Source organism: Phragmites australis, chromosome 1 (assembly GCF_958298935.1).
Source record: "Phragmites australis chromosome 1, lpPhrAust1.1, whole genome shotgun sequence".
NCBI classification, from domain to species: domain Eukaryota; kingdom Viridiplantae; phylum Streptophyta; class Magnoliopsida; order Poales; family Poaceae; genus Phragmites; species Phragmites australis.
Genome location: NC_084921.1, coordinates 47,057,579 through 47,181,867, shown reverse-complemented (window position 1 = coordinate 47,181,867; position 124,289 = coordinate 47,057,579). Strand labels below are relative to the sequence as shown.

Genomic DNA, 124,289 nt, shown 5'->3' with positions numbered 1-124,289 from the left:
TCGAACCTTATGAATTTCGTTGCCATATATTTGCTATTCCACGACTATCTATTTTCTTCCTCAAAATAGTCCAAAATTAATCATCCGATGAACATCTAGTGGCTGCATTAATTTGACCTCACATACTCAAACCTACCCTCAACCATCCCACGCCCACCTCATCCCCAAACCTCCTACATATCATCACACCCAGTCCCACCATACGTTTCATGCCTCCTCGTCTTTCGTCTTTCCCCGCATATCCCCTTATTGCATGAATCCTTCCCCCATTATTCTGGCAGCTTGCAGATGGGGAATCCATCACCTATCACTCACGCTAGTTGAATTTGTTTCCTCTGGTCGACCCCACTCACTTTGCTAACCACCATGCCTATGGTTGGTGACGCCCCTGTCGCTTCGCCACACTACTTCTCATGACCATGCCTCTGTTATCTTACCTCTAATTGGGCCTTACCTCCCTAGTGAACAAATATCCTAAACAATAATTTCAGACTGTCCAAGCCTAACCTGTTGCCACTAGCGAGGATGTCGTCGCCGGATCCTAGAGATGTTGACAATGCCTAGAGCATGAAGCAAATATGAAGTAATAAAATTGAGTAAATCTTCATAAACTACAACTACTTTGATATAATACCCATAGATTTACAACTTTTGAATTCTATGCACAAAACCACAAACTACTTTGGGCAAACTTTTCACAAACTACAACTTTGTCGCATAAAACTGTACTGACACCATGGGCCCACCAATCATTCTCATTGCACCCATGTCCTTTCAAATTGTCACACTAGGTATCTTTTGCTTCGGGTTGACCAATTTGGGGATTAGGGTTAGAAATGACAAAACATGCTTTGGTGATTAATTAGGAATACAAATTAGCTCTCTATGTTAAGTTTTGGCTATGCGCACCGGATATAAGGTTAGGGTCGACTGATTTAGGGTTTGCTGGGAAGTGCATTGGTGATTCAAGTATCCAAATAGAGTATGCGGGTATGGTTAGTGGGCCCATGGAGATAACGTTTGGTGTTGGTGTGACAAAGCTGTATTTTTGTGAGAAAGATGATCAAAAGTAGTTATAGTTATGTGAAATAGGACCCAAAATTTATAGTTCATGGCATTTGTTTGACAAAAATCAAATGTTTTTGTCTTCCAAAATCAGTCGACGGTTCTTTGGTAATACCAAATTTTGTCCACCAAATCAAAGCGCAGCCAAAATAGACCCGTGGTGTTGGAAATATGGAATTCAACTAGATAAGGCTACAGTGATTGCGACTATTGCCACAGTGACCCTGACGGTTTGTCTGTAATGGTTCAGAAGGAATGTTGCTTTGCTAGCAGGTGCGCGTACTAGTAGTGATTTGCAGATAGGACATCTCCAGCAGTGTTCTTTCCGGTGCTATAGGCATTTGCCGATCCATCTCGGTCAGCAATCGGTGTCCAGCAGATACGGCATTAGGTTGTACAGTGATACGGTAGGGAGTAGGATGAGTGCGAGGGACAATAAATTTGCGAATGGAATTGTAATCTTGTAACACTGTTTAAAAGAAGATGGAAAGTAATTAAAGATATAAATAGAATAGTTATTAAAGATAAAGAATAGAGAATCATATAATAATATTATAATATATTATAATAATATTATAAGGAAACGAATTTTTAAATATTAGAGATAGGAGAAGTCGGTGTGTGCTGTGTGAACGCACTCGGCGCGCGCTGGATCGTACATCCACTGCACTTAGCCGCTTACCGATCTGCCATTCTCTGCTGACAGCGGTGAGCCAGCTCCGTCGCGGGCACGTAGTTGACGCGGGCATCAAGGTCCCGCGACACGCCGCACGTGCGCGCGGGCGCCAGCAGCCTGGCCGACGGTGACATCAGGACGCGCGCGTCACACTGTGCCGCCGCGTCGGCGTCACGCGTGTTTGCGATCGACCTCCCTCCGCCACTCGCCTCGCCGGAGGCGAAGTGGGCTTTTAACTATTTCCTCGCGTGCAAAACATTGAGCCGCTAAAGTAGCACCTTTTTTTCAGTCCTGGCTTTCACGGTCCGTCCTGGCTAGTTCTTTTTTTCAGCTCGACTCCCGTAGAAATAAGAGAATTTGTTCCTACTTTCCGAGCTAGCTGAACTGAGATAGTGTAATGCTGGAGCCACTGATATAAAGTAGCTTCGTCTAGTATCGTTGCGCCGTGACACAGAGAGAGTGATAGAGATGGTTGATTCCACGTTGACCCGCACGTCGGTTCTAATAAGTGCATCCATTATTGCCCCATTTTTTGGATCCATGAACCGGATATATACCTCCGGTGCGTGCCAGGCAAGCTAGAAGAGTCAACGGTTATCCGGCTGCTTGCCGCACTCTAAGCGAGTTAGGATTCCAAATATAGATTTATTAGAACATCAACACATCTCTAATACAATACTTTGACTAATATCTATAAAAATAAATTATTTTAAATAGAAATAGTTATATATTATGAAAAAAAAATATGATGAATCTAGTAATATCAAATTTATATTGTCCATCTATATGATTCTTTAGCTATTAATGGTTAAAACTTAAAAGATTTGACTTACGACAAACATATGTCCACTCTCAATGCATGATGTCTATAGCTATTTTTAGAGGAGAGAGAATGTAAGGAACACATGCTAAGAAACAACATTCCCAACACATAATACCTATAACTTATATCTAGAAAAGTTCTTACCATAGATAAATGCGAGGACATTACCTTTCTCCAATACATATTTGGTTGTCTCTTATCTCTTAGATTTCAACCTAAGTTGTTTCTTTCATAAGACATTAGCACATTCTTTTTCCTCATTTAATTGCTTATCACATCAATTTTTATCATAAGTTCAAATGTCTAAAACATAAGGTGGACACTGTAAGTAGATTAAAGGTGGAGCATTGCAAGTAGATTAAATAGAATTGTACTATTTGAGGTCGGAGGTAATGCATGCATCTATGCGCCAGTCACCCCCGGTGTTGTGCTTCTTTTGGGTGCGCCAATCAAAGCTTGGTTTTTGTCTCAACGCTTAAAGAAGTCAAACATCTCTAACAGTGGTCTCTGATGCAAAAGGTAAAGAACCTCGCGCGGTCTTCGTCAACCTCGAGCAAGTCCCGTCGGGTCGATTTTGAGGAGTTCTTTAATACTATAATTTTATGCCGAAATTTCAAAAATAATACTGAAATATTAAAATTTATAAAAATAATACCTATTCACGGCTTGGTTCCGTGAAAAATGAGTTTTTCATTCTCAGCACATGAAATATGTGCTTCGCAGCCTCATCATGTGAAATCCGGGTTTTCACAGTTTGGATATTCGGAAACCCCTGTGAAACTCCCACGTGAATACAGTAAGCTAGTTTTCATGGTCTGAAGGTGTGAAAAATTGTTTTTCGCAGCCTAAGAATGTGAAAATAAGTTGTTGCGGCTTGAGGACGTGAAAATATATCTTCACGTACTGATGGCCTGGAAAAAGGTTGTCACGGCTTGAGGGAGAAAAAATGGCACATATTTTTGCAGACAAGATATTTAGCGTAAAAATATTATATTGCTTTTTTATTTTGCGATTCAACTTATTTCTTATATAGAATGGAAAGATGGAAATAAATCGTAGAATCGCTTGTTCGATAATAGGATGTAGCTGATAAATATTATATGGGAGGCTTCAATTTTTAATTTTAACAATAGTAGTTGTAAAGCATAAGTATCATATAACTCGGTACAAAAGTTACATATTCTGATGAATATTACATGTGACATACATTCATGAACCATAAAGAGCTGACAATAACAAATGTTGACATGTACGATACGCCTAAAGATTAACCTAATAGCGTACCACTACTAAACCTAACATGTCTTAGGGAAAGAAAATATCTTGAGTTACAATAGATACTCTCTACTGAGTACACCTAAGATATTTACCCTTTCTTAGGACATCGGGGCCCTCCGCCTTAGTGCTATGGGTTATCTCTTGCTTCCTTTATCTCTTTGCTTCGCATGCGTCAGCCGCAGTGCGCTCCTTCATGGCATTCCTGATGTGTTCCTACTATTAATGCTCCATCCGTAGTTCCTCCTGATGTCGCTCGTACTCGCGGCGTTCGTAAGCTTTCCTCCTCCATCGTATCTCTATGTCCACCCACTACTTCTGGAGCTCATTTTGCTCCGTATCCAACTATTGCTTGAAGTCACAAATAGGTGGAGGAGACTGGATAAATAAAACAATAGGGGAGATTAGTAAGACAGTGTATGAAATAATATGAAAAGTTCCACATGAGTGATCTATGTTACTATACCAGTGGGTACTTATATGATCCATATCAAGACTTGTCGTACTAGTAGTTGGCACATATGAAGAAGCGTAGGCCATAGGTGTAGGAGATGACTTAGGACTAATGAAGCCTATAAGGGTCACCACTGAAGCACATCAGCGGTTCGATCTCCTGGGAGATGAAAATCCCTTGTTTCTCGGGTGGACTTGGTGGAGCTGAGGAAAATATTGCAGTTTAGGGAGCTGAGGAAGGAGTGGTGTATCCATGGATGAGGGTGGGGGTATTTATGGTGGTTGGGGGCTGGTGCATGGACTGAGTGCATGAGCTTGGTTGCGGGCTGGAGCATAGAATGCCATGTGAAAGCTAAAAAGTTTATGATATTGATGCTTGGTGTGGTTATTTCATTATGAAAAAGTTTAGTAATGAGTTATTGTTGCCTTTGCAATGAGGCATGGAATCCTATAAAAGCATTAGACATAGAAAAATTGTATTGGTAGAATGATAAATCCCAACTATTTTATTAATAAAAGAAAAATACATCACATATAAGGGTTATTGTAAGCATTCATTGCCTATCTCTGAGCGTGTTTTCATGCATGCATATGGGGGTAGGGCTTGCTGCACACGTACACTTGTGCCAGTCCATGCACCACAGGCCCTGACATAGCCGGTAGATCGCACATGTATTGTGGAGGAACCTGTATGTTATCGTATATAGTAAGGTACTTATCCCACCACTCTTTATTGAGTTCCTATAGTCTTAGCTTTGGCCGTTCAACATCCGCGCACCTCATTGCCAGAGTCTCTTCGTAGCCATAGTTGATGTTCACGTACTCTTCTTCGTTTGCATACCATTTGTACTTGCACCTAGGCTTGTCGTACTGTTGGAGGAAAGCATGTTAATTAGATAAAATTCCTAGCACGGTAGGATGTCATGCACACTTACCCCGCATCTGTACCAAGAAACCGTGGCAAGAGGGAACGGTTTCTGGCGTGCTATTTTACCGCAATCGCACCGTGGCATGCATGCCTCGTGCACTTCTATCTGCAGTTCGATCTCCTTCTTCTTCTGCTATGGGTCTTTATTTCTCTTTCGCTCTTCGTCCTCACACTTGTCTAGCAAGGACCATCCATTACTAGTGGTACCGTGTTGTAACGTTGTATTATGTTTGCACATGTACTAGTGGTAGGGTTCGTATTGCGAATGGTTTTGATGTGGAAAGTTGCAGGCCAACGATTTATTGCCTGACAGGAGGGCACACAGATAAGTTTGAAAGCGGCTAAGATTGCACGATTCTACGCTTTGTGAGGCTACGAGTACACAAGTAATGAAAACATGGATGATAATATAGTACCGAAATAAGCATCCTACATAACATGACAACCGCAAAATAGAAATAACATAAACATGTTAAAATACAGTCCGAACTAATGAAATTGAAAGTTAAACAAATTACTTTTATTAAACATAAAAGCAGCATAGACTACTCTTGACACCTCCCCGCACCCCTACCCTGGGCCCTGCCTCTGGACGCTTTCTTCTACGTGCTGACGTTGGAACGTCCACGTCCTTGACCTCCTGAGGATGCTCGTACATGGAAGGTGTGTACCAATCGGGCGTGTGGCGCTCATGTTTGGGGAACTGGTGGAGACTGAAGGTGCCTTCCACCTCCTGTTGCATAGACTAAGTAGGCGGAGGTGCACCGTACAACTGAGAGGCATCCATCACTATGGATGACCCTCCGTAGTCAAAGAACACGCTCCTGCTGGAGTGTGATGAACCCCCGAAACCTGAGCGATCGTCTCCATGTAGATCATACCTGCATTGTATCGTGCAGAAATATGTGAGTATTACTACATAATGCGTAATTAATCAAACATTATGGAATAAGGAGTAGGCACATACCAAACATACCAAGCGTAGGAATAAACACAGGGGCGGCAAAACCAGAGCCTCCTACCTGGTCAGGTCACACAGGCTGAGGACTATCGTAGCTATGGCCGATCCGCCCAAAGACTCCTGCCTGGTCAAGGCGCAGAGGCTGAGTACTAGCATACTACTGGTGGCCAGGCCATCTAGAGCCTCGTGCCTGGTTTGGACGCAGAGGCGGTAGACTAGTATACAATTGGTGGCCGAAGGTGGACGAAGGTCATGGTGACCTTTGCATGGAACCTGCTGCAGACGAGTCATGTGCAATTACATCGGGCAGCCAGCACAATGTGCACTCCATGATACGTCGGCCCTTGGTGGCCAAACAGGAGAACGCTTCAATGATATCATCGATCGCCATACCACATGTGTCATGCTTGCACAGTCTCGTCACTAAACTCGTCGCCTCCTCATGAATCTCTCTCCTAGCATAGGGCTGCGGTAGACGAGAAATCATTAACACTAGTAGTTATATGGATATAAAAATGATGAGAATTTGCACAATTCATGTACCGCAAATTGCAGCGTCACTCCTGCATGGCCGGGGTACAATGCTGAAGTGGTAGCAGATGGTCAAGGTGCTGGGTCATTGACACAAAGGAGACATGTGCGAGTCTGCAAAGTGTACCACTTGTAGCATTTTGGTCCCTAGGTACGTGGTAAGTATTCCGGTGATTAATGACAGTCGTATCATTGTGACTAGCGTGTATGTTTTGAAGGAAATCAAAAACTTAGTTCACAATAATTGTATGGGTTTTCTTGGTCCCTCATGAGTTTCTATTGGACGATCAAAGGACATTTGCATCAAAATTAAGGATCTTCTAGTTCTATGTGTCACAAGTTGATGAAAGACACTTAGAATAGATATATGTTCTTTTCTAGTCTTTTGACCGTACTATAAAGGGGGCTTAAGTATTATAGCTTGACCTAGTTGAGTCTAGACGTAGTTGGATGCACACCTAGAAAAATATAGTACTAGGTATCTCAAAGAAGCACATGGGTGAGAAGTTAAGAAGTTAGTACTCAAAGTCGATTGAATTGGATGAGCCTAAGAGTTTTTGTTCTCACCGGATTATTCGATGCTAAAGGACTTGTGCTCACCGGACCCTATTTCTCTTCTGAACAGAAGCTGAATGACCTCACCGGATTGTCCAGTGGTGGTAAATATGTGCACTGGGGTATTTAACAGAAGTGATATTTTCTGAGAAAAATTGAAGTTAAGTACACTGGATTGTCCGGTGTTCAGAGAAGATGACCACCTGAGCATTTAACAGAAAGTTGGAATTTTCGAAGGAAGTAAAATTCAAGGCACCATATGGTACGGTGTTGAGATGTGCAACACACTGGAGCATTTTTGGACTTGGTGTCTTAGAGCATAAGAAATGAACTCACCGGATTGTCCGGTGATCTAGTATGAAGAACACCGGAGCTTTTGAGGCAACAACTACTGACAACTAGCAAGCCAGCTTTTAGAAAAAGGTTACTTACCGGATTATCCATTGTGTACAATGGTGTGTGCACCAGGCATCTGGTGTTCACAGGAAGTGTGGGTGGTTGGTCAATGGCTAGATTTGGACCTCTAGCCTATATATACCCCCTCACTCGGTTTCTTTCGTCTCTTTTGCAACTCAGAGGAGTTCATACACTCTGTGTGTCATCAAGAAGAAAAAGAGAGCACTTGAGTTGATTTCCAAGTCCCTAGTTGAAGGTTAAGGACTTTATTAGTGCTTCAAGAGTAGTGAGTGTGCATCTAGCTGTTGTTTAGGCTTGACAAGGATCAAGTGAACCAGTTAGCTTGTTACTCTTGGTGGTTGGCAATACCTAGTCGGTCGTGGTGATTGGAGGTGTTTTCGGCGAGCTCTTTGAGTTCTTGTGAGAGTCTCTAGAAGAGCTTGTACTTGGTTTGATGCCTGTCAATCCAGATATGGAGAAGTGACAATCACTAGTGAGCACTTGAGTCTTGGTAACTCAAGTGGGAGCGATACACTTGTGTGGATGCTCCAATAAGGATTAGAGGAGAGTGTCAACTGTTTGATTCCCCAGGAAAAAATCAGTGTCCTCTTTCCCTACTATCTTTCTATTCCATAATTTACTTCTAGCATCTACTTTCATGCAAGTTTCAATTTCGCAATTTACTCTTATGTTATATGCTTGCATGTTTGTTCTCTATGTTCTAGATTGCTTTCTTGAGTAGTTGCATTTCCTTTTCTAGGCTAAGGTTGCTCCTTATTATAGAAACTGGTAGATGTTTTAAGGTTTGATTAGAGCCCTATTCACTCCCCCTCTAAGGCCATTAGATCCTTTCACCACTGGAGGTACAACTGGTAACTATAGTCATCGTAAGGCACACCGTACTCGATCATGTCCTCAGATGCATGGATCCACTACTGTAACCAGTGTTGCATCCTGTTGGTCAGGTCAGCTAAGCTCTTCTATGGCCCCGTCGTCGAAAACCAATAATGTAGTTTCAATTAGACAATTGTAACAAATAAAATATGACGAGGTACCACATTATAACTTACATGTGCACTATACTAGGAACACGGTCTCCCAATGGAACGGGAAACTCTTGGTGCCATCCGAACTGGCGCATTACTCAGTGCACGGTGTAGTCCTTGATGAATATGTTGAACACCAGCTTCTTCCTCGTCATCCAAAACGATGAGTCCTTGTAGCACAGGGCGGAGATCCCATGCCTGGCGGATCATCGGAACATCAAGTTAGTGGTGTATAGCTCCCAAACGACCATCTCAGTGAAAGCCTCGTATGCAGAACGAACCTGCACTCCCGCCCACTGCAGCTGCAAAATTACGATGCATCTAAATTAGAGAATGACTGATACAGATACGAAATTTGCAGTTAGTTTGAAGGACGTACCCGTCAACATGCCCAAAGTGATCCCATTGTTGGCTTGTCAATGTCATTGCCGCCGCCATACATGTCTTTGGTGTAGTGCATAGGCAGCACAAGGGGTCGTACAACCTGAAATCGCTCGAATGCCCACAACTGAAGTAGTAGAGGCATTCCTGTAAGAAGAGACACTGGGTGTGTCTTCATGCATGCCTCACACAAGCCTCGGTACATGACACAAAGAACTGCTGAACCCTAGGACACCTGAGGAACATCGTCGCAGTATGCATCAGCAATAGCCCGAGCATAGGCTATCCAACGTGCATCCACAATATTGTCATAGGTGGATGTGAACATCACCCAACCGAACAACCATAGCAGGTAAGCCTCCAGGTGTTAAGCAACCTGAAAGGTCGTGGGGTCCTCGGCCATTTCCTCCATCTACATAATACCATTGGTCATTAGTAACAATAATAAATAAACAAACCAATTGCAATTTTAAATTAATGAAGCAAATAAATTTCAGTACTAACCTTGAACTACTCTAGCCACTGTTTCTTCGGCCCGTGCTTTTGATTCACTGCAATTGGTAGCACGTCCCCACGCGTGGCCTGTAAGAAACCACTGTGATGTTGGTCTAAAGAATGGTACAGAAGCTCGTACGGTGGCTCTATCGTTGCAAATAAAACACAGGCATTATAGATGCTACAAAAATAATACACGATGCAGAAAACACATTAAAGACTACAAATATCGAACATAACAATTATGCACAAATTATCGCATAGTTCTCACATCAAAAACATCAACAGTACACTTAATTCCTATATAGCATATCCCTCGTGGTCTACCCCACGCCCGCGCATTGCTTGTCCTCCACGTCGAGCACGGGTAGATGGCCCTACTCTGGCATCGCTACGGTTAGCCTGTGGGCAATCCTTTGCCTTGTGACCCAACTCATCACACTCAGTACACCTTCTCAAAGGCCCGTCAACCTCAACTTCATCCATGGCGTTCCGAATATGCGTAGTCTGCGATCGACCACCTTTCCCATACTGATGTCTAAGCAGCATCATAGGGGACAAACATATCGGCATACCTCTGTCATAAACTATAAATTTACCATATGCACTAAATCCATAAAACACCCCAGTCCATGTCTACACCACATTTTCCTTCAAGTAGAATTGTGACACATATAGTATGGTTCCTGAACCCACTTGTGACAATGTAGCCAGCACGTGAGAACAGGGGATATGGAAAAGCTTTCGTTTATTGTAGGTGCATTCGCACCATCCATTAAAAACTTATCCTAGATTCATCTCATGAGTAACAATTCTAGTATCGCTCCCCACCCCTCCTTTTGATCTCAGGTTTATCTCGAAACGTTGCTCATTGACGCCCATTCTATGAACCATGTGTTGCACTGTCTTCTTGTTCTTCTTTTGCAACTATTCCATCATTCGGTTGGCATACAGTATATGCATTGTTGTACAATGAATAGCAGCAGCAGCAGCATGCCTCTTTTGGTAGTACCCGATAATGATGTACAATATTTCCTCAACGATTGCAACAAGAGAGAGTCTACACATCTCTCTAATGACCTAATTGTAAACCTCTGCTATGTTGGTCGTCATGACGCCATACCTATCGAAATGCCAAAACAAAACCATCAATTTTCGAACATACTAGTTCATACTCCACATCAAAATAACTTACGAACAACATGTACCTAGCACCTCCGGTGTTGTATAGCAAGGACCATTTCTCCTCTAGCTTTGCCTCAATCCAGTGTGAGAAACCTTTGATGTTCTTGACGACCTTCTTCTCACATTAGGAGGGTTAATGCTTGCTCAAAGAGGCGGCAACACCTCTGGTACAATATCATCATCAGTAGGCAGCTTCTTATTTCTCTCCTGAACGTGCGTCCATGTGCACTTATCCAATTCCTTCCACAAAGCATCAAACTTGCGATTTTAGTTTTGACTGCACAACTTCTTAAACATGTCCATCAGTATCTTGTTATTGAATTACTTATAGAAATTTGCTCCAATGTGACGCATACACCACCGGTTATACAAGTCAGGCTATGGGAACGGCTCACTTGAATCCTCTTGTACTGTCTTTATAGCAGATAAGATCCCAGCATGTTGGTTGCATATAATACAAATATCTGGTCGATCTTGGACAATCCTAGCCTTAAGGTGCCTAAAAAACCAGAGCTAGCTCAGCTTGCTCTCACCCTCCACAAACACAAATGCTAAAGGAATTATCTAGTTATTCACATCAACACCAATTTCAGTGAGAATCTAGCCTTTGTACTTTTCAGTCAAGAATATGTCATCCACACAAAGCAAAGGACGACAATCCTGGAAGGACCAAATAAACTTACCCAAATAAAAGAAAGCATGTTTGAAAATCTTGGCCTAGTTTCCATCAAATTTAGTTGCAATAAGAAGCCTCATAAGTACCCAACACTTCTTCATGACCTCATATGCCTCATGAAAGCGGTGTATGTGCCAGGATTCCTTTCCTTCATAATTTCAAGGACATGAGGAAAGGTTGCAATAACAAGCCTCATAAGTACCCTAGCATTTCTCTAAGGCTTTCTGTTTCGCACGCTAAGCCTTTTGATAAGTAATCTCATATTTGAATTGTCGTAATATGGATCATTGGATGAAGGAGCATTCCTTGTCCCGCTTCTGAATAACTAGCGCAACAGTGAGATTATGGTGCTTCTGACCTATGTTTTTCAGGTTACAATTATATTCAACCACTCTAGAGGCTACCCAATAGGTCGCATGCTTCGGCATAAAAGCTGCATCTAGGAGTAACCCATACCTCTCTGTGTGATGTCACTGCCCACTGTGCCACTGCATCTTTCATTTCAGACCGATTGGGAAAGACCTGATTTAGGTACACCATAGTTGATCCATACTCCTAAGAGAAATTATGGTTTTCCATAACTTGAATCTTCGTTTTCTCATGCAAGTTCCATTGATTTGGGATGACAGTTTTAGAGGATGCGCCATCATCATCGTCATCATCGTCGTCGTTATCATCATCCTCCACATTTGTAGATTACAGTAAAGATTGTTCCTCGTGTACCGTGTTATGGTCAATGTTCTCAAGATCAACAATAATTCCTTCAATTTTCTACCCCGTATCAGCTTGACCCTCTGTAGGATCAAGGAGGCTACCTAGAGGGGGGTGAATAGGCAGTTCTAAAAACTATCTATCAATTTGACCGATAAAGATTCTGAATTAAAATGATCGGTTATACCACATATAAAACCTCCAAACTCTATATCTCAACAAAGTGACCAATTCTGTGTTCTATGTCAAGGTTTGCAACCTAGGGTGACATGTAAGCAATTATAATTCTAGGAATATAAATCACAAAAGGTAAATTACATGAAAGTAAATATCATAACATAGAAGTAAATAGCACGAGAGATGATAACCAAAGTTTATCCCGTAGTATCGGTGATTTGCCAATCACCCATAATCCACATTGAGGTGGGTTCAAGTCTTTAACCGCTCCTCTAACAAATATGAAATTCTCACCACGAGAAGAGACTCTCCATGAGCAACTTGATCTTGAGCCGATTAATCCAATGAACCACTCACTACCTCTCACAATAACCACCGTGGCTCCTTCACAAGCTTCTTTTAAGGGCTCAATGGTATAACCACCTCCAAGCCGTCTAGAAGGCGGCAACCTCCAAGAGTAGCAAGCCAAGATGAACTCGACTCTCACCAAGTGTCTAAAGCTTAATCTCTAATGCAAATGCACTTGGCTCTTGCCTCACAACCCTCTCTTTGTGCAACACATGACAAATATGTGGGGGAGACTTTACTTAGCTCAAGGATGCTCAGGGGCAGCAGCTCTTTCCCAAGCCGCTGGACACGGGGTATTTATAGGCCACAACCCGAAATGTAGCCGTTGCCTAAAGCTTGACTTCTCTGCGCATCTGGCGGTCGGACCACCATTGGACCAACGACTCTAAAACTAGCCGTTACAGCATTTTCACCTTTCCAACAGTCAGACCGACCCACTTGGCAGTCAGACCTCCACCTTGGCCGTCGGACTGTCATCCTCTCTAGGAAAATAGAGGTTCTCTGCAAGTTCTGGCGGTCAGAACGTCCTCCTTGGCGGTCGGACCACCACCCAATCCAGAGAGATGAGAGTTCTCCGTTAGTTCCAGGAGTCAGACCGCCCATCTCGGCGGTCATACCGCCACCCTGGCAGTTAGACCGCCACTCCCAGAACAACACTACCGAAACTCAGAGAAACGACGATAACTTTTGAACCTGATATCCGATTTAGGTGATCTTGGACTCTACGTAAAGCTTATTTAGAGGGCTACACATCCCAACTAATTGTTTGACCTCAAACCCATTGGATAAAACCTAAAACATAGTCAAAGATCCACCACAATAAAAACTACATGAAACTTAAACTTTTGCAAAACAAATTTGCAACATAAATGTTCCATGAGACCAAGGGTTAATGTATTCACTATGTCAACTTGCAAACCACCTTTGAAAACTTATTGACATACCATACAGAGTAGGAACATGAACTTGAGCTATTTGCAAAATCCATTTGCAAACTATAGCAACCTACCAAAGAGAGTATGCACATGCAAGATTGAGCTTATCAACACAGAGTAAAACTCAAGTAATCGTCAAGACCCCTTTTAATAGTACGGCATTTATCATGTCAATTCGGTCATTTCTCTTCTCTAATCACCATTGACCGGCAAAAAAAAAACCCTACATTTTATACCTTTGCCTTAATCTAGCCATCCCGTTGGACTTGACGAATACATCATCTAAGTCCCGATGTTTCTTGTAGGCTTGTCATCAACTCTTCACTTGAGCTTGATGACGATGTTCATCCTCACTTCTCATCTCGATCCTCTCTTGATCTTCTGAAAGCTTGATGAAGTTTACTTGATTGATTCCCATGCACCAAGCATGGAAGACTTTTCTTTTCACATCATCTTCATCCAGTTCACCACCAAGGTACGAACTGTAATTATCAAGCACACAAATTGTCCACTAAGCTTGTCTTGATGTTGCTATTCCAACTCAGCACATTGAATATCTCAATTCAATATTTGCCTTTATATGGAACCTAACCCCAACTTACTCTCAAGCAAATAGCACATGGGTTAGTCCATAAAACTCAATTGACGTTGATCTCCACAAGTAACTTTTGTCTTCACGATTATTGTCAATATTTTTGAGACCATCCTCAACCTCCGAGGTCTCTTCTCACTTAAGATTCTTCTACATTACATCAGTATCACCTAGATCTCAATAACTTCAATGCATCTCTTTGATCTCATGACATTCCTTAATGAATCTATACTTCATCACTTATGCATCTCCTATGGAATAACCTATAAATAATTCTCAACATAATTGTTAGTCCATATGTGTTATCATTACTTACCTGAGCATCACCTCTAACTCATTTTTCTTGATGCATCTCTTTTGATCATATGACATTACTCAATGAATCCATGATCAATCCTCCATGCATCACATATGGAACAACCTACTAATAATTCTTAACATAATTGTTAGTCTATAGGTATTATCATAAATTACCAAAACCACACTTAGGGGATAGATGCACCTTCACCCTCAACCTCTGTTGTCTGCCTATGCACAACAACATCTGCCTCAGCCTTATGTCGTTGCTCAACTTATTCCCTCACCACTGCATTCCCCTGCCTATCCACTTTTTCTGCAGGTGTCGCTGCACTGCTACCGTCATATGCTTCTCTTGGACAAGCCGGCACCAGTATATTAAACTCAGCCCCACGACGCCGGCACTACTCCAACCATTGCAACCACTTCTTCGTCTGATTCACCTATTTTAACTCCCAATAAATTGGATCAAACATACGAGTCCATATGCAATGCATCGTAACGAAATAAATATCAGGGTTGGATGAACCATATTCTCATCCCCTTCGTCCTGGACCCTCAGGGTTTGGGTGTTTAATGGTAGTAAATGGAAAATTGATGGAATCAAAATCCGATAGACCGTTATGGATTTGACCATTTTCATATAAAACTCTAAGAGTTATAGTGTTTGACATAACTACGACCTAGAATAAATTACCAAGTTAATTTCATGTGACTAACTTCTAAAACTATATTACAAATTACTTTACTCTAAGATCTATAGTGCTCAAGACATATATGTGACATGACATAATTTTAAACAAAATAAAATTATTCTCAGCCTAAATACGTAAATTACTATATATTAAAAAACTATACAAAACCTAATTAAACTTACAACAAATGTCTCAAATAAAATTATAGGTTACATCCATCTAACACGTATAACGTCCAACAAATACCACAAATTAAATTGCACATCTATAATACCATTGCTAATTCTATAATTAACTTTTCGACTCGTATATCATAAAGTAAATATTGCATATGTATAATAATTAGAACCTAAATTTTACTATTTCTATGGACATCTACAACTACCAAATACTTCAAATTAAATTGTACACCTATAGTAACATTACAAATCTATATTTTATTTCCTGACTCATTTATCCTATAGTAAATATTGCATCCATCTAATAATTATAACCTAATATTAATTATTTCACACTGATGCCACAATTTCTAAATAAAACTACATTTTCTAAACTATTTCCTAACTCTATTTGTACATAGCATACAATTTCTACAACTAGACTCAATTTTTTAAACTATACTAAAATTACATATAAAATTTCTAAACTACTTTACATTATTTATACGAACAAGAAAAACATAAAAAAATTACCTTTCAATAAAGATATTTCTCCTTCCTCCTCCTCTCCTGCTTCCTCCGGCCCCTCTCCCTCCTTCTCTTTCCTCTCCTTCCTCCTTCCTCCGTCATTCCCTCCTTCTTCCTCACTCTTTCTCTCTCGCTCCGCTCGGCCAAACGCAAATTATGCAGAACGCAAATCGCACTGAGAGGAGGAGGGGCCGCGCGCATAGGGGCGGACATTTTTTGCGCCCCAAGGACGCGAAAACCTCGGGTTTTCGAGCGTCTAGGCCACGATAACTCTGACATGTCAGTATTTTTCACGCCCTCAGGCTGTGACAACTTGTTTTCGCACCCTCAAACCGTGACAACTGATTTTCACACCTTCAGACCACGAAAACCATTTTATTGCGTCCATATGGGGATTCCACGATGGTTTTCGAATATCAGGATCATGAAAACCCATTTTTCGCGTTATGAGGCGGTGAAAACACAGATTTCGCATCCTTAAGATGCGAAGACTCATTTTTCGCAGACCGCGAATATGTATTATTTTTGTAAATTTTGGTATTTTCATATTATTTTTCAAATTTCCGTACAAAATTCTAATATTAAAAATTCCGATTTTGATAATATTAAAAATTCCGATTTTGAGGACATGACAGCGTACGAGACAAGTCAAAGCCGGTTGGGCTGCCGACATACTCTGCCAAGTGTCGCGTTCGTGTCCCCACGAAAGCCCATGTGCATTTAGATTCGGCCCGGCCCACTAGGGACAACGTGATGAACGATGAGAGGATGCAGTAGCAGTACTCTCTGTTTCCGAATCACTATTGCCATGGCCCACGGCTACTGCCGGGACCATGCACGGTGTTCACAAAACACACCAGTTCGCTCAAAAAAGGGAAAAACTCATTAGACACTGTCAACATCTGGACTTAGGTCATCACCAGCAGAGGAACATTTTTCAATCCGGCTGCTACAGTGTTTTTGCAGGGGGCACTATTCACGTACTGTAGCAACTCAACAGAATCGGTCCCAATGCTACAGTACTATGGAGGGAGAAAATGGATCTGCATAGCAGCACTGTTTATAGAGGCTGACAGCGGGTTAGGGAGAGAAAAAAAGTAAAAGTAGAAAATAGGATAGCTACTGGAGGTAAAAAAATAAAAGATATTATAATAATAATAGGGGATGCTGTAATAATATTTTAAAAATAAAATTTAAGATTATTAAAAGAGATAATTTTACACAAATAAGGACTTACTAGCGTCTAAGCTAGCAGCCTAGTAATAATAGATGATAAAGTCGTAGAATCGCATTAACGACGGTGACCAGCTCGATCTGGTCTGGCCGAGCAACTTGTGGCAACTCACGTCACGTGTTCAAACGGCCGGCTGATTCGAAGTACTGTAGTCACTATCACTAGCTACCTCTGAATCTATGATCGATATGGCCCTGCACACGCAGCAGCTTCCATGCACCGTCCACGCTTTGCGCTAGATGGTACGGTCCCCTCTAGCGTGGGAGTCAAGCTCAACGCCATCCGCCTCACGTGTGCCGTGGCCACACTGTGTCCATGATTCGTGCGGCGTCCATGTGCACGTCGCAGAGGTCGAACAGCCCGGCTGCCTCGAGGGGATGGCAAAACGACGACAGATCGTCGCACGAGAAGCCCACCACGTCGAGCGTCGTCACACCGTCCGCCATGCTACTGAATTCCGAACCCGGCGGGGGCACGTACGCTGGCGCATCACCTGAGCCCGCTTGCGACGGCGGCGGCGGCGGCGGCGCGGTTCCTCCGCTGATGACCATCGCGAGGCACGAGACGATGGCCTCGTTCTCGCCGACCATGCCGCCGCCGATGTGGGGGAATGTCATGTCGAACGCGCCGTTTCTTGCGGAGTCCGCGGCTTTGAGGGTGTCGCTCGTGGTGGTCGGTAATGTTGTACTAGTACTGTCATTGGCAGCCATGGCAGGTAGTACATGTGCATGGCACGTGTGGTCGTTCACGTAGGTGACCTCGAACATGGGAGGGTCGCTGCTCTTGTCCTGCTGCTGCACTTTCTTCTTCGCCGTGCAACGCGGATCACGGTTGCATTTGTAGTAGCACCTGCAGAGGTACGTAGCTAGATTAATTAGAATTCTTTGCATAGAGTAAGGGACCCACAATTACTTGTTTCTACAAAAGATTAAGGGACTAGTCCCTCCGGTAAAAAATACTTAACATATAAGACATTTGATCAATATTTTCTACTATAATATATTTATACGATCCAACGGACTTATAAGATTACGAAATTATTTTCTAAAACAAATCTATACATATGATTTTCTTGTTTCTAAACTAAATATATTCAAAGTTATTGATGGTTAAAAATTTAAAAATTTAACAAGATATTATTTAAACTGTCAAATATTTATGATGAAAGGGAGTAGTATTGTACATGCATGTGCGTAGAAAACAGAAGATTAAGCTTGACCGCGTTGAGAAGATTAAGCTTGGCCACGTTGACGACGCAAGTCAAGTCGTCGGTGCATTCGTGCTTGATTGTCATGTGTTGCCGAAAGCATCGATATGACGGTAGTTAATTGACTTAGTTTAGGGGTCTACTGGACTCGCGTAGTTGAGCTAATTACTCTGAAATGGCTTGGACATTATACGTTGCTGGTGAGCAAGCGTAACTTGGTTTGCTAGTGACGCACGAATTCCTAGGACTTCCACAAGACCTTTTGCAGGATCGGATGCACTATAATTCCTACAGAATTCTTATGAAATTCCGTCTCTAGATAAAAATAAGACACATTCTCATTAGAAGATCTAGTAATTCCTGATTAGTCTAGGTCGCTATAATCTGGGTATATAAACAAATATTATAGTCGATGAATGTTTTTCTTAAAATCACGATGCGAGGAGTGATAGATCTTGGAGCCAACTTTATTAGATGACGATCTTTCAGAGAACACATCATGCCCCTTTTTCATTCATCTAACATTTTTTTTCGGAATAATCAACTATTCCGCTACTCTCATATTTTAAAACAAAATTATATCCTATTTACTCTATCTCTGGGTGTATTCTTAGATTATGTTTTTTTTCTTATGAACTTAACATATAACCATTCCCTAGCTTGTATACACCAAAAAGTACAATTACTTCTTACTAATGATATTTCCAGGAACCGATTTACTATTTTACTTTGTGATTAGTTTAAGTCGTGGAATGTAGTATACATATTCCAGGGAAATGACATAACACGGTATCAATAAAATTGCTGTTAAAAAATCTCAATTTTTTTTTTCTTGGGTTAAGACAGAACACGGTATCAATAAACTATAGAACTTCACCTGGCGAAATTGCTCTTCTGAATGTTCTTTTGACCATATTTTCTCCACTGGTAACCATCGTTGTGTGGCGAGGGTGTAATCTCCTTCCTCGTAAACTCCTCTTCTCTACTCCTCTTGAGGGGAGTAACCTCTTGTACACTATCATTTCCATAGCAACAACATCCTGATTAATCAAAACACACCACATACCTAACTAAAAAAATTGAAACCAAAGAGTTGACGAGTGTATGAAGATGGAAGGCTGTCAGTAATTCAGTGTACCTGATGCGTTTATCCTTCGTATCAGTTCTGAAGCCAATGCTATTGCCAGTCATTATCTCCGGAGCCATCCTCAGTACGTCCACTCCGTTACTGTTCGCATGCCTTAGCACGGACATGGCCTCCATGAACACTCGCGATAGCTCCTGGCTGACCGCCATGGCCTCCTCCTGGCCGCGGCTGTCCATGGGACGGCCAAGCAATGCTTGGAGTTGGGCGCTGAGATGGTAGCCGCCGGTGAGCTTCTGGGACAGTACCATCATCGGCTCTAGATCAAGTGCCATCTTTGATTGATTTGAGCACACCCTAACTTTAACTGACTATGGCGATCTAGTCAGGTATGGTAGGAGTCGAGGAGTCTTTTGGTAGCTAGATTTTGCGTCTTGCTGAAGCGGGTATTTATGCAGACAGACCGCTGACTGCGATCAACCTTGAAAATATTTGTTCGGAGATTGCACACCTTTGAGCTTGACTAGCTCAAACTCTCTTCATTAGTTTAAGTTGATCGTAAATGTCAGCGGTGCGGAACCTGATTCTGGTCTTCCGACGGAAGGATCCATCGATAAATAATTGAGATTAGATATCTAGGTTTGACTCGTATCATGCTACATACAGGAGAAATTTCGGTCTCTGCCTCTGGTGGTTAACACTCAACCCTTCATGATGCGTTTGACATTTGAGCTACTACCTGGTTGTACTATGATAGTATACCTACTACTACGCTACAATTTAAGTTGTTGCGAACTTGCAATATGGTACGAAGTCAGCTCTGCATTTTCAAACTCCCGTGCAATGGTTTTCTAAGTTCACTTCCAGAAGAGAAGTCGGAGAGGGACACCGATGTGATAATCCTGGATAGCAAGAACCCGCGGCATGTCGTGGAACACATGGCACAGGTCAAGGTGACCAGCGCGTATGTACTTTTGATCCTACTGTAACATGGTAAAGGTCAAATCTGCTGATGAATGTGTGGCAGTCAAGGAGAGGGATTGCTGCCCTTGAACTGCATTTTCTGTTCTGACGAAGCAGAGAGGTCTTGCTGGAGAAATCTTCGCGAATCTATGCCTATCAGGATTCACCGATTAGGATGAGGCAAGTAAGAATTAGGAGTTCTATCTGATCACCAATTAGAAAAGTCGGCGACTAACATTATGCTCTTTGTAATCTGACCAACCAGAGCCCAACCCAACTCTAGATAGATCTGGTTACTGCTAGGCCTAGGAGTCCTTGATTTAGGCATATGCTAATTGCTACGTGCGGGGCTAATAAACTAAGGCCGTCTCTTGCGCTGGTCGTACCCAGCAGGGCTTCAGCCGGGATAGGATAGGAGCTCCATCCGCTACCGGTGCAACCCCGGTATCCTCTTGGGTCTGTTAGTTCATGGATATACTTAAATGGGATATGTACATCTAGTTTTAAGGGTATTTGATTAGATAATAATTTGGATAGAATGATCAGTTTAAGGGAATATTTCTCTGAGAGGTTAGATGAGCCTATATATAAAAAATACTAAATGGAGTTATTGTAGGAACGAGATTGATGATTAAAAGGGGTGAATATGCACTTCAATAAATTTTTTGTGAAATCGATAACATTCTCCTATTTAGATCACCCAACGCACCTCAAAACTCAAACGGAAGAAAAAAATAGAGAGAATTTTTAACAAGAAAAAATTGAGACAACAAGACTCGACGGATGGTATATGAACAATAGTTTTTATTTAAGATCAATTCATGTATCTCAGCACTTGAAAGATCACAACTTGCAAAGAAACAAGAAAAGATGAACACCAAGCAACGAAACTCTCCAAGTTGATTATCTAGAGGCAGGTAAATTCAAGACCCCATCATATAAACGTGTGTATGTGAATTTTATATATTTAGCAACAAAAAGAATAACCTCACAAGGTGCTGAAATTTCAACCAAAAAACAAAGCAAAAATCGAAATCGAAAACAAAAAACTTGCAAACTTGCAATGTAAACTAGAAGAAAGGGATTCAAGCATATGCAAAAATATAAACTTCATTACTCAAATAGAGCAGCCATATTTTAGGCAAATTATAAAGATTTATCTTCCAAAACTCTCACCTATTACATAGACTAAGCACTCATCTTTCTCTGCTCTAAAATTATAGCTCTAAGCTCTCAAATAGGTAGTTGGTTCAAACTCTCTCGTAGTCCTACCGCTCTATTTATAGGCGTAGAAAATTTGATCCATAAATTTCTTAACTTTTTCCCAAAATACCCCTCTCTTGTAGTGCACTCCTACCTATCACCGAGAGTATTTTTGTATATTTTCTTCTCCATTTATTGGACGACTACGGCGCCTTCACGACTTAGCTTCGTGATGTTACCACGTACTCCTCCAACCCTTCCACGGTTTTGAGACCAAACCGCGAAACCGTTTGCATGCTTCTCAAAGCTTGACTCGCCGCCTTGCTTATACCTTAAGGAGGCGCTTTGATGTCAATATGTTTATTCCATCATGCGTTCCTAACCGTCGACAAGTCTCTCCTGCTCCTAATCCCTCAAGCCGTCTTATCACTTGATCGGCATCCCTTTCGCTTAACTTTGTCAACACGTCATCTACATCTGTCTTCCATGCTATGTTTGACCTCCACGTGTTCAGTTAGAATCACCGTTGACTTCACTCGACCTCCTTTATCGTCCGGCACCAAGCAATCTGTTTGGCTCTGATCATCCCGGCGTCGACCACCAAGTTACGTCCATCACCTGTACACTATAAGACAAGCAAACACATCTCTCCAACTTCAATTCCAGTTAGTCCATAATCAATATGCTCAAATGAAATCTCAAATCAATTTAAATCACATCAATGCTCATGCAAAATCGAAGACCATCAAACTAAATAAATACCAATGTCAATCACTCATCACAAGTAAACCAACGTACATTTCAACTTGATTTCTCAGCCATTATGTGCTGGATGAACTTTATCCTGCTAATATGGCATGTTCTGATTGGGTAGAGTAAATATATATTTTTGTTAGCATATTTGAAATGATATTATCTCTTAAATCATTTATTTGATTTTTGATTCGATTGTACCATTATATTCATTGTAATTAAATCAATCAAACAACTTCTCACATGATTATAATTTGATAAAAAAAAACAAAATATATAATAAGTAGGTCCCATAAAATTGACTCACCCTATCTAAATTTTATCCTTCTAACCAAATAAGAAATTAGATCACCTCATTCAACAATATATAGATAGTCATAACCCAACAACCTTATGCTCCAACAAACACCCTTATAACACCGACAATTAAAGATGCATGTCTTGTATTCATTGCTGGTGGCACCTACATTTTTAACCTCTTTTGACCACACCAATGTGGTCAACATGGCAAGATAATACTACCATACCACACATTGCACAAAGCTCCTTGTCATGTCACCTATGATAGGCACATGTTTTTCCTTAAGCCTGTGACAATATTACATTGTCACGGCACCCACGGTCAAGGTTTGCAATATTGTTTGGGACATGAAAATAGGACCTGGGCGGTTATCAAAAAATTGCGGTTATTGCAATAACCGCTTAAAATTTGGCAAGAATTCGCTCAAAATTCACTCGATCAAATTTAAAATTTGGACAAAAAATCGGCAGATTCGCCATTCGGTGGACCGGTTACCGAGTGATTTTGCGATAAACCGAACGGTTTTTTAAGATAACCGTACGCTCAATAACCGAGCGATTTTGATCGAAAACCGAACGATTTGAAGCGGTAACCAACCGGTTTAACTCCCAATTTATGAATTTCTCTGAAAATAAAAAAATGACAAAAAATCAAAAAATCAGAAACAAATATAGCATGAGATTTGCTATGTTTTGTTTAATCAGAAACATTTTTGCATGACCTTTGCTATATTTTGGACATTTCCAAGGAAACAAATAGATACTAATAGCAATACGTGCATGACTATATAATTGTTTTATTGAATATATGCATACATTATATATGTAGGGCCATTAGTGACACAAATGGAATTATTATAAGGAAGTTGATGACTCTTTTGCACGCAGGCAAGCATTACAAACAAAAGATTCATAACTAGGCAAGCACAGAAGTTTATTAGACCAAACTATAGTCTCAACCACATTATTTGATGGATGCCCTAGATGATGGTGCCACTAACTCGAAGAAATCCGAAGACCGGACGATGCCATATGACTGACCAGTCATTGCAGAGTTGTCGTGGCGGTAATCATCAGGTTGCTAGGCATGATTAATCCGAAGACCGGACGATGCCATATGACTGACCAGTCATTAACATATATAGTGTTCATCTATCTTAAGGAATAGCAATGCTCCTGCCTGTTAAAAAAAAAAAACATATGAATTGGCAGGAGAGTTGCTGAATTATATTAATAAGGTGTACCCGACAGGTAGAAAAGAAATAAAATAGGAAGGAAAAGAAAAAAAAGGCACAAAAATACTATTCTCCCCACATAAGGCGGCCTAAATGCCACGCTCCTACAAATTCCCAGCTGGTCGCCTCATCTTTGATGCGCCTGGCGATGAGTTGTGTTGTTTGTTCCACTTTGTTGAAAGTTCTGGCATTTCACTCAATCCAAATCTCCCAGCAGACTAGAGTAACTAGTCTGATTGGCGCATCTACGTCGTGCTCATTTTTATTTTGTTGTGTAGAGCACGACAAAAGAAGACTAAAAAATTAGGTTCACAAATTTTGTACATTCAATATATATTTATGAAATTATTAATGTTAAAAACATTTAATTAGTTATAGAGAAAAGAATAGTACTTTTATGCATGCACATAGTTTTAACATGTAGGTAGAAGTAATACTAACCTAAAAAAATCATATTTTTTTGAGTTTTAGATATTAGAATTTTTTAGAAAACAAAAATTACATATATATGTATATGTATATATACATATGTGTATACATATACATGTATACCTATATGTATATATACATATGTATATACATGTACATGTATAACTTTCATATATACGTGTGTGTATATATATATCCACTGCTACAGTAGCTGCAGTAGCAGGGCCCTGAGAATTCACGGATCCAGGCACTTTAGTATATAGTAGTTGATGAGTGACCTCAGTCCCCGGGATGTTAGGGTTTCTTGCAAGATTGTCCATCGTGTTTGGACATTGTATATACGGTCTCTAAGGTGGTACTTTTCCCGCTGATTTCTATTAGAGTATGACGTTATAAATCAGGTTCACGAAGATGCCTACTTATTATGAAAGTATGTAGCATAACCAGCCTACTAATTTCCAAATTAAAGCGGTCAATTTCAACGCATTTATAATGTGGATGGTGAAAGCAAAAAGAGCTTGACTGCATGACAACTTATATATAGTGACGTGAATGTGCTGCTATAGGTAGTCCCCAGCACCCCCCCCCCCCGCCCCTCCTACTGTTTATCTCAAAATTCTTAGTATGGTGTGTGTGTGCTTATAACGGCTTGTCCTCGTTATGGAAAAAGCAATAGTAAGAGATGAATGTTACAAATAATATTCAAATTAGACACAATAAAAAAATATCCGTTTCTCTAATCCCATTGAAAGATAGTTTGTGACCTAAACCAGATGATTCTATAATGTGCTCTGAGTCTTCTGCAGGATGAGATCCGCTTGGTCTTGTGATAGGGGCTTGAGGTAGATTGTACCCCAAAATAAGTTGGTTTTGCAAAGTTATGAAAAACTGTTAGATGCAACGACGCTTCATTATCTTTTGCAGCTCCTAAAATTCAACCTGGATTTGTTCTTAAGGTTAAGAATTTCTTCTTATCTTTTCAGTTTTAACAGGTTTCATATCATCTTCCTCGTAAAAAAGGTTTCATATCATCAAATTGATGTGTTTTAGTTGAGTTGTCATAATATCATCATCCTCGCAAAAAAAAAAGATATCATATAATCAAATTGATGTGTTTTAGTTTAATTGTCATAATATCATCATCCTCACAAAAAAAAAGGTTTCATATCATCAAATTGATGTGCTTTAGTTTAATTGTCATAAGGGTCAACTTGATTGACCACTAGATTGATTAATTGCAAAAATAAGTTGATGTTGTGCTATTGTTTCTTCTCTTAGAGTGTCCAAAACCAGTCGTCATGGGTTTTAATAATAGATATTGATTATAGGAATAAAAATATATAAACAAAAATCATGAATGGAGCAATTCGACTACAATAAGAATATTTAGAAGGAAATTTCTCCAATGCACAGAATAACCTGTAGCTTGGGGCCTCAAATTGTAAACATGATGTATGAGCTGCTAATAGCACTTGAAAAGTAAATTACCTAGGGTACTCAGCGTCCTTGATTTTCTTTTGGCCATACTTTCGCCACAAGTGACCATCGAAATAGGGTTTGTACGTCTGTTTGACCCATGACGGCCTATCCTTTATGCAACAGTATTCCCGTTTCCAGAAGAGTATATAGGTAAAGTTGGACGAGTATGGCAAATTTATATAAGTTAAATAATCGTAGGATGTGTTTAGGAGGTATATATAGGAACATGAATAAGAATACAAAATTGGAAATGTAAAACATATTGGACTAAGAAGGCGGAAAAATAAAAGATTCATGCATATATTTAGATGGGCCATATATATAGGCAATATAGGAATATTGATAGAGAGTTGCCACATTTAAAACTCGGTGAGTATTTCTATTATGTTAGAGATCTCGTCTCCATTTTTTTGCAAAAACTAAATTGCAAGTGGATCGCTTTGCAACGTCATAACTAATAATAACTTACATTTTTATTTCATTTACCATATATAAAAAAGTGTCAGTTGAGTTACATATCTGTCGGAGGATGAACTCCTGTCGCAGGGATCCCGAGAGACCCTTTTTTAAAGATTCGGCCGGGGGATGATCCTGAACGAGCTTGTCTGGGAAATAGATGGGAGCGGAAATAAATGCAGTGGCTGGTGGTGGGAGATGATCGTCCTAGTGCAAGAAAGATAGGTGCATCGGGGTTTAGACAGGTTCGGACCGCACGGAGGCGTAACACCCTACTCCTGTGTGAGTGCTATACCTTTCCTTGAAGGGAATTCTTCAAGGATGTATCTGGTTACAGGGGTGAGCTGTCTACAGAGAGCTTGAGACTCTCGTGTTCTAGCTTGGCTCGAGCTTGTTTGTGATGTTCTTCGTCTTTTGATCTGAGCTTCGGGGTCTTTTTTGAGGGCTTCCGGATCTGAGGCGGAATTCTTCAAGGATGAGTCGTGAGTCGTGTGTTGTGTGTCGTGAGCTGTGAGCTGTGAGCGTCAGCTGTGAGCGTTGGCTGTGAGCGTTGGAACCGAGATCACGGTGAAGGGACCTTCCCACACAGGGGACAGCTTATTCATTCCTTCGCGCGACTGGACGCGTCGGAGAACTAGGTCCCCCACCTCGAGAGACCGGGCCCGGACATGGCGCAGATGATAACGCCGCAGACTCTGCTGGTACCGAGCCGCCCGGACAGCGGCACGCCGCCGGCGCTCTTCCAGGTAGTCCACGTCGTCGCGCCTTTGCTGCTCCTGCTCACCCTCAGAGTATGCATGCACTCGAGAGGAGCCCAGAGTGAGCTCCGAGGGGAGGACTGCCTCGACGCCATAGACGAGGAAGAACGGAGTCTCCCCAGTGGCGCAGCTTGGCGTAGTCCAGTTAGCCCACAGCACGGCTGGCAGCTCGTCCACCCATCCCTTCCCGTGCTTAGCGAGCACGTTATAGGTCCGGGTTTTGAGGCCCTTCAGTATCTCCGCGTTGGCGCGCTCGACCTGCCCGTTACTCCGAGGATGAGCGACGGAGGCGAAGCAGAGCTTGATGCCGAGGTCTTCGCAATAGTCCCCGAACAGGGCACTTGTGAATTGGGTGCCGTTGTCGGTGATGATCCGGTTCGGGACGCCAAAGCGGCTGGTGATACCGTCGATAAACTGGAGCGCCGTGTTTTTGGTCACCTTGATGACTGGGACCGCCTCCGGCCACTTGGTGAACTTGTCGATGGCGACATATAGGTATGCATAGCCCCCGATTGCTCGGGGGAATGGACCCAGAATGTCCAAACCCCAGACCGCGAAAGGCCATGACAGGGGAATGGTATGAAGAGCCTGAGCTGGCTGGTGAATCTGCTTTGCGTGGAACTGGCACGCCCTGCAGCGCTGAACCAGCTCGGAAGCGTCCTGGAGAGCTGTAGGCCAGTAGAAACCTTGCCGGAAGGCCTTCCCGACCAGCGTGCGGAACGATGAATGGCCACCGCACTCGCCCTCGTGGACCTCAGCGAGAAGATCACCGTCTTTTGCCCGGGAGATGCATTTCAGGAGGACACCTCCTGCGCTACGCCGGTAGAGATCCCCATCTACTATGGCATAGCGTCTGGACTGGCGAGCAACTCTTTCGGCAGACGCCTCATCCCCGGGTAGGAACTTTTCTTTCAAGTACCCTCGGATGTCAGACATCCACGAGGCATCTTGAGAACATTCGGCGAGCGCAGCGCACTCACCGGGCGGCGGCGCCCTGACGGGGCTTCCCACTGAGGACACCGCCGGGGTCCCCTGAATTGAGTTCGAGGTTTCCCCTTCATCCTGTTCGGCAGGCAGGACGGATGGCCGTACGAGTCTTTCTTCAAAGACTCCGACAGGGACGCGCGCACGTGAGGAGGCCAGGCGAGAGAGCTCGTCGGCCAAAGCGTTGTCGCGGCGAGGGATGTGCCGCAACTCGAGGCCATCGAAGCGTCTCTCAAGCTTCTTGACCGCAGCCACGTACGCCGCCATTTGAGGATCCGTGCACTGGTACTCCTTGGATACCTGGTTGACGACCAGTTGGGAGTCCCCTTTGACCAGGAGGCGGCGAATCCCGAGCCCCACCGCAGCCCGGAGGCCGGCGATGAGACCTTCATATTCCGCCATGTTGTTGGATGCGCGGAACTGCAACTGCACGACGTACCGGAGCTCTTCACCTGTTGGAGAGGTGAGAACCACTCCGGCCCTTGCGCCTTTCAGCGAGAGGGAGCCGTCGAAGTGCATGACCCAGTACCCGGGCGCGTCGTGCCTGGGATAGGCAGAGATCTCTTCCGGGACGATGTAGGGGACGGGCGTCCATTATGCCAAGAAGTCGGAGAGCGCCTGGCTTTTGATTGCCTGGCGACTGACGAAGTGTAGGTCGAACTCCGCCAGCTCTACCGCCCATTTGACAACGCGCCCGGTGCCTTCCCGGTTCCGGAGAATGGGCCCCAGTGGATAAGTGGTAACCATCGAGACCTTGTGCGCCTGGAAGTAGTGGCGCAGCTTCCGGGAAGCGACGAGCACGGCATAGAGCAGCTTCTGCGCCTGGGGGTATCTTGTCTTGGCTTCCCGGAGGACTTCACTGACAAAGTACACCGGTCGCTGAACCCGACGGGCCCGGACGGCGGCTTCGCCCGGGGGGCTGCTGCAGCCCCCAGGCTCGACGGCGCGGTCGGGGCTGGCCGAGCATGCGGGCTCGACTCCCGGGTTGGGAGGAGCAGTGTGCTCGGGCTCGACCCCCTGCCTAGGGGGAGCCGTGAGGACAGGTGAGTGGTCAGGGACCTCTGGGAGCTGGGACCCAGCACCCGGTCCTGAACACTCGTCGCGCTCCACCACCAGCACTACGCTCACGACCTGAGGTATGGCCTAAACGTAGAGCAGTAGGGGCTCACCTTGAGAGGGAGCCACTAGCACGGGCGGCGAAGTGAGATACTTCTTTAGATCGTGGAAGGCATGCTCGGCCTCCGGCGTCCAGTCGAAATGACCGGATTTTTTTAGAAGCTTGAAGAGGGGGAGCCCTCGCTCCCCGAGCTTGGAGATAAAGCGCCCGAGGGCTGCCATGCAGCCGGCGAGACGCTGGACTTCCTTGAGTCGAGTCGGGGGTCGCATCTGCTCGATGGCCCGGATCTTCTCCGGATTGACCTCGATTCCTCGATCAGAAACCAAGAAACCAAGGAGCTTGCCCGCCGGCACCCCGAAGACACACTTCTCCGGGTTGAGCTTGAGGCGGGTAGAGCGGAGACTGTTGAAAGTCTCGGCGAGGTCCTCGAGCAGGGTGGCGCGGTCTCGGGTTTTAACCACGAGATCGTCGATGTAAGCTTCGACGTTGCGACCAACCTACGAGTCAAGGGTAATACGAATAGCGCGCTGGAAGGAGGATCCAGCGTTACGCAGGCCAAAAGGCATTGACATGTAGCAAAAAGTCCCCACCGGAGTGGTAAAAACAGTTTTTTCCTCGTCCCCTACGGCCATGCGAATCTGGTGATACCCAGAGTTTGCATCTAAAAAGCATAAAAGATCGCATCCCGCAGTTGAATCTACAATTTGATCAATGCGAGGTAAGGGGAAGGGATCTTTAGGGCAAGCCTTATTTAGGTCGGTGTAGTCTACGCACATGCGGAGCTTGCCGTTGGCCTTCAGGACGATGATTGGGTTTGCTAGCCAGTCGAGGTGGAGGACTTCTCGGATAAATCCAGCGTCGAGGAGCTTGCTGACCTGCTCGCGGATAAACTCCTGGTGCTTAGGCGCCTGCCGCCGGACCTTCTGCTTCACTGGGCGGGCGTCCGAACGCACCGCCAAGTGATGCTCGATCACCTCCCTAGGGATCCCGGGCATGTCGGACGGTTGCCAGGCAAACACGTCTGCGTTATCCCGGAGGAAGGCGACGAGCGCGCTTTCCTATTTGCTGCCCAGGTCACCGCCGATCCGGACGACCTGGGTAGCATCTTCGCCCACCACGACCTCCTTCGTTGGAACAGAGGCGTCGGCGGCGAGTCGGGGTTTGGATGAAGAGGGTCCTGTGCCCCCTGTAGAGCCATCGACATCGGCCTGCGCTGAGACCAGAGCCATGTATGACTGTTCAGCGCAGGAGACGGCGCCGCCGGAGTCGGCGATCACGGAGATGGAGCCTGCGGGGCCGGGCATCTTAACCGTAAGGTATGCATAATGCACGGCCATCATAAACTTGGCGAGCGCCGGACGCCCGAGGATGGCGTTGTAGGGGAGAGGGAGCTCCGCGACGTCGAAGAGGACGCACTCCGTGCGGAAGTTGTCCCGGCTCCCGAACGTCACAGGCAACTCAACCTGCCCGAGAGGCAGGGAGTGCCCGGGGGTCACTCCACAGAAGGGGAGCGACGGCTTTAGGCGTCGGGAGGACACCTGCAGCTTCTCAAAAGCCTCCTTGGAAAGGAGGTTGAGGCCGGCACCACCGTCGATCAGCACTCTGCCGACCTTAACATTGCAGATAGTGGGAGACACTACCAGAGGTAGCCGCCCCACGGCTGCAGTACTGGTGGGGTGATCAGCCATGCTGAACGTGATCGGAGCATCCGACCACCTCAGGGGCCTTGCGGCCTCCTCGCTCGGGGTTGCCGAGCACACCTCGTGTCGCATGACCTTGATGCCACGGCGCGAGCAAGGTGTGTAGGCGCCTCCATTGATGAAGGTGACGGCGTGCTCGGGCTCCTGGAAGCCGAGCTCGGCGTTGTCGGGGGCGACCTCAGCATTGCCTCCTCCGCGGGACTCGTCGCGCTCCCTCTGGCGCTGCTCCACGAGTCTTTTGACCGTACGACACTCCGTGAGGTCGTGCCATCTGGTCTGGTGTATGGGACACCATTTACCTGGCTCGGGCCCCGCGGGAGCGGGGGCCCTTGCTGGAGCAGGAGCTCGGCCGGGGGCCGGGGCTCTTGCGGGAGCCGGTGCCCCAGCTGGTGCCGGGGCCCTCGTGGGCGCGGAGGCTCGAGGAGGAGCCCTAGCAGGGGCCCTGGCGGGACGTCGTTCGACGCCCGGCCGGCGCTCTTGCCGGCGGTCGGGCTCTTGCGGTACCCTATGAGCGGGGACCTGGGTCGGCTCAACGGGAGCGACCTCGCGCTTCCTTCTCTTCTTCTTTTCCCGCTTGTCGGAGCGGGAAGAACTTGGCTGGTCGGAGGCGGGGCGAGGGGCATACCACGTCCTGGCCTCCGCAGCCTTGGCGCACTTATCGGCCAGTGCGAAGAGTTCTGCAGTAGTCTCGATCTCGTGCGTGCCTAGCTTTTCGAGCATCCGCTCATCGCGGACGCCCTGCCGGAAAGCAACAATAACAGCAAGGGGGGCCACTCGCAGAATAGTGTTGCGAACCTGGCTGAAGCGCTGTATAAAGCGCCGTAGCGTCTCCCCTTCCTGCTATTGGATGGCGTGGAGGTCGCACTCCAAACCGGGGCGCGTAAACGTGCCCTGAAAGTTGGCCTCAAACTGGTGGCACAGGTCATCCCAGGAGCTAATAGACCCTGGGGGTAAGTTCATAAGCCAAGAGCGGGCGGAGCCCCTCAAGGCAACATAAAAATAGTTTGCCATCACCTTTTCGCTGCCTCCGGCCGCTTGGATGGCCGTTGTGTAGATCTGGAGGAACTCGACGGGGTCGATGGACCCGTCGTACTTCTCCGGTAGCTCGGGCGGAACTTGGAAGGCCACCTGACCCGGCGGAGCTCGGTGGTGAAGGCACGGCAGCTGGTGCCGTACCCCGCAGCACGAGTAGGGGTCTTTGGTGGTGAGTGGCGGCGAGCTGGGGATTCCCGGTGGCCTTGGGCCGGGAGAGAGGAAGCCTGGTCCTCTGCCCCGACCTCCTGCCGGGTCTCCCGCTGGCGCTCGAGAGTAACTCGGGCGTCCTCGTGGCCCCTCCGCTCGTCAAGGCGCAAGCGGAGGTCCCGGGCTTCGGACATGGCCAGGGGGACGGCACTCCGCCTGGAGGCCCCTCGGCCCGTGCGGGCGTTGCCCGTTGAGGAGCCGGCTCTGGCGGCACCACGCTGAGAAGTGGTGCGAGGACTCCCGGCCTGCACCTGGCGGCGAGCAGTGCCAACCAGAGCGACGACATCTTGTATCCACCGGCCTTCCGGAGTATTCGGCATGGCCTGAATGGGCGGGTGCCTGAGGAGAGCATGCGCTGCAAGCAGCGCGCTCCCCGGGCCGGCCTCGCTGAATGCGAGCCTACGCCGGGATGGCACCCGACGTGGTCCAGAGGCGGACCTGGCGGCTGGGGTCCTGACCTCTTGCTAGGGGTCAGAAAGTGCATCTGCAGCTGCGACGGCGGCCCTGCTGGGCCCAGCGCCTTGATCCCCTTGAGCGGGAAAAACCGCGCAAGTGGATAGGGGCTGCTGATGGAACGCAGCAGCGACTGGGCTCTCCCGAGCGTCGGGCAGCACTCCGTCACTGGAAGTGGAGCCGGAACGCTGGAGACGGTGCCCACCAGCCATCTTTTCCTGTGGAAAAAAGCGAAACAAACAAATCCAGGGATATTCCCCCCTACCTGGCGCGCCAGCTATCGGAGGATGAACTCCTGTCGCAGGGATCCCGAGAGACCCCTTTTTAAAGATTCAGCCGGGGGGATGATCCTGAACGAGCTTGTCTGGGAAATAGATGGGAGCGGAAATAAATGCAGTGGCTGGTGGTGGGAGATGATCGTCCTAGTGCAAGAAAGATGGGTGCACCGGGGTTTAGACAGGTTCGGGCCGCACGGAGGCGTAACACCCTACTCCTGTGTGAGTGCTATACCTTTCCTTGAAGGGAATTCTTCAAGGATGTATTTGGTTACAGGGGTGAGCTGTCTACAGAGAGCTTGAGACTCTTGTGTTCTAGCTTGGCTCGAGCTTCTTTGTGATGTTCTTCGTCTTTTGATCTGAGCTTCGGGGTCTTTTTTGAGGGCTTTCGGATCTGAGGCGGAATTCTTCAAGGATGAGTCGTGAGTCGTGTGTTGTGTGTCGTGAGCTGTGAGCTATGAGCGTTGGCTGTGAGCGTTAGCTGTGTGCGTCGTTTATGTATTCTCCATCATTTCCTTTTATAGGCGCGCCGACCTCGACTTATCCTGAATGGGAAAGAGGGGGCGCACGTGCCAAGGTGCCACGGAGAAAGGCGTCATCATTCCGTCTTGGTGAAGTGACAGGGGCGGTGGAAAATTGCGGCGTGCATCCGACCACCCGCCACTGTGGAGGTCCTTCGGCGCCATTAAGAGGGCCCACCGGGCAGCCGCAGAGGTGCCCGGTGCGCCCACCCTGTCTTGTCCTTCTGCCGGGGCAGAGTGGCAGGCGGAGCGCTTCGATTCTGGTAACGTTATCCCGAGGCACCTGGGTGAAACGGGACGGGACCCGTGCATTTAATGGACCCACGCCCCCCTGCCAGAGCATGGCAGGGTCTGACACTAGGGCGTGGGCAGCTGAGAATGTCAGGATGTCAGGATGTCAGGCCGCGCGTGCCTATTAAATGCGGCATTCGTGTCTTTGACTGGCTGACACCCCGGCGAGGGGACCCTTTGGGTCGTCGAACGATCTTGCGCGAACCTTCGGGGAACCGAGTCCTCGGGGGCTGCCACGTGCAGCCCCGAGCACCCTCTCCCGAGCACTCCGGTGAGACCTTCGGGGAACCGAGTCCTCGGGGGCTGCCACGTGCAGCCCCGAGCACTCTCTCTCGAGCACTGGGGGAAACCTTCGGGGAACCGAGTCCTCGGGGGCTGCCACGTGCAGCCCCGAGCACTCTCTCCCGAGCACTGGGGGAAACCTTCGGGGAACCGAGTCCTCGGGGGCTGCCACATGCAGCCCCGAGCACTCTCTCTCGAGCACTGGGGGGAAATCTTCGGGGAACCGAGTCCTCGGGGGCTACCACATGCAGCCCCGAGCACTCTCTCCCGAGCACTTCCTTCCCGGTACTTAGATTCCGCGGATCATCGGGGAACTGGGGTGCTCGGGAACCAGAGGCGGCGGCCCCGAGCACCTTCTCCCGGGACTTAGCCTCTTCTTATCTCGCAGGGCGGACCTCGCGGGATGGTGACTCGTGGCGGATGGCCGGCCCGGTCTCGGGACTCAGGGACCCCTGGTTCCTGATACACCGACAATATCTTCAAAATATCTACCTTCTAGGTCTATAACAACATATACTATATTTGGTAACATTAAACGCTATAGCGGGGTACAAACCACACCACCACTGCTACAGAAAAATCATCATTATCGATTCAAAATTGACATAACTATCGGTTTTTAACCAAAACCGGTAGTGAATAAACGGATTATTACTGTGTTACAAATTGACAGTGATATTCAATCCTAGATCCGATGTTTTTGAAACCAAAATTTTTTTACACTCGACGAACGAAACCCCACGGCTCCCCATAGCTTTTCTGACTTGTGACCACCCCTGTAGCTTTTGTGGAAGTCAAACCCATGAATATATAAATATAGTAATTTACGTGCTCTCGTGTAGTTTGTGAGAGTCGAATCCGCGACCTCACCCCTCGCGTGAAGCTTCCTTACCATCTCATATCACAATCTTACTTAATTGCTATGAGAAAATTTATTCTTTTGATATTTCCTGTTCAAATTTTTGGAAAATTATTTGGGTATCTAGATGTCTTCAAATAAAAATATTATCGACTATAAAGTTATACATCTCATCGAGATATACAATTTTAATATAAAATTGGTCTCCATCCAGCTCTGTATGAAAAAGTTTTTCTCCAATCCATGCACCATTACGTAAAATAGCCATAACTTTTGTATACTAAGTCTGATTTCGACGTTCGACCTTTACTTTTGAAACTAACGAGAAGACACATATGAAAAACACATGTACCTTTCTTGACCCAAAAAAGACTCGGAAGACTTTTGATAGGACATCTGAAGTTTTTGATCGAAAAATGAACTTCTTCAATTTACCTGAAATTTTGTAAAGACATAGTGATATATTTGAAAGTCAGTGCTACATAAACGTTTCATCAATTTGAATTACCAAACTCGCGGTAAAAATCTTTGAAATTGTAGTTTACAACTTTGTGGCTCTGTGTGTGGTTTTTTCAATCATTCTTATTAGTGTTACACCAGACCCAATAATTTACTTTATGGTCCCGTTTGTGGTTTTCCTTTGACAACCTTTAGACGATTATTTAGATATATATAAGGATTCAAATAAAAAAGTTATCAACTACAAATTTGTATATCTCGTCGAGTTCTACAATTTTAATATAATGATCCGACAGTGAGTATTACTGTCGGTTTTTTAATTGAATCGACAGTGACATTTGATTATCACTGTCGATTATAGTTATGAACCGGCAGTGATAATTTCGTTTTTTCGAACCAGCAGTAAAAAGTGGGCAAAGATAATTTTTTCTGTAGTCGTGCGTAACCGTTCTTGCACATTGTCCACACATGTTGCAGACGTCACTACAAGAGAACGATGCTGAAGACCACATGCAAATATGCGACAAGGGCTTCTTTCTTTCATAAATGGGCCGGATTCATTATCGTGCAGTGAAAAAATAAAAACAGGAGAGGACATAAATGTATGTAACTTGAGAGGTATCCCGTTTGGTACCTCCAAAAGCTACTGCTGTCTTGGTTCTGACCATGTCCCCTTCCTTTGTATCGACTCCTATGCAAGGCAAGGGCTAGCTAGCTGGTGCATGTTCGCTATATTGAGTTCTCACAAACACGAACTTCATGAGACACAGGAGTCTAGTGTAGCTAAAGATTCTTTTGTCAGATCTGAAGTACACAGTTTTACCAGCCCTCTACGCATGCATTTTGACAGATTCAGTAGTACATACGAACATGAAGCAGATAAAACTGTGCAAGACACAGAACGCAAACATACCAGCAGGCAGGTTCAAGATCTGAATAAGAACTAGCTCATGCATACAAGGGCAATTAAAAAGTGGAGAAACGAATGAACGGTGAAAGTCAGGCAAGAAAGCAAGCAGGCAACAGTCATGGTAACACACACAGCTAAATCGGCATGTGCTGTTTGTAACAAAGAGCAGAGAAGATAATTAAGTGTCAATTGGTTCATCGGTTTATGCATGTACCTTCTCCGGCCGTCGCGCGGCGAGGAGTCCGGCGGGGAGAGCCCAAAGACGCCTCCGGAAGGGCTGTAAGATCCCATGGCATCTTGGGCGCTGGGCCCCCTGAAGTCGAAGGACTGCTCCCTCTTCAATCGCGGCAACGCCATTGTTCTTCCTATCTAGCTACCTAGCTGCTTCTCAACTGCTGTGCTCTTTGCAGCGAGAATGAGACGGCGGCAGGTGTGTAGGGAAACGGAGAAGGAGATTGGCAGCCACCTATGTCGCTTTCATGGTCGCCGGACCGGAGGGGCTTTAATTTGAGCTCGACTCGGTGCAGTACAACGCGGTTAATACTTTATGGTTTCGTTTTGTTCCATGTCAAGAAGTGTTGCGGGGTCTTTAGATAAGTTTAAAATTTACAGATATTAGATTCGAGCAGTTTAATCTGCCACCAATTAATCATGTGCCTATTATATGGGCCTCGAGATGGGAATTATGATTTTCTTTTGGTCTTTAATTTTGCCAGTATGGATACAGATATTTACACTGACCTTGTATGTGCAAATAATCAAATTTCGTTTACTTAGTTCTTTAATTTATTTTTGTACAAGGGGTTCCTTTAGTACTATGATGCTTTGTTCCGAGGGCGAGGGCGAGGGAGCCTCTTAAGCAGGTGTGATGCATGCGTGCATGTTTGCTTACACTCAAATTGCTCCTTGTAGAAAATTTTATGGGCAAATTGCAGCAAAGGACAGTACCCAAACAGTGGGTGCCGGCGGATTAGATGTATTGCCAAGTGGCAAGTGGGATTACAATACTTCGGCCATTGTTAATGAGGACAGTGGAGGCTACCAATCCCGAGCCACTCCCACGTTTCGGTGCTGTTTACCAGAGAGATTTGCCGAAAATGCTGTGATCTGATCTGAAGGACTTCCATGCGCATGCATGTATTGTCTGACGACCCAGAGTGCTACTGCTATATATAGAGTTGATATTTATTTTCATTGTCTTCGTTTTTTGAGGCTGAATAGCAGATTGATAGAGATTAGTGAGCCTCTAAGATATCCAGCTCATTGCTGATGAGTTCACTTGTGACAAAATGTATTTTTTACACAACAGGTATTGTATTACCCAGCTCATTCCTGAATCCTGATGAATGGGCATATGTAGGTCCTTTTCTGCTTTCCTGAGTAAAAGAAAAAAGAGAAGCAGCATGTCCTGGTTGTTTTCTAATCCATGCATATTATTTTCATATACGTTTTTAGCTAGGAGTTGGGCAAGATTGTGCATTCATACTTGAATGGTGATATAATCGGCAAGTGGTGTGGTGAAGCAGGTTATACCTTATCTTTTCCCTGAAGCATTTCCTCGAGACCCATAGAGCCAGTCCCAGTATTTGCCGCTTGCTCCTACCAGCTGGCAACAGATTCAATGGATCCCCAGATTCAACAGTCAACTTGACGGAAACAAACAATACTGGCAACAAATCCGATCTTTGACTGGAGCAGGAGATCGAAACGCCGACCTGAAGGAAAAAGGGAAACAGCGGTTCTTTTTGCTTACATCTCTCCATCACGACGTCGTTCGTCGTTTCAATGGAAAACGTGAAAGGGTTTTCGGTGATGTGATGCCGCTCGGCGGTTTGTCGGGACCGGGGAGTGGTGGAACGACGCGGTGCTGTGGCCTGTGGATACTGGATGTATAGCGCGCGCGTGGCGGACGCGGGGGCGCCGGGGTGTGAAGAGCGCTCCGCGCTGTGGCGTGGAGATCCTTCGGGCGCTCGCGGCGGAAACAACCAGGGCTAGCTAGGCCCATGCGGCTGCGGGGTTCGGGGCGGAACAGCCAGACAGTGCCCGTGGGCCGTGGTTCCAGCCGCCGCCTCCGGATCTGCCCGGTCGGGAGAGCCCAAGTCACGCCTCCGATCAAATGGCTAGTAAAATACTGTAGCACCCTGCGTACCGCCCAAGGCTCACGTGAGCGGATCCACATATACAGAGCACTTGTTTTATATTTTTGTTTTTCTTCGTGTAAAAAAATGTTAACACGAAGATATTATATTTGAAACATAAATACTTATAAGTTAGTTCGAACCTATTTAAAATCAAAATCAAAAATACTAATGTACCATGTATTACACTTTCCCCTTTAAGATTGACGCCCTCAGCTAATTACCATATGCACAACAGACAAATATACAGGATCTTCCCTTAGTGCCATAATCATGACATATCCCCTCCATAAACTGACGCACATACACTCGTACAGCGAGAGCTGATTCTGATACCATCTATGACACCCCGCCTCTAAAATTCTCCAACAGCTCAGTCCACCTATAAGACAGGCCCGCATATATATAACACATCTTTTCCTCTTTCGTCATCGCTTAATGTAAAAGTCTTAAACCCGGATATACTATATTTAGAATACAAAGGATTATAAGTTGACTCGAACTTATTTAAACTGTCAAGATGATACTAAAATTACTATATCAAAACACTTAAATTATACAAACCAAAAACAAAAATAATAATAAGCCAGGGTGTTACAAATACTCCACATCAAACTTAGCATGCTAACGTTGACTATCAGGATACAAGTGGATCGGTCGACCGACCCACAAGAGACGATGGCATCTTTCTCTTCTTTGATCAACTGCAGTGGGTCAGGCTTGGTATTTTCATCTCTGCCTTTCTCAAAGAGGCATCGGCGATCTGCTGGATGTGTACAGATGAAGCCATGTAGCCGGAGACATCACTACTGCTGCATGTGTGCCCGTTTGTGTAGATTACTCGGAACAATGGCGGGTCCTGGGAGTTTTGTTGCTCCACATGCTTGGTTGCTGGGCAGCCATGATCCTGATGGTATGTGCACCTATAGTAGCACCTGCTTAAAACAACACCTAGAGTTGTTTAGAGCTCACTTTTCCATGCCTTGGGGGAATGCTCACAAAAGAGGTCACCAAGACGCATGTGGAAGCCAAGAACTTGACACATAACATTTGGCGTTGTCCACTTGGTTCAGAATTGTTAATCATGCCTACATGCATTATTAGCTCCAAAGGAGGATTCCCATGCACGCATGCTCGGGGTGGGGAGTATCCCTAAGTATGGAATATCACATTCGCATGCATCCAACACCGGAGGATCTAACATCATCAATACTCATTGATAATAGTAGAACTACCTCTCAGATATATAAACTTATTTTCTTATCAAAACTTTAAAAATGACGATGTGTTAGCTCCTGAATAAATCTTGATTTGCTTGAATTCCTAATTGAATAAACCTGACGGATGAAAATTCCGTTTATAACATTTTTGTAAGACAATTAACAGCGAATGCTAACGGTGGTGACAGGCTGACAGCAATGGCAAATAAGGGCAAATTTTGCATACATGATGGCATACAACGAATTAGGCATTTTGTAATAGCAAATCCCATATTAGAGCACTTTGCAATGGCAAATAAAAAATTATCCCTAGCCCTTTGTTACCCGCAAGATACGAAATGCTACCCCTTGCTATCAGTATTTGGACCAATCTTGAGTATTCAAGTATTTCAGCACCCCATGTACCTTTTCTACCTTATTACATTGTGTGGCCTTTTCTTGTGGGTTTTACTTAGGTGTTCTGTATCACCGTATATTTACCTATGGACTCCAAAAGTTTCCTTACACTTGGCATACAAGCAAACTTTGGAAGTGCCTATCATTTATAATGTTTTAAAAGCAAACAAAATAATACAGCCTCTAATAAGACAATGACCTTCGCTAACATTAGCCTATATCTGTAACCTTCAGTGTGATATCTATTGCCATTATTTGTTTTCTTATTTCACCCTTAGGGGCCTCAATTTATATTGAGTAGTCCCTGAAAACATGACTGGCCCCATGCACAAACACTTAAGTCATAACATAATAAAAATGAGAGTTGAAGATAGGGATAAATGAAATGCTTGCAGTGCGTGTTAAACAACGAGTTATTTCTCAAGGGGAAAAATAAACCACTCCTAACACGACATGATCTACAAGTGCAAAAGCAGCTATTGACAACTTGTAGCTTGCTCCGAGTGAAATATTCCTTACAAAACCATGGTTGGTGCAAATTTACTTTCTCCCATCAATTACTTATGCCACGGATTTGCACCCTCCTGTCTAGAAGTTTTACAGGTAAGTAGTAGGAGTATTTTCAATAAACATTGAACCATAATGTGGCAGGTCCATCATGTAACACTGTTACTTGTATGCTCACGTTCTTTCTCAAAATAAATTGTATTTGCATTATGCCATAGGTATACAAACCTAGACAGTGGGTCATTCATGATGTATCATTTCATTATTTGAATCCACTAGTATGGTACAATAGATCAACAATCATCCTATTTAGAAAATAATATATCACCAATCATTGCAAAAAAAAAATAATAAGTCTGGTTTACTCAAAAGTAAGTTGGTCAGGAGAGCAATTAAATACCTCATCCATGGCTATGCATGTTCATTAGGAAACTGATTATCGTGTTTTTGACTAATAAACAACCTCCAGTGAGTGCACTAAAGCAGAGTGTGGGATGATTCCCTAAGCATATGGTGCCTAGTTCGTTCCCTTTTTGCTCCTTGGGCTTATTCCACTTCTCAAATATTCCCATTTGGCATGTGACTTTTAGCTACACGACAACATAAAGGTAAAACGCTAGAACCTGATGGGAACAGGCAGCAACCTAAAAAACCATACATGAGCCAGATTTCTTATTACTTCCAAACACATTTGCGATTAAACTACATTTATGTGACAAGAAAGCCAGCTTTAGGCTTGAGATGATAAGCTAACAACTCAGCCTCGAAACCAGATAAATCACATGTTCATATAACTAATATGGGAAAGCTTTGAAGAACGATCACATGTACAGTACTTACCTACTACAGGAAATATCCACTATTTACACCTAATGTGTTTCAGTATTTGGATTGGTAGATCTAATTTAGACTCACAGATCCATCTTTCACTTATATCTCTACCATTTATAAGCTCTTGTATCGCCGAGATGACAAGGAAATACTGATTAGAGAGGAAGGAGGAGGTGGGAGAACGATCCGACGAGTGAGCCCATGGGCATAACAGACATTTCACAACATTTCTCTCTCTTATTCAGCCAGAACTTAATATTTTATTGCAGTCAGTGTCTTTCAGCAAATATCCACAGATTTGCAGTGTTCGGCCACAAAGATTAAAAAAAACGATGTCTTATGGCAAAGACCACACTTTAAATGTGTCTTGTATCAAAATTTGCCAAAGTTTAAATGATCATTCTAAACACAACAAATAGCAGCATATAATACTTCCATTAATGTTCTTACATAACATAGTATAGTTCATGTACTTTGTACTTTCACAGGTGCTATTACCTTAGTACCTTAGCAATCTTGGACCATTTAAGGCACCTGATAAGTTTGTATTGCTGTTAATTGCATGTTCACTAATTTCTATGATCCATGACTAAAGTAACAATAGACACTAGGCAAGTCTTTTTCTTACCTTAATCATGTTACACGGTTCCAACTATTTTAGATATCTTTGAATTCTAGGTCAAAAGTAGTTCAAAACTGTCTAGCACAAGTTTTAGTTAATTAAAAGGACATTGAAGTACGCACTTTGTGAGCTTCATTAATCTGAATATTGCAAGACGCTTTGCCAGTTCATTATTTGGAATGCAAAAGGGGAAACGAGGGTGACAGGATTCTTACATGTCTCAGGTGCTGTGAGCACGGTGATGACACTACTATGGGAAAGTCATTAGCTCCACAGTCAAAAAGTCCCTCTCATGATCATGCCTTCAGATAGCTTTTCTGAAAATTGAGCTGCGCCAAGTGGGACCTGGATTAATTGCAATTCCAATTTCGTTGATGTGTATCACTGTATCTTCAGACTGCTACTCCTCAACCACAATATCGTAGACTTCATTGTGCTCATTAATTATCTAGCACAAGTGGCAGACCGACAGTTAGAATTATTTTGGAAAACATGGTCTCTCTGTTATGAATTATCACTTTACAAAATCAGCACGATTGAGATGTTTATCCTATGAGGTCATTCAGTCATAGCACAGGTCGTGATACTAAAAGTGAGTATATGTTTTCTTGAAAGGAAGCCACAGAAATCTTTCCAAAGTAAGCTGATCTGGACTACAGTCTACAGATCATGAGTAACACAGTGCAATCGAGTGTTGAAGACTAGTTTACAAGCACACCTTGTTAATCACTTCCCTGTTAGTTGTATAAAGTAGCATGTAATCATTACTTAACATCTTTTGAGAATCATATCAAACTCAAAGCCATACCACTGGTTGCCAAACATTCATTTCACGGTTAATGTATGAAATGCGTATGTGCTTATGGTTTACCTTATATATACCATCCTAGCTCCTTGAAATTGATATGCTCAGCCGTCCTCCTTTTCGTCTGCGGCCTGCAGCCTGCGCCTAGGTCCCAGGAGATGAATCCAGGATTTCAGCATCAAGCCGGACTAAGTAAGAATATAAGATGACCTAATTCGGGCTGAGATTCTGGGACCCTGAAGCTGATAAACGAACAGTTTGAGCCAAACAGTACCGTGGAACTCGCAGACCATCGGGCTAACAGAAACGGAGTCGACAGGCAAGGAGTAAACCTTACACCCCCGCGACCGACGGCTGCCTCGGAAGGGCGGACGCCGCGCTGACCGATCGCGTAGGCAGCGCCAGGCATCCATCTCTACCAGCCCCGGCCGCGCAGTCGCCGCCTTGCGCGATCAGTCGTTGGACGCGTCGGAGAGACCGCCTCGCGGAGGCCGCCGCCGCCGCCTCCTCCCGCGTTGCCGTGCGGCGGAGACGATTTCGTGGGCCGTCGCTGCCGCTACCCTCTCTCGTTGCGCGATCGACGGATTTGGTGGGCTGCTCCTACCGCGACAGTTAAGTGGGCTACTGGCCCTGCAGCGCTGCGGCAGTTACGTGGGCTTCCTCCTCCAAGGCTTCATCCTGTTGGGCTGTAAGAGGTTTCGTGATTGAAGAAAAAGTCTGACTCTCTGAACTCTGGATCGAGTTCGATTTTTCTCCATGAACTAGAAAACCAGATATTAAAGCGCCTGTAAAAATTAAAACCGGTTGTTTTTCCTCTATAAGAACGTTGAGCAGTGGTTTCGTTCGATGTGGCATGCGTCAGCTATCCTTGTTGTCACATGTCGTTCTCTGAGGTGGCCAGCCGCGTCGATTAAAACATGCCGAACCAAATCGAACCGCCATTCACACTCCATTCCTCATCTCACCCCAAAATCTTAGCTGCCTACGGCGAGTGGTAGGCGGCTGCAGCAATGATGTGGAGGGTGATTGAGGCGGTGGGTGCACGAAATTAACTCAAGTAGCTGATGCTTTATGTGATTTGAAGCTACATTGAGAGATTAGTGTTGTACCCTCCCGTCCCCTCGAAACGGTGACAAGTAATTTAATTGGTGAATGGCTACTTTAGTTGGGGATTCGATAGGTGTAGTCCGTTAGGGATTGGTTTATGCATTTTTTTAGTAAGGCGCAATTTTGATTGTTCGTTTTTAATTGTAGTTTAAACATGGATGTGTCTAGCACGCTCCCAGGTTTATTTCAATGGGGAGTTCATAAAACTATAGGAAAAAGCTCCATTCTTGTGGCGGAAGGGAGGCAATGTCATACATAGAGAGTTTGATTGAGATTGTAGGGCACTTGTGAGACCACTACCATCTTCAAGACGGTGTATTGTTGCATTGGTTGTTCCCAGGTTCAAAACTTGAGAATGGGCTTCGTATGTTGGTGGAGGATAAAGTCTGTCAGTTTATGTCAGTCAGCATTGTGGAAGGAGGTGTTGCAGAGATATATGTTGAGGAGGTAGCAGTGCATGAGGTTTCCAATGATGAGGGTGGCCCAGGTGGTGAAGATAGTGACTTCGAAGATGAGCTAGATGGCATGTCTGAGCCAGATTTAGAGGAAGGAGATGATGTTGAAGGTGAAGTACAACCAAAAAGGTAAGTGATGCTAGTGAGAAGTGCAGAGGTACAGAAGAAAATTATGAAGCTTCAACAGTTTTACAGAAACCCAAGTAAGAAGGGAAAGGAAGTTGTGGAAACTATTGGCCAAGCAGAAAGCAATGATGCAGATGGCAAGAACTCAAGCTCAGATAGTGAATTCATGCAAGGAGTTGTATGGTCTTTAGAGGATGATGAAGAGGCAGCAGAGATATTGAAGAAATTCAAAGAATTCAAGAAGTAGTTGAATAGTGGTCAGTATGCCAGACTAGATTATGTGATTCTGGATTGCCCAAGGGGTAAGTCAACCCAGAATGTTGACACTGAAGAAGATGGGTATGAAACCCCATATGATGATAGTGACGATGAAGAGTCAGTAGAAGAGATGGATAGTGATGAGGAGATAAGCACAAGAACTAGCAAGTATCCAAGGTACAAAAAGCAGGATGGTGTTCCAAGATTTGAATTAGGGATGAAGTTCAGTGGCAAGAAGCAATTCAAGAAAGTTATAATCAAATATGCTTTAACAGAGAGGAATGTAATAAATTTTATCAAGGATGATCCAAAGAGGGTAAGGGCAAAGTGTGACTGACAAACTTGTCCTTGGGTGTGCCTGTTGTCAACCAACTCAAGGACTAAAAGTTGGCAAATCTCAATCTTTGTCAATTTCCATACTTGCCCCCCCCCCCCACCCCAAGAAGAGATAACAAGTTGGTTACTTCCTCGAGGATTACAGCAAAATACGAGAAGTTCATAATGGCAAATCCTCAATGGAGTATACCACATATGAAGACAACTGAGAAACCAAGTTGAAATGTGTCTTGTGCTTGTTGTCATGTCCCAAAATATTAATTACATAATTAGGCATTATGTTTTGTGCTATCGATTATCAAATTGAGTTTAAATACGTTCCAAAAGTTATGTGTTTTGAACCTTCACATATTTCCCCCACATACATGTGAGTATTGAAAGTGAAAATAAGTTAGAAGCTAATTAGGAGAAACCCCATATATACTAGAAAAGAAAATGAATAAGAAAAGAAAAAAAGAAAAAAGAATGAGACTTTCAGCACCAAATCGCCCCCGCGGTCTGACTGAGGCTCCCCGTGGTCTGACTGCCAGTACACAGAGCACCCATTAAGGGGATCGATCACACTCTCTCTCGCTCTATCTTTTTCTTTTACTCTCTCACTCAAGCCCTGGAGAGAAGAAGAGATCACCTTGATGGCTTCGATGACCAGAATCGACGGAGCAGACTCTCTCGAGCTTCCCAGAGGTTTCCCCGAGCTCCTCCCCTTTTCTCCCTCGCTGGAGTAAAGTTCATCCAACCGCAAGCTCATACGCCACCCCAAAGCTCGATCTTCAAATCAGAGCTTCTCCAAAGTGGATTGATCCACTAGAAAGTTTCCCTTCACTAAGGTGAGACATCCTCTACCGTTTCCCCATCATTCTCGAGCTCCAATCGATCCCCATTCTATTTATACCCAAGCTTAACCCTAGTCTATGGCTTATACATGGGCATTTTGAGTTTAGCTCGGTGAATATTGTCCAAATCACATTAGAAGCACTTCACTAGTACCCTTGATGGTCGAAGGTTTCACCAGAGCCTTCTTCGGCAGCCTCGCAAAGTGGTGCCGGTAGGGTCTCGCGGTCTGACCTCATTCAGGCCGGTCTAACTGACAAACGATGGCTTGACCGCCGACATATCGTCGGTCTAACCGTCGAAGGCAAAAATCTTCTGCATGCCGATGGTCTGACTGCCACTTCAACACTGGTTTAATCGATAGCCACTTAAAGCTATATGCACTTAGGTTGTCTTATCTGGGATTTTAAACTTCGATACCCTAATCGTTTGGTAGTCTTTTGCAAATATTTTTGAAACACGACACTCTATCAATGTTCAAGCATGCATCATATGCACACTTTTTCATCGTTTTGATTATTTATGCAATGCATGCTTGATTTGTTTAGAGGGTGTTACGCCGGCGATCCAAGCGAGTGAAGATGACGTCAATCTACCGGAGTTCTGTGAGTGTTGCGCTAGGAGTATTAGGCAACCGCCGGAGAAGCAAGATAAGCATCTAAGCATATTGCACCTTTTAGTTTGAATTGAATAGAGTCTAAATTGATAAGTTGTCGCTTATGTATGTTTGCATATTTAGTGATGTCGTTATCGGGTTTACATGGGTAGAACCTATATTGATTGCATTATCTCTACTTTGAGTTGTTGATTATTCATATCCTTATAGCCTTGATAACATGGTTGATATTTGTTTACAAGTTATTCGAAATGCTTAGCAATACATAGTTACTCGGTAGAAAACGAGCAATGGCTTAACTATTGTTCGCGAGTTTAGGGATTACTTATTGTCTACAAACATAATGATAATAATATAGGTTGTATGAGATGTGAGTATGAGGCGAGATGTGGGTGGTGCTACGGGTATTTTCTTCATCGAGGAGTTAATCAGTGTAGTTTGGTAAAAGAGTCCGAATGTCATAGACCGTTTGCATCGTTTAAACACTGTCTGTTGGTGTTATTGACTTTAACATGTTTCGTACAACCACATATTCAGATAATAGATGAATGAGCTGAGTACCATTCGCCGTGCTAATGCTTGTCTTGCGGCCCTATAACGCATAAGAAAAATAAAAGAGAAGCAAGGTCAGGTGACGTCAGGCTCTCGAGCGGCATGCTGTGAGGGCAGAGAGGGGAGAGAGAGCAAGAGCACGGAGGGATGGGCAAGAAAGTCACCGGTGCATTGAATGCGCCGGCCGCCGCAGGGGTAGGGCAGACAGCGTGGCAGCGGCGCGCTGGTAGGGAAGAAGGCGCAGTGACGAGCCATCGGATGGGTGACACGTTACAGTGTGGCTTGCGCGTGTGGAAAAAATGTAGGAAAATCATAGGAATAGGAAAATTTGCTTTGCACTCACTGTTCATGTGTTTGGTTCATAGGAATGGACACAAAGGAATAACACATAAAATTTTCCTTTGCGCTCGATTTCATAGGAAAAAACAAAGAATCCACTCCGAGCTTATTTTTTCTCTTCTAGTCGTGTATGATCGAGGTAGATTCCTATTGTCGGAGGGTTAGCTCCTGTTGCAGGGATCCTGAGGGACCCCTTTTTTGAGATTCGACCGGGGGATGATTCTGAATATGTTTGCCGGAGAAGTAAATGGATATGAATGCGATAGCTGGCGGGGTAGAATGATCTAGTGCGGAACGAAGTAAATGCACTGGGGGTTTGGACAGGTTCGGGCCGCACGGAGGCGTAACACCCTACTCCTGTATGGATGCTATAAATGCCCTGAGAATGTCCCTCAAGGATGTTGCTGGTTACAAGAATGTTTGTCTATCCTAGAGCCTGGGGCTCCTTGTTCTTCGGTCTGTGTGTATCTGTTGGCTTTGGGTGCTCTTGGACTTCCCGATCTTCTCTACTTCCTTAACTTCTTCAACCGTGCAGAGCTTGCCGGGCTTTTTTAGCTTGTGCGCTTGTAAGAGAGATTCAACCTTTTAGACTTGTTAACTTCTGTCTCGCCTATCTTTGTCCGTGCTGCCGGCTGCTTTAAATACCCGCCGGCAGTAGCGTGCCCCGAATGGGAGGGCACGAGTTCCAAGGCACCATAAATGGAAATGGCGTCATCATAGCCTCTGTGCGAAGTGACCGGGGTTGAAAATGCGCCCCGCGCCCGGTCATCAGTCGCCATAATGGCACTGGCAACGGGCGCTGTGGAGAGGGCCCACTGAGCAGCTGCAGAGCGGCTCGGCGTGCCCGTCCTGTCTTGTTCTCCTGCCACAGCAGCGCGGCAGACGGAACACATCGGCCCTTGCGGCGTTATCCCGAGGCGCGCTGGATGGCACGGGATGAGACCCGTGCATTTAATGTGCCCACGCCCTTTTGCCAGAATATGGCAGGAACTGACACCGAGCGTGGCGGGAGCAGTTGGAGGTGACAGGCCACGCGCGCTCTTAAATGCGGCCTCGGGTCTTTCACCTGCTGACACCTCATCGCTGGACTCCTGTGGGGGCCACTGACGGAGGGGCTTCCTAGGTCGTCGGGGAACCGAGTGCTCGGAGGTCACTGTTCACCTCCCCGAGCACTCTCTCCCGAGAACGCCCTTCCTTGGTCCTCAGGGAACCGAGTGCTCGGGGGCTACTGTTCACCTCCCCGAGCACTCTCTCCCGGGCATGTTTGTACGGATCCTTGGGGAACCGAGTGCTCGGGGGCCGCTGCTCGCAGCCCCGAGCACTCTCTCCCGGAACTTCTTTCAGTGGGCCCTCGGGGTACTCGGGTGCCCGGGGGGCTACTGCTCGCAGCCCCGGGCATACCCCTCCCGGTACTTGGTTCTCCTGGTTGTCGGGGAACTCGGGTGCTCGGGGGTCGCTGTTTACCTCCCCGAGCACTTTCTTCCCGTCACTTAGTCTTCGCAGATCGTCGGGGAACCCGGGTACTCGGGGACCGCTAACTGTGGCCCCGAGCGCCCTCTCCCGAGACTTAGTCTTTTTTACCTCACGGAGGTGACCCCACGGGATGGCGCCACGTGACGGATTGCTGGCCTAGCCTCGGGATTCGGGGATCCCTGGTTCCTGATTCACCGACACCTATGTTTTTCCCGCGCTCATCCAAACACTAACTTTGAAATATTTCCTCTATTTTTCAATCCTATATTTTCCACCTATCACCCTATCATATTCCTATATTTTTTCTATTCCCGCATTTTTTAATCTTAGGTTTGAAAAGAGCCCTTAAAGTCATAAAGGATTAGGTATAAATGTAGAACCATGGGGTTATGATGAGTTGCCCTTTGTTTAACGAACAGTATGGAAGAAGCAAGTCTTCCAAGAATATATAATTATTTATTATATATTTACTATAAATAAAACAGGTCACCCTTTTATATGAAATAAATGGAAGGTAGAAGCAGGTCACCCTTTTATATGCTTTGACATAATCAACTCGACACAGTTTGACAAAATCAAACAATTTGCCATGACGTGGGTGTAGCACACCAAATCCTTTTCCATCACCATGGCCTGGGTTTAGCACCATGTTTTTGTTCTGTCTTTGCCCCAACATACTCCTGGTCCAAATACAAGACGAGGTAGAGCTAATCTTGCCTAAAGGCATGCCGCTGGGGAGCAGCTTGGAGTAGCGGGATTAGCCATGGCTACGAGCCTACGCTTGTTGTGTGCTGGGGAAGAGCAGTTCGGAGCTGATTAGCCGTAGCTATGAGCCCACTTGTTCTGTACGAGGGAAAAGCCAGACATACCAATGAAAGCTCCCCTAATTAATGTGTCTTCATTATGCATTTAGGAATGAGGCCTATCTTAAAATCGATGATATTTTAAAGTTAAATATAAGTATTAAAGTAAAAAATAAAATGATCATTTTATTATCTTTTAATATTATTTATTGCATGAGAAATGAGACTGTTATTTAAGAAGAAAGTTACTTAATGGAGGAGTAAGACTGAAAACTTAGACTATAGTTATTTCAAAATTATAAAACATCGTATATTTTAAATATTATAGAAGAGATTAAAATATTATTTATTTTAAGACCAAGGAGGTAGATAGGGACCGGTTCTACATAGTGATATGTATACATGTTGACATTTTTGACAAATTCGAGAGCCTTTTATCACTCCATCTAATATTGCCTGAGTTGGCATCAATTGTGGCCATATTGACGGCATTTACCTTCTCCAACTCCTTTCCATATCCTGTGTCCCAAGTTCCAGCCCCCCTCCCCCCCTAGCCAAAAAGCTTAGCGCTCGGTTGGTCAGTGGCTCGGATGGAAGCGCTGTCACCCTAGTTCTATCTTTGGGATTGAACTCAGATCTTATAGGGGTTTATTTCTTAGTTGTTTCCGATATGGATTCTAAGTGTAATATAGGGTATGCATATGCGAACGTGTTAAGTAGTATGTGTATACAATGAGAATCTAAGACTTTTTAATATATCTTTAACTTGTGGTTAGTACTTGGTAGCTTGTGGGTGTAGTGTGTATGAATCGTGCACTGAGATGTGACTGTAGTGTGTACCTAAATAAACAAAAACTTAGCTCAAATCCAAATACATGTGCAAGCCGTTGCCGCATTGCCATGGGCATCACTGCACCCCCTCCTTCAGAGTCTCTACCCCCGCCCTCCTCATGCTCCCCTGCATTGCTATCACCGCCAATTCCGCCCTCACCTCCAATCACGGCCCCCGCATCGCAAGCTTGAGGTCATCCTCATCCTGATAACGACCACAACTACCCCTTCAATGCGCTGCAGCCTATGGTAGGTACTATGGTGTTAACACTTGTCAACTGTCTTCTTCAGCTTAATATGATTGGATTTCTTATTCACTGGAAGTACACTCTGACCAAGCTGAAGAGGCTTCACCAACACAGCAACACCATAGTACCACAGGCTTTGCGAGTCAAAAAATGGTTGTTGCCTAGAATATCAGAAAACTAAGGCCCTCTCCAACAGCATCTGCAAATTTGAGGATTCTAGTGCTACAGTACTTTGCGGGGGTACTGTAGCACTAGAAATTCGTCTCCAACAGAGTCTTCATCCAGTGATACAGTACTGCTACAGTGTTAGAAATAGGGGATGCTGTAATAGTAATAGCGGATGCTGTAATAGTATTTTGAGGATGAAAATTTGAGGTAGCTGTTGGAGATGGTCTAACCCATGATACTCGCTGTTTAATACTTTTCTCAGTTAGCAATATTACTATCGTGGTTTCTATAATTATACTAGTTGATCAGACAGTGTTAGTGTTGTACGGAGTGTTGATAGTACCGACCTTTGTTGTTGAAGCTTGACAAATGATGGCTCTAATATGCTAAGAATCTGATGTGGACTCTGTTTTATACATGTACAGACCGGATAGGTTTCGGATTCTGTGATGGGTTAGAATTGGAAACCAATAAGCAAGGCTTGTGTGTATATATACGGATCGGGTCCCAAAGCAAGGTAACAACCAATCCATCTATTTCCCGTGAGTAGTTGGAGGAAAAACTCGGTCTACCTATTGCTTTGGAAGATCAAAACTCTGATTGAACTTCATCAAAACTCTCGTACGCTTCCGCGTCTGTTCTTTTGCAAACTTTACGACGTTCTAGTTTTGGCATATATGATATCCTGTTTAGTTCTTAATTTAGAACTATTTTTGTTCCAACACAGTTTTACCTCGTATACTTGGAAGTATATGTCGGTTACAACTCGCAAGGCGCCACCCATGCTCCTTGAAATGCATTGCGATCCTCCTTTTTTTTCTCCTGCGGTCTGCGCCCACGAGATGAATCGTCCATGATTTCATTTAGCCTCAAGATGATCTAGCTTGGGCTGAGATTATGCGCGAAGCTGTTAAATACGGATAGTTAGTTTGGGTCAGAACTGTACCGTGGAACGGGCAGACCAGCGGTAACACTGGCGGATCCAGGATTTCTAGATAAGATTGTTAGGGAGTAAACTACCTAAGTGTAATTAGACTCATGAGTTACTAGATACGTGCATACGTAGGTTATATGTTAATTGGAGTATACGAAAGTGAGGATGAGCCGACAATAAATGTCCGATCGAAAGTCTAAGGTGATGAGTTTAATCCAATTAATTGTGTGTTACACGTAAGTCTAATATATGTTGTGTAAGATTATTTAAAAAAAAAAGAATGCAACTGCATACCCATGCGCCAGGTGAGTCTGCTAATGAGCGGTACCCGTCGCTACCAGGGCTGATCGCGTAGGCGGTATCGGTCTCCATCGCTACCAGCCTTGGTCGGCGTTGTCTCCGCCTTGCATTATCAATTCGTTGGCGGACACATCCAAGACCTCCTTGCAAGACCGCTCGGTCACCGACGCCTCCTTGCGTTTCCTCCCAGAAGAGAGGAGGATTGGGTGGAGAACTTCGTGGGCCACTGCTGCCTTCTTTTGTTGCGCATTCGTTGGTTTTGGTGGGCCGCTTAGTGAAATTATTGGGCAGGACCCACGAAGCATTTCTTGATGGTCAGGTGGGGTGGGCTTCCTTCTTTACCCGGTTTACATATGATAAAAATGATTAACTTCGAATATATTATTAAAGTTTGATAAATTTTAAAACATATAGTCAATTTTCTCGGTTTATTGAGCCATAAGTTCATCTTTGACAGGTTATGTGGTTGTCGAACGTTGTTTTCTCCTTTGTCCTATGCACATCAGGCTCGGGAATCAGGATTATAGCTAGTTGTTCGTGTATTATGTATTACAATAAAAATATAAATATTAGATATGGTAACATTAAACACAAACTCAAAGTATGAAGATATGGATACGTCATGGGAGCACTGTCAAAAAAATATATCAGAAGTGATGTTATAGTTTGATTTTAAATAGGATTCGAAAATTGAGGAAAAGATTATATGCTAACTTCCCTCTTAACATCAGTAGCGGTAACGAGTTGGCAAGACTAGAGGATAAGAATATATGATAAAAATAGATAAATTATTTTAAATTTTAAATTTTTTATTAAACAGAAGAAGAATATGAAAAGATATAACACATAAACCAATATAAAACCGCTCGTGTTTTATATAATACAGAATACCATTAAAAAAAGAGTTAGCAACTACAAATAACGGAGGAGCTGACCAATAACATCACCGTGGTGACAAAAATCACCGTGTAAAGTACTTGGAGCCAGCATTAGCCGCGAAGTCGACAATTCAACATGTCGTTCCCACAGGAAGAAAAACGATGCCGCCTCGAATCTTCCTTGGATTGGTTGGTTAACCACCTTTGCTCGGAAGTGTCCTTGTCCTGGCGACAGGTGTCACCCGATCGTCTAATGTCTGCGCGAGGTCGATGGAAACCTACCAGCTTCAGACGTCGTTGGCGCCACCAACCAAAAAATACGGACGGACGATTAGTGATTCGTATGCTCTGACGTCATCGGAATATACAGTAATCCTAGTTGAGTGAACAGTATCCTGTCATTATGTACTACAGTTCAGCAAAATCAGAGAATCCGATGACCAATCAGGACCCGTATATATGATGATTACTCGGACGGACTTGTGAAAATCCTGGAAGGCTTGCCCGAAGAAATTAGTTATGTGGTGACGTGAAGAAATTAGTCAGCTCAATTAATCACAGGATGATCCCTAACTAATCATGATTTAATGGAAAAGGGTAACATGTTGGCATTCCACTAGATTGAAGCAACTATAAGTATATTTACTATATAAAAATTATACAACTAAATTGATATTTTAAAATGATTTCACATGATATAGGTTTTAAAGCTATATATGATGTATTTTATAATAAAATAATAATCAAAGTCTAGATTTGAATATTGACCAACAATAGAGAGAGTAATAATACTTGACGGAAGAATTTACTCCGTTTTGTCATTTGTGGGCACCCACACGCGCTCTTAACTAATTCAAAACTAATAGTATTGAAACATATACTCCTAGAATAAATAAGCAATAATTTTTTTTGGAAGATTACACAGTCAAACACCGGCAACAACGTGATATGCAATAGAACAATATACACTGAAGGTGTATCTTGGTTTTAAGTGCTTTAAATTTACTAATTTTTAGTCAACTTTCTTGTGAGCTCTTGCTTCCCATACAACTTCCTCTCATATATAAACTTGCTGCATGAAATCTAATTAATCATGACCAACCAAGCTTCATCCCATTACATCCCTCCCACCCATCTTAACCCCATTGTGTTCCCACCTTTCAACTTACTCGACATCTGTGGCGCCTCATATGGCACCGCGGCCACCTCCCCTCCTAATTTAGGATGGGCTATTTAATTTTTTGAATACTAGCAAATTCGAAAAGAAAAATATCAGTATTATGCTACGTACGGTTGCATACTAATGACAACTATCAAAAGTTATCACGGGTGCTGTTCAACGGTTCACAAAGTAATAGATGTCTCACGCAGTACTGCACCACATGTGCTAACTTCATATGCGCGATAAAATAAGAAACATTAGTTTCTATGAGGTTGTTTAGTAGAGCAATAGTTTTGAGATCTATGCGCAATAGTTCTTAAAATTTGAAGTTTTTAAGATAAAATATATAGTTTAAATATTTATTTGTATATAAAATAAGAACAATGTGACTTAAGTAAATGACAACAATCTATCCACAACTCTAATTCCAAAAAAATTTAGATGTCTGCCAAAAATCCATCTAAGACACGCACAAAAGATCGACATGGCAAAGTGCCAGTCTGATCTAGATAGCCCAACCTCAATCTAAGACACACGCACAAACCAATCGTTTCACGTAAATTAAGACCGAGAGAGATCCGTCACAATCTACACAAAATACAGCCCAATTTGGATTGCTACAGCGCATGGCTCATGCAACCAGACATTAAACCGAGATGTGCACAGCGGCTCGGAAAATGGGCCAAGGCAGCGGACACATCTGGAGCGAGTGGCATGTAGCGTACGTATACATGCACGTGCAAAATCGCAGGGCTGCAAATAACAGTCGGCAAATTGAGCTGCAAAAAAAAGGACCTTTGTGGCTGGCCGTGGTGCCACATGGAAGCGCTCGTGGCCGTGCGCTGCGCCGCGCCGCAGGGGACCTCCTTCCCCTGCGTGCGCACCTACCCGTCCGCCTTCCGCGTCCGCTCGAGCCAGTGCTTCGCGCGCGCGCGCGGCGTGGCGCCGAAGGCGACGCATGTCGCGAACAGGGGCTGTTTTCCGCTCCACGCACGACTCCAGGCTGGGGTCGATCGACCTGGAGGAGTCTGTTCGATTCGTGCACGAGTGCACGACGCGTGTTCGGTCCGTTTCGCTGGAGGCGGATCGAGTCGGCCGGCCGCGCGCCAAAAAGATGGGAGGAAAAGGCAGGGGACGAGTGATGGCCGCAAGCGTTGACAGGATGGTGCGAATGGGAGCGTGCACGAGAAGGTGTGGGGGGGGGGGGGAAGTGAGTCAAATGCGTGTTTCTGTTCTCATCAGTTCATCACCTACCCACCCAAAAACTTTTACTACCTCCGTTTTCAAATAACTATCACCATTGACTTTAAGCATCAATGTTTGACCGTCATTTTTTCACAAATACACACGTAAATCATTCTAAGTATACAACATATTTAAACTATTTTTTATGACAAATCTAACAATACTATTTTCATTTTACTTGTTTAAATATTTTAAAAATTATTATTGATTAAAGTTACTTAGTTGCTACAGTATCGGTGTCAATTATTTGAAAACGGAGGTAGTATGTGTTTCTGTTCTCAGTTTTGACCCCCAAAATCATGGAGGCCACAGAGCTCCACGCCACGCGCCTACCGCATGCCGACCCTTCAAACCACCCCTGTAGACCCTACCAAGAGCACCACCAACCCACTGCCGGTGGGCCCCAGACGTCTGCTCCCTGACGCCGTTAGTACGCGGCACTTTTCCACACGTGCCATTCAAATAGCCCGCATGCATGCCACCTTATGATATACATAATTTACGCTTTGCTCTCACTAATCCATTCAGTGCTTATGCGTGTCATATGTATTGACCTTTTGAACTTCTCAAAATTAAATCAATGAGTACTCCTTTACAATATTTGAACTTTAAGTTATTCCAAGATGGTGAAAATCGGTCACATGATTTTTTTTACAAAATACAAATATAAGAGTGGCTCCTCGTTCCAAAAAGCAAACTTCTATTTAATAGAGCTCTAGCTTGCGATGTGTAAGCGAGCCATCATGTTTATATTTTATAGATTAAAAATAGAGGTTTAAACTACTCTAATTTAACCTATATATAAACTTCAAATACAAGATTAAGCTAGGAGCTAAGCTCTGACACAAAACCTTTCTTGCTTCTTAGTCATTACTAATCCAACCGCAGCTTACAACAAATACAGAAACTTCTAAGGGCATCTGCGTAAAAACTCGCTTTAACGAACCATCCCGCCATCCCCCACCAAACCCCGTCCCCCACCTACCGTCAACTCTAACGCCAACTCCCCTATATATTGTCACGGCCATCTCCCTTCGCCACTCCAGGAACAGCCACCGCTCCAGGGCGCCAACACAGTGACACAAAACAGTGAGGAGGCAGAGTGGCTTCCATCCCCACCCCGTCGCCATGGACCTTCTTTTCTTGGAGAAGCTCCTCGTTGGCCTCTTCGCGTCCGTCGTGGTCGCCATCGCCGTGTCCAAGATCCGCGGCCGCAAGCTCCGTCTCCCGCCTGGCCCCTTCCCCGTGCCCATCTTCGGCAACTGGCTGCAGGTAGGCGACGACCTCAACCACCGAAACCTTGCCGCACTGGCCCGCAAGTTCGGCGAGATCTTCCTCCTCCGCATGGGCCAGCGCAACCTGGTGGTGGTCTCCTCCCCGCCGCTGGCGCGCGAGGTGCTCCACACGCAGGGCGTCGAGTTCGGCTCCCGCACCCGCAACGTGGTGTTCGACATCTTCACGGGCAAGGGCCAGGACATGGTGTTCACCGTGTACGGCGACCACTGGCGCAAGATGCGGCGCATCATGACGGTGCCCTTCTTCACCAACAAGGTCGTGCAGCAGTACCGCCCCGGGTGGGAGGCCGAGGCCGCCGCCGTCGTGGACGACGTCCGCGCCGACCCCAAGGCCGCCACCGAGGGCGTCGTGCTCCGCCGCCGCCTGCAGCTCATGATGTACAACAACATGTACCGCATCATGTTCGACCGCCGGTTCGAGAGCATGGAGGACCCGTTGTTCCTCCAACTCAAGGCGCTCAACGGCGAGCGCAGCCGTCTCGCGCAGAGCTTCGAGTACAACTACGGCGACTTCATCCCCATCCTCCGCCCCTTCCTCCGCGGCTACCTCAGGATCTGCAAGGAGGTCAAGGAGACCCGCCTCAAGCTCTTCAAGGACTTCTTCCTGGATGAGAGGAAGTGAGTTCCTTCTTCTTTCTAATCGTTCTTGCTAGCAGCTTGACCACGACCGTCTTTCTTCTTCCACTCCATTAGTTTGTTGGACTAGTGAGAGAAAGTGGGAGCGTTTGCTTTTCTTTATCGAGAAGCACTGTACGAGTCCGATAATAAATCATGAGCATGGGCATGGCATGATGGGCTCACATGGTGGGTGTGTCCGTGCAGGAAGTTGGCTAGCACCAAGGCTATGGACAGCAATGAGCTCAAGTGCGCCATTGATCACATCCTGGAGGCGCAGCAGAAGGGGGAGATCAACGAGGACAACGTACTCTACATCGTCGAGAACATTAACGTCGCAGGTACGTACAAAGATTTTATAACCTGGAAGTTTGCCTGCCATATACTGCCAAGTGCCAATACGCGGCGATGGCGCCATGGAAGGCCAGAAAGCTTGCTCAATTTTCCATCCACGCCAACTGACAGTCCACCAGTCAAACACGTGCTACTACTTTCCTATATAAATGGGTTATAATTAAATTCCAAAAAATAGCGGCCAACCTAAAGTTCAATTAACCCACGTAACCTTAAGTGCATTGTGGTTAGCATCATGTCACGTCTCTACCTTTTTCTTTTTGGTGTGAGGTAGCGTTCATCATGCATCAACAAAAAGTGTAGCCGTGTAGGCACCAAACTATAGAAGGCGTGTACAATTTTTCAGCATCTAGGTCATGTTTGTCTTATCTTATAGACCAGCTCTTAAAAGTAAAATCATTATGAGTTATGTCGTTGGTAGTTTTCTATTTTTATAGTGATTTTGAACTAGATACTACAAGCTGAAAAAATTAGTTTATTTTGATTTACTTCATCTACAGTTTATCTAGAGAATCAATTTCAGCCACAAAATTATTTTAACATAGAATCACTCTTCCAAAAAATTTGAATTAGAAAAAGCCAACCAAAGCCTTGAATAGCCACTTAGCGTTGGCAACCTGTAAAACTGCGTGACGTGATTGTCCAACATACGAACCGAAGCCAACGATGTCCGTGCATTTCATATTTTCACTGTCATCACTCGGTAGCAAAATTGTCGGCGGAAAATCAATCAGTTTTATTACGGAGCTGCAAGTGACAGTAGTTCGTTCTACTCTGCTTGACTGCTGCAGCGATCGAGACGACGCTGTGGTCGATCGAGTGGGCGATCGCGGAGATGGTGAACCACCCAGAGATGCAGCAGAAGCTGCGGCACGAGCTGGACACGGTCCTCGGCCCCGGCCACCAGATCACGGAGCCGGACATGCAAAAGCTCCCCTACCTGCAAGCCGTGATCAAGGAGACGCTGCGTCTGCGCATGGCCATCCCGCTGCTGGTGCCCCACATGAACCTCCACGACGCCAAGCTCGGCGGCTACGACATCCCCGCCGAGAGCAAGATCCTCGTCAACGCCTGGTACCTCGCCAACAACCCCGACAGCTGGAAGCGGCCCGAGGAGTTCCGGCCCGAGCGGTTCCTGGAGGAGGAGAAGCACGTCGAGGCCAACGGCAACGACTTCAGGTACCTGCCCTTCGGCGTGGGCCGCAGGAGCTGCCCCGGCATCATCCTCGCGCTGCCCATCCTCGGCATCACCATCGGCCGCCTTGTCCAGAACTTCGAGCTGCTGCCGCCGCCAGGGCAGGACAAGCTCGACACCACCGAGAAAGGAGGCCAGTTCAGCCTCCACATCTTGAAGCATTCCACCATCGTGTGCAAGCCAAGAGCGTTCTAACTTCCAAGAGCTGCCCAAGATCGACGCTCAGGAGTGGAATGTTCTGCTCCATCTTTTGGTTTCGTCTACGTTCGTCTTCTAAATTATTTATACCTATCTATCTCTTCGGAATATATACATATTCAGGCAAATGTTACTTGAGGGGACGAGTGATAAAAAACAAGGGGTGAAATGTAGAATTCTGGAAATTATTCAATGCAGCGTTCAATTCTTACAAATGGTCATTGCGAATTTGTATCCCTCGCTTTGTGAGAAGCTTCGCGAGAATTAGGTTACAGAAAAAAATCCTTCTGCAACAGAGCTCAAGCAGAAACGATGCATTCTATTCTCGCAAATCCTCAATGAGAATTACGTTACAGAAAATTTTCCTTCTGCAACAGAGCTCTAGCAGAAGCGATGAAGTCTATTCTCGCAAATCCTCGATGACTTTTGGGGAAACAACATGTTTGTATTTGTACAGACTATTGCGATTTCTCGTGTCAAAAAATAGAGTGAGATTATTGCAGTTCTCTTTCGATTCAAGCAAACCAATGGTTGGCACAGGTTACATTGGTTGTGATGTTCAGCCTCTCCTAACTCGAACCATTTCTTGTGGTAGCTGAATGCGTTGTCCCACGGGGTTGTTTGGTGCTACCTTTACCTAGTTCGTTGGCTTGTAGAAAAAAAAAGAGAGTATTTCATTGGCCAATTCTGGCTCCTATGAACAAGATTAAAGTCGGTCAAGGCCTCAAGGGCCTGTTTGGAAGGGAAGGGGAGAATTGGTATTCAAAACTTTTAACCAAATCTTAAAACCCCCTTCCAAAATTGTAATAAAATCCAAATAATTTTAAGGGCAATTCCACTATTCTAAACCGGCACCATGTAGGCTATTTGTTGGAAATACCTAGTTGTGAAGCTAGCTCTTTGGCTACTAAGCAAAGGGGGTGTGGTATTTATTTTCACATTATCAGTGGAGACAGAGGGCGACCAGTTGTGTCCTCTATACTATCCCTCATATCACTACTATATATGGATGAGAGGACTAGAAGAATACACATACCCACTCACTCGCTAGGGGCGAAGGTTGTACGACATATGTGTGAAATACATCATTGAAATTGGGTCCAATTGCTTACGCATGTGTAACCTTGTTTTGAAGTTGTATTCTTTTTATTGCGTGAAAAAACAGTTAACAAAGTTATATATGAAAAATCGTGTCGGTTAAAAATCCAATCATGACACGTATCAACCACGCAATCTTCACACACGCACACATACACACACATATCAGTGTATTGAGGAAAAGGGTACACTGGCAAATGGGTCTCGCGAGGGATATAACGGCTAGAGGTATATTTTCTAAAATGGTCGGTCGCGCGACCAGGGTATGGTTCCCATGACCAGTGCAAGGCATGTGCGACCAGTCTCCCTGCACAATCACGTAAACCCGCGACTGGCCTCACTAGTCACAGGGCCAGATCTGACACAACCTGTCCAATCGTATTTATTGGCATCCACTCAATTGTTTTCCTCCCCCAGGCACCAACTCCAGTGGACGAAGTCATGGACGGTGCAGAGAGGTATTGTTTCATCTTGTAGCATTAAATGCTACGAAGTGAGACTTTTGCAGGTCGACATGGCGCCGCACAATGGACGAGACGTTGGCAGCAAGCTGATCAAGCAAGTGGTCAGGACGGTCCTCCATAATGATGGCTTGGGTTAGATATTAGGATGAGCAGGATCCCGTCTCGGTGAATGAGAGGACTAGAAGAACACACTGAGCACTCCGTCTCGGAAGCCAGCTAGAACTAGGCCTCTTCCGGAGGCTTGGATCTATATAGCTCTTTGTGTCCCTAAGTCTATCATATGCGCATAAATCGATTCTTGAAACACTGTTCATGCACCTGTTGTTCAGCAAGCCCTGAAATCATTGTCAGAGACTAACCCTCGACAGTTGGTGCGCTAGGTAGGTGTCGGAGGGTGAACTCCTGTGGCAGGGATCCTGGGGACCCCTTTTTAGAGATTCGGCTGGGGGATGATCCTGAATATGTTCGCCGGAGAAATAAATGGGTATGAATGCGATGACCGATGGTGTGGAGTGATCTAATACGGAAAGGAGTAAATGCTCTGGTGTTTAGACAGGTTCGAACCGCACGGGGGGCGTAACACCCTACTCCTGTATGGATACTATAAATACCCTGAGAAAGTCTCTCAAGGATGTTGCTGGTTAAAAGAATGTTTATCTATCTTAGAGTCTGAGGCTCTTTGTTCTTCGGCCTGTGATCTTCTCTTCTCTGCTTATGAGCAATTGTTTCCTCTTCTCAGGCCTGTCTTTTTTCCTTACTCTTTCTCCTTGTCTCTCGCTCTCTTTTTTTCTTCTTCGTCCCTTTTTTCTCCTCTCTCTTTTTCTCTGTGCCGCTGGCTGCTTTAAATACCCGCCGGCAGCAGCATGCCCCGAACGGGAGGGGGGCACGAGCTCCGAGACATCATAAATGGAAAGGGCGACATCATTACGTCTGGTCGAAGTGACCGGGGGTGGGAAAAAATATCCCACGCCTGGTCGTCCGTCACCATGAATGCATTAGCAACGGGCGCCGTGGAGAGGGCCCACCGGGCAGCCGTAGAGCGGCTCGGCGTGCCCGCCCTGTCTTGTTCCTCTGTCATAGCAGCGTGGCAGACGGAACGCCTCGGCCCTTACGACGTTATCCCGAGACTGGCCGGATGGCACGAGATGGGACCCGTGCATTCAATGACCCCACGCCCTTCTGCCAGAGTGTGGCAGGAACTGACACTGAGCGCGGCGGGAGCAGTTGGAGGTGACAGGCCACGCACGCTCTTTAAATGCGGCCTTAGGCCTTTGACTGGCCGACACCTCATCAGCGGACCCCTGTCGGGGCCACTGTCAGGGGGCTTTTTGAGTCATCAGGGAACCGAGTGCTCGGGGGGTACTGTTCACCTCCCCGAGCACTCTCTCCCAGGAATGCCCTTCTTGGTCTTCGGGGAACCGAATGCTCGGGGGTCACTGTTCTCCTCCCCGAGCACTCTCTCCCGGCACACTTGTACGGCTCCTTGGGGGACCGAGTGCTCCGGGGCTGCTGCACGCAACCCCGAGCACTCTCTACCGGAATTTCCTTCGGTGGGTCCTCGGGATACTTGAGTGCCCAGGGGGCCACCGCTAGCGGCCCCGGGCACGTTTCTCCCGGTACTTAGCTTTCCTGGTCGTCGGGGGACTTGGGTGCTCGGAGGTCACCGCACACCTTCCCGAGCACTTTCTTCCCGGCGCTTAGACTTCGTGGATCATGGGGGAACTGGGATACTCGGGGACCACCGACCGTGGCCCCGAGCGCCCTCTCCCGGGACTTGATCTTTTTCACCTTGCGGAGGAAACTCCGCGGGATGGCGCCACGCGACGGATTGCTGGCCTAGCCTCAGGATTCGGGGACCCCCGGTTCCTGATACATCGACAGTAGGGGGACGCATTTTCGGCGTTTCATCAAGTTTGAAAAGCTTGATCAAGTTACCCATGCCCGGATCCATGGCAGCCGCTGAGTCCTGTTCCGAGGACCCCAGTCGCCATGAGATATTCGTCATGGGGTACCACTCGGATGAACTTAGTGTACTCGAGGCATAGGACACCGAGATGAAGTCTGGGAGCTCCGAGACTCAACGTGAGATCTGCATGGTGGACCATCCAGCAGGGCGCGGGAGGCCCTCACGTCCCAAGCGCCGGTGGTGAACCCCCGGCTATACACGTAGAGGGAAACTAGTCCGATGCTAGATAGGCAAGTGCTTCAAGACAACCCCCGCATCTCCAAGGACGTCCCGAGGAGCCCCTGCACACGGTGCAGTCTACGGTGGCATCATCGCATAGGCCATCGCATCGCCCAAGTGCTAGGAGCTCCCCTTTCACGACTTATCACTGCTCCGCGCCCAACGTCTCGACTACGAGACCATGATGGTGACGTAGAACCTACAGACCCTGCGAGTGCTCCTTAGCCACCCACCGGTACTTGTACCGGAGGGCTCGCCTGTGGCACCGTGGTTGCTTGATCTCGCCCTCCAGGCTGTGACCGCCCGACGTCAGATCGCATCAACATGCATAGCACATATCGCAAAGGCTGGTGAGGGTCATGGTTGCCAAGGGTCACAACAAGGCCCGCAGTGGAATAAGTCTAGTGCTCCCTCAACCACAGGGGGTACTCGTAGACCACCGCCACATCAGGATAGCCAACCTTCCGACATGTGCGACTCTGCGCCAAAGTGACCTCCGTGGCGTGATCCAGAGCAAGGTGGCCACTAAAGAGTAGGAGGATCGGGCTAGGCGGGAGCAGGAAGGGGGCAAGCATACCTACTGCACACCTTCCCTCTGCAGGGATGCATTAGACGGCTCCACCCCATCGTCGGGACCCCGAGACCGCAGTCTCTCCCAAGGATGCGTGCCGTCACCCAACAACGAGTGGCTCCCCATTACGGGACTGGGTGAAATACCCTATCAGCCCGGTTACAGGAGGTGCACTGGCCGGATAGGTTCTGACCGGTCCTAACCGAGAAGTATGACGACTCAACCAACCCGGAGGAGTTCCTACAAATCTACACAACCATGCTGCAGGCTGCGAGAGGCCATGGGAAGGTCATGGCCAACTACTTCCCTACCGTCTTAACCAGTTACGACCGATCCTAGCTGATGAACCTCACCCACGGGTCGGTTCACTCCTGTGCGTACAATTCATAGCCAACTTCCAGGGAACCTATGCCCGATCAGGGGTCGAGGATGACCTATATCAAATCCGACAGCGATAAGGACAGTCGCTGCGAGACTTCATACGACATTTTAGCAAATGTCGGAACACCATTCCAAGTATCACGGGAGAGTATGTGATCATGGTGTTCAAGCGAGGGGGGTCAAAGACCAAAAAATGGTCAAGCTGGCCACCCGGGTAATTCAAAGCACAACCGAGCTCTTCAAGCTCACGGACAAGTACTCGCAGGCCGTCGAGGCCCGAGAGCGGCAGATAGATGCCAGGGGAGCGACCTGCTTCCAACCTTCCCGCCTCTTCCAAAGGGGTCAGCCAGAAGGACAAGAAGAGCAAGCACAAGGCCGGACCTCCTGAGGTTTTGGCGGTCAAGCAAACTGTCCTAACACGTCGGCGCTTCGAGAAGAAAGATGGGGGAAAGGGTTGGGGCTACTGCCTAATCCACCGTACAATGCCCACGACCTGACTGAGTGCAAGGTCGTTCGAGGCATCATCGATCATGAGCTCGGGGAGCGCAAGCACAAGCATGGCAAGGACGATGAGGACAGGATCGTCCCCGACCAGTCGGCACTGGGATACTAGCAGACCAATCACGTGGTCCACCACATCTTCGGAGGCACCGTGACATATTCTTCTAACAGGAAATACAAGTTAGTGGTCCGAGAGGTGTGAGCGACTGTATCGGACCCGAGCCCACACCTGAAGTGGTCAGAGGTCCTGCTCACTTTCAGCCAGGTCGACCACCCCGCGTGCGTCAAACGCCCTGGTCGCTACTATATCGTGGTCGCACTCATGGTGCAGAACATCCAGCTGGGCCAAGTTCTTATCGACGGGGGGTGCTCGATCAACCTCCTCTTCGCCGATGCACTAGATGCCCTACAGATTCTGAGGAGCTTATTGAGGCCCTCTCCACCCTTCTTCGGGATCACCCTGGGCTCCTCGGCTAAGCCTCTAGGGAAAATCGAGCTGCTCGTTACCTTCGCCTCGCTGGACAACTTCAGAATTGGAAGGGTCCTGTTCGATGTGGCCAACTTCGGGACCGCGTATAATGCGATCCTCGGACGACCAGCGATGGCCCAGTTCATGGCCATTGCCCACTACGCATACCAAGCTATCAAAATCTCTGGGCCAACAGGGGCCATCTCCATTGTTCGCAATGCTACAACAGCCTTGTACTGCGATAAGAGGAGCCTCAGTATGGTCAAGCTGACTCCCAAATCACAACCTATGACCGCTGAACCCAGCAGGCGACAGATAAAGGTCCATGTTGTCATCCGCCCAGATGATCAACTTAAGGCAGTGAGCCTGGATGACACTAACTCGACCAGGTCGGTCTAGATAGGGGCCGCATTGGACCCCAAATAGGAACTCACGCTCATCACCTTCCACCGAGCGAACACGAACGTCTTTTCATGAAGTCCGTCTAATATGTCTGGAGTCCCTAGAGATGTGATCGAGTACAAGTTGTCTGTGTGACCAGACGTGTGACTAGTAAAGCAAAAAGCGTGTCGATTCATAGCCAATTGGAAGGAAGCGCTTCATCAGGAGATCGACAAGCTCCTTGCAGCAGGCTTCATCCGAGAGGTGCAGTACGCAGAATGGCTGGCTAACCCAATCTTGGTCCGAAAGCACAATGACAAGTGGAGAATGTGCGTCGACTTCACTGACCTTAACAAGACGTGCCCAAAGACCTTTTCCCTCTTTCCCGAATCGACCACCTAGTTGACTCAATGGTCGGCAACGATCTATTATGTTTCTCAGATGCTCGATCGGGATACCATCAGATTAGTATGTTTAGGGAAGATGAGGAAAAGACGACTTTTACTATGTAAAAATGTTTTTTAGCTTAAAAAGCGTCGATGCCACTTACCAATGGTGTATCCAACTCATTCTTCGATCACAGCTCAGAAGAAACATCGAGGCATACATGGACAATGTGGTCATCAAAAGCAGGATCAAGACAGACCTAGTCGCAAACCTTCAAGAAACATTTGACAATCTCCGAAAGTACCGCATGAAGCTAAACCCGGAGAAGTGTATGTTCGGGGTTCGGTCAGGGAAGTTGCTTGGATTCCTCATGTCTTGTCGAGGTATAGAGGCAAATTTTGACAAGATCAAGGTCATCGACCAGATGAGATCCCCAACCAGGTTAAAGGAGGTCCATAAACTAACACGATGCATTGCTGGTCTGAGAAGGTTTATCTCAAGGCTAGGGAAGAAGGGACTGCCGCTCTTAAAACTTCTGAAGAAAAATGATCACTTCCAGTGGATGCCAGAGGCAGAGGTACCATTCTAAGAGCTCAAAAGGTATCTCCCCTCCCCTCCCGTGCTGACCGCGCCTTGACCCGACGAGGAGCTTTTGCTCTATATTGCTTCAACACCAACACCACATGTCGTGAGCATGGTCCTGGTCGTCAAGCAGGAAGGTCTCCAGAGACCAGTGTATTACGTCAGTGAGGTCCTGCACGACGTGAAGGCTCGGTACCCACATGCTCAGAAAGTTCTATACGCCATTCTAATAACCTCTCGCAGCTCAGACACTACTTTTAGGCTTATAGAATTAAAGTGATTTCCTTGTTTCCAATTAGGAAAATTCTCCATAATAGAGATGTGAGAGGAAGAACAGTAAAGTGGGTAGTAGAGCTCTGGGGATTCGATCTCCAGTTCATCCCCGAAACATCTATCAAGTCCCAGGCACTGGCTGATTTTACAGCCAAGTGGTCGCTCTTTGACTCCGAGCAAGTGCAGCGACCAGAGGCAAACGAACATTGGACCATGCACTTTGATGGATCATTCACACTAAAGGGAGCCGGGGCTAAAGTGGTTCTAACCTCACCTACTGGTGACATCCTCAAGTACGTAGTTTAATTATATTTTTCATCCACTAATAATATTGTTGAATATGAGGGCCTCTTGTTCAGAATGTGAGCAGCATCCACACTTAGGATTAAACGACTATTGACGATAGGGGACTCACAACTAGTCATGAACTAGGTGCAAAAGGAGTTTCAGTGCTCTGACTCAACAATGGTAGCATACCTCGCCGAAGTGAGAAGACTAGAGCGACGCTTCGTCGACTTTGAGGTCAAGCACGTCCCTCGCAAGGACAACTTCCTAGCCGATGAACTGGCTCATATAGCTTCTTCTCGTGAACCTGTCTCGGTTGGAGTCTTTGAAGAAAGACTCTCACTACCATCTACCACGGTCTCGAGCCAAGGTTAAGGGGATGCTCTGCTTGGAAACGGAGCACACGAGACAACACATTTGGAGGCAATGCCTTCTTCGGTGCCGTTGACCTCAGGAGGCCATCATATGGTCGCCCTGCTCGATTTGAGTACGACCTGTATGGATCAAATTTTTGACTATCTTTAGAATCAAGCAGTCCTTGATGATGATACGTCAGTAGAAAAGGCCTCGTGGTAAGCCCACAGATACTCCCTAGTAGAGGGACGCCTTTACCGCCGAGGGAGCAACGACCTTTTACTTAAATGTATCACTCATGAAGAGGAGAGCACAATGCTCTTTGATATCCATGAAGGCATATGTGGTAGCCATGCTTCATACCGCACCCTGTTCGAAAAAGTGTTCCGGTAAGGATTATATTGGCACACTGTCCTCCAGGATGTCTGTGAACTGGTGAAACAGTATGAGTCGTGTCAGTACCAGAGCCTTTTTCTTTACTCTTTCTAAGATAAGGAAGGAAATTCCAACCTACCAGCCCAAGCACTGTAAACTATACTACTCTCTTGCCCTTTTGCTGTCTAGGGGCTCGATATCATGGGACTATTTCCTAAAGGTCCAAGCGGTTTTGAGTTCTTGTTCGTGGCAATCGACAATTTCACTAACTGGATCGAGGTCGAACCTGTCAAGAATATCATCACCACAGCCGCGATTAAGTTCATATGAGGGCTGGTAGTGCGGTTTGGCAGTTCAAACCGCATAATCACGGACAACGAAACTTAGGTCGATAGTAGTGCTTTCCAAGACTACTGCGAAGAGATCGGGATTAAGGCTTGCTATGCGTCTATGGCTCACCCCTAAAGCAATGAACAAGTTAAAAGGGCGAATTGTATGATACTGCAAGGGATCAAAACTCGGGTCTTCAACCAGCTTAAAAACTATTTGAGACACTGGGTGGACAAACACCTCACAGTACTCTGGTCGTTGCGAATGACCCTGTTGGAGGGTTAACTCCTGTCGTAGGGATCCTGGGGGACCCCTTTTTAGAGATTCGGCCGGGGGATGATCCTGAATAAGTTTGCCAGAGAAATAAATAGATATAAATGCGATGGCTGGCGGGGTGGAACGATCTAGTGTGGAATGAAGTAAATGCACTGGGGGTTTAGACAGGTTCGGACCGCACGGAGGTGTAACACCCTACTCCTGTATGGATGCTATAAATGCCCTGAGAATGTCTCTCAAGGATGTTGCTGGTTACAAGAATGTTTGTCTATCCTATAGCCTGGGGCTCCTTGTTCTTCGATCTGTGTGTATTTGTTGGCTTTGGGTGCTCTTGGCCTTCTTGATCTTCTCTACTTCCTTAACTGCTTCAACCGTGCAGAGCTTGCCGAGAGATATTTACTTCTTCAGAGATTTTTCCCACTTGTCTTTGTCCAAGCTGCTGGCTGCTTTAAATACCCGCTGGCAGTAGTGTGCCCCGAACGGGAGGGCATGAGTTCCAAGGCATCATAAATGGAAAGGGCGTCATCATAGCTTCTGTGCGAAGTGACCGGGGGTTGAAAATGCGCCCCGCGCCTGGTCATCTGTTGCCATAATGGTACTGGCAACGGGCGCCGTGGAGAGGGCCCACCGGGCAGCCGCAGAGCGGTCCGGCGTGCCCGTCCTGTCTTGTTCTCCTGCCACAGCAGCCCGGCAGATGGAACGCCTCGGCCCTTGCGACGTTATCCTGAGTCGCGCCGAATGGCACGGGATGTGACCCGTACATTTAATGTCCCCACGCCCTTCTGCCAGAATATGGCAGGAACTGACACCGAGCGTGGCGGGAGCAGTTGGAGGTGATAGGCCATGCACGCTCTTAAATACGGCCTCGGGCCTTTCGCTGGCTGACACCTCATCGCTGGACCCCTGTGGGGTCCACTGTCAGGGGGCTTCCTGGGTCGTCGTAGAACCGAGTGCTCGGGGGTCACTGTTCACCTCCCCGAGCACTCTCTCCCGAGAATGCCCTTCCTCGGTCCTCGTGGAACCGAGTGCTCGAGGTCCACTGTTCACGGCCCGAGCACTCTCTCTCGGTCTTGGCTATACGGATCCTCGGGGAACCGAGTGCTCGGGGGCCGCTGCACGCAGCCCCGGGCACTCTCTCTCGGAACTTCCTTCAGTGGGCCCTCGGGGTACTCGGGTGCCCGAGGGGCTACTGCTCGTAGCCCCGGACACACCCCTCCCGGTACTTGGTTCTCCTGGTCGTCGGGGGACTTGGGTGCTCGGGGGTCACTGTTTACCTCACCGAGCACTTTCTTCCCGTCACTTAGTCTTCACAGATCATCGGGGAACCTGGGTACTCGGAGACCACTGACTGTGGCCCTGAGTGCCCTCTCCCGGAACTTAGTCTTTTTTACCTCGCGGAGGTGACCACGCGGGATGGCGCCACGTGGCGGATTGCTGGCCTGGCCTCAGGATTTAGGGACCCCTGGTTCCTGATTCACCGACAGACCCCTATCTGGGTCACAGGTGAAACCCCTTTTCTTCGTAGTTTTTGGCGTCGAAGCAATGCTCCCCTCTGAAATCGCCCTTCAGTCACCTCGAGTCAATAATTACTCAGATAATGACCAGGTGGCACGACGAGAAGATGACATAAACCTGATCGAAGAGTTCCGTCATCGCGCTCTAATTCGAGCTGCCCGTTATCAATAAAGCTTCGGACGCTACCACGACCGAAAGGTGTGTAAGTGAACACTGGTCGTAGGCGACCTCGTCCTTAGGCAAATGCAAAATAAGCACGGTTGGAATAAACTCTCCTCCAAATGGGGGGGACCATACAAAGTGGTCGCCATCACTCGACCTAGCGCAGTTAAGATAGCCATAGAGGGCGGTCATGAATTACACAACTTTTGGAACGTCGTCTTATTGCATAAGTTTTATGTGTAGGGTCGCTCGAAGACGGGCTTGTCTTTTTATTTTGTAGGACCTTTTAGACAAACGTGGAATATAGCTTGTAAGTTCTTAAATTAAGAAAAAATAGACTCTCTGTTTTGCAAACAAGCCATGGGCTCCCGACATATTGATTCTTCGACCACAGCACGCGACCACGCTCGACGGCCACTACGAAACTTAGTGACCAAGATGCCAAACGACCAAGAGGCCAGAGACAACGACCACCAGGCCATAAGTCCTCGCTAGGGTCGACCGCTACTCGCTCTCGACGGACTTGCCAAGCTGTGTCTTGTTCCGCACACCAAGAACCTAACTAGCGTACGAATAGAATAAGAACAGACATTCAACTCCCACATTTTTTCATTCATTGGAAAGGTTAGGTTACATGCCGACTGGTTGCATCCGATTGGACTAACTATCCTATTACATGTCTGCCCTATTCTCCCTGGCTCAAGCGGTTAGCGCAAAGTTGATAGAAAGGGCCCGATGAACTCTCGCCTCTATTTGCCCTTGAATGAGTCAAGGAACCTATTGTACTCCTCCTTGGAGCGGCAGCTCACCACTCCAGGGATCGGACGATGACTGGCATAAGGTCAAGGGAGGGTGGCTGACACAAAGACCCTGCTAGGGCTATTGATCGGCACCGGTGCACCCTGTAGATCGCCGCTTTGCTTCATCTTCGACTCTTCCTCTTCATCGATCTCCTTCTCCAGAAGATCCTAATTGACCCCCTCCTCATCATCAGAGATATCGATGACCTCGGTCGGAGGATCCACCCAAGCGGGAGATTGAGACGGACCGGAAGGGGACGGCCTTCTTTGGAAGGGCGTGAGCTCGATGGTCGCCGACTTCAACCTCGCAACCATACTCACGGCAACCGCCGCCTCCGGAAGCACCACGGCGAGTGGATCCGGAGCCGGAGCCGACTCTACCCTCGTCGAGCCGTCTAAGGTCATCGACCTCTCCGACGATGAGGGAAGGGAATACACTATGGCGTCGGGGCCTGCAGACACTACGTAGTAGAATGTAGGAGGGATGGAGGCGAACGAACTCTAGGCACTAAAAGCTTGAGGGTGAGAAGGAAGACGAGGTGGTGGTTTGAAAGGCCATCAAACACTCATCTTTTTTAAACCACAACGACACCCCAACCAACGCGGTCTTCAAACCACTCGAAATCCGAGAGGTGCACAGAAGGAACCAAGAGTCCTTTATGTCAAGTGGCAATCAATCTCTCTCTCGTACCCTCTTTTTTCCCTCTCGGGATATTTAAACCTCCCTACATGACGCGAAGTTCAGAGTTGTACTCTGAGGACTGACGGCGTCAATGACCACTCTCTAGGCAGACTACGTCCGTCCAGGGCCCAAGTGGTGTGACTAGGCCGGACCACGATCATGAGGAAGCTCGGGGGTTACTGTCGATGTATTGAGTAAATGGGTACCCTAACAAATAGGCCCCACAAGGGATCTAACGGTTAGAGACATATATTTTCTAAAATTGGTCGATCGCGCGACCAAGGTATGATTCCTATGACCAGTACAAGGCATACTCGACCAGTCTCCCTGCACCATCACATAAACCTGCGACCGGCCTCACTGGTCACAAGGCCGGATCTGACACGATCTATCTAATCATACTTATTGACATCCACTCAAGTGTTTTCCTTCTCCATGTAACAACTCTAGTGGACGAAGTCATGGACGCCGTAGATGTGTCTTGTCCCGTCTCGTAGCATTAAATGATATAAAGTGAGACTTTTGCATATCGACGTGGCGTCGCACGATGAACGGGACGTTGTCAGTAGGCCGATCAAGCAAGTGGTTGGGGGACGGTCCTCCATAATGATGGCTTAGTTTAGATATTAGGATGAGCAGAGTTTTTTGTTTGGACCCACACTTAAGTTTTCCTCCTCCCTAATATATAAAGGATGAGTACCCTGTTTGTAAAGAAAGAAAGATCAAGTCTGGTAACCAGCTAGAACTACCTCTATAATTAAATGAGATCCTCCATATCACAACATACATGACGTATGACTATTATCCTCCGGGAGGTCTGAACTTTATAACTCTCTATGTCCCTGAGTCTATCGTATACGCACACATCGATTCTTAAAACATCGTTTACGCAACCGCTATCCAGCATACCCCGAAATCATCGTTAGTGACTAATCTTCGATAATATATATACCGATCGCCGCCACAAAGGACAAGTAGTTATGATTTTGCATATTTCTCTTTGCTACGTCTTTATATGTAGTCTGTTTCATTTCGCTCTATCGGCGTACACCGACAATCGAGACTATGTCTCTATAACTCGTTATCCTTGCAATCCTACATCAGAAATGAGCGAATAAGATTTTTTTCCTTTATCTAAAAGCGTGTTTATTTCCGACACTTTTTTGGGCCTTTATCAGCTAATGCTACAAAATTATGGTGTCCAAGTGCCGGATTTCGTAGTGTCTAAGCACTGAATGCGTTGAACCATGTTTTTCTATTGTCTTCCAGCGAATACAACAAAATTATACGGAGTATATTGCATCAGCGCCAATTTTGCCGAATTCTAACCTGTAGCACAATTCTCGAGGTGCAGCTTGTCTGATTCCTCTCGATCTTTCCTCTCGAGAGGAGGCTTCCTTGTCAATTTTTTACTCACCATGCCTCTGTACATACATAATAGGATACAACTCACACGTGCATGGTCATTGCAAATCATGCAATTTGTTGTGCCAAAATATTTGTATTTCTTGCTAAAATGAGCTGTGCCTGTGAGGCGTATCAGGATCTTCTGACTTTACTCCTTCTGACTTTACTCTTTTAATTCATCATGACTTCATTTTAAATCAAAAATATTACATAACTAACTTAAAAATGTTAAACAAGTTATGAAATAAAATTATTCAATAACTACATAAGAAAATATAAATTTCAATAAAATTAAAATCTAATTTTAGATGTCGATCAAAGATTAGACAGCTATTAAATACTTCATGGGTGAAGTATGAGACTCCCTGTAAGGCTGTGACATGTCTGTCCAGCTCGAGATTGTCAGAGGAAAGGGGCCAAAAGCGCAAATATTTTCTGCCCCTCTTGCAGGTGGGTCCCCTCTGCCGGTTTCCCGTTCCCCTTCAGTCCTTCACTCTACCGTGAATTCAGGTGATCCCGTTCCCCTCACCCCACACCCCTCCACTCCTACTCCTCCACCGCCCCGGATCTACCTCGCCGCGTCGGCGCGCGGACCACCGCCGCGAGGAGGCGATCGAGGTCGATCAAGCGCCGCGCGAGAGACGGGGGATCACCAGAGACGTAGAGCGAAATGTTCAAGTTCCTCAAGGAGGTGGTCGCGGGATCCGGATCGGGCCTCAAGGACTTCCCCTACACCGTCGGCGAGCCCTACGCCTCCGCCTCTTCCTGGGGCTCGTGGACGCACCACCGTGGCACATCCAAGGTACGCCGTCGGCATCCTTACCCCCTCGCACCTGATCGTTTAGATCCCCGTAGGCTTGGGAACTGGGAAGGTATTCGGCGTGCCGCTGATTCGGCTCATAGGCTGGTTCGCTTCGCTGTATCGGTGGTTGAGTTGGCCAATTTCCAGTTGGTGCGAACTTTGCGCGCTGTGCTAGTGTGGATTTCGGCGTGCTTCCGGTTTTTTGTGGCTGCGTACGCGTTGGATTTTGTGAGTCTGCGTTCTGTAGCTGTATTGGGTTCTCGGATGCGGTTTTGGAGTCTGTGTTACTGTGTTGGACTGGTACTAGCTTTAGTAACTCCTCGCGAGCAGAATTGGTGGATTGAGTGTTTAGTTGCCACGCGGCTAATCTGGAGCTTAGATTTTGTGCGGTAGTTGTCTTAACCTCTGGTTAAATTTTGAGTTCATGTGCTTGCGTAGAGCGGCTTGCCATCCAGTTTAATGAGGGTCAAGGATGCTGTGGATATTACTGCTGCTAGCACTTTAGTAATGTTGTATCGGATGAAGTTGGGAATTTCCTGGTGTAATATCTAGAATTATCATGAGATTTTCGTTGTGCGGAGCTATGTCGTTAAATTCATCTGATGGTAAGTAGTGCATGGATATGAAATTGTTTTTTGGGATGTGATGCCTTGTGGCCTAGGACATTCATGATTGAGATGTTGAATATGTGGGTCGTGTATTTGCAGATATTGCAATCGCTGATTTAAATCCTGGCACATTGCTGAATGCTGATGCTAATGTAGATGCGGGGCTGGAGGTCTCATTGAGCTTGGAAACAACTGATTTGTTGCTTTTGTGAAGTTACCTGAAAACCTTTTAGGTTCTTATGGACAAACCTGGGATGAATAACTTACAGCGATTCTTACTGTAGTTGTCAAATATGCAGAGGTTTAGAGCATTGCGTGTCATATTATCACCCAGGTGATTGTTACTATTATATTGATCGCATTTGTAGGAGTAGTATTATTCGTCCTTGTTTTGCCATCATTGCCCAATTTTCTCTTGGGCACTTTTGTTTGCTTAAGCTGTTCCCTTTTTTTTTCCCTCCAAAAGGATTACTTTATTTCAATTTTGTAAGATATGTTGCCACTTCCAACATTGTTGTTGCCTTGTCTTCTCCAGGATGATGGATCGCCTGTGTCAATTTTTTCTCTGTCAGGGAGCAATCCTCAGGACAGGCACTTGGTTGCTGGTCGCAATGGTGTTAAGAGATTACGAACAGTAAGCTACTGACTTTCATCATTTGGGTTTTGATGATCAATACTGCTGTAGCTTTCAAAATTGAAGAGGTAGTCTGTGTTGGCAAAATGTCAAGTCTTTAAAAAAATTATAGACAAAAACGAGAAGGGGTAAGTTTGTACCAAAAAGGAAGAAAAAAGATTGTCTTGATATTTCAGCATTCAGCATCATAGACTTCTATGTACTGCTCCATCCGCACCAGTATTGCATCGTTTTGTTGTCTCTTCCTTTTCATGGGAAGGCACACTTTATATTGTAATGGTTTTTTTTTTGGTTGATTGAACTTTATATTTTCTCAACATCTGCTAAGTTAGTTCAGTGCTGTTGTGGTTACTGCAGGTGCGGCATCCAAATATCTTGTCCTTTCTTCACAGTACCGAAGCAGAAGTTCCCGATGGACCTGCCATGAAGCACATTATTTATATTGTTACAGAGCCAGTTATGCCACTTTCTGAAAAACTCAAGGAACTGAATCTGGGTGGTACGCAGAGGTACCATGTTCTTGTCTTTTTGTGCTTATCAAAATGGTATTTTCGGAAAGCAAAGTCATGCAATTTGTAGCATTTTTTTCAATAGATTTTGATTTAGTTCTATAATACATCTCTTGGATCATTGAACTTTATTCTCATTATGGCTAATTAATAATGTTGCAGAGATGAGTATTTCGCATGGGGTCTTCATCAGATATCGAAAGCTGTGAGCTTTCTCAATAACGACTGCAAGCTCGTAAGCTTCTGCATAATTTCCGCATTAAGAGTTAAAGAGTGGAATTTAATATGCATTCTGGTTCATCTTTAGTCTATCTTTAGATGCAAGCTAACACCTTCCATCATTTGTTGCTTTGTGATATTTACTTGTAGATTTGCATTGATGATTTCTGATGATCCTGCTTGTTTGTAACTGTGTTATATTTAGATGAAGCAAATTTCATATGAAGCATGCGGTTATTGATTTGTGTATACTGCTTGCAACTTAGGTCATTCCTACAATTTAACTTAAGTTTTTTTGCTCTATTGTTCTTGAGTATTGACCTGGGACATTTCCTTGTTTTTGATTATTGGTGTGGATGCAACTTACTTCTACCAATGTAATTGGATTAAATAGTGCATTCACGTCAACACAGTGGGGTCTTCATACGTAAATGAAAATTGCAAACACTGGAATGCTTTGATCGTAAATGACCTGATTGCCATCACTTGTTCAATTCCAGGTTCATGGGAATGTATGCTTGGCCAGTGTAGTTGTTACTCAAACTTTGGATTGGAAGCTTCATGCTTTTGATGTTCTGTCAGAATTTGATGCTAACAATGAAGCCTCTGGTAGCCCCATGTTGGTAATGATTTAATCCACACCTTTATTATATTAGTTAAGGTTCACTTAGGTATCATTTGGTGAATGTTCAAGGAGTGCTCTTAGAAATTATAATCAAGCTTGGAAACTTGTTTTATTTCTACACCTGCTGTGTTAAGGTTCACTTAGGGTTGTTTCTAGAAAGCAGGGTCCAATACCCTTTTAGTACCATGGGAATTTAGGGAAAGGGATGGAGATATATAAATATATTCCTTAATAAAATAATAAAATGTTTCAATTTATCTGAAAACTTTTCTCATCTTTGTGTTTCTTCACAGCAATTTGAATGGTTAGTTGGAACGCAGTACAAGCCAATGGAGCTGACAAAGTCAGACTGGGCTGCAATTAGGAAATCACCTCCGTGGGCCATTGATTCTTGGGGATTGGGTGAGCAGAACTAACACTTAATGGTTCCTTATCCTGCATTGCATGCTTACAATGGCCGCTTCTGTAAATTTGTCGGTTATGGTACGGGGGAAATTGTGTTCCAGGGTGTTCCTATATTGTGCGCACTTAGAGATTAGAGTTTTCGTTATTTCTTAAATGGTTTCCACGTGCTTATATCTGTAGTTCCAAATCTTTTATGTTAAATACTGCTGAGCTTTTGCATTCTAGAGAAAGCCAAGAGAGACTAATGAAAAAAAGCGTTAAAAGTGTAAATCGATAAATTGATGCAATTTGAACTTTTCTGTTATTTGCCCTGGGTGATAGTATTGATTGATAGTCCCTGAATCATGAAATAATGAGAATATAACACTTGTCACAGGGTGTTTAATTTACGAACTCTTTTCTGGTGCAAAGCTGGCTAGGACAGAGGACCTTCGAAATATTGCTTCAATCCCAAAGGTTAGCTTGCATGATTGCACTTAAACTTATTTCTGCACCATGCTACTACTTTTTTTGTTGTTTTTGGAGCTTCCCACTGTTCTGGCTGCAGAACGTTATTCTGAGAAGTTTGTATATTTACATATTTTTGAGTTATTGATTATTTTCTTCCTTGTAGTCTCTACTTCCAGATTACCAGAGGCTCTTGAGTTCCACACCTTCTCGTAGATTAAATCCTTCAAAACTTATTGACAACAGCGGTAAGTTCAACATTTCTTCCTTGTCTTTTGGCCAGCTGTTTTTGAGACATTTATTGAATTAATGCATTTCTTCAGTGTTCAATCTTACTACCATTATTGTGAGTCTCACATCCGATTATTTGCATTAGTTTCAAAAGGCTGCAATGATGTCTTTGACTCTTTGTTTTCAGAGTTTTTCCAGAACAAGTTAGTAGAGACCATCCAGTTCATCGAAGTTCTTAATTTAAAAGATAGCGTTGAGAAAGACAGCTTTTTCCGGAAACTCCCAAATATAGCCGAACAGCTTCCCCGTGAGATAGTCCTGAAAAAGGTACTGCCAAAGTCTCCAGTAGAACCCTTGACTCCTCCATGTGATTATGCTTTGTACCTTTGTTTTTCCCCCCCAACGAACTGGGGACCTTGTCTTTGTCTATATGCTTATCATCTTGGCTACCTTGTGCACAGCTGCTCCCTGTATTGGCTTCTGCGCTCGAGTTTGGTTCAGCTGCTGCTCCAGCCTTGAATGTTTTGTTGATGATGGGATCCTGGCTTCCGGCTGACCAATTTAGTACCAAGGTGATCTTTTCTTTTGTTTTCACTCATTATATATTAGTTATGGTCACTGCTGTTTTATGGATCATCTAATAATCTGATTAGTTGAGAATGCTGGCCTTTTTCAGGTTTTGCCAACTATTGTCAAGCTTTTTGCCTCTAATGACCGAGCTATCCGAGCTAGTCTTTTGCAGCACATAGATCAGTTTGGCGAGTCATTGGCAGCTCAAACTGTTGATGAACAAGTGAGTGATCTCTTTTATATATTTGTGTTTCTGGAACATTGTCTGCATAAATATGCCTAATCATCTAACGTATTTGCAGGTTTTTCCTCATGTTGCCACTGGCTTCTCCGATACTTCCTCTTCTCTTCGTGAACTGACATTGAAGTCAATGCTTGTATTGGCACCAAAAGTGAGTTGCTTCGACTTTCGTGTTGGGCATCTAGGTCTATCATCCAAGATGTAGTCAGAAACTGATCGCAATCTATTGAATGCAAGTTATGAAGCAGAAGTATCACTGTTTTGTCAAAATTTCTGATTTAGCTACTTGCATGATCATGATTTTGTATCCCAAGTCCACGTATTACTTTGGTTACCAATTTTGGCATGTGTTCAGTTTTATTTTGGAAATATGTTCTTCTAAGGTCAGTGTGATGCCTAATTAGGGTTGAAATCCTGTTATTGATCCGGTTGCATGAACTCCTGTCCTTGCAGGAGCCTGCACATTGCACTTGCAATGACATTCTTTCTAATGAATAATTGTCTGGTCTGTTACTGTAGTTATCTCAGCGTACAATCTCAGGATCTCTCTTGAAGTACCTCTCTAAGCTACAGGTGATGCTCTGTTCAGATTGAGATGCCCTTTGACTCTGTTATACCTGCTTGGATATTTAGAAGGTTTATACTCAAGTTATGTTAAGCACTATTGTCTGTTGCAGGTGGATGAAGAACCTGCAATCAGGACGAACACTACAATTCTTCTTGGAAATATTGCAAACTACATGAATGACGGGGTTTGTCTCAAAGATACTACTATCCTTTTGCTTGTATTCCTGATTGATTTTCCTTTGCCATGTTATGTGTTAACTAGACATGCTGAAAATGTGATGCTATGGAAATTCGCTGAAGTTAGCTGTTTTTAACATGTGTCAGTTGTATATAGAGCAAAATTTTGTTCAGCAGTTTTCTTGACACTGGAAATCCATGATCTGAAAAAAAAAGAACAAAAATAAGTCCATAGTTTCATAGTTTGTGTATAAGCTTCTGCTTCCATGTTTACAGTGCAAGTTTTTGTTGAAGATAGTTTGTCCCAGCTGACCTGACCGATATATCTGGTATTAAGGGTATTCAGTACTATTTACTACTGCAGAAACATGATAAAACACAGAAAAATATGACAAAACAGTCACTGCCAGAAAACGTATGTACTGCCTGGATCTAGGATTAATCCCTAACTGGAAAATAGAACCGTAGCCAACTATTCTGGAAATGGATTTCATGTGGCTAATTCCACCGTATAATGTTCTTTGCCTCTTTGCTAACAAGGTTTTTGTTATTTCGACAGACCAGGAAGAGAGTATTGATCAATGCATTCACAGTCCGTGCATTACGTGATACCTTCCCTCCAGCCCGAGCAGCTGGTACATTAACCTGTGCTGATGTGCTGTTTTAGTACTTATAGAGCTATCTTCCGGTAATTATCAGTGAGAAATATGAATGCTATGTATTATAACTAATTTATTTGCTGCTGCTCCATGGCAGGAATTATGGCACTGAGTGCCACTAGTTCATACTATGAAATGACCGAGATTGCAACTCGCATCCTGCCTAATATTGTTGTCCTCACATTTGATCCAGATAGGTACAGCCTTTAGCTCCGTCTCTACTTTCTCATTGTTGCAACTGGCAATAACAGGCTTAATCTGGAATAGATTATCTTGTGTAAGGTTTTTATGGCGCTAGACCAGGTGTAGCATCTCTGGGGCACCAGGATGCATAGGTGTCTAGGTGAACATCTGCACAATTGGTAAAAGAAAGTTGCTTGATGGGTACATTCCCCTTTGGACAAAAATTGACAAAACAATGTGAAGTTTAACAATCTAGGTGGTTAATTCCTAAATGGCTAAATGGACATCATATTTGCAACACATAATCTTGAGTTTTAACTGTACTTTTCTTAATCGCATTTTGGTGATTTGGTCTTGCAAATCATTTGACATTTTTACAGTGATGTGAGAACCAAGGCTTTCCAGGCTACCGATCAGTTCTTGCAAATAGCAAAACAGCACCATGAGAAGGTATCTATATCTGGTTTGTTGCTTATGATTTACCCACTTTGCTGGATCACTTTAGCCCACAAATAGTTTGCTTCTAATGGTGTACCACATGTCTAAGGGTTTGTTTGTTTCGGCTTCAGATTGTGGCTTTCAGCTTTTACAATCTGAAGCTGAAACAAACAGTCAAGTTCTTGCCATAGCTTTTTACAATCCGCTTGTTGGATTGTGGGAAGCTTTTCACAGATTGTGAAGTCTATTTTTCTGAACTGCACATCAAAGTTTTTTAGAATCCACAATCTAAAAGCTTTCTACAATCCAGTTTTTTACAATTCATAATCTACAAGTTGCTTTTCAGAATCTCTAGCTGAAACAAACATGCCCTAATACTCGTGTGGGTACCAGCGATGGGCTGTATAGATTTTTACTTTGTTATGTTCCGAAGTATCACCTGTCTTAAGATGTTAAGGTAGCAGGCAAAAATCACTTGGTTATATTCCTCTGGACAACACAAAAATGATAACACAAACTCTTAAAGCGTCACTGCAGTTTTTTGTGGATCCTACCAGAAAATGGAATTGGCACGCATTCAGAAACCTCATTTGCATTATGCTAATTATTCTCTCTGTGTTCATTTCGGTTCAAGGCTTTGTTTCTTTACATTGTCTGCATCTTAGGCTAAATGTTTTTGGTACTGCTCCATTTATCTTTACATTATTGCTGGGATAAGGTTGTCTGCTGTATTTTTACCAGTAGAAATATTCTTCTTTGCCCTTCTGTTCTGTTGATTTTGCTATTCTTATGTTGTGCGATGTCTACTTTTGTGTACTACAGCTTAATACAGAAGACAATAGGGCAGCTGAAAGTACTGGTGTTCAGTTAAAGCCTGGAAATGCAGGTTTACTTGGGTAAGTTACCTTGCCTCTATGTTGGCTGCCAAAAGGAAGTAAATATTGTTTAAAATTTGGGTGGCTAGGTGGCTTTGTTGTTAATAAAATCAGCTATTATGCTAGATTTGTCTCCTTGAAAGCTTGGTCCAATGCATTCTTGACTTTTGAGTTTATCAGTAATAAATTTACTTGCATGTATCATTTCTGTGCTTTGCCGAGATCTATGCAAAATTAGAAAAACATATGCTGACCCAATGCCGAAGGAAGCCTTAATGTTGTATTGAGGTTATATTTTACGATATTTTAGTCTTGTTTTGTATCGGATTGTTTATGACAAACTCGTCTGACTACAGGTGGGCCATGAATTCTCTCACTCAAAAGGGTAAAGCTTCTGACTATGGTCCAGTATCTACTGCAAATGCCAATAATTCACAAGTTTCAGCACCCTTGGCTGCCACACCAGGTATTAGTAATTTAATTACCGCAATTCCTTTTACAGTTAAGTGTCACTCAAGTTCTCATCACTTTCATAGAAGGGTAAAAATGTGAGATGTAAATGTCTGAAAATAGTGTTACTACTCCGATACCAAATATAAGTCCATTCAGGTTTGTCCAAAGTAAAATCTTTTTAGCTTCCAAAAAATCATATAGATTGACAATATAAGGTTGATGTGACTAGATTAATCATGAAAAGTACTTTCATAAAATATAACTCTTTTCTATTTGAAATAATATATTTTTATTGATGTTATTAGTCAAAGTGTCATATTGGAGACCGTGTTGATGTCCTAATGGACTTATATTTGGGATCAGAGGAAGTAAGAAAGTAATAGATATGCCATGTTGGAATGTATGTGAATTCTATGTTCTGGCGTCCTGATGTTTGTAGTACCTACTTGCCTAATTTCTGGTGTATATCCTAGTATTTTTTTGCGCTGTTTGAGCATGAACACCTCTACTACTTCTGTTCGCTTTAAGAAGATCGAGTATTGAATATCAATTCTATTGTCACAGATAACCAGTCTGCCATGGTAGCATATGCGCCATCCACATCCAGCTCCCTTGATCAAGCTGCACCAGCATCAGCAAGGTCCTCAGTAGATGGATGGGGTGAGCTTGAGGATGGTAATATCCATGAAGAAAATGGTAGTGATAAAGAAGGATGGGATGATGTAGATCCGTTTGATGATAAGCCATCACCATCTCGTCTTTCCAACATACAGGCTGCTCAGAAACGTCCAGTGGTGCAACCAAAACAAGCTGGTAAGTTCGCTTTTGTCTAGTGTATTGTTTTACCTAAAACAGTCTCTTGGTCAGCTTTCATTAAAAATAATAGTATTGCTCAGTAACCACTGCAAAGATCATCAAATTGGAGATTACTGTCCACCGTGTCAATGATGTTTAGCCCTTGACCACATCTCAGCCTCACATCGGATGACATTTTCTACTCTATGCTTCTTTGTGATGGTCCTGGGCTAATTGATTAAAAAGATAGCCATTTATTTTCATTGTTTTCTCTTTCTGATTTTGTCAAATGTAGTTGCGAACTCATCAAAATCAAATCAACTAAAAGCGCCAAAATCAGATGATGATCCTCTATGGGGTCCTATAGCTGCTACACCACCGAAAAGTGCATCAAAGTCTACAGACATCAAACCGGCAGCATCGCACAATGATGACGATGACATATGGGGTTCAATAGCTGCACCTCCACCAAAATCATCTGGGAAGCCATCGAAGCCAGCAGCAGCGAACAGTGACGACTTATGGGGTGCGATTGCGGCGCCTCCACCAGCAACCAAAGCTAGACCTTTAGCTTCATCGGGTAGGGGTCGAGGAACAAAGCCGGCACAACCAAAACTTGGTGCTCAAAGAATAGGAAGGACATCCTCAACCGGGATGTGAGGTGTCATGATGTCAGGTGCTGTACAAGAATGCAAAGTTACCCTTTTGCCTTTTCCCTTGCTTCTGAGTTTCTGTCCAGGAGATCATTCTTTGTAAACTAGTCAAAGCATTTATATGGACATGATTTTGAGGAATGGAATAGTATTATTTTACAATTGTGTATTACGATAGCTTCAGAAGATTTTTGTAAATCACAGCTACAGACATCTTGAAACTATATTGTTAATATATTGGTCTTGCCTTATTTTTTGGCTTGATTGTTATTTAGACATTTCGCTTTGTATTGGGATTAAACACATGCTTATATGAGATGAACAAATACTTGAGTACAACATTTGGAACACAAATTCTTTAGGAAGAATGTCCGGACATGAATAGTTGCGGACTTTTTGAAGGGGGCCTTTCCGTGCAGCTATGATTTAAGCGTTGTTACCACTTTAGTACAACTTTTTGAAGGCGGCATTTCCGTGCAGTTTGAAGGTGGCCATTGCCGTGCTGCAGGCTGCATGATCCTGTGGTACTGTTACACTACAATATACGATTTCAAGTCTCACCTGCCCCATAAAATCCACACCAAGTATGCATGCTTTGCAAACTGCACGAATCTCAACTTAAGGAATGGTCCTGAAGTTTGTAGGATGATGTAGAGGCTTGTCTGAACACTTTGGATCATTGGATGGACGGGCCTTCGTGCGAAAATAACAGTCACCTTGGTACAAAACTTTGCCTTTCTGGGACGTACTTTGGTAGATCGGTTCGCTCGTCACGGTGCCACGATTATCAATCACTTCCTGATCTAGTGTTGCGCACGTCTTCATCAGCTTTAAACTTCGTGACATCGGACGTTAGCAAGCAGCAGCGACGACCTCACGGTTTGAAGTCTATGCCCATCTTCTGTATCCGCGGATTCTTTTTGCAGTCAGTCGCGCCCATCTTCTGTATCCGCGGATTTGTTTTTGCAGTCAGTCGTGTTCCCGTTCCCTGAAGAAGCGCCTCTGCTCCTCGTCACCCATCAAAACCTCAGCAAGTACACGCACTTGTTTATGGTGCGATGCAACAGCGACAGTGTTTTCTCACGGCGAGCACCAGATCCTTCACCAGTAATCTTTGCAGGAGCACACTCCACGCTCGAAGCGATGGAAGCGGCTGGCGTCCCTGACCAGGAACGCGCGGTTGGCAATTGCCGAAACCGACTTCAAGAACGAGTGGCAGTCCCCGCACACCCTGAGGTTCTTGATCACCACGATCTCGCTGCCGGCCTCGGTGTTCAGTAACCCAAACGCCGCGGCCAACTTCTCGCTGTGAAACCCAAACAGCCGCTGCGCGGCAGCCTTCTCCGCGCGTTCCACGACCGCCCTGCTCTCCCTCACTCCCGACTTCTTCATCATCTGCTCCAGCCTGATCACGAGCTCGTAGATCCTCTTTGCCTGCGGGTGCGAGTGGTCGTCGGCCATGAACAGGTGAACCCTTCCCTTGTGCTCGACGTAGCTGCATCCGGGCTCCTTCTTGAGCCCGCGGTCCCTCATCATCGCCCGCACCCTCGCCACGCCGTCCAGCTGCCCCGTGTCGGTGTATATGTTCGACATGAGCACGTAGTACCCCACGTTGCTCGGCTCCAGCTCGACGACGTGCTTAAAGGCCTCCTCCCCTACCTCCGCATTCTTGTGTATCTTGCACGCTCCAAGAAGCGCACCCCAGACCGCACCGTCAGCTGGCATGGACATCGACGAGATGAGCTCACGCGCCTCCTCGAAGCGGCCGGCGCGTCCGAGGAGATCCACCATGCAGGTGTAGTGTTCCAGCGTAGGTCGCAGTCTGTAGGCGCTCTCCATTGATAAGAAGTACTTGCGCCCCTCGTCATACATCCCGGCGTGGCTGCACGCCGAAAGGAGGCCGACCATTGCGACGTTATCTGGCCGGATACCTTCGGACACCATCCTTTCAAAGAGGCTGATGGCGACATCGCCGTGCCCGTGCATGCCGTACCCGGTGATCAGCACCGTCCACGACACGATGCTCTTCCTGGGCATTTCGTCGAACAGTTGCTGCGCCTGGGGCAGGCTGCCGCAGCGCGCTTGGAAGTTGATGAGTGCGTTGCACAGTTGCACGTTGGTGCGGAAGCCCGGGAGTCTGTTGCGCACGTAGTGCTCGACGTCGAAGCCCACACCGCGCGCGCCCAGGTGCGCGCAGGAGGAGAGCACGCCGACGAGCGTCACGGCGTCCGGTTCCACCCCGCCGCCGCTCGGGCCACGCATGCAGCGGTAGAGCTCGAGGGCGTCAACAGCCAGGCCGTTCTGCGCGTGGGCTGAGAGCACAGCATTCCACGACACGAGGTCGCGGGATGCCAGCGGCATCTCGTCGAAAACCCGCCGGGCGAGGGCGGCGCCAGCCGCCCCGCCGCGCGCGTACGTGGATATGAGGCAGTTGGCCACGGATGTTTCGGCGGCGAGCCCAGCCCGGGCCGCGAGTGCGTGGATCTGTGGCACCACGTTCAGGGGCGCGGCGGGGACAAGCGCGAGGAGAGTGACGGCGTCGAAGCGGACCGAGGCGGCGCGCATGCGGCGGAAGACGGCGAAGCAGGCGGCCGGGAGGGCATGGAGCGCGCAGCCGGAGATGGCGGAGTTGAACGCAGTGCGGAGCGTGGTGTGGGGCGTGGACGCAAGAGGCATTTCGTCGAGAAGCTTGTGGGCGAGCGGGAGGAGGCCGAGGCGAGAGTAGGAGGCGAGCAGCGCGGAGACTAGGTAGGCGTCGGCGGCGGGGAGCAGGCCGCGCTTGGCACCGAGCGCGTGTATCTGGGCGACGCCGGAGGGGAGGGACAGCGTGGCGCAGGAGATGGCAGCGGCTGGGAGCGCCAGGGCGTGCGGTGGAGGCGAGGGGTCGCCATGGCGTAAGAGGGCCAGTGCCTCGCGGTGCCGCCCGAGGCGCGTCAGGGTGCGCACCCGCGCGCTCCATGGCTCGGTGGAATTCGCGTTGACGGCGAATGCGGCGGCGGAGATGGAAGGCTCGGTGGCCATGGCCTTGTCATGTGGGAGAAGGTAATGAGGTGTGTGACCAAATGCGCCACTCGCTGGCATGCGGGCCCGTTCTGCCAGGCAATGACACTTAACGGTTCTTCTGTTGGGCCTGTTTGTTTTAGTTAGGATTTTAAAAAGTTGATGTTAATTGTGGAATCTAAAAAATTAGACGGTAAAAAGATAAATTGTGAAAAATTTAATTATAGATTTAAAAAAATTTGATGTATAATTCAGTAAAATAGATTTTTATAATTAAAATAATTTAGAGAAATCAGCTTCTTATATTCCCACGATGTAATAAACGAATCGGAAAAAACTATAGTAAAAAACTATTTATTTATTTTAATTTCAGATTGTAACAATTCGAAGACGAAACAAATTAACTATGTAAGTATTTTGGATAAAAAAACATGTGCGACTTGACCCATAGTATCGTAGCTAACGCGCTAAGTATATCCTCTGGAGAGTGCATTCATAGGGATGAAACTCAAAGAAATTGATCAGAGCCCACACAAGCGGTGCAGCGTGGAGTTTAATTCGATGTTTAAGAGAATGAAAAATACATTATTAAAAAGCTGTACGTTTTGAATTCCAAAAAAATGGATCGGAAACATTACAAATTACACCCAATTTTCTGAATCACGCAATAGAATCAAGAATCGTTCAAGAATTTTCACGAACCAAAGCTAATTGAATCTTCCAGCGGCGTAAGAAAGACAAAAGAAACTGAGAAAAACGCTCAGGTCAGCTGTACTCGCCGTACCGCCGGCTTCGTAGGACTGAACTGACGGAGCTGTACCCCAGCACGCGGTGAAGCGGCCCCGGCTGCTCGCCGCTCAGGCGGCCCCTCGCAAGCGCATAGTTCTCGGTGTCCTCTGCGCCGCAGACGGCAGGCTGCGGCGCGGAAAAAATCTTCTTCGGTCGGCCAGACGAGCCGCTCGCCGGCAGCGTCAGCGCGAGCGCTTCGCTGCAGCCGCCACACTGCAGCCTTGCGACTCTGCCCAAGAGCAGGGCGGTCGGCAGCTGCAGTATCTCCGAGCACTTGTCGCAGATCACGAACGGCGTGCCCCCCAGCACCGGGCGGCAGTGGTGCGTCCGTGCCCTGAGCCCGCCGCGTCGGCTGTTCGATGCCGACGACGAAGAAGAGGACGAGGTGCTCGCGTCCCGGCGCGGGCGCTCTCCGGGCAATGCCTGCGCGAGCTGCGACTCCAGACGGCGCATAAGGCGGGAGCTGCGCCGTGTTACTGTACTCGTGTCGCAGCTGTCGTCGCTGCACGCTGCGCTCATCCCAGACATGCCGGCATGCCGGTGCCCGTCCATACTGCGCGGCTGGTCGACGGCGGCGATGACCCTCCGGAGGTTGTCCAGTGCCTGCAGGAGGCGCTGCTGAAACGCCGGGTCAGTCAGTGGCGACCTCGCAATGTTGGGCAGCTCGAATCCTGACAACACCGTCGCCGCTTCGAGCTCTTGTGAGCTCAGAGGCGACGCCCGGCGCCGGTAAGAAGCTGCCGACGCTGGCACGTCGCACTCTGAATCGGTGCCTGATCCTCCATCGTTTGGAACGTCCACGTCACCGCTCATCGATCGCCTGGTTCTCCGCGACGAAGGCCGTAGTTCGGCCACGCGACTGTGAAGCGGCGAGCTGGTTCTTTCCGCTTCCGTTTGTTCATCCCGGTTGCTTCTTGGACCGGTTCTGACCGAACCAAACTCTCTGTACGGCGAGGACGAAGTGGCTCCGGTACCCTGGAAGCTGCTCGGCTTGAAATTACCGTATGGAGTTGACCTGCTCGGTACCGGAGGCTGCCCGTCGTCGTCCTCGACGACCCAAGCTGGCTTTGGATTCGACTGTTCAACCTCGTCGGAGAACACCGACGCTGTGTCGGCGGAGAGGATCTCGAGCTGCGCGAGGGCGTACTCGGTCTCGTCGGTTGGCCGCGGGTTCTTGCCTGCCTCAATGCAGAAGAAGAACCGATCAGTCGATCACATCATTTGCTACTTCGCAACAAGGAAGGAACAGCGCCGTCTGCCGGCCGGAACGCATGCCGCACCAGGCGCTGTGCTCTGCCGTTTACCTCGGATGGGCGTTCGGCACCTGCTGCAGTAGTAGATGACGGCGTTGGGGTCCTGGTAGATCATGGCGCGGCAGTATGGGCACCGCCCGAACCGCGCCTTCACCTCCTCGCTCTGCATGACGATGGCGCCAGCAAATTTGCTGCTCACCTGCAACAACAGGGCAAGAATTCGTGAGCGGCCACGGCAAGAACTGCGTTACAGCAGGCAATAGGAAAAACCGATATGCTTACCTAGAAGCCAGATTCTTCAGAATTCTCCCAAATTCTTCACCCGTTCAAGTGTAATTGTCGCAAGAAGGACAAGAATTCCTCCTGAGACCGTATGGCGTAAGCTGCTCTGTTCCAAGAAACCCAGGCGCAGAGCCTCCTTCTGAGACGTGAGCCCAAAGGAAAGCTGAACGATGAAGAACTAGCCAGAAGCAACAGCAGAAGGAAACGCGTAGGCACACATAACGTGTGCAGAATAAATGCCACTAAGAGGAGTTTTTATGATAGTGAAAATGCTATTGTGAGGAGTTAGTGCGAAGATTGCTACTTCCAAACCGCCGTTGACGAAAGTGAAATGAAATGGCAGGTGCACGGGCGCTGAAAGCAAAGAGGAGAGACCCAGTCCGCACTTGTGCAGAAATGTTTTTTTTCCTCACGGCCTCGCCTCCTTTTATTCCTTAGCTTTGAATTGGTAGGAACCAGGCTGTTCTGACCTTTCGCCGCTGTAGTTACGAGTGACAACTAAGGTTGTACCCACGTACGTGCTTTCATCGAAGTCAACGTTAGGACCCCGAGTTGCAGACAGTGTTTCTTGGTGATTTTATTTATATATTTAAAAATAAGATATTTATATTTATATATAAATGTTTATTTGGTAAATAATATAGAACAAGTCTACTTTAATAGACTCAGTCTACTATCAATATAATGTTTAAAATAGATATCTATGTTCCATCATTTTTTTAAACAATTTCGTCTCGAATTTTTAAAAAATATTTCTTAATTTCTAATTATTCAATCTTACCACTCACTATCCAAACAATTTAAAAATAAAATAGATTCGTTCTAATCTCATCGTGCCCCACGGGATGGATCTACCTTGTTAGAGCATCTTCAACCGACTACTCATATTTGATCCCCTATTCCTCTTATTTAGGGGCTCCTCATCCACATTTCATTTCCTACTTCTCAGCGCGTTTTAATCGGTCCCTCATATTTGACCTCCTATATTCGAATCGTCTCTATTTTATTAATAGCTGGTAACTCTCTCTCCCTCTCTCCAGAGCCTCTCTCCCGACACCGGCCAAAGCTCCCTCTCTCTCCCCGCTCCTTCTCTCTCCCCGACCTCCCTCTCCTCGAGTTCCCTCTCTCCACACCTCCACGGCACGGTCGGACGGGTGAGGGGGCGACGGCACAGCGTGGGCGGGCGAACGGGTGTGGGGAAGCGCGAGCGGGCAGGTGCGGGGCAGTGCGGCGGCGCGGGAGGGGCCGTGCGCGGGTGCGGCGGCATGGGTGTGGGGCCGGATGAGGAGCCCTTAGATGTAGGGGGTGAGGGAGGAGATTTAAGAGCTCCTCAAAGAAAGGGGGCCGGATAGGGGGTCGGTTGGATACCGATTTTCATCGTTTTTCCCTCAAATATAGGATAGGGGGTGGGAAGAGGGCTCAGTTGGAGATGCTCTTAGGACGGGAGAGACGATACCGTGTCATGGACAGCAGGTTACCAGGGTTGCAGTCTTCCTCTGCTTTCTCTGCACTGGACACGGGAACCTTTCCAACATCCTCCACGCAAATAATTGAATTTGGTGCAGAACCAAACGACAAGAGCTCATATCTTAATGCGTCGATGCCAATAATGCAAGATTGTTTTCGATTGTTTTTCTGTATGTACCGTCAGGTTCTTCCTGCCTGTGTTGTGTTCTTGGTAATTACACTCTTGAGCAAATAGTGAGTTCAACTCAAATTTATCGAATATCTAACTATAGAGTGTATATATATAGTATATCATATATAGACGGGTTATACCGTGTGTATACTTAATAACTATGGATATTAAAAAAATGAATCTGTGCTATTTGATACTTCCAAAATCTAGAAGGTGTATACTATAAAGTTCTTAATTGCTTACCAACTCAAGAAGAATAGTATCCGTAACAAAATTATCTACTTGAACGATAAGAAGATATCTCTATCGATTACAGATGGATAGGAGGCGGTACATCACTCTTATATAAAACAGAGACACAAATCCCACGGAGAGGGTTCTTTTTTTTCCGGCTACTCAAGCCAAGCATCAAAACCTTAACACAAAAGGAACTCGATGACTTTAGCCCTAGGTTAGACTAAATCCGATCTACTCCTTGTAATAGGTTAGCCACATTCCCTGTACTCGAGTGAATACATATACATAATCAACCACACAGGAGATATGGTATTACTCCAACTGGAGGCCCAAACATGTATATATCGCGTGTTTCTCGCTTCATGATCGATCTCTCATTCAAGAAGGTAACCCCATTATTTTTCAGACACATTGTCAGGAACAAATCCTCGACAATTGAAGCGTTAGGTAGGGGTCTTCTGCTTTTTAGGATTGGCTATGTCTCGAGTACACATCGGCACCAGATTCTCTGACGACGGCTTCTACGGCCACTTCGGGTCAATAACGATCACCCTCGAATCACCCCTAGCCAGATCAAAGATCACATTCGTAACTATGATCTTCCGCTAGGATCATCAAGGTAAACTGATATGCACGGTACTATCGAGTCCAGACCATACAACGAGGTGGGACATCTCGAGTGGGATCCCAAGGAGCCCAATGTTCTCTAGTGCATGGACACCGGCATTGACGAGGGTGGTGACAACAACTCCGTTGCCATCCAGAGTAGCCAAACAGATCGGCTCATGTTCATAGCCAGGGGAGCTGATATCCCACCTGCTGATCCAATGGTGGTAGATCCAAACGCTGTGATAAACAATGGTACGAAAATTCCCAAGGATCCAACAGTGGTAGCCACCTCTCATGGTACTAGCGTTCCTAGCAATATGCTACTAGAGACAATTGCAGCTGGAGCCTTACATGTCCTTGACACAACTCTCCATTGACGGACCGCAGAAGGTCAAGTACCTCCTGGTATTCAACGACGACTTTCGGTGGGCACACCTCCACCACCACCAGCTCAAACATCGAGGGACAAGCTCTCTCAGAATAGCAATCGTGGAGCAGCATCGTCTCGACCATAGCCAAGTTTGGGCAGCGATGTTTTTAGCACTCCAAATGCTAATGTCCACGGAGCCTATATGATTATGAGATCTCTTCTTGAGTTGGATCCAGCGAATCTTTTAACTCCTATGGTTAACCAGGTTAGGACCCTACTCGATGCGGCCCAAATCCAAGCTGCTCGAACGAACAATCATAACAACTCTAGACGCCCCAGCTGGCAAAACGCCGGCTCGAGGAGCCATAGACGCAAGTATCCCCAAGTCGAGGGATCCCAGGAAGGAAGCTCATGTGATCGAGCCCGAGCATCACTTTGCGAGCCAAACTGTAACTGCCATATCCATATACGCAGGAACCAGAGTGTAACACCCTACTTTACAACTAAGCATAATTATTTGAAAATAGGAAATTTTGGCAGCATTTCCTCTATAGGGGCGGTATAACTGACTATAAAAAAGATCACAGGCAGACAATATATGATATAACCAACATATATATAGAAACCTTCATGACACTACCAGCGTCTTACCACAACATATACAAAACAAACGACAGACCACCAAAACACAACTTATAAACATCGGTTGAGTCATCGATATTGTGATGAGGTAGTGCGTGCATTTTGGGGATGGATCTTGGGGATGGAAGGTTTCTATATATATGTTGATTATATCATATATTGTCTGCCTGTGATCTTTTTTGTGGTCAGTTATACCGCCCCTATAGAGGAAATGCTGCTAAAATTTCCTATTTTCAAATAATTATGCTTAGTTGTAAAGTAGGGTGTTACACAGAGAGACCTGAGGAATCACATTCCTCACAATCGGTATGATCTACGTACAGTGATAGACAACCACCATGAGGAATGCCGTGAGAACGACCGCCGTCATTACGATCGTAGATCTCCAAGACGAGATGGTCAATGTGACTCCCATGCTCGAAGGAACACGCGTGATAATACTCCCCCACCTCCTCCTGAAGAATTTGATGGAGGTTGTGAAGCTTTCATACACGAGCTTAGGTTGATCCGATGACCCGAGAAGTTTAAGACACGTCCAATCTAGAAGTATGATGGGAAGATCAACCCTAACAAGTGATTGTAGATCTATACCACGATAATTCAAGCAGCGAGCAGCGACAACAAGGTAATGACTAATTATCTGTTGACCGCACTCGATGGACCTGCCATGTCCTGGTCGTTGAACCTGCCTCCTAACTCAATCTGATCATTGGTCAAGTTGAAGGCTCAGTTCATAGCCAACTTCCAAGGCACATTCGAGTGACAGGAACGGAGAACGATCTCCATAAGCTAAACTAGGGTGAGGAAAAATCACTCCGAGATTTCATTCATCGGTTCAGCGACTGGCGTAATGCAATCCCAGACATCTTCGATCAGTCAGTCATCATCACCTTCAAGCGAGGTGTCCTGGACACGGATTTGCTCAGGAAGATGGCTACTCGTAAGATTCACACAGTCAGAGAGCTCTTCGAGTTGGCCAACAAGTGTGCAAAGCAAACAGAAGCCCAGGAACGCACCAAAAATCCTCAATCTGGCAAGGTCAAGTCTGAATCCTCGAAGAATGGGGGGAATAGGAACAAACCCAGTGATAAGCAGAAGGGTCCAGACACGACCATAGCTGCGATCGATAGGAGCAAGTCACACAACACTAGGGAAAACAAAGGCATAAGTCGAGGTGGTGGGAAGTGGTATCTTGTCCATCGGACCAGCCAACACGACTTCGACAAATGCCATATCATCAAAAATAAGGTATAAAAAGCTCAAGGTCACTGTTGTTGAGCATAACAACAAATAGGCCAGCCAAACGTTAACGGTGACGAGCCCGAATTCCATGAGGTCGACCAAAGTCTAGCACACATCTTTGGATGATTCGCCATATATGAATCTAAAAGGCAGTAAAAGGCGATCAAACGAGAGGTCAATTTGTCTCTTACTGGGCCTACTCAATACCTCAAGTGGTCGGAGGTTCCGATCACCTTCAATCAAGTTGATCATCCAACCGCAATACCAGAAAATGGCTTTGGCTTCCTGGTGAAAAGATCAGAGGGATGGAGAGGAAAGGAGAGAGCAGGGCATGGGCTGCTGACTGTGCGGGTGATCTTTTGCTGGCATTATGAGAAAGATCAGGGAGGGAGAGAGAATAGAGAGAGATGGGAAAATACCTGAGGAGAGAGTGACCAGAGAGTGAGAGAGATCAGAGAGATGAGTTGTGAGATATTTGTGTAACCAATTGATGTATTTGAGTTTGTAATGATTCAATTTGAATAGGTTAAATTGAATTGAATTGGCATAATTCAAATGAGTTTGAATTAGAAATTGAAATGACTTGTTTTGAATTGGATTGGAAATTCAATTTGAATTATTTGAATTGAATTGAATTGTGTAAATCACTTAATGACTTGGATTCGAATTGATTTAGAGGAACGGGATTGAATTGGCGAAGCGATTGAACTGGAAATGAAATGAATATAACTCAAATGATTTGAATTGCATTTGAGTACGAATTCGATGATGATTTGATCGAATCTAGATTTAAGATATTTGGGATTAAATTCAAATAGGAGTAATTGAATTTAGTTTGATTCAAAAAGGAATATTTGAGTTGGATTGGAAGATCGATTGTCACTGATTGATTTGGATTAGGGAATTGCCGAGAAAACTAAAATGGATTCGAATTTGAGGGAACTTCAAATTCGAACCACCACACAAAGAACCATAAAAACAATTAAACCAAAATGCATATGATGAATTCATTGCAACGATTTAGTTAGAAATTAATTTAGTGCTCTTTAGAATACTTAGCCTAAATAATATATTTGAATACATACATACAACTATATACACATTCAAATATATATTTCCTTGATTTTATACTAGTTTAATAATTAGAAACTTTTTTAATTTGGAGCGAATTTTGCTATTTTCTAAAATGCTAAAACTCAAGGTGTTACAAAGCCCGACTCCAAACCTGTGGTGTAGAAGCAGCGAAGATTTATGTAGAATAGGAAGCAAGATATCTGGGAGGAGATCAACAAAATCCTTAAGGCGGGCTTTATTCGAGAAGATTGTCACCCTACATGGCTGGCAAATCCCGTCCTCGTATAGAAAGCTAATGGTAGATGGAGAATGTGTGTCAACTTCACCGACCTTAAGAAAACATGTCCAAAAGATCTTTTTCCTCTTCCACACATCGACCAAATCGTCGACTCTATAGCAGGTTGTACATTGCTATTTAGAGTATCACCAAATTAGTATGGGAATAGAGGATGAGGAGAAAACTGTTTTTACTACTCCTTTCAGTGTATTTTGCTATGTAAAGATGCCCTTCGTTTTAAAGAATGCTGGTACTACTTATCAATAGTGTATTCAAAACTATTTATAGCCCCAAATTGGACACAATGTGGAAGCTTATGTCGATGATATTGTTGTCAAGTTGAGAATCGGGGGTGCTTAGATTGACGATCTCAAGGAGACGTTCAATAACCTCAGGAAGTATCATATGATGCTCAATCTGGAGAAGTGCATATTCGTTGCTCCGTCTGAAAAGCTTCTCGACTTTCTGGTGTCAAGTCAAGGCATTGAGACCAATCCACGCAAAATCGAAGCTTTTGACCAAATGCAGTCACCTCGAACACTAAAGGAGGTTCAAATCAATTTATTTCTAGGATAGGCGAGTGAGTGATACCTTTCTTCAAGTTGCCGAAGAAGCACAACCAGTTCGAGTGGGCGGAAGAAGCGGAGCGTGCCTTTCAAAACTTAAAAAAGTATTTATTGTCTCCATTAATTCTTACACTACCTAACAAAAAAGAGAAACTCTTTTTGTACGTTACAGCTACTCCACAAGTTGTAAGGATGGTCCTGGTGGTCCAACGGGAATGCCTCGAGAAAAATGCCAAGGTCCAGAAACCTGTTTACTATGTGAGAAAAGTCCTACACGGCGCTAAGCTTCGATACTCGCAAGTGTCGAAGTTGTTATATGCAGTCTTGATGTCTTTCCAGAAGCTACAACACTATTTCCAAGTGCACAAGATCACCATCCTGACGACGTACCCACTGTAGGATGTCATACGCAATAGGGAGGCTATTGGACGAATCGCGCAATGGGCAGTTGAGCTCAATGAATTCGATGTCGGATATATACCACGCATAAAGTCACGATTACTAGCAAAATTCATCGCCGAATGGACAAGAGTTGAAGAAATAAGGCCAAGTGTGGTCGACGACCACTGGACGCTTTTCTTCGATGGATCACTCACACTTCAGGGCTTGAGGGCTGGCATTGTACTCAAATCTCCAATATGCGATAAACTCAGGTACGTTGTGAATTATATTTTAAAGCTTTCAATAATGTCACAGAATATGAAGGACTGGTAAACGGGCTCCACATGGCTGCATCACTTGGAATTAGGCGACTTCTCGTGAAAGGGGACTAACAACAAGTCGTAAACCAAGTTCAAAAAGAGTACTACTGCTAAGACGAAAACATGGTAGCATACTTGAACGATGAGCGAAAGCTCAAGGAAAAGTTTGAATGAGTAGAGATAATGCACATCGGGAGGGGTGATGTCGGAGGGTTAGCTCATATCGCAGGGATCCTGAGGGACCCCTTTTTAGAGATTCGGCCAGGGGGATGATTCTGAATAAGTTTGCCGGAGAAATAAATAGATATGAATGCAATGGCAGGTGGCGGGTAATGATCTGATGCAGAAAAGAGTAAATGCGCTGGGAGGATTTTTAGACATGTTCGGGCCGCACTGCGCGTAACACCCTACTCCTGTGTGGATGCTATAAATACCTTGAGAATGTCTCTCGGAAATATGCTAGTTACAAGAATGTCTGTCTATCCTAAAGCCTTGGGCTCCTTGTTCTTCGGTTTCTATGCTCGTACGAAGGTGTTCTTCGATCTCTGTTGGACTCGGTTGGCTCTGTGTGCGCCTCTGTGTTCGAGCTTGTTTTCATCGTAGACTGAGTTCGATCTCTCTTTCTGTTCGAGCTGCCAGCGGCTTTAAATACCCGCCGATGGTAGCGTGCCCCAAAAAGGAGGGCACGAGTTCCAAGGCGCCATAAATGGAAAGGGTGTCATCATGGCCTCTGCGCGAAGTGACGGGGGTTGAAAATGCGCCCCGCGCCCGGTCTTCAGTCGTCATGATGGCGCTGGAAACGGGCGCCATGGAGAGGGCCCACCGGGCAGCCGTAGAGCGGCCCGGCGTGCCTGCCCAATCTTGTTCGCCTGCCACAGCAGCGCGGCAAACGGAACGCCTCGGGCCTCGCGATGTTATCCCGAGGCGCACCGGATGGCGCGGGATGGGACCCATGCATTAAATGTCACCACGCCCTTCTGCCAGAGTATGGCAGGAGCTGACACCGAGCGTGGCGGGAGCAGTTGGAGGTGACAGGTCACGCGCACTCTTAAATGCGGCATCAGGCCTTTCACTGGCTGACACCTCATCACGTGACCCCTGTGGGGGCCACTGACGGGGGGCTTCCTAGATCGTCAGGGAATCGAGTGCTCGAGGGTCACTGTTCACCTCCCCGAGCACTCTCTCCCGAAAACGCCCTTTCTTGGTCCTCGGGAAACCGAGTGCTCGGGGGCCACTGTTCATGGCCCGAGCACTCTCTCCCGGTTTTGACTGTACGGAACCTTGGGGAACCGAGTGCTCGGGGGCCGTTTACCGCAGCCCCGAGCACTCTCTCCTGGAACTACCTTCCTTGGGTCCTCGGGGTACTCGGGTGCTCGGAGGTCATTGTTCACCTCCCCGAGCACTCCCTTCCCGGTCACTTAGTCTTACACAGATCATCGGAGAACCTGGGTACTCGGGGGCCACTGATTGTGGCCCCAAGCGCCCTCTCCTGGGACTTAGTCTTTTTTACCTCGCGAAGATGACCCCGCGGGAGGGCGCCATATGGCGGACTGTTGGCCTGGCCTCGGGATTTGGGGACCCCTGGTTCCTGATTCACCGACAGGTGACAACTCTGTTGCCGATGAACTTGCTAGACTTGCTTCTTCCTGAGCTCTGGTATCCATAGGAGTCTTCGTTGAGAAACTCCTCAAACCATTTATCCCGACAGTTCGGCGAACAGATGCTGCTCTACTCTCCACTGGATTCATTCATCGAGTAGAGAGCCGAGGGCTACATCATATAATTTTGATTCGATGCTTTTGCTTCACTCTTTGTCTCTGGTTATCGCACCATTTAGAGAGCCAGAAACCATGTTTTGTGAATACTTATGCTCCATTCTATACTCGAGTTCAGTCATTTAGCGAAGAGATAGGGGCCACGTCAGGTATATTTTGATGCATATGCTCTACTCTCTGCCTTGATTATCACATCAAGTAGAGAGTCGGGAGTTACATCTCATACTTTTGATGCTACGACTTTACTCTTCACTCGATTCCGTCATAGAGTAGATAGTCGAGAGCTATAGAAACACATATCTTCAATGGTACATGTATGTCATTTTTCTACTCCTAGATCGACTAATCTTCTCCTCGACCATAGAGTCAGGTGCTACATAATAATACTATACTTTTTATAAATTTTGTATATGTCTTTTACAAAAAAAATTCTGATTTGCATTGACTGCTTTGGATAAGAGCCACTAGAGGCATATGTTAGGTTGATGACGGACAACTACACCTAATAAAGCATAATGGCACAAGATATTATTAGACATCTCACGCCTAATGGTATGAAGTTCTAGTTGATGACATGTATGTTCTTTGTCGAGTTCATGTTCGTACACTGGTCAAGCACACAAGTCAGTGAAAATTTGTAAAAGGTCATCATTATTTTCTATTTCTAGTTTTACACCAAGTCTTTTCCTTATTCTTGCGGTTGTCTCGAGTGGTTACTCGAGAGCCATGCATCTAACAATTTATCTAGTTTACGGATATTAATGAATATTCGATCAATAAGTCTTGAAGATAGTCTACACGCCTATGGATCAAGATTGCACCTACTCATGCTAATCTATTTCATCGATAAAGAAATAGTGAAAATAGCATGTTAGATAGGCAAAATATCAACAATATTTCATTGCAACCATCAGACAAAAATCCTACTACTCGACTAAAGAGAAAGCTCTGGTGATATCCATTTACAAGAACACCACTTGAAATTCCCCTCAAGGGATTTTATGGTCCTAGAAAGTCATGATAGGAAACTTTTAAGTACGTCATAATTGTCCGGGTGGTAAGCTGAGTTCACTCGGCGGAAGATAAGAATTCGACTAGGGTTGGTAACTTCGGGTATTGATGGTACGACTTTGAAGGTCATGCCCAATAGAATTGATATTTCTTTTGCCCAAGGAACAACTTCCCATTCTAGTGGCTCCCAAATATTATCACCGAATGCGTGAAGGGAAATCGGCATCAATGCATTATGCTCGGCTGGATCATCAATTTGTTCACCAACCTTTAGGAAAAATGTGTGAGACTCAGCCAAGAGCAGTCAAGAACCACTTAGACCAGTTTGCCAGATCTCAAACTCAGGCATCGATTATTCCAATGTCACCACAACTCCCGATGGATCACCCGAAACCACTTCATCCAAAAAAAATCCAAAATACGCTAACAAAACTTGCTACTAGAGATCTGACACCACTATGGCAGTCCATTGATAAGATAAACGTGCACTCCTTTCATCATCTGAAGATGAAAGTACGACATCCTTAGAACAATGATGATGAATAATTTCTCATCCTTTCGCACTGCGAACCTCAACAGGTTCACCTAGAACGCGTCGTAGGAAAGTGATGGGAGATTACAGAATCATTCGGTCACTTGGTTAATACCATGCCTTTGATCTGACACCCTCACTCGACGATGATCAAGAGTCCGTTCGAGGCCCCAATCAGCTCCCAGCTGTCGTTGACTAAACCTCGAAGATGAAGGTTAAAAACTGCTTCACTTCCTAGGCGATGGACCTCCACCAAGTCATCCTCGTGCACGAACGGTCCCTTCAAGATCCAAGAAGTAAATTTCGCCACTCTACGCACTCCACGCCATGAGGTGCAGACACAACGGAAGAAGGTGAAATCTTCTGGATGATGCGGTTTGTTGGAGATAGTGTCGAGCACCCTCAAAGGCAAAGTTGCCCAATCGGGAGTTTCTGCCATAAGATCCAAAGTGAAAGATGAAGTCTTTGAGTAGAAGGCAAATAATGGTGGATGAATTCGAAGGGCGAGACTAAAGAGGAGGCAACGATGCTAACACAATGACGGTGAAGTTCTCCCGTGAGATAATTAAATAGGCCATGCCACAAAATGAGACTCGAAAATTGCTTTCGCTTCGGATAAAAATTGTGGCACTTCGATCGACGTGAAAAGCAGGATGATAGCGTCGTGCAAATCTTTGCATGCTCGTATGCATTCTGGTTCCTATACACGTCGTTTCAAATTTTGAAATGTTTTTTTAACTCTACTCAGAGACGGATTTCGAGAAGTAAATATTACTGGTCCTTATTAAGTCTCGAGTATGGATAATAACAGGGCACTCGACCAAAAGTGTTTCCACTCGATACTCAGAATCGAGCCTCTCCTTATTCAATTCTTTCGAAAGTTCGATAAACCTTACTCGACCAAGCTTGAACTTGGCGGTACTCGAGTATGCGCTTGCAAAAATCCTCCCTGTTGAGTTAGAGTTAGGGAACTACTGTTGAATATTTAACTATATGGTATACACATAATAAGTGTATCATATACGGATGGGCGTGCTATATGCATATTTGACAACTGCGGATATTACAGAACTGAATCTACGATACTTGATACTCCGAAATCTAGAAGGTGTACACTAGAAAGGCTTCGATTGTTTATCTAACTCAAGAAGACTAGTATCTATAATAGATTTATCTACTTGAACGACAAGAGCTCCCTATAGATTACGGATGGATAAGATACGGTACATCACCCTTATATAAGGCGAGGACCCAAATCCCCCGGAGAGGAGTTCTTTTTTTTCGGCTACTCAAGGCAAGCATCAGAACCTTAAAAAAAAACTCAATGATATTAGCCTTATGTTAGACTTAGATCTAATCTACTTATTGTAATAGGTTGCTCATATTGCTCGTACTTGAGTAAATACATATACATAACCATCCACCGGAACCTATATACATCATGTGTGTCTCGCTTTATGTTCGATCTCTTATTCACAAAGATAACACTATTATTTTTCGAATACATTGTCAATAAGAAATTATAAAAAAAAGCAGGGTAAGTTTGTCAAAAGGAAAGGAAAAAACAGCGTTAGCTGAAAATGCACATCTCCTCTGGCTTAACGCACTGTACCGATCAGGCAAAAAAATTCAAAAAAATGGCCCATGCAGGTCTCGAACCTGCGACCTTCGCGTTATTAGCACGACGCTCTAACCAACTGAGCTAATAGGCCGGCGTTGCTCCTAAGTGGATCATAGTTGTTTTATCATAATATGATATTGCGTAGGTGTATTGGACAGGTATAATACAATACCATTAAGTTTGATGCGGGCCAGGAGGAAAATGCCAACTGGGCTTCCTTCTTTGTGCTGCTGTTTTTAAACTTGGTTCATCAATTGTAAAAACATGACAGCAATTGCAAAACCTTGTTCAACAATCTCTTAAATCTATCAACAGTTTCCAAAACCTAGTTCAACAATTTTTTAAACCTAGTTCAACAATTTCTAAAACGTGCCAACAAATTTGAGACCTAGTTCAACAATTTTTAAAACCTAGTTAAAAAATTAAATCTAGTTCAACAATATATGAAACATGCCAACAAACATTGATACTTAGTTCAGCAATTTTTTAAACCTAGTTAAAAAAATTTAAATCTAGTGCAACAGTTTCTAAAACATGCCAACAAATGTTGAGACCTAGTTCAACAATTTCTGGAACATGTTAGCAACTTTTGAAGTCTAGTTCAACAATTTTTTAGACCTAGTTCAATAATTTTTTAAACCTAGTTCAACAATTTTTTGAACCTGTCAATAGTTTCAAAAACCTTTCAATATTGTTTTAGCCAAGTGCTCAATTATTTTATTTTTATTTTTCCGTGCGTGGGCTAAATATTCAAAGCAGGCTTAGCTCACGGCCCAACGCGCAATCGGAGGTGAACCAGGCCACGACAAAAAAAAAAGTCAGCAGTCGGGCCATTAACGATGCAGCGCGCGGAAGGAGAAGAGCAGCCCATAGACGGACAGCGAGTCGAGCCCCTTAACAGAAATAGAAATCCTTAACGTTAACCGAATAGCAAAATATGGAATGTATTGTAATAGAAAAGAGTGATTAAAGATACGCTTTGGAGACCCTGCATTAACCAAAATGTTTTTTCAAAACATTTGTGACCAAAAGTATGTGACCGGAGGAAGTGCCAGCAACTTCCGCATAACAGCAACCCAAAAAAAGATAAGAAGTTCAAACGAGGCGCTCTTGCACACAACGTGGGCACGGGACAGATATCTTCAATGAGAATCATTTACCAAATAACATCACTAGCAAAGTTATCACAGGAAGCACAAGTCATCTCATAGCGGTGATGATAGACTGACGAACCACAAGGGATGGAAGAACATAACGGCCCAGAAATAATTTCTTGGGACAACACCACAATCGTCTGCATTTAAGTAGTGAATACGGGGCTTGTTTTCATCCCATGGCATACTTCTGTGTCCAGCTGCGGGCCGTTGCCTCGTACTTAGGCCGGTCCGTCTTGTACATGTGAGCAATCTCGGGGACAAGAGGGTCGTCTGGGTTGGGGTCGGTAAGCAGCGAGCAGATGGAAAGCAAAACCTGGAACATACAAAAGACTTGGCAGTTAGTGGCGCAAGTACACATTTGTACAGTTAGCAGTGCAGCCAAGCATTAGTGCATATGTTTTCTTACGTACAGATTAGTACATATGCAGTGATTGGATTGATAATGAATAAGAGAGCTTAAAATGAGAGTTCTACTGTTAATTGATGTTCCTGTCCAAGTTGAAGGTGTATAAGTAGTCAAGTACAGAGCAACAGAACCATACAAAGAAGATAACTATGTCTGGCATTTTTCGAATACATATTCTTTTTTGTAGAGTTTGCAAAAGTTTAAACCAAAATAGAGGCTTGCACTTGATATTCTGCTATAATATGCTGATAACATAAACAATAAATAACACCGCTGCCATGTCATTTTTGTTCTGAAGCATTAGAGTATGGATTAACAGCATTGAATTCCCACATAAAGATTATTACCAGGTGGCAAAGAATTACAATTTCAACTTACAATAAGCAATAGCATTCATCAAATGTCATGATACGTTAACAATTGATGATAATACAAAGCAATGCAGTAAGAGGGGTAACTCATCAAGGAGATATATTTGTTGACAGGCATTTATGAATCATTTACTATGCATGCATCATAATAGAAAAGTGGTACTGAAGTTTTGTGGCAGCACCTTAGAGATTGTCAAAGCAGGGCTCCACTGCTCCTTAAGAATATCGAGACATATGCTTCCGTTGCTATTGATGTTCGGATGGAAGACCTTTGTCTTAAAAGATACCTAAATAGTTCGACAAAAGTGATCTCAGATTCACTGCTTAGTTCAACAAAAGTGATCTCAGATTCACTGCCACTGAAGAACATTGAAGATAAAAAAATACATCAGTAGAATAATGATAAAGTATATAATGACTTATTTCTAAGACCAGAGAAATACAAGGATTTAGTTGATCCTGCATATCAGAATTTAGGGGTGAGCATACATAAGATAAGTAGCATTGTTACATTCATGAAACATGGAGAGACAAACATGAACATCCTTCATAACAACACATTGCACAAGAGAAAAATGATTTAGAATAATACTGCAGCTAACCTTTGGAGGCTTGAAGGGGTAGTCCGGCGGAAAATGAATGTTCACTAAGAAAACACCTCCGGCATATGGACTATCAGGTGGACCCATGATGGTTGCCTGCCAGTGGAACATATCCTCACCAGCAGGACCTAAATAAATAGAAACCTATAGTTCATGAATTCCAAAGTTTGCAAGCAAAGGGTAAAAAGCAAGACCAAAGATGGCATCATTGCTCACGACTGGTGAAATTAGATTTTTTTTTTTTTACTTAAATAAAGAAAAGTAATCTGCTCTGTTTTGGATGCCTCTTTTTGAAAATCAAACATCAACATTAACTATTACAACATGATACGTAAACAAGATGGAAACTGATACATTCTCCTGGAGCAATACTGGTGTGGTGAATAAAATTGTACATATAAATAAATCTGTGATTACAACAAATTGCATTCAGAAGCAAATGACAAAAAAACAGTAATAAAGATATACAGAATTTATTTCCAAACGAAGCAGCATCTTAAGATGGATTCCTGGGAGAACCACACCCCTGAATAATTCCAGTTTAGTTATGGTCACTCAAAAGTACAGAATATGGCAGCTAAAAATATTGGGAAATGACCTAACAAAAAAAAATCCAATAGCATACTAAAGGTTTCCTATTATGAGCTTGTACCCTGTAATTCAATCAGAGATGAACTGGTTAATTAGTATCCACAAAGTTCACATATGTACAATGTTCAGATACAAACCCTGTGGCATCATTCATTAATTCACCAATAAATTGAGCTCATACCTGCACTGCATGATGTTGGAGGGTCTTTTTGCAAGTCCTTTAGTTCCTTGAGGATACGTTTTGATGCCATGATAAGCCCCTGCTTTCATCACATTTGCATATTGTAAGTAGTTAGTTCTAAATGATAAATTCAAGAGTTTAAAACAAGTTTCAGGCTACTAATGCATATATCAAATAAACTGGCAGCATGTGTAATAAAAAGAGCAAAGCAGCAGGCACTTTTTTTACGAGTATAGGCTCGGCCACTGCCTCATCCTAAGTAATCCAGACGCTAACACTTCAACTTATGTGGATCCACAATATCTAACCAGAACCTGTCCCTCGTCAAATAAAAGCACAAAAGCCATCTATCAGGCATCAATTAGACCGATAAGGCTACCAGTTTTGAACTTATATATTGTATGAATTATGATAGCATGAACCAATATGGCAATATACGCGCACGACAACCTGTGGACGTCAGATCAACCCCTCACGCTGCTAAACCTAGGGCCGACTTAACGTGAGGCGTGCAAGTCTAGTTAAACCCCACAAAATTTTCGGAAAATTAACCGATATTAGCAATCCACCAGGCAGCATACAAATCCGCAACAAACTGAACGTACCAATCGCAGACACGAACATTGGAATTTCAGGGCTCACAACACAGAAAAATATTCTACAGGATCAAACAATCGATCCGCCCAAACAATCTAGTGCCTCCTAACCAAACAAAACAAGGAATCGACTCCAGTCCGGGATGGATCTCCAATCCACGCCGGTCCAGGCGGGGCGGGGACAACGAGGACGCCTACGAAAGAAGAGAGGGAATCGTAGTTGCGGCGGAAGGGCTACCTGGATCTGGATCGAAGCGCGTCCGGCGCGGAGGGCGGAGAAGAGCCTGCGGAGTTGGGGAAGGAATGGTGGTGGTTTTCGGCCTCGGTTGGTGAGTGGTGAACCGGATATGCAAAGGTGGGTCGGGCGGGGGCAGTTCGGGAATACCCGGCGGATTGGCGCGCGTCGGTTTTTTTCCACAAAGTATAACAAAATAAAAGTAAAAAATTAAATTCACTATTTTTAGATATCTCAATATTTATTTATGAATTTATCAATATTTAACACATTCATTTAATTGTAGGGAAAATAGTGATACTTTCATGTATGCACATAATTTTAACATGTAGATGACAATAATAGAAACCTAAATAAATTTGTTTTATATTTTTTGAGTTTTAAATATTTTTCTATGCATTTTAGATTATTTCAGCAGATTTATCAATATAACTATTATTCCTTTCGCTATTTTTCGGGAATTTGCAAAAAAAATTATGTATACGTATATATATACAGATATGTATATGTATGCATATATATACATACACATATGCTCACGTATATATATGTGTATATGTACACACGTGAGACTTACATGAACAATACCTACAGTAATTTAATCAGAATTGTTTTAGTTTTGGGGCTTTTAATATATGTAATAGATACCATATGTAATGTTGGCTTGTATTTTTGGGAACGAAGAATTTCCTGCAAAAAATGGTGTGTTTTCAAGTTACTCTCTCCCATTATAAATACATGTATTTTAGATAAGACACATCTTTAATACATAATTTAGACTACTATTTTTATTAAAATATATTTATTAAATTTATTAAATTTGGGATATTGTTAGTCAAAAGTTTTAAAAATGTAAGCAATTTTTTTAAACGACGAGTATTTATGACCGGAGAAAATAATACGATAAACAACGTATACATATCTTTCGTATTTACACAAGTGCATCCAAATTTTATTTGTTTCTTTATTTTTCATTAGGTGTGGGCCTCCTAAGAAGCGGAGCGTGACGTGGAATTAAGCAAGGTCCATTCTATCCGAACATATTTGAGTTTTTAGCAAGAGATGATCTTGGGTCCGATGCCGTTCTCCTCCTTTCCGGCAGATCCCACCGACGCCGCAAGTTCATGCCTAAATCTGTTGATGTGCCACCATATTTTCATGCATGTCAGGATCTGTTTTTTTTCTTATTAGAGTTGATTTTGTTGATCAGTGTATACATGCTTGTTCTAATTCCTATGTATCAGTTTGTAAAATCGTTTGACAAGTTGGCTTATTTTGTTTCTTAAAAAAGATGATTATGATGGTATTTTACATGCAAAATGAGCAATAGGAATGGCAACGGCTTGAATCTAAGTTCGGATGGAGCAAAATCACATCTAACTTAGAACTATTAGTATCAATACGACTTCAGCCTGAAAAGATGAAAACGGAACGGGAGTTCCGTCCCGGTGCCGTACCTGTTTTTTCAGTTCGTTTTTATTTTTTTCCGTTTCCATCTATCCTGTTTTCGTTTCCGTCCAGCTGAAAAAATATGAAAGTGAAAATAGTAAGGATTTTCCCAATCATTTTCATCTATTGTCACCCTACACTCACTTATGTCTTTAGTTGAGACTTATCACTTATGTTTATTATATGCTCGATTATTGAGTTAAGATTTATGTGGTTCTTATTTAGAGGGGTACAAAACATGACGTACATAACCCACTTACATCACACTCATGCCTAACACACGTACATGCGTGCATGTCCTAAGTATACACGTTACAGATATATTCTCGCTAAACGGGTACGTGTGTGCATACCCCTAAATATTAAGGAAAAATCCCGATGAGGCTCGTGGGTTGATCCTAGGGATCGAACCCACGACTGGTCGTCCCTGTCAGTCTGCCACTGAGAGCGAACCAACCGAACTACTGCTCGGTTCTAAGGCTTATGTTGTTTATCTTTGTATCTTGTATTGTTTGAATCAAATATTGATAAAAAATAATATGTCATGTGAATTGAAAAATCATGACATTTTTTTTACTGTAATGCGACTTACTGATTGGATTAGTTCATTAAACTTATTAATTCAATGTTATTTGAAGATAATGTTAAACTTATATATGTTGATATGTCTTCGTGGTTCTGTAGGTCGGTATTTCAATTTTGTGTTTTCGAATTCTGATCGATATCGGCATTTTCTCGATTGGATTGGTTTGTTTTCGACCATCCGATTATGTCCGATCGTTTTTGTTTTTTTCCGTTCTCACTATCCCGTTTTTTTTTTCGTCTGATAGAGAAAATACAAAAATAAAAACGATTAGAGAGTTTTTCCGACCGTACCTATCCGTTTTCTTCCCTATCGTCTGATGCCTGTAGGGTTTTAGCCGATCGACACAACATAGGGGCGTGGGTGCGTGGCGGCGTGGGCATGGGCGCCTGGTAGCCGCGAGGCAAGGCGACGGCGACGTGGGCAATAGGCGCGAGGCGAGGTGATGGTAGGCGACGGCAGCGTGGCGAGAGGCAAGTTAACGGTGGCGATGGCAGCGACGTGAGTCACGAGGCAACGGGTGGCATGAACACTTGGCGGTGGCTGACAGACTGAGGAGTCAGATGATGGATTGATGTTCGGGTTACTGTCTTAGGCTAGTCCATCTAGGCATACGCTGCGTGCTACTGGCTGACTAGACTAACTAGGCTATAACTAGTGTTTCGGGCGAATAGTTGGACATCCACAGATAAAAAATAAAATCTAAACACGATCCGACCCGACGGACCTATGAGTGAAAAGTAAAATCCGATCCTAGACCCGTAAGATACAGAACTCATAGATATCCAAAATCACATATCTAATTGTCATTCCTATGAGCAGGAACACTGTCAAACCGGCTTTTATTTTAGTAGGGTGTTAGAAAGAAGAGCCGGATCTCCTTGCCCTTCGCCAGGCGCGCACGGCGTCCAACGCCGATCGCCACGTGAAATTGCGACCCCGCGCATCAATGCCGTCACGACTGCCCCCAACCCCAACCAAGCACGCCTCGTGGACGTGGAGGCGCACGCCGCTGCAGCCTTCCTGCGACCGCAATCACGCGGCGCGTCATGACTCGTGGGGCTGGCCCAGGCGACGCCGCCGCCGAATCGGTGGCCGGCTGGGTGGGGGCGGCAAATGACGGCAACTCGAGGTGTGTGTCTGCGCGCGCGCGCTCGCGTCCCCCCTGCGCAGCGGACGGACGAGGCAACACGTGCCGGGCACGGCCGGCAGATGTATGCGCCTCGATGCAGCGGCCGTCCTGCTGCCCACGGGCCACGGCGTTTTCAGTAGTTGAGAGGTGCTGCAGCCGCCGGGTCGCCATGACGAATCGCTTTCCCCCGTCATGTACTCAAGTTGTTGGAAGCTATCTCGAGGGCCAACACATGCACCTCTGACCACCAGGTAACTCTAGGAGCTACGGTACATCCAGCTGCAAGCTGTTGCTACTTGCCACCCTCTACGCAATAAGGCAATAACTTTGTTTGGTGTGATCTTTTCTAGCAGCTACGAGCCAAAAATCCTCTGGACAAATGAGCAGAGGAAAGAGGCATCACGTCCACATTCACACAGAGCACGGCTAACTCTCTGATTATGATGAGTGGCACAAGGAAAATTCGGTTCATTGATCACGCTTCAGACATTCTGTCAAATACGGAACATCACCCTTTGAAAATCAGAAGAGGTACTGATTAAACTCAAGCTAAACAATCGCTGGGATTATCAGATCACTAGCGTTAAGAATGCACAAAAAAATTACTGAAAACGACCTGGAATCAACAGAAACTGCGGTAGGCAGGCGGTTATCAACTTTGCTGAATCTCTATAAGTAACTATGCAACCTAGCTACCGATGCTAAACTATCCTGTTTTCTCATGGCGCTTGGACAGTCTCATCCTTCGGCTGCTCCTCCAGGGGCGTCCTTGTCCCTGACGAGTAGGAGTTCCGGATCTCCATAATCCTCCTGATCACCTCCTCCATTTTCGGCCGCTGATCAGGGACAATGCCGACGCACGCCATTGCAACCTGGAGCATCTGAACCATCTCATCCTCGATGTTGGGATGCCTTAACAACTCCACATCGAAGACCTCAGCGGTCCATTCTTCTCGAACCACAGACTGCACCCATCTTGGAAGGTGCTCGATAGAATCCTCGCGTCCCGGAGATCTGAGAGGGGCTTTTCCAGTTAGCATTTCCAGGAGCAAAACACCAAAGCTGTAGACATCAGATTTCTGAGTTGACTTCTTAGTCTCAAGGACTTCTGGTGCACGGTACCCAACAAGCCGTGCGGGAGTCTGTGGAATGGTCATGAGTTGTGCCAAGCCAAACTCAGAGACACAACCATCGAGGTTCTGTGATAGAAGGATGTTCGATGCTTTGATGTTGCCATGGATGAACTTCCCACCTCCCTCAGCATGAAGATGAGCAATACCACGAGCTGCATCAAGAGATATCTTTACTCTTGTCTCCCAGTCCAATGGAGCTCTTCCAGCAGCTTTATTCCCTGAAAGTAGTTACAATGAACCACAAACGTGTCATTTCATTTCAACAGTCGACACAAACTATACACACTCTCATCAACCAATATTGATGCTTCTGGCATAAGGTAGCGCACATCACAGCACAATATTAAATGCTTGAATCACATTGAGATGATTACATTAAGTGCTAATGCCATGCGTTTTCTAACCCATGGTTCAGAAAAAAAAAAAGGTAAAAGGAGAATAACTAGGGCAAATGGTGAGGAGTTTACATGATTCAGTAGTTCTCTATATGACCTCACAAGGAGAAAACACAAACTATGACACTAATATGTAACAAATAGATCAGTGTGCTGTGTCTCAAATAAAGGTAGAGGTTGACATCAGGTTACCCTATCTTACTAAGAAAAAATGCAAAAGTTTGGAAGATGATGGAGGCCAAATAAATTCACATATCTACAGAGCTAGTTCCTAATGGCTAATTGATAGATACTGAGGGAATCACCTAGTTTTTTAATTAAAGTATTAAACTTCAAGAGAAACGACAGAATACAGAGGTTCACAAGAAATAATTAGTGTTGTCCCGCACCCACTATTAGCATTCTGATTCATTGCATAACAGTAAAATTAAATTTATAGTTTCAGTTTCGTGATTTTCTGCTATGGCTTTAATGACCTTGAACTGGTGCACATATTAGTCAATACTGAATTAGCCAATTTCCTGGATTCAACACTGAGGACAGTGTTGAACAGGTTAGAAGAGAAATAAGTGCTAACTTGTAATAAGATCATCAATAGTTCAAAGAGGCAACATAAAGAGCATACCGTGCAAAACAGCAGCAAGGCTACCAGACTGGACATAGTCATACACCAATAGCTTCTCATCCTTGGAGTAGTAGTAAGCACGCAACGGAACAACATTTTGGTGTTGGCCAACCCTGCCAATTATCTCCATCTGCTGTTCGAAGTCCTTGCCCATCACCACTTCCTTCAATCTCTTGACCACAACTGTGGTGCCATCCTCAAGAACAGCTTTGTAGGTGGTTCCATAACTTCCTTTTCCAAGAACTTCAGCAGAAGCTCTCAGCAAATCCTCCAAGTCAAAATTATACGAACTGCCCTCGAAGAAAACCAACTTATTCCTCTCTGCTTCCTGAACACCACTGCTGTAGTCTTCCTTAGGGTTTTCTGCCCTACCGGCTGCAACAGATTTTCCTTTGGATGAAGCTGTGGTAGGTTCAGTGCGTTTCGTTCTCTTGAAAATACATATCAAGAGCACAAAAATCAAAATAAGCAACAATACCCCTCCTCCAGCAGCAATTGCAATTATCACACCTGTGCTGATCTTTTTCCAGAAGCTCTTCTTGGTCTTGCTGGGTGATTGTGGTGATACTGGAGAAGGAGAAGGTGCGGTTCCAGAACATGATTCCAATGGAAACCCACAGAGAAAAGCATTCCCCAAGAAGGAACTTGCTGGGAATTTCTGCAGGGAAGGCGGGATGGGCCCACTAAGGTTATTGTTGCTCAAATTCAAATGTCTCAATTTGGGGAGTTGGAGATCAGGGATGGGTCCAGAAAGTGAGTTGTTCTGGAGAAGCAACGCAGTAAGTTGAGTGAGATTTTGCACTTTTAATGGAATTTCTCCATCAAAAGTGTTGTATGATAGGTCCAGGAATGTTAAACTGGAAGAGAGTGAAGTTGGTATGATTCCAGATAGGTTATTATGCTGAAGGTAGAGGGAGTGGAGGGCAGGAATAGATCCTACATCAGGAGGGAGGTCAACAGTAAGGCGATTGGACCGAAGGCTCAACACCTCCAGGGCATCAAGTTTTCCAAGAGTGTCCGAGGGTATTGGACCAAAGAGTCCTACAGCAGGTAGGCGTAGTGTGTGTACGCGGCTCTTATCTGGTGTGCATGTCACCCCCACCCAAGAAGAGCAGACAGGAGTGGTGGAGCTCCAATTGAGCTTTCTGCCATGAGGCAGTGATGCGGCAAATGCAAGAAGAGCCTGCTTGTCAGAGTTTAGATCAGCACTTTTAGCATGAGGCATGCTTGCGAAGAGGAAGGAGATAGCCACAAAAGCTATAACTGTAAGATGTTGCATGGTTGAGACTTGCTGGAAGAGAATTGGATTCAGCACAATTATACAAGCTTTCCCATCAACACATCACTCCTCTAGCAGCAGAGAAAAAAAAACAGAGGTTAGCAAAAACGGCACAAAAAATCAAGGTCATAATTCATAAAGAGGAGTTGAGGATAAAGCATGACGCATAAACTGTTGCCCTTAGATATACTTTCATCACTAACTTCCTAATAAGAAAAACATATGCTCAAGAGATCTTGAGGAAAGATGAGAGGAGAAATTCTTCCACACTATCTTGATGATGCTGTAGAAAATAATAAATTAAAATTAAAAAAATGTAAAAGAGAACTGCAAAATGGATAGGTGGGATGTTTTCTTGCATTAACAGTCTGCCAGAAGCATCTACCTATAGTTTCCAAAGCAAGGCCTCAGCTTAGATCATTTTAAAGACAGACTCCTAGGCCAGCTAACAAATAGTATATATTCTATCACAAAAACAACTCTAATGGCCTAAACCAGACTTTGGCACACTAAAATTACATAAAGTTACAGCATTGGCCCCAATAAACAACAAACAGTGTACCTTGTAGGCTTGTACAATACGGCAATTTCCTTGGGAGTTTAAGGGCAGCATTGAGAGCTACCCAAGTTGTACCTAGCTATGCTATGATTCCGCATAAACAATAATAATTCGCTTTGGCAACTGGAGTTATCATGATTAGAGCATAACACTTGTTGGAATAAAAGAAAATAAAAACAAGATTGAAGTGCTTCCTAGTGAGCATACTATACAGGGCACTTCATATATCTCGTCAGTATGCACCCCTCTGAGAGGAAAAACACATGCCTCGAGTGTCTTTTCCTGTAGTCTCAACCATAAGATTACCATTAAACTAACCTGCCATGGTTTATCTTCCTATTTTTAAACAGGGCAGTTGGGATTGGGATCAGGAGCATATGACAAAAGCAAACCACCCATAGTACATCAGAAAGTAGCCATCACTCATCAGTCAAGAGACGCCTTTTTATAAAGCACACACCTTATTATCTTAACAAATTACTTCATTAGCCACTGTTCCCAAGCACTGGCATTTTTTAGATAATGCCGAGTACTGGAAATAGGAATATCTAACCATCATAAATAAAACGGAGGCAGATAATGCCAAGAACTGTTTCGCTAAAGTCTCTCAATGGGAAAACTGCTAGGTCCCTTGCATGGAGGTGATCTCTCTAATGTACCAGCGCATAGTACCCGCATTATAGCTCACCTAACCTTGCATCTACACCTGATGCAGTGGTGCAATTGCGTTCTGAAGAACCAAATGCTTACCAAAAGTGATGGCACAGATACTAAAGGCTAGGACATAAAACGAAAGCTCTCTGATGCAATGCAAGAAACGAAAGGAGAAAAGACGGGAGCTGTAGACTTTTGGTGGGAAGGTGGGGTCTGGGATAAATTAATGCCGGTGTCCATGGGGCACGCCATAAGCAAATCCATATCGACCGTACAACCCATTGTGAACTCAGTAAATTTCATTTTGCCACTGCCTCAACCACACAAACAAAATTTACACAACAGTAGTAGAAACTTTCTTCCATATAAAAAAGGGGTTATTAGCGCATCTAGGAAAGACAAGAACAAGAACTAATCACTCCAGAGAGTACGAAGATGATCGAATGGCTATTTAGTTAATAACTTAATGGAAGATTCAAACTACACAACTCTTCAGGAACTAAAAATATAGGTCAATTTCTCCTCTTCTGAAGAAAAATTGGGAGCAGCAACCAACTACTCACATTTTATCAAACCCCAACCTGTGATTTGTTGCAGAAGGGGCGAGCGCAACAAACTACATTGCAGTAATCTTAATCTACAAGAACCCATATACCCATAACTAAATTATCTTCCAAAGGAGGGACTGAACCCAGCCGAGTTTCCAAATTTCGGCACCGAATTCGAACCACGAAAGAAACGATTACAGAAAAAGAATAAACGTGCCTCAAGAACAGAGAGGGTCCCAAACCTTTGGCGAGCAGAAGTCAAGAAACGGCCGCCTCCCACTCTCCCTCCTGCGCCTTCCGCCTCAAGATCCAACCTTCGACCAGAATCACGCGAGGAAGACGCCGATCGAGAGCCGGGACCACGACTCAGCCCGATCTGCCCCCGGGGAAGGCCAGCATTGCGCCGAGGCGCCGCGGAGAGCCTCGGCGGGAGCCCACGCCGGCCACCACTCGCTCCTCCTCCTCCTCCTCGTCGCTGGAGACCCGGGAGCTCACCGCGACTGAGCTGTTTTCTCGTGCGCCTCTGTGCAGAGTGTCGGGCTGTGTGGTGAGAGACTGAGAGGTGTGGACGCAGCCTGGAGTGAGAGAACTGGAGCGTGGTGCGCGCAGGCTGCGCGTCACTGTGTGCATATTTGGTGTGCATTTAAGAGAAGCGTGTGGGGCGTTTGGTTTTTAGGATTAGCGGGTGACTTGCCGCTAAGGGTGACGACCACGGACCCGACGTCGACGACAGCTGCAGCCTGCAGGGCAGGAGATGCGGTGACGTTGGCTCTCTGGCGTGAACAGTCTTCTGCATTGGTTTCATCGTTTGATCAACCGAAGGGCTTCCTGCGTTTACCAGATGATGTAAACACGCTCAGATGTAGTTGCGACATCAAATTCCTTGAAAACATTATGAAAAAATCTACGATTTAACATCGAATAACTACTGATTCTACGATCCACCATCGAATAAATTCTGTTTACTTCTATAACATCGAATAAATGTTTCAGTTTCTTATATTCCATCGGCTTCCGAGAGTACTCCGATGGACTGTTCATAAACAGTATGAACAGTACCCGTGAATAAAAAAAATCACAAAAAATATGTCGATTTTTGTGCACGCTCTATAATTCATAATCAACCCGTTTTAACTGTATTCACCTAAAAATACTGTATAGAATTCAAACGAAAATTCTTTAAAATGTACTACTTTTGTAACTTCTTGCAATTTTTAAGCCTCATAAAAATTTACAAAAAATCTGAGAAAATTTACTAATATTCCTCTAATGTGATGTAATAATTTTTAAAATTATCTCCCGCGGTGAAAAAATTAGTTCTTTGTAATGCACAGTATTACAAAAGTAGCTCATTTTGAGAAATTTTAGTTTGAATTTTACACAGTATTTTTAGGTGAATATAGTTAAAATGGGTTGATTATGAATTATAGAGCATGCACAAAAATCGACATATTTTTTGTGACTTTTTTTATTCTCGGGGGTACTGTTCATGAACAGTATAGCGGAGGGCAGTATCGGAAGCGGATGGCATATAAGGAACTGAAACATTTATTCGATGGTATAGAAGTAAACCGAATTTATTCGATGGCGGATCGTAGAATCAGTAGTTATTCAATGGCGAATCGTAGATTTTCTCAAATATTATACCATTTTTTCAGAAAGAATTATAAATCTCCGAGCGTGAAACATGAAATCTTTGAAAAGAATGAGGTTTGATGATTTTTTTTTGCGCTTCTTATTCAAACATAATTAGTGGGTTGGTACTCCAGTATATTGATTGATTCCTGTCAACGGATACTGTGGTAGGTATAGTTGGTGAACCATGAGAGCAACGCAACACAAAAATTTATAGCAAACATTTCGGATCAACAACCAACTTCGCATAAGCATCCAAGCTCCAACGGTACTTATGGAATGGTAAACGCGAAAAGATGGAAGTGAAATTGCAACAGTAACAGAGCAAAACGAGTACCACTCATTGTGCAGAACACAACAAACTCGTGCGCAGAACACAACAAACTCGTGCAAAAAAAATATCTTTCGACCACAAATTAATACGAAAATTTGAAAGAAGGGACGATAGCTAGTTGACCCAACCTTTTTTTTCTATAGCATCTAAGGCTAGCCCTAGCGGCTTCTCTTTGCATATCAAAATCCCGTTGCGAAGGGATTTTTTTTTTCCTTTAGCGTTTCAATGGTTCTTTTTTACGGTTCATTTTATGATGGGATTACTAGTGTAATTTCTTTCAGAATGAGATTCTCACTCTTTTCCCTTTACGATTCCTCTCAAAATGAAGCTGTTGAAGATTAGATAAAATAAAAAAAATAAAAACGGGAAATGGAACGAAATGAAGGTAATATGATCAAAGATGGTCTAATAAATTGTTTTTTGTGTTTAGCTTCTACTATCAATTATCTCGAGTGTTTTGTCTAAGAATCTGCCGATTCTCCAGATAGTGCTCCAGCACGTTTTGATATTTAACAGGAGAGCGCAAAAAGGTCATGCTCTAACGCAACATGACAACGGAAAGGTTGCATCTCGTGGTACATAGATCGGTGGTTAAATAGCCATCCTACCGGCTACAGTGCCATACATGGCTACATCAAATAATCAATTTGCCGGTGGCATGTACGGATTCAAAAAGAAATTTATGTTTTCATCCAACTTTGCCGCTCCTGTCTTTTCGACTGACTGGACGAATAGATTGGCAAGCCAATGCAAAACAGGAATCTTATTCCAGATGCTCGGAAGTCGGAAGTGGCGACACATTGGAATAGACTATAGATGTTTAAATGGATAGTAACTATTGTATTGATTTGATGTACGACACTGTAGGTATGATATCGTGTGAGTTGAGATAGGTTGGATCGGCACGGCACGAGATCACGGACCGTGTCTGGGCCGAGCGCGCGGCACGGCGTGTCGACATGGCATGGCTCGGTTGAGTCGGGCCGGCACGGCCCGACACGCATGGGCTGACTATTTTATATTTTTTATATATATTTTTAATTTTATAGCTATTTTTTATCTATTTTTTTTATATTTTTTATTTTTAGTTATTTTTTTATTTTTTCGGGCTAGCTGTGCTGACGGGCCTCCCGTGGCACCGTGCCCGCCGGGTCGATTGGGTCAAAATCGTGCCCGAGCCGGCTTAGTGACCGATGGGTCGTGCCGTGGGCCGAGGGGAGGCACGCGGGCCGACACGATATGACTCGTTACAGTAGCTGGACCATTCGGACTATGACGAGCCAGGCTCGTGCCGAGCTGACCCGAATGACCCATTTAAGTATCTCTGGTACAGACCCAGACCCATACATAGAAAATATTAAAACAAATGATAACATAAACATTTGAATATTTCAAGTTCAGCACAAGGTTGACGACACCGGACAGACAGGTAAACTCCAAGGAGAAGAACCTCAAGGCAAAACTTTACATTGGGCAAATAAAACAACTGTAAATTTAGGGAACTGTTCTAGCTCAAGTTACTTCACCTAGAATGATTATGCATCACAGAGTGGTTGAACAACTGTCACGGTGACCGGTGGAGTTATTAGGTCAACCAGCTGCTCAAGATTCCACTCGAATTGCACTCGGACCACTTGTTGACTTAACTCGATTTCGAACAAGATTGTCCCAGACAAGCATGTCAGCTCGGTTGAACATGTTAGTGTAACACGACCGGCTTCCTTTAGAATTTTAGGGCATGGTTAGATGCTTCCATAACCTGCCACGTTACATGTTAAGTGCGCTATACATCATTAGGTATGTGTTTGATTCAACATCACATTTGTAAATCATTAAAAAAAAATTCTCTTCCTCCACATGTCATAGATTCATTTTCATATCAAATTTTGTTACAAGTGTGACATTTATTTTCTTCACCACACTGTTTATGACAACCACACTTTGCTCAATCTTAGTTGTGATAAAATTAGACGCCAACCAATCATGCACTTAAATTAGAAATCAACGGATGGGAGCTGGGACCAAGGCGATTTTACAATTCACATCATCGTACGGTGAGCAGTTAAAACTTTAAAACAACATCGTAATGATAGTTAAGGTTGTAAATGGAGTATATAATGTCCCCGTACATTGGATTTTCAGCGCAAAATCGAGACTCAAGCTATTAAAGGAGTACAAGGTACAAACCCCACGATCATTCTGTTTTAGCAGATCTATGAAAAGATGGGGGAAGTGGGAGACCAAACGGAAACAGATAACAGCATACAGCTTGCAATAGCTAGGGTAGAACAGAACAATGAACGAAACCTCTACTGGTAGTAAACAGTTCATAGCGGACCAAATGGCTCAGGGAGCGGCTCGAACCTGTGATCGAACACTGGGCTCTGGTCGGACTTGTCGTCCACACTGTGCAACCAGCTCGTGTTCTTTTTGTCCTCCCTCAGCAACATCGCCTCATACCGCGAATTGGCATATATATCCAATTCACTCAGAACCTCTTTAGTTCCGATGCTTTCCCTATCTGGGGAACCAATTGAGCTCCCACCGTTGTGTGAAAGAGCACCGCTAGAATCTCCAGAGAAGTGTCCGTTGCTGCTGCCATTATCGGCGTATCGGTCACCATTTGAGATGGAATGGCCTGGGTCTGACACTCTAGATGGTCGGCCCTTGGCAGTAGTAGAGCGAATGCTATGAGGAAATAGAGATGTACCACGGATACCACCCAAATTTTGTCGAATGTCCTATATAAATAAGAGTCAATCAATTTCTTACAAGAAATAAAAAGACTGCTACTTATAAAATCACAATAACCCACCTTCGAAGTGGCAACTTAAGAAACGTTTGAGTTAAAATAACAAGAGAGAACGTTGCTAAGTGCAGATCCAAGAGGTTTTACTTACCTATTGGTGTTGTCATTTTGTTTTGAAACTACATCAAGTGATACACTAGGTTCAGGCCTACAATATCAAAACTCACAAGACATACCAGATTCTAAGACATTCAACTTTTCCATTTTCAATCTGGAAATTACTTCATGCAGTAACACGATGGCTCTATCTTTCTAGCATCCAGATGAAAACTATCTTTTTTTCTCTTCTGAGCAAATTGGCAGGAACTCTGCCTTTTCTTAAAAGGAAACTATCAAATTGTAATGGCACTATCACATAGCGGTAGAAACAAGTAAGACCTTGTTTAATTCAATGTAATCATGAGGGGTGAACATACCATGTGCCTGATTGCCATGTCAAGTGACTTCCTCGAAATTGTCCTGCCAAATCCATTGTCGGCAGCTGTGACAGACCTTGAGGTTCTGGCAGGTTGGCCTTCCAAAACAGATCTATCGCTCTGCCTATTTTGGTGCTTATTGGTAAGAGAAGATGTCTTTGATGCTACATCAGTGAACCTACTTCCAGTTATAGCAGGCACGGACATCTTTTTCACAGGAGCTGAGGAAACTGGTTCAGCATTCGGGGTTGACCTGACCCCCGCAGCCATTCCTGGTCGAATTCTACCAGCAAAGGGTGGTCGTTCTGGCAGCTTAGTCCTTAAGTTAGGAGGAGTTTCACTTGGGAAATCTGGAATATCCAGTGGCCGAACTGGAGCTCGTGGCCGTGTATTTGGGGAACTTGGACGGGATGATGGTGCTGAAGAAGGCGCTGAATTCCGACCACTACTGGCCAAGGGTCTGCCATTAGATGTCAAGTTATTGCTGCCAGAAATCCGCCCAACAGAAGGTGAGCGACCAACAGATGGCGCTGACGAACGCATCGCAGGCTGACGAGTAGGTGTGGATGACCGAGAGCTAGAACGACTCACTGAAGGAACTGTACTTGAGGAAGAGGTGGTACGACTTATTGCAGGAATTTTACCAGAGGATGAGCTGGGACGGCTCACTGCACTAGTTGTGCTTGAAGATGAATTGGACATGATTCGAGACCGAGAGGTAGGAGTTGATGATCTCGAGCTTTGTGCGGATGTGGTCTTGGGAGCAGCTGAGTTGGCCATAGAGCTGGCCACAGAAAGATGATTTTTCACTGGAGTAGATGGCCGAGTTTTGACTGGTGTAGACGGACGGGTTTTGACTGGTGTAGAGGACCGTGTTGGCAATGGACGTGAAGATGGAACAGATGGCTTTGATACAGTAAGAGTGGCAGTTCGCTTGCTCGGGGTTGTAGGTCTTGAACTGACAGAGGAAATGCTTGCATTGAGAACTGATGACCTGTTGTTGCTAGACATAAGAGTAGATTGAATTGAAGGGCGAGAGACAGAGTTACTTCGTGCTGGTCTAGTGGGAAATGTGGAATGCCAATTCTCTTGTTCAGAAGTGGAAAGCTGCAATAAACATGTCATAAATTTATGTTAATTATAATCATGACCCACCACAATATGAGTAACTGAGGGCAAGTTTCAAGAAGCAATTCTATAGCTGAGTATGTTCCCACAGTTAGACTGGAGACGGTGTGATTATCAAGTTTGCCAATTGCAAACTAAATGATACTCAGTTTTCGTTTCTGAAAAATAAATTCCAGTATGCTATAGATGAAAACGTACTTATGCACATTTTATACAATGGTCTAATGTCTAACATATGAGATGTGTGCAATATTTTGAAAGTTTCAGATACGAGTATCAAATAATAAAGCCAGTCATACAGCAAGTCAACCAGAGGCCTGAAATTTATGCAGCATTGGTCTCCAAAGCATCAGAACAGTTTCTGACGATTGCACAAATACATTACTTTGTAAGTAAAGATTTGCTGACAATATTGACAAACTGTCAAGATAGGATTTCTGAAAATACAGTAAGAATTAAGAAATATTTCTAGGATGCCTGAAATTATGGTGATTCAAATTAATACAATCTCCATGTTTTAACATACACAAATTTGACAGGCTGTCCAGATGATCAAAATGCTTATCATTCTTGTGCATACTATTTAAGACTGTCTAGAACATCAAAATGATTTCAGTGACTTCTTGCAGCTAGTCTTTTTAGATAGTATAGTCATGTAAAAATTACTCTTGAATATATTGGTTATTAAAGCAGATACCCTGAAACTAGTGGTTTAAATTCCTAGCTTTGCAGTCGTAGATTTCATAAAGCATGGATACATGATCGTTACAAGCATGTAACAAACCTACAGACCAACAGATCATACTTGAAACCACAAGTTAATCTGATGCATGCAACTTGAACACAACGATATATCCTTATTCCTTATGCAAGCAAACCATCAATACGGCCTGAGTGAATTCAAATGCCACTGATAATAGGTCATAAAACATATACTCATATAGTCTGCACAAATATCTTGATGTTTCTTATGCAAAAAAAAAAAGAATCAAGAAACAAATTGCATGTAAAAATATATGAACATTTGATAATAGAAATAGTACCAACCCTTGATGCTCTAGTTGTCGAGGATGATCGGGTAACAGTGCGTTTAGTCAAATTTGAGGATGGGGCTTTCTCAGCAGCATCTAATGCAGAAACACGGGGTGTTCCAGGAGGAGTCAGAAGCCTGATGAACACATAACAAATGTTACATAAGATCAGAAAATGATAAGCAATAACACATGCCACACGCACTCATGCACACAACAAATATCACAAATCCTTAGCCGCGAGAAGATGAGGCACAAGCACAAATGGTAGTTAACTCCTACATTTTGACCAACAACATAACAATCCATTTTTGAGAAATCTCATGAAAATGGCATCCAAATAAACCTTATTGTACAACTAGGTGTTTATCTCGCCTCAGTATTAAGAAGTGTTACAGTGATAAGGATTTTATGTGGTGTTACATAAGTGCATCCGAAATGGTGGGATGGTTCCATGAAAGCAATTAGTATGTCAACGACATTTGTATTGGAACGATTGGTTAATATTTGAAATCCGTAAGTTTGATAAATTAAGAAGTGTTACTGACATACTGTGTTACAGTGATAACTGATGAGGATTTTACATGGTGTTACATAAGTGCAACCGAAATGGTGGTATGGTTGCAGGAAAGTGATTAGTATTTCATCTGCAATTCTATTGAAATGATTGGTCAGTATTTGAAATTCATAAGTTTGATCGGTGTAACTTTCAATTTCCATTTTATTCTACATAAATCACAGTATTTCATTTAAACTACTATAAAATCATTCTGAAGTGAGCTAATTTGAAGACATCCTAAAGTAGGAAATCTTATTTGTCGCCCTATTCTTTTCATTTGATTTTTAATTTTTTCCATTCCCTAGAAATACATGATGCCCAGAGTTTTGCTCTTCTAAGGCCCTGTTTGGTTCAGCTTATGCTAGCTTTTGCTACTCAGAAGCAGAAAGCTGAAACAAACAGTCTGCTTCTGGAAATAGCTTCTGAGAAGCAAAAGCCATCATTATTACTAGAAGCTAGTTTAGATGAGCTTTTGTAGCTTATGAAGGATGATGTTCTGAGGAGTATTACATATATTATACATTCATCCACATCAAAGCCAATTCAAAAGCAGCTTTTTCAACAGCAGCTTTTGGAAAAACCTCAGCCCAACCAATCAGGCCCTAAGGAGCCAACAGACCAACCATGAAGTTGCATACTTATCGTTGCTCTCAACGCAACTAATTGCCTGTTTGGTTTAAGGGATAAACCCATCCTAGATGGGATGGTCCATCGTGGGTTCATCCCATGAATTTTGGTGGGATGACACCATCCCTCATGTTTACACTAAACATATGCTTATGAGGAATGAGATGGTGATGGATCACCTCATTTCTGAAGCCAAACATCTCGTAACTCTCTAACTAATACAAACAAGGTCCCTACCAGGCCAACCTTGTCCAATGCCCACAAACGATCACACCCATCACAACCCAAAAAAACCCAAACATGATTTGGGCAATGCCCCTGATTTCCCACAATCAGTACAAACTCGTCCGGGAGCGACCAAGCCAACTCAAACCGTTTGAGAACACTGCATTGCCACCCATTTAGCTAAGCTGATATGAACGGTTCAAATAATTCACCAACTGCATGAAGCATGGAATCACTCCCAAATTTAGGAAACCGGGTCACCACAAGACGAGAGTAATTAGTCAATCACCAGTCGTAGTCGCTCTTCCCGATCTCCGTGTCCAGCAAGTCCTCCATTTCAACCCCCGCCGCAGACCAAAAACCGCCTCTAGATCGACACACGCAGCTGCAAAAGAGTGGGAAAAACTACCACTCGTAAACGCGAACAATAGAAATCAGCAGCTTCGGTTACTACCCAATACTCACACTTACCGCGGCGATGGGGCGAGAGTTGATCCGTCGAGGGCGCTGCCGGAGATCGCTCGGGCCGTGAGGGATCCGGATCGGTGGAAGGGGAGAGCCTCGGCTCAGTCCTCGCCGACGCAAAGCTGCAGGATCTCGCTTCCGTGATCTCCTGGCCTCCGCTCGCGGCGGTGAGCTGCGCGTGTGCGCAGGGTTTGAGACCGCGGGGAAGAGGAGGCGACTGCGACGAGAGGCGGGGTGGGGGGGGGGGGCAAAGATGGAAGAGTGTGCTTTGCTCCGCGGTGTTAAATTTTTTTTTTCTCGATCCTTCGTTTGATTTTTCGAATCGCAGGGCGGTAAATACTGGGCCTTATGAGTGTTTTTTTAGTAACGGGGACCCACTAAAGGCCTGGTCCCAGTTGTCAGTGGGGTTGATTGTTCGTGGCACGGCGTGGTGGGGTCCACTGGGTGGAAGAGCGGGTAATAAACTACTCCGTAATAAAGTTCCTAAATTGTACATCTAATATTGCCGCCCTATAAATTATTGTAGTCTTCTACGAGTTGAGAAACATGACTCCAACACATAATAACTAGCGGATTTACGTGCCTACGTCGTATCTATTTTTTTTTACACAGAGCATTAAAAAAAGACTAAAAAATAAAGTTTACCAATTTTGGACATCTCAATATTTATTTATAAATTTATTAATATTTAACACATTCATTTAATTATGCAGAAAATAGCGGTACTTTCATGCATGCATATAATTTTAACATGTAAACTACAGTAATACAAACTTAACTAAATTTTTTATTTTTTTAGTTTTAGATATTATCCTATGCATTTTAGATTATTTCGATTGATTTATTAATATAACTATTATTCCTTTTGCTATTTTCTAGAATTTCGAAATAAAAATATGTATATGTACACATATATATATATATATATGTATACATGTATATGTATACATGTACATGTATACATGTATATGTATGTATATACGCGTACGGGTACGTTGAATATGTACACATATACACATATGTATCCATATTTATATATATGTATATACATATACGCAGGATCCACATGACAAGTAGCTACAGTAACTTACCATATAATCCCTCTAAATCTTGGTTCTTTAATATATATATATATATATATAATAGATTATAAGAACAAAATGCTAATATAAAATTATGAGCATAGATATATAGGGTTACACATGTGAATACAATTGGCGTCGACGAGTCTGAAGGCAGCGGCGATAGCCCACCCGGATGGTTTCTTTCTCCCGTGCGTAGCGTGGCGGTGACGAAGGCATCAGGCAGCGAGCACATGAGGGAGATCGAGATCGCCGACGCCTCTCTCTCCTCCCCGCCCCTTCTCTTCGGTGGTGCGGGGGGAGCCCATGAGGAGGAGCGATTCGGTCTTGCGGTTGTCAGTCCACGCCCATGCTAACGCAGTGGCAGAGGAAGCAGGAGCCACCGCGGTGGCGTCGACTCACGACGCGAGGGCATGAGGCGTCGTGGGAAACAGTAGACACAACAGGTAGTGGTGCCTATATCGTGGCCAGGGTGAAGAATGATCGGAGTTACAGTTGTTGTCTGTGTCCATAGCTTGTGGAGCAACAGTTTGTCAGATCGATCGTGCGCAACGGGGGTAGGATGTGATTGACTCGTGCTGGCGCACCTGCTAGTTGCTTTATGCACTCACGTAACGCAGCAAGGCGCGGGGCAAAGGGAGGCGGTTTTCTATGGTTTTTTATTTTGGCGATTTCGGTATTTAGTTAGATGGAAGTTGGATCAGAGAGGGTGACAACCGAAAAATTCTGGTGTTATATTAGCAGAGACTTTAGGTGTTAAGATTGAAGTTGGTGAAATCTGTTAGGCTGTGTTTGTTTTGAGGGATATTTTAAAATGTGAGATGAGTATCTAGTTTTTGAGTTATTTAGTTAGAGGGTAAGTTGTATGGGATGGTTATTTAGAGAGAATATTCTTTTTTAATGTTAGATGAGCTCATTCAACAGAAATTGTTGGATAAAGCCATCCATATTCTAGATGAGCTTTATTCTTACTGATGTAGTATATTTTGGTTAGTTAGAATAAATATTTATTATTAGCTTGGTTTAAATGATATTGTATTCTAACTGTTTATATAATTTGTGATCCTATTGTACTTTTATATTTATTATAATTAAATCAACAAAATAAGATCATGCATGATTATATTTTGATAAAAAAAACTAAATATATCATAAGAAGGTCCCATAAAATTTTAGCTAATCTTATCTATATTCTATTCGTCTAACAAAATAAAAAATTAGATTATTTTACCCATACTTAAAAAAAAATTGAATCGTCACATCCAACAAAATATAAATAGTTATATCTCATATAACCTTAATACTCTAATCAAACGCACCCTAAATGGTTAGAGGTGTGGGTACTAGGGTTTAATTAGTCCCACGATGACAGGT

General features: G+C 44.8%; 9 protein-coding genes, 1 long non-coding RNA gene and 1 other non-coding gene across 13 annotated transcripts; 3 read left to right on the top strand and 8 right to left on the bottom strand.

Annotated features, from left to right (window-relative positions):
- Window positions 1–17,408: 17,408 nt before the first annotated feature.
- On the bottom strand, window positions 17,409–19,891 carry LOC133885478 (probable WRKY transcription factor 38). The gene is made up of 3 exons (XM_062325203.1): window positions 19,467–19,891; window positions 19,206–19,343; window positions 17,409–17,970 (listed from the first exon to the last, which is right to left on the bottom strand). Exons 1-3 carry the CDS (start codon window positions 19,745–19,747, stop codon window positions 17,409–17,411), a joined length of 981 nt encoding a protein of 326 aa, XP_062181187.1. The 5' UTR covers window positions 19,748–19,891.
- An 18,773-nt stretch (window positions 19,892–38,664) lies between these two features.
- Window positions 38,665–43,167, bottom strand: LOC133923352 (uncharacterized). The gene is made up of 4 exons (XR_009910606.1): window positions 42,933–43,167; window positions 42,667–42,842; window positions 42,011–42,243; window positions 38,665–39,154 (listed from the first exon to the last, which is right to left on the bottom strand). It is a non-coding gene; the product is annotated as an uncharacterized LOC133923352 (long non-coding RNA).
- Window positions 43,168–56,293: 13,126 nt separating this feature from the next.
- Window positions 56,294–59,134, top strand: LOC133923336 (trans-cinnamate 4-monooxygenase). Its single transcript, XM_062368692.1, has 3 exons — window positions 56,294–57,175; window positions 57,380–57,513; window positions 58,318–59,134. Exons 1-3 carry the CDS (start codon window positions 56,391–56,393, stop codon window positions 58,914–58,916), a joined length of 1,518 nt encoding a protein of 505 aa, XP_062224676.1. The 5' UTR covers window positions 56,294–56,390; the 3' UTR covers window positions 58,917–59,134.
- Window positions 59,135–64,441: 5,307 nt separating this feature from the next.
- Window positions 64,442–64,987, top strand: LOC133885468 (uncharacterized). Its single transcript, XM_062325192.1, has one exon. It carries the CDS (start codon window positions 64,442–64,444, stop codon window positions 64,985–64,987), a length of 546 nt encoding a protein of 181 aa, XP_062181176.1.
- Window positions 64,988–72,851: 7,864 nt separating this feature from the next.
- On the top strand, window positions 72,852–82,758 carry LOC133923304 (uncharacterized). Its single transcript, XM_062368690.1, has 21 exons — window positions 72,852–73,199; window positions 74,343–74,441; window positions 74,799–74,950; window positions 75,113–75,185; window positions 75,670–75,792; window positions 76,088–76,196; window positions 76,576–76,655; window positions 76,813–76,894; window positions 77,065–77,204; window positions 77,339–77,449; window positions 77,554–77,670; window positions 77,750–77,839; window positions 78,208–78,261; window positions 78,366–78,440; window positions 78,992–79,067; window positions 79,189–79,288; window positions 79,655–79,724; window positions 80,535–80,608; window positions 80,944–81,053; window positions 81,605–81,853; window positions 82,131–82,758. The coding sequence occupies exons 1-21, from the start codon at window positions 73,068–73,070 to the stop codon at window positions 82,493–82,495; spliced, it is 2,481 nt and encodes an 826-aa protein (XP_062224674.1). The 5' UTR covers window positions 72,852–73,067; the 3' UTR covers window positions 82,496–82,758.
- Window positions 82,759–83,146: 388 nt separating this feature from the next.
- On the bottom strand, window positions 83,147–85,614 carry LOC133923320 (putative pentatricopeptide repeat-containing protein At3g11460, mitochondrial). Its single transcript, XM_062368691.1, has one exon. It carries the CDS (start codon window positions 85,567–85,569, stop codon window positions 83,590–83,592), a length of 1,980 nt encoding a protein of 659 aa, XP_062224675.1. The 5' UTR covers window positions 85,570–85,614; the 3' UTR covers window positions 83,147–83,589.
- A 455-nt stretch (window positions 85,615–86,069) lies between these two features.
- Window positions 86,070–88,185, bottom strand: LOC133923288 (uncharacterized). The gene is made up of 3 exons (XM_062368688.1): window positions 87,813–88,185; window positions 87,582–87,729; window positions 86,070–87,455 (listed from the first exon to the last, which is right to left on the bottom strand). Exons 2-3 carry the CDS (start codon window positions 87,697–87,699, stop codon window positions 86,254–86,256), a joined length of 1,320 nt encoding a protein of 439 aa, XP_062224672.1. The 5' UTR covers window positions 87,700–87,729; window positions 87,813–88,185; the 3' UTR covers window positions 86,070–86,253.
- Window positions 88,186–100,125: 11,940 nt separating this feature from the next.
- TRNAI-AAU (transfer RNA isoleucine (anticodon AAU)) lies at window positions 100,126–100,199 on the bottom strand. The gene has a single exon. It is a non-coding gene; the product is annotated as a tRNA-Ile (tRNA).
- Window positions 100,200–101,245: 1,046 nt separating this feature from the next.
- LOC133923273 (ubiquitin-conjugating enzyme E2-17 kDa-like) lies at window positions 101,246–104,400 on the bottom strand. 2 transcript variants are annotated; one of them, XM_062368680.1, is made up of 6 exons: window positions 104,251–104,329; window positions 103,636–103,730; window positions 103,417–103,495; window positions 102,645–102,772; window positions 102,225–102,329; window positions 101,246–101,578 (listed from the first exon to the last, which is right to left on the bottom strand). In XM_062368680.1, the coding sequence occupies exons 3-6, from the start codon at window positions 103,484–103,486 to the stop codon at window positions 101,435–101,437; spliced, it is 447 nt and encodes a 148-aa protein (XP_062224664.1). In that variant the 5' UTR covers window positions 103,487–103,495; window positions 103,636–103,730; window positions 104,251–104,329; the 3' UTR covers window positions 101,246–101,434. The 2 variants fall into 2 exon arrangements, with proteins under 2 accessions (XP_062224664.1, XP_062224669.1); XM_062368685.1 differs by lacking the exon at window positions 103,636–103,730 and having other exon boundaries at window positions 104,251–104,400.
- A 3,525-nt stretch (window positions 104,401–107,925) lies between these two features.
- On the bottom strand, window positions 107,926–113,239 carry LOC133923264 (probable inactive receptor kinase At5g58300). The gene is made up of 3 exons (XM_062368672.1): window positions 112,847–113,239; window positions 109,565–110,914; window positions 107,926–108,762 (listed from the first exon to the last, which is right to left on the bottom strand). Exons 2-3 carry the CDS (start codon window positions 110,841–110,843, stop codon window positions 108,131–108,133), a joined length of 1,911 nt encoding a protein of 636 aa, XP_062224656.1. The 5' UTR covers window positions 110,844–110,914; window positions 112,847–113,239; the 3' UTR covers window positions 107,926–108,130.
- Window positions 113,240–116,660: 3,421 nt separating this feature from the next.
- Window positions 116,661–122,113, bottom strand: LOC133923246 (uncharacterized). 2 transcript variants are annotated; one of them, XM_062368666.1, is made up of 5 exons: window positions 121,834–122,113; window positions 121,658–121,753; window positions 119,974–120,094; window positions 117,799–118,905; window positions 116,661–117,314 (listed from the first exon to the last, which is right to left on the bottom strand). In XM_062368666.1, the coding sequence occupies exons 2-5, from the start codon at window positions 121,702–121,704 to the stop codon at window positions 116,901–116,903; spliced, it is 1,689 nt and encodes a 562-aa protein (XP_062224650.1). In that variant the 5' UTR covers window positions 121,705–121,753; window positions 121,834–122,113; the 3' UTR covers window positions 116,661–116,900. The 2 variants fall into 2 exon arrangements, with proteins under 2 accessions (XP_062224650.1, XP_062224647.1); XM_062368663.1 differs by having other exon boundaries at window positions 121,840–122,112.
- Between the last annotated feature and the right edge of the window lie 2,176 nt (window positions 122,114–124,289).

What these genes read in the sequence shown, in the direction of transcription:
- LOC133923273 (XM_062368685.1), bottom strand. Translation starts at nt 103,486, where the DNA reads ATGGCATCAAAACGTATCCTCAAGGAACTAAAGGACTTGCAAAAAGAC. An exon ending in TCCAACATCATGCAGTGCAG is followed by an intron (nt 102,773 to 103,416) that starts GTATGAGCTCAA and finishes CTATTTATTTAG; the next exon opens with GTCCTGCTGGTGAGGATATG. An exon ending in CTGCTTTGACAATCTCTAAG is followed by an intron (nt 101,579 to 102,224) that starts GTGCTGCCACAA and finishes TGTATGTTCCAG; the next exon opens with GTTTTGCTTTCCATCTGCTC.
- LOC133923246 (XM_062368666.1), bottom strand. Translation starts at nt 121,704, where the DNA reads ATGGAGGACTTGCTGGACACGGAGATCGGGAAGAGCGACTACGACTG. An exon ending in CGACAACTAGAGCATCAAGG is followed by an intron (nt 118,906 to 119,973) that starts GTTGGTACTATT and finishes TGTTTATTGCAG; the next exon opens with CTTTCCACTTCTGAACAAGA. An exon ending in ACATGGCAATCAGGCACATG is followed by an intron (nt 117,315 to 117,798) that starts GTATGTTCACCC and finishes TTATTTATATAG; the next exon opens with GACATTCGACAAAATTTGGG.
- LOC133923320 (XM_062368691.1), bottom strand. Translation starts at nt 85,569, where the DNA reads ATGCCAGCGAGTGGCGCATTTGGTCACACACCTCATTACCTTCTCCCA.
- LOC133923288 (XM_062368688.1), bottom strand. Translation starts at nt 87,699, where the DNA reads ATGCAGAGCGAGGAGGTGAAGGCGCGGTTCGGGCGGTGCCCATACTGC. An exon ending in GTGCCGAACGCCCATCCGAG is followed by an intron (nt 87,456 to 87,581) that starts GTAAACGGCAGA and finishes GCATTGAGGCAG; the next exon opens with GCAAGAACCCGCGGCCAACC.
- LOC133923264 (XM_062368672.1), bottom strand. Translation starts at nt 110,843, where the DNA reads ATGCAACATCTTACAGTTATAGCTTTTGTGGCTATCTCCTTCCTCTTC. An exon ending in CCTTGCTGCTGTTTTGCACG is followed by an intron (nt 108,763 to 109,564) that starts GTATGCTCTTTA and finishes AACTACTTTCAG; the next exon opens with GGAATAAAGCTGCTGGAAGA.
- LOC133885478 (XM_062325203.1), bottom strand. Translation starts at nt 19,747, where the DNA reads ATGGCACTTGATCTAGAGCCGATGATGGTACTGTCCCAGAAGCTCACC. An exon ending in ACGAAGGATAAACGCATCAG is followed by an intron (nt 19,344 to 19,466) that starts GTACACTGAATT and finishes TGGAAATGATAG; the next exon opens with TGTACAAGAGGTTACTCCCC. An exon ending in CAGAAGAGCAATTTCGCCAG is followed by an intron (nt 17,971 to 19,205) that starts GTGAAGTTCTAT and finishes GTACCTCTGCAG; the next exon opens with GTGCTACTACAAATGCAACC.
- LOC133923304 (XM_062368690.1), top strand. Translation starts at nt 73,068, where the DNA reads ATGTTCAAGTTCCTCAAGGAGGTGGTCGCGGGATCCGGATCGGGCCTC. An exon ending in GTGTTAAGAGATTACGAACA is followed by an intron (nt 74,442 to 74,798) that starts GTAAGCTACTGA and finishes TGGTTACTGCAG; the next exon opens with GTGCGGCATCCAAATATCTT. An exon ending in CAAAACAGCACCATGAGAAG is followed by an intron (nt 79,725 to 80,534) that starts GTATCTATATCT and finishes TGTGTACTACAG; the next exon opens with CTTAATACAGAAGACAATAG.
- LOC133885468 (XM_062325192.1), top strand. Translation starts at nt 64,442, where the DNA reads ATGGTGCAGAACATCCAGCTGGGCCAAGTTCTTATCGACGGGGGGTGC.
- LOC133923336 (XM_062368692.1), top strand. Translation starts at nt 56,391, where the DNA reads ATGGACCTTCTTTTCTTGGAGAAGCTCCTCGTTGGCCTCTTCGCGTCC. An exon ending in TTCTTCCTGGATGAGAGGAA is followed by an intron (nt 57,176 to 57,379) that starts GTGAGTTCCTTC and finishes GTGTCCGTGCAG; the next exon opens with GAAGTTGGCTAGCACCAAGG. An exon ending in CGAGAACATTAACGTCGCAG is followed by an intron (nt 57,514 to 58,317) that starts GTACGTACAAAG and finishes TGACTGCTGCAG; the next exon opens with CGATCGAGACGACGCTGTGG.